The sequence below is a fragment of the Zingiber officinale genome, chromosome 2B (assembly GCF_018446385.1).
Source record: "Zingiber officinale cultivar Zhangliang chromosome 2B, Zo_v1.1, whole genome shotgun sequence".
Lineage (NCBI taxonomy): Eukaryota > Viridiplantae > Streptophyta > Magnoliopsida > Zingiberales > Zingiberaceae > Zingiber > Zingiber officinale.
In genome coordinates this window covers 1610967-1731982 of record NC_055989.1, presented here as the reverse complement: position 1 = coordinate 1731982, position 121016 = coordinate 1610967, and the positions used below count along the sequence as shown (strand labels likewise).

General features: G+C 38.3%; 9 protein-coding genes across 13 annotated transcripts; 3 read left to right on the top strand and 6 right to left on the bottom strand.

The window, feature by feature from the left end:
* Positions 1–1422: 1422 nt before the first annotated feature.
* Positions 1423–5038, bottom strand: LOC122045009 (malonyl CoA-acyl carrier protein transacylase-like). The gene is made up of 10 exons (XM_042605051.1): positions 4694–5038; positions 4085–4170; positions 3919–3985; positions 3400–3542; positions 3272–3320; positions 3036–3173; positions 2873–2953; positions 1969–2145; positions 1798–1884; positions 1423–1689 (listed from the first exon to the last, which is right to left on the bottom strand). Exons 1-10 carry the CDS (start codon positions 4901–4903, stop codon positions 1627–1629), a joined length of 1101 nt encoding a protein of 366 aa, XP_042460985.1. The 5' UTR covers positions 4904–5038; the 3' UTR covers positions 1423–1626.
* Positions 5039–6201: 1163 nt separating this feature from the next.
* Positions 6202–38275, bottom strand: LOC122045008. The gene is made up of 11 exons (XM_042605050.1): positions 38077–38275; positions 37725–37988; positions 37426–37607; positions 27739–28452; positions 27585–27641; positions 9108–9459; positions 8832–9031; positions 7272–7348; positions 6871–6972; positions 6602–6788; positions 6202–6517 (listed from the first exon to the last, which is right to left on the bottom strand). The coding sequence occupies exons 2-11, from the start codon at positions 37906–37908 to the stop codon at positions 6428–6430; spliced, it is 2145 nt and encodes a 714-aa protein (XP_042460984.1). The 5' UTR covers positions 37909–37988; positions 38077–38275; the 3' UTR covers positions 6202–6427.
* Positions 38276–48353: 10078 nt separating this feature from the next.
* On the bottom strand, positions 48354–50882 carry LOC122045007 (WRKY transcription factor WRKY24-like). Its single transcript, XM_042605049.1, has 5 exons — positions 50556–50882; positions 49956–50144; positions 49319–49863; positions 49059–49220; positions 48354–48972 (listed from the first exon to the last, which is right to left on the bottom strand). Exons 1-5 carry the CDS (start codon positions 50841–50843, stop codon positions 48570–48572), a joined length of 1587 nt encoding a protein of 528 aa, XP_042460983.1. The 5' UTR covers positions 50844–50882; the 3' UTR covers positions 48354–48569.
* A 3296-nt stretch (positions 50883–54178) lies between these two features.
* Positions 54179–60722, bottom strand: LOC122045006 (protein SCAR2-like). 2 transcript variants are annotated; one of them, XM_042605047.1, is made up of 9 exons: positions 60368–60722; positions 59204–59355; positions 58653–58779; positions 58451–58577; positions 57829–57881; positions 55293–57753; positions 55126–55206; positions 54780–54887; positions 54179–54657 (listed from the first exon to the last, which is right to left on the bottom strand). In XM_042605047.1, the coding sequence occupies exons 1-9, from the start codon at positions 60520–60522 to the stop codon at positions 54598–54600; spliced, it is 3324 nt and encodes a 1107-aa protein (XP_042460981.1). In that variant the 5' UTR covers positions 60523–60722; the 3' UTR covers positions 54179–54597. The 2 variants fall into 2 exon arrangements, with proteins under 2 accessions (XP_042460981.1, XP_042460982.1); XM_042605048.1 differs by lacking the exons at positions 59204–59355; positions 60368–60722 and adding an exon at positions 58972–59108.
* Positions 60723–62403: 1681 nt separating this feature from the next.
* LOC122045004 (DNA-directed RNA polymerase III subunit 1-like) lies at positions 62404–93581 on the bottom strand. 2 transcript variants are annotated; one of them, XM_042605045.1, is made up of 27 exons: positions 92980–93581; positions 92760–92889; positions 92452–92601; positions 91562–91718; positions 80523–80701; positions 80332–80444; positions 80113–80212; positions 79129–79329; positions 78798–78946; positions 78571–78712; positions 78325–78465; positions 77243–77431; positions 76751–76961; positions 75548–75641; positions 73059–73293; positions 72600–72791; positions 72276–72374; positions 69454–69657; positions 69086–69361; positions 66876–67023; positions 66422–66573; positions 65283–65438; positions 65091–65207; positions 64884–64969; positions 63047–63251; positions 62751–62953; positions 62404–62641 (listed from the first exon to the last, which is right to left on the bottom strand). In XM_042605045.1, the coding sequence occupies exons 1-27, from the start codon at positions 93048–93050 to the stop codon at positions 62590–62592; spliced, it is 4152 nt and encodes a 1383-aa protein (XP_042460979.1). In that variant the 5' UTR covers positions 93051–93581; the 3' UTR covers positions 62404–62589. The 2 variants fall into 2 exon arrangements, with proteins under 2 accessions (XP_042460979.1, XP_042460980.1); XM_042605046.1 differs by lacking the exons at positions 62404–62641; positions 62751–62953 and having other exon boundaries at positions 63053–63251; positions 64910–64969.
* A 7444-nt stretch (positions 93582–101025) lies between these two features.
* LOC122048925 lies at positions 101026–101747 on the top strand. The gene has a single exon (XM_042610436.1). The coding sequence runs from the start codon at positions 101123–101125 to the stop codon at positions 101576–101578; it is 456 nt and encodes a 151-aa protein (XP_042466370.1). The 5' UTR covers positions 101026–101122; the 3' UTR covers positions 101579–101747.
* A 1567-nt stretch (positions 101748–103314) lies between these two features.
* On the top strand, positions 103315–105390 carry LOC122045003 (protein transport protein Sec61 subunit beta-like). Of its 3 annotated transcripts, none has more exons than XM_042605043.1 (3): positions 103333–103428; positions 104429–104688; positions 104935–105390. In XM_042605043.1, exons 2-3 carry the CDS (start codon positions 104619–104621, stop codon positions 105186–105188), a joined length of 324 nt encoding a protein of 107 aa, XP_042460977.1. In that variant the 5' UTR covers positions 103333–103428; positions 104429–104618; the 3' UTR covers positions 105189–105390. The 3 variants fall into 3 exon arrangements, 2 of the variants coding, with proteins under 2 accessions (XP_042460977.1, XP_042460978.1); XM_042605044.1 differs by lacking the exon at positions 103333–103428 and adding an exon at positions 103438–103935; XR_006129875.1 differs by lacking the exon at positions 104429–104688 and having other exon boundaries at positions 103315–103428.
* Positions 105391–107020: 1630 nt separating this feature from the next.
* LOC122045002 (transcription factor RF2b-like) lies at positions 107021–111885 on the top strand. Its single transcript, XM_042605042.1, has 4 exons — positions 107021–107681; positions 108169–108301; positions 109742–109826; positions 111347–111885. Exons 1-4 carry the CDS (start codon positions 107131–107133, stop codon positions 111676–111678), a joined length of 1101 nt encoding a protein of 366 aa, XP_042460976.1. The 5' UTR covers positions 107021–107130; the 3' UTR covers positions 111679–111885.
* Positions 111886–112161: 276 nt separating this feature from the next.
* On the bottom strand, positions 112162–113360 carry LOC122048069 (probable WRKY transcription factor 53). The gene is made up of 3 exons (XM_042609678.1): positions 113101–113360; positions 112633–112761; positions 112162–112540 (listed from the first exon to the last, which is right to left on the bottom strand). Exons 1-3 carry the CDS (start codon positions 113358–113360, stop codon positions 112162–112164), a joined length of 768 nt encoding a protein of 255 aa, XP_042465612.1.
* Between the last annotated feature and the right edge of the window lie 7656 nt (positions 113361–121016).

The following is a 121016-nucleotide window of genomic DNA, read 5'->3' as shown; positions in this document are numbered from 1 at the left end:
ATTATTTCTAATAAAGATTGGGTTACATCAAGGATCAACTCTAAATCTCTATCTTTTTACATTAATTATGGACGAAATCACTGCACACATTTAAGATACAGTACCGTGGTGTATATTGTTTGCAGATGATATTATTTTGATAGATGAAAATGTGAAGGATTAAATGCTAAATTAGAATTTGGCTGGAAACACTAGAATGGAAAGATTTAGGTTTAATAGAATAAAGACAGAATATATAAAATTTAAATTTAGTAATATTAGACTTAATGAGATAATTGTTAAGATAGTAGATGATGAGTTGCTTGGAACTGAAAGGTTTAAATATTTAAGATCATTTTAACAAACTAATGGAGGGATTGAAAGAGATAAATTACATAAAATATAAGCAGGATGGTTGAAATAGAGGATAACGTCGAGTATTTTATGTGATCGTAAATTATTTCTAAACTTAAAAAGAAAGTTTTACAAAATCAGAGTTAAACTTGCTATGTTATATGGAGCTGAATGTTGAACTATAAATAAAGCACATAAACAAAAGATCAGAATTGTAAATATAAAGAGATGGATGTGTGGACATACAGAAATGAACAGAATAAGAAATAAGAACATTAAAGAAAAAGTCAGAGTTACATTTATTTAGAAAAAAACTTCGAAAGACACATTAAAATGGTATAGACATATTCTTGTGTTACTAATAAATATTCCAATTTGGTGATTTATTAGTAATAATAAAATAAAATTAATTTAAATATAAATAATGATATAATAGAAGATAGAGCTTGTAAAAAAAATCATATAAGTGATCCAACCTCATTTTATAAATCATATAAGTGATCCAACCTCATTTTATAGTAGTATTTGAATATGTGTAAGATTATACAACCGTATACCATTTCTTTGAAATAAAATTGTAAAATCTAAGAATAATTAATTTTTCTTAATGAATTGTTTTATTTTTCTTTATATTTAAACTCAGTAAACGGCGTTTAACTTTTAGTCAATCATGTATATTGCGTATTACTTCAACCTGTGTAAAAAAAATTCATACTACTCTCAGTCAAACTTTTTTTTACAGAGATTTTTTTTTAAATCCTATTGTTTATAACTTGCATCAAATATCTATTAATTTTAAAAGTTATTGATCTGGTTTTAAAAAAAATATATCCCACCAACTATTAGATAAATGAACTTTTCATTAATAAAAATTTATCCATTAATTCATGTAATATGTCTGAAAAACACTACCGCTGCATTCTTTTTATAGTGAATTTGTTAATCCTACTTTTGTTGTTATAATCGTTTGCATTTTCAAGCATTTTAGATTGTAATTGTATTTTATATATATACACACACAAACAAATTCCTTTGCTAGGTAATTGAAGGCCATGTTTTTGACTGAAAAAAGTGAAGTGGGGGGAAAAATGGAAGAAAAAAAGGGAAAATAACCGAGTTTAAAGTACCTTATTGTTCAAACTCGTACACAAACGAATTATGCGCCCTGTTCCACAGGCAAACTGAACATCTGATAGTTGATCCTACCATGGAAGCAGAAATTAGCACTCATCGTCCACTAAGGTCCGCTAAGGTCGCAAGAAATACAGTATGCTCCTTCCTCCGGAGAACTTATCAAGCACCGATGTTCTCGATCTCAACAGATTTATCCATTCTTTTCACGATCCCCGCAATGACCTGATGAAACTTAATAGTTTAAGACGATTGTTGGAATATGAAACTCTAGTTCTAAGTACAAAAAACTGTTTTTTATTAAGAGGATTGTGATCTTCTGGTGTAAATCACCTTTCCAGGTCCTAACTCGTAGCTTTTCTTCAGCCCTTTGTTTAACAGAGTCTTCACAGTTAATTCCCACTGAACAGGTGAAGTGACCTGAACAAGAATTGGTTCGATAAGGCTACAAAGGATCATCTTTTCAAGTTGTAAATAGTGTCAAGATAAGGCCAACAATAAGACCTGTCGAGCCAAAATTTTCTTGATTGTATCGGCATCAGAGTGTGGCTGGGCATCCACATTTGATATAACCGGTATCCTAGGAGTTCTGATTTCTGTTGATGCTAGTGCAACTTCTAATCTGGAGACGGCGGGTTCCATAAAGCCCGTATGAAAGGCACCGGCAACCGCAAGGCGTACCTGGTGATGAATGATTCATTTGGCTTTAGTACAGACTCAACATCAACACTCAGCAAAAATGGAAGGATTCAGTAAGATTCTCTGAAATATAAACCGATTGTATTTGAGACTTTCAAATTACACCATGGAGTTATATAAGGTATGAGACTACAAATGGCCAAGGGATATCCAGGGAATACTCAAACTGGAAAATCAAGAAACCAAAATCGAATCAGTCAGCCAGATGAGACATCAAGAAGAACAGCAATGTCTTAATACTAGGCATTAATTAACTGAATTATGATTTTTTGATCAATATATGTTTGCTTCTGATAGATCTATTATTTTGATAAATCTCATAAATTGTGATTCCTAGCCTCCTCATAGGTATCTCATCTAACCTAATTCGTTGACTCTAATGTCCCTAATGCAATAAAATCATTTGCAAAAAATAATGTCAAGGAAAAATAGAAAATTAATAAAAGGATGTCAGTGACGTAGTTTGAAGTGTCTAATAACATCAAAGCCAACATCATAACCATAATTTCAGAATTAAGCTACTAAATTTTGAAAAAAAAAAAAATGATCTTTTTCTTAGCTAATAGACCCATTTTAACATAGATTTCTTTCCTCAAGCATGATAAGAAGACAATAAAAAAATAAATCTGAGACAAGAACAATGTGCTAAACGTTCAACAAGAAAATTGACAATTGTGCTACAAAATGATAAGAAACTAAAGGCACTGACCGTCATCCGAGCCTTGAAAGACTTTGCCTTAGCTTCAACTGCTTCAATTCCCTTCAGACCTCCAGAAACAGCATAGTTACCCTGCAATTCATATGCTCTCCATTAGAGGTGATGTTCAAAGAGTTTGCAAAATACTAAAGAAGGCATTGGGTCTAAACCATACCGTGCATAAAAAGTTTGCAATCTGAACCTTATTTTGCTCATCGACTTCTTCATTGCAAGCATCACATAACAACTGAACCTTGTCAGAGTCTAGTCCAATGATGCTTACCATAGCACTGTTGGCAGCATCTGCTGCATCCTGAGCAGAAAAAGAGGCCAAGAGCAATTATTTTCTTGAAATTACAGTAGCTAGAAAAGAAAATAGTTTAGCATATTTCTCTGAATTTAAACACCAACCTGCATTGCTTCTCCTCTTAGTTTGACTAGCTTGAGACCATCCTCAAAACTGGAGAATAATAAACTCAGTCAAAAAGGCAAATGGCAGAGACAAAAACAAACTAGAAGATCTACACTAGCTTAAATACCTGAATGCACCAGCAAATGCAAGGGCTGTATACTCGCCTAAGCTCAAGCCACAAGCAACGTCTGCAGAATCTATTATATTCTGGCCTCCCTCACGTGCTCGCAATACTTCAACAGCAGCTAGACTAGTGACGTAAATGGCAGGCTGTATATAATTTTATCACATAGTGTTGAGTAATTTTCTTGATTGAAATGACAAGCAGATTGTCTTTGAATATACGGTAAAAGGATTCCATGCATACATAGCAGATAATTTAATGAAATGGAAAGCTGCTTAATTCAGAGTAGAAAAATGAGACGTTTATGGAAGTGCAATCTAGCACTACCATGAACCTCTAATGACAGTAATACAGAGGATAGAATATAACTTACATTCAAGAGACTAATCACAACATTTTTGCTTACTTGGACAGCAAGAACAAAAAGAGAGATACTCATTGCTTGTAAATGGTCAGAGAAAGAGCAGAAGGAAGAAATAATGACCAACTTATGGTTGCATACACATTTTTGCATTCCCGTACCTGGCTTATAACTGTTGAATCAAGCTTCTCTTTTGGTCCATTTGCACAAACATCCAATAGATCAAAACTAGGCCAAAAGGAATAAAATCAAAAGTTAGATATTTTTTGGGAGAAACTCTTAAAGTATGGTTGCAATTAGCATTTCTATACAGGAGTATAGGCATACCCAAGTATCTCATTTGCTTTCCTGAATAATTCAGCAGCTGCTTTTACGTTCTGGGCTTCAATACCCATTCCAACCGTTTGTGCGCCCTACCAAGAAGAGTTTTAGCAAAAAATCTAGTATGACAAAAACAACAGGAATATCTGGAACATCTGGAAATAGGTCGGCAGTCAGAAACAATTTTGAACCAAAACATCGGTTTACTCTAGGTAGTTCCTTTTGGTGCTAAAACAGATGAAGAATGACCCATGTCTATATATATATATATATATATATATATATATATATATATATATATTTGAAAGTATATTTCAGAGAGATAAAACAAAATTATAGATTTAACAAAATCAGAATATCACCATGGTGATCAAACAGTAGGAATTAAAAGGTTTTAATTGGAAGAAACATCCGCTCATGAATGTCGTACGAAGGCTTTTCATTCACATACATATCACTCGAGTTCACATTTCGGGAAACTATACCCTATTAATTCAGTGTTTTTCCTAACATTACGCGTCTCAAAAATAAAAACTCTACATAAATTTATTCCGCCACAGGTATGAAGGAAACCAGGAAAAAAAAGGGTAAAGCGTGTAGGCAGCATCGAGTTACCTGTCCAGGAAACAAGAAGGCAGTGGATGACTTGTAATCCTGGAAGAGGGCGTCATTGGCTACGGAGGATCTGGATCCAACAGAGACGCTCATCGAAACCCTAGATCTCCACAGGCTCCTGGGGCAGGGGAACGACCTCCGCGCGCTGTTGACGGGGGAGATCCGGTGGAGCGGGGCCAAGGGGAGGAGAGCGGTAAAAGCCGACGCCATGGCTGTTGATCAACCAGTGAGACAGCGAGACCGGAAGCAATCGGTCGGAGCGAGACGACGAAGTGGAGGCGGGACGGCACCGTCCGCGAGGAAGATAAAAGAGAGCGGCGGAGCTTACAAGAAGGCGAAAAGGGCGGTGGAGAGCCGGGCCCAACGGTCTCCTCTCGACTCGTCCGCCTATAGATCGAGTCGGGTCAGGAAACCGCGACCGGTTCATTATTTGAGTCGAACTTGGCATCTGACTCAAACCGGTCAGACAGGTCAGGTCGATTCAAACGCCAGGGGGAATTGTAGCATGCATCATCACCCAACTAAGATTTTTTTTTTTCAATGAAATAAAATATTAACAATAAATTAGAGAAAAATTTCTAATCATAATATTAATTTTGCATATAATTCTCATGTCCAAAAATTTTTATTTCTACTTCCTAATTTTATTTGCATCAACTCCCTCATGCAAATATCACGACCTAATTGCTCAAATCTTTTAGATACAAAAAATCTAAGAATGAGTATAATTCCTCTTAAATTCAGCATTTTAAACTAGAATCGAATATATTTTCTATCAAATTACCTCTCATAAGTTTTAAGTACAAAAACTCCAAAATTGGATATAATTCCTATTAAATTCAGCACTTTAAACTAAAATTGAGTATATTTTCTATCAAATTGAGCACGACTTTCTAATTGGCCCTCAAAATTTTTAGGTATAAAAAATTCAAAAATGAATATAATTACTCTAAAATTCAAGACTTTAAACTTGAATCGAGTATATTTTCTATCATAATTACCCCTCATATTTTTTTAAGTATAAAAAATCTAAAAATGGATATAATTCCGGTTAAATTCAATACTTTAAACTAGAATCGAATATATTTTCTATCAAATTGAACACGACTTTTTTTTTTACTTAATATAATTTCTCCTAAATTCAACATCATTTAAAAAAAATCTAATATATTTTTCATCCAATTGAGCACCATTTAAAAAAAATCTAGTATATTTTTCATCCAATTGAGCGTCATTTTAAAAAAAATCCAGTATATTTTCTATCCAATTGAGATGGAAAAAAAATCGTGCTCAATTTGATAAAAATTATAGTAGATTCTAATTTAATGTGCTAAATTTAAGAAGAATTATACTTATTTTTGAACTTTTTATACCTAAAAATATGGGGTAATTAGATAAATTAGTGTCCATTATATTTAACTGGGAAGCGAAAACAAAAATTTTTATCAATGGAAACTGCATGCAAAATTTTGTTTCTGATTAGGACTGCATGCAAATTTTCCCAAATATTAATGACAATTTCAAGTTATATTGATAGAAAAGTCATTACAAGTAATGACCACCATCACCAACCTTAATTTTGGTTAGTTGGCCCTGAAAGGATACACAGTATGGACTACAATTAGCATTCTCATATCCCCGTTGCCCACTCCAAAAGAAACGCTATGGCCCTTCACTTCCAGAGGAAGATGTTCTTAATCAGATTCAAAAGAGCTTCGGGATCGATCGACTTATTTACACGGAGGTGGCCGATAAAAAGCACCTCTTTCCCAATGTCTTGGATTGGCAAATGGTCCAACCGCTCCCTTCCTTCCAGTACTCCACCTATCACCGGTAGAAAACTCGGTTTGTTCGATATGTTCGATGATGACGACTCACATTTGTGCAAGACTATATTGAGCAACTTACCGTGTCCCAAATGTCATTGGTGGTTTGGAGACCTCCGATGATGAATATAGCGTCGCCTAGCACGGCTGCGGCAGTGTATCCTCTCGGGACATTCATTGGCTCTCCCATCATCCATGAACCGAGTCGGGGATCAAGAATTTCAACACTCGACACCATTGTCTCCCCATTGAATCCTCCCATGGCATAGCTTAAACAAGAAAAGATTATGGTCAGAGCATATGGTGGTTGATAGAAACATACCTTTAGTTTCTTCGTCGGTCGCTTCTCACATTTTGTCTTCCAAGACCGCCAACGAGTGGCATCCCCTTTTGAGATTCATGCTCGCAGACCTGCTCCAGTAACCTTCTCGTGGATCGTATCTTTCAACTGACCTGGACAAGTCAAACTCACCTAGGTCAGCTAATTCAGCTTAAAAGAGAATAAAATTGAAAAATTGCAGAATTCTTGAAGATCACATCTTGAAAAGCACATCCTGGTACAACAATAAATAGATACGAAAACAACTATATTTGGTTTTCATCTCCTTTACTGAGATTGAATGTTGCAATTGCCAAAAAAATATTTTCCTACATATTTGAAGTCATTGAAGACTGACAATGGAATGGTAGTATAGCAAATAGTGCTTAATTACATCATCAGTTCAAACTTAGTAGTTGCAAGAAAAACTTACGTCAAGTAACCTTTCCCATCGTATCCACCTACAGCATACAGTATTCTGTTGTGTTCAACTGCAGCAGTAGCAAATCGCTGGAAAAACCAATTGGTCAATGGATCACATATGCCAGTTAGATTTGGGCAAAAAACTGAGTGAATCATGGGAAGATCGAAAGGTAATTTGTTAATATATGCATGCACTACTATGCCTCCACTGTCCACAAACACAAAATATTGTAAGGAAAAGAGAGGTGAACGAAAACTACTAAAAGTTCAAGGGTAATAACATATATATTATGCGTGAACACTGACAATTTCCTGTCAACCTTTTCATATTCTAAGAGCTTGAACAAGCCCATCTGATATGACTTGATCCATATCCCACAAACTTAAGGAGATTATGGGTCCAATCTTGTGGATTATTGGTTGACAAGTTCTGATAGAATTACTGTAAGCAAGATTTGGTCAAAGCAGAGTGAACCTTAGACATTGTAGATACCGAATTCAAACTTGCAATGGTGATTCTTCTCAACTAAAATGTATAGTGCTTCAGCTTTAGCAGTAGCAACATGCAACCAGAGGTGTTTATTGGACTGGGTTGATCATGGCCAGTCCAGCACGGACGAACTGGGCCAGCACAGCACAAATCTGGGCCATGCTTGGTGGACACGAGATTGGGCCTAGCAATGCCCGCGAGCCAAGCCAAGCCCACCAATATATACCTATAGATATATAGTAAATTCCAATTTTTCTGATTTTATTATTATTTTGTAATAGTTCATAAAGTAAATTAAAAATAAAAATGGGTCCACAAGCCTGGGATAGTTCGGCAGGCACAGCATGCCCTTGGGCCCAGGCAAAGGCTAGGTCCTCGGACCCTGGCTCAAATTGAGCTGGCACGAGCCTGGCCAGTCGATTTGAGTTGGGCTGTGGTTGGTCCAACATGCTGTTATCCGGTCAATTCAGGCCTGGCCCATGCCTAGCCCAGTCAAGTCAATTCACAACTGTAAATGTGATGATGGGATTCAATCCCATATAGTAACATCAGCTGTGATAAATGAGATGTTAATTTACTGGATATTACCTTCCACCGTCCAGGATATTATTCAGTTGTTGTTTATTTTATAAGATGACCTCAGGGCCAAGCATCTAGTCCAATAATTCATAATAACCAGGCTTTGAGTAAAGGGCAATCCAGTACACGAAGCTCCCGCTATGCAGGATCCCGGGGAAGGATCCATTGTACGCAGCCTTACCCTGCTTTTTTGTAAGAGACTGTTTCCAGAATAACCAGGCTTTTGAGTAACAAATGAAAATTTTGAAGTTTCAACAAGAACATAATTGAATGTGGCTCTTTGGTTCTATTTTCCCTTCTCTAAGATATTAATCTCTTTAACAAGAATGGGAATACTTATGCTAAAATGACTGACTAAAATTATCTAAAAATATACCAGAAAAACAGACACAAGGAAAAACAACACATTAATGTAGCATCGTTCAGAGCTAAAAAGGAAATTCCGATTTGACCATCGATAATGAAAGTGCTACAAAGGAAATGAACACCTTTACAACATACCTTATGAAGCATTGACTGATTGTAGATCCACCTTCCAAGCATTGGATCAAACATCTCAACCTCAGAATGGCACGAAACTCCATCTCCTCCTCCAATAGCATATATCTTATGGTCTAAAGTAGCACTAGCAAGACTCCCTTTTGGACGAATCAGTTCAGGACATGATGTCCACTCTTTTTTCCTATGATTGTAACACTCGACTTCATCAAGTAAAAAAGAATCAATGGCTTGTGATACACATTTTTAAAATTCATCAGAAAGTACACAAAATAGCACCTGTTTTATACCACAAATTGCCATCACCACCACCCAAAACAAAGATATTATCATCCAATGTTGCAACAGAAGCATATGAACGTGCAGAGCTCATTGGTTTTAGGGGAACTAGTTTGTCATTAAATGGAGAAAAAGATTCAAATGTTGACAACCAAGAGCTACCATTATAACCGCCAATAAGGTAAATGACTTTTTCATGTTCTGGACACTCCTCCATATATGTAACTCCTTGCAACATAGAAGAGTGAAGTCTGGACTCAAGTGTATTAATTTGATCTCGTAATCCCTGAACCATCCTCTCGGATTCCTTGACATCACCCCTTAGTTGTTGCAATTCTTTATTTGATTCAGCCTAACAAAATGAGAGTGGTATAGCTAAGAGGAAAACAGAAATTCAATTGATTAGAAAATTGATAGCTACACCATACATATGTTGGTGATACTAATTGTCAGCCCAATAAGCACCGTGGAGCTATTAATTCCAAAACCACCCCTCTAGTTGGAGTATAAAAAAAATCATGTGAACCTCTTAAGTAAAATGTAAAAATGAGACACGTGGATATATTAGGTGTATGTTGTTTTTCTCATTTTTGGGCATACAAGCATCTCATGAATTCCTTACCTTAAGACCCTTCAAATTTATGACACTGCAAGAATTTGAAAACAATGGCATGAACAAAAAACTTAGAACAAAACTTAGATCACGGGAGCAAATGTAAATATTGGTACCAGAGCCCTTACGACTTTGGGAAACTTAGAATATGTATACAATGTCCTCAAATCTGGTAAGGAAACTTGATTACTTAGATCTAGCTTTACAGCCAACAATCATAACTTCAAACCAAAATAAATATAGTTGTTATCAGGGTTGTAAATGGAGATAGGCGTCGATGATCGCCTACCGCCTACCGCCTACCGCCTCGACTGTCTAGGCGGTGCCTAGGCAGTTGAATTTATTTTATACATAATATTATAAATAATCATTATCCTTTATAATATTTACTTTTAATAAAAGATATTAATTACAAATTTTAAATTTAATCTTTATATATATATTAATGGGATAATTTTATTAGGCGTTAATTAAATATATTTAAACAATTATAGCTAGGAGTTGATTAAAATTATTAACCTAAAGTAATTGAATTAAACCCCAATTTACAACTTACTCGCATACCTTGTTTTAGTAGGGTGACGAGTTAGACGCATTGGCAGGACTGCACTACGAGTTCAGATACGTCGCCGCGTCCTAGCGACGCCTTTTAGCCCATTACTGAGCTCGAGTGACGCCTCCGAGCCCGTCGTCGGGCTCGGGCAACACCTCCGAGCCCATTGCCAGGCCTAGACGACGCCTCCAGGTCACACAGTGGCGAAATATGGTGAGTGACTGCCTAAAGCACCGCCTCAACTTGAGGCAGTGCGGTTGATACCTGCCTCCCGTCTAAGCAACCGCCATTTAGAACACTGGATGTTATATTAGAATCAAATCACATACGCATTGTCTTCACTTAGAAAGTGCACACTTAAATTCCCTCATAGACTTACCGATGAGTTTAGGAACTTCTTTAGAAACACAACTTCAAACTCTTTTCTAGAGGTTTGATAACATATCACAGAACTTAGTGCAACATAACCGGATTGTTGCCAAAGTCTTAAGGAATCTTGATTATCTCAAAAATACCCAAGCATCCTTAAAAAGAAATTTTAGTCGAAAAATATTCCCACTAAAAAGGATATTTTAAACTTAGAGAAAACATCAAGTACAGACATAGAGTCTAAGACCTTATTATTATAATCTAAGGAATTGATTGTAAAGAAACTTGATTACATAGATCTAACTTTACAACCAAGAACAATCATAACTTCAAACGAAAATAAACATAGTTGTTATATTAGAATCAAATCACATACGAACTGTCTTCACTCAGAAAGTGCACACTTAAATTCCCTCACAGACTTACTGATAAGTTTAGGAATTTCTTTAGAAACACAACTTCAAACTCTTTTCCAGAGATTTGATAACATATCTCGGAACTTAGTCCAGCATAAGCCAAAGTCTTAAGGAATCTTGATTATCTCAAAAATACCCAAGAATCCTTAAAAAGAACTTTACAATCCGAAAATATTCCCACTAAAAAGAATATTTTAAACTTATAGAAAACATTTAAGTACAGACATAGAATCTAAGGCCTTATTATTACAATCTCAGAAATTGATTGTAAGCAATAAGACTCAACTTTATGAAAAGCAAGATGCTCTTCATAAACTACTTGAAATTAAGTATCAATGAACAAACTTAGATTTGAAAATACACACTATGAAGAAGCTTTAGAATACACTAAACAATTCTCAATAACTAAGGAAGACGGATACTGTAACCAACAAGACACCGAGAAAAGTGACCAACTCCAAAACCAGCAAAACAACAAAATGCTAGCTTTATTAACTTCCCTTCATTATAGAATATCTCTTTTATAAAATAGATTAGTTTCCTTAGAAAAAAAAACTATCTCAGGAAACACTCAAACCACAAAGTGGAAAGAAGCATTAGATAACCTGAACAAAGATTTAAGTAAACTATCTCTGGACAACATTCAATTAGACATAATCTTCTTAGGAAAAACTATTAATCATATTCATAATCACTTTATAGTCACAATCATAGATATGATTGAAGCACTCACCACTAAAGGAATTCACTTTCTCAAACCTAGAGAATTCAATTCCGAAATCTTATCAAGATTGGAATGGAACATAAGTCTAGACAATCTAAATACAACCTTAAAACCAATAACATCTATTATGTATGAAGACATAAATGAAAATTTTTCTGTTAGATTTTCTGATCCCAGCCATCAACTTCTCAGAAAGACTCCCAGACTGATGAACCTATTGACGAACATTTCACTTTAATGTTTAGACAAACTACTGATCCTTTTACAATTGTTAAACAACTTGGAAAAAGACATCTAGACTTAGTAAAACACAGAAAATACATCAAGCTAGTAAGGTAGCATAAAATTTTAACTTATGAATATATCCGAATGTTAGAATAATTATAGGGGTATTTTTGTCTTTTTGTGTATATCTTCTTTCCTATATAAAGGCCTAACTCGTGGTCCCAATATACGAGAATTTAGGATTTTGCTTTGAACATGGTATTAGAGCCAAGTTTAAACCCTAATTTCTTTCCTCCTTGTGCCGCCGTAGTTTTGCCTCTTCCCCAACCGTTCCCCCTACGCCGCCGCTCCCTCTGTCTCCACCTCCCGAGCATCTTCCTAGTCCCCGATCCCAACCACAGAAAGGATCCTCGCGCCAGCGCCCAGCGACGCGGTCTCGAGAGCGGCAGCCAGCGATGCGGTCTCTTCGATCGAGGCTTCACCATCAACTTCGTCAGGGCCCTCTTTGAATCCAACCTCACGGATCTTCTTCGCATCCTCCGCCGCCGCATTCTCGTTCCTCTACGGCGCGTCTCGCACCTCGCTCAAGCCGTGGCGTTGCTTTCGTCTCTAGGCCAGGCTTCTCACCCTAGCCGTCTTCTGCCCTAGCTTCGGTTCGAAGCCAACAAGCCCTGTCACCAGCAGTCCCTCACCACCAGTTGTGCTGCTAGAGCAGATCCACTCCGCCAGTAGAGAACCCTAATACGAAGTCCCCAGCCTCAGGCAAACTCCCTGTCGACGTGGTAGCGAACGCAAGGAGTTTCTAACAAAGGAGGGAACAGCCAGCCATTTTATCTTCTTCTCTGGTGAGCCTGTTCTTCTTCTTCCATCACTGAGCGTTGCTGTGGACTTCCCATGGACGTGGTTGCGAAGGTGGGCATAACTCCAGCAATCTCGGTGTGGGCATCTATCTTCGAACAGAAGCTACATCATCTTCACTGCTCAACTCCTGTGTATGCGGTTGCGTAAACAAGAATATCAAATGAATTTAGTGTGTATTTGACTCCGACAGCACATCACTGTTCTTTCTTCTTGATTCCAGTAGCACCAGCACATCACTGTCCTTCATCTTTCTTCCAAAATAAGCAAGCTCACTTCGTATATTCCAACAGCCTGGTTCACAATTCTATTCATGGCTACATCTGGTACCCCAAAGCCAGATACCTCAATCTTTACCAACCATATCACTCAACCTCTTTCTTCCGAGCAGTTGGATGGTAAAAATTATATCTCTTGGGCATCTCACATTGAGCTTTGGCTTGTTGGACAGGGTTATGAGACACATCTCACTCAAACTGAAGAAGATGTTCAAATCGCCGATCGTCCTCTGTGGAAGAAGATTGATGCTCAGTTGTGTTGTATTATCCGAGCCACCATCCATCCATCTCTTAAGAGTGTCTTCTGTACTCACAAAACCTGTAAAGCTGTTTGGACACAAGCTCAACAACTCTTTACAAACACCTCTCGGCGACTCTATCAAGTTTGTGAAGATCTCATGACCATCCTCAGCACCCATCAGATTAAGGATTCAATGTCAACTTATCTGGGTTCAGTCTCTAGCCTTGTGACTTCAATGAACTGCTCCCACCTGCGGCCGATCCTATTGAAGAGTTTGAAAATCGGAAGAAATTTTTTATGTCTCTGGCTTTATATGGTCTGCCCACATATTATTCTCATGTCCGTGACCAGATCCTTGGCAGCCCCACAGAAGCTACTATGGAGAATACCTGGGCGACTCTTCTCCGTGTCTCGGCCAAAGTTTTGACGTTGCCTTCTTCTGTTCCTGTCGACTTGTCAGCTTTGGTCTCTCGACACAAAGGACCTCCACCTCGCAAGGGTGGCAAGCCCGTCCTTGGTGTGATCATTGCCACCGACTGGGACACACGATTGATAAGTGCTGGAGTCTACATGGCCGTCCTCCTCGTGTTGCCCAGGTCGTTCAGAGTTATGTTGCTTCTTCAGCTTCCACTTCACAGTTGACACCGGATTCAACTCCAACACCTTCCTATAACTGACTTTCTAAAATGGTTTAAGGATCGTCAGGCTTCGGGTTCCACTGCTACCATTGCACATGCTGGTACTTCCTTTGCTGGCATATCTCGTTCTTCGGGTCCTTGGGTTCTTGATTCTGGGGTCACCGATCATATCACTGGTAATAAATCCCTATTTTCCTCCCTCAATACTTCTGGTAATTTGCCAATGGTCACCATGGCCAATGGTTCCCAAACTCAATCTCAGGGTATTGACATTGTTCATCCTTCTTCTTCTCTATCCATTCATAATGTTCTTTATGTTCCCGGCGCTCCCTTTAATTTATTATCGATAAATCAACTTACTCGAATTGTATCATTTCTTTTACTAATATATCTGTTTCTTTACGGGACCGGAGTACGGGGAGGATGATTGGCTTCGGATGTGAATCTCATAGCCTATATCGGCTTCAACAACCCTCTTTTGTTGGTTCGTCGGCGACATCTCCACTACTTATTCATGCTCAGTTGGGACATCCAGGTCTTAATAAGTTAAAACAATTACATCCTAGTCTTTCTCACTTAGAGTCTTTATCTTGTGAGTCGTGTCAATTAGGTAAGCATGTTTATAGTTCTTTTTCTCCTTGTATTGAGAGTCGGGCTATGTCTCCTTTTGCTTTGGTTCATTCTGATGTTTGGGTCCGAGTCGTGTTTCTTCTACAATGGGGTGAAGGTATTTTGTTACTTTTATAGACGATTTTTCCCGTTGTACATGGTTATATCTGATGAAGGATCGTTCAGAATTGTATTTTATTTTTTGAATCCTTTTTTCTTGAAATAAAAACTCAATTTGGTACTTTCCATCGAACTTTGCAAAGTGATAATACACGCAAGTATTTATCTACTCAATTTCGTACCTTCTTGACATCTCATGGTGTGTTGCATCGCACGTCTTGCCCTCATACCCCTCAACAGAATGGGGTTGCAGAACGCAAGAATCGTCATCTCCTTGAAACCACTCGGACACTTCTTCTCCATTCTAATGTCCCTCATCAGTTTTGGGGTGATGTCGTACTTACTGCATGTTATCTCATCAATCGCATGACTTCATCCACTCTCCAGGGTAAAATATCTCATCAAGTACTTTATCTGCATCAGCCTCTTCATCCTCTACCACCTCGGATCTTTGGTTCTATATGTTTTGCTCATGCTCTTGATCCCGGCATTGACAAACTTTCTCCCCGGTCTCATAAGTGTGTCTTCCTTGGGTACCCACGGTCTCAGAAAGGGTACAAGTGTTATTCCCCTACTCTTCGTCGGTACTTCATCTCAGACGATGTCACATTCTTTGAGTCGGTTTCTTTTTTTGTCCTTCCGCTTCATAGGCCGAGGTTTCTCCCTCTCCACCTGCACCACACCAGTAACTATCTTTTATCCTCCGGAGGCGCCTCTATCATCTCCGGCCTCGTCTCCTCCTTTGCAGGTTTATCAGCGTCGTCCTGGTTCTGCTTTGCCGCCGACCAACACTGACACTAATGTGGGCACATCTTTGGAGCCAAGTCCTTCGTCGTTTCCTCCGGTCCCATCTTCTGCCTCTGATGTTCCTATTGAACTTCGAAAGGGTATGCGTTCCACTCGTAATCCTTCTCCTCACTATGTTTCTTTGAGCTATCATCGTCTTTCCCCACCCTATTATTATTGTCTGTCTTCCTTGTCGTCTGTTTCTCTTCCAAAGACTGCAGGTGATGCCTTTGCCCATCCAGGATGAAAACAAGTTATGCTTGATGAAATGAGTGTCTTACAGAGCAATGGGACTTGGGACCTAGTTCCTCTACCTCCTGGGAAGTCAGTGGTTGGTTGTCGATGGATGTTTACAGTGAAAGTTGGTGTAGACGGCACGGTTGATCGACCTAAGGCTCGTCTTGTCGCTAAAGGCTATACTCAGGTATTTGGATTGGATTATGGTGACACCTTTTCTCCTGTTGCCAAGATATCTTCTGTGCGTCTTTTCCTGTCTATTGCTGAAATTCGCCATTGACCCCTTCATCAATTGGACATCAAAAATGCATTCTTACATGGTTACCTGCTCGAGGAAGTCTACATGGAGCAACCTCCGTGTTTTGTTGCTCAGGGGGAGTCTTCTGGTCTTGTATGTCGCTTGCGAAAATCTTTATATGGTCTCAAGCAGTCACCCAGAGCATGGTTCAGTAGATTTAGTACCGTAATTCAACAGTTTGGCATGACTCGAAGCGAGGCTGATCATTCTGTCTTTTATCGCCACTCATCTACTGATTGCATCTATATAGTGGTTTATGTTGATGATATTGTCATCACAGGTAATGATCATCTTGGGATTTCACAAGTAAAACATCTTTTCAAACATTTTCAGACAAAGGATCTCGGCAAACTCAAATATTTTCTAGGGATAGAAGTGGCACAGTCTAAAGATGGGATCATTATATCCCAAAGAAAGTATGCAATGGATATTTTGGAAGAAACAGGAATGTTAAACTCAAAGACAGCCGACAATCCCATGGATCCTAATGTCAAGCTCCTGCCAAATCAAGGGGAGCCTCTTTCAGATCCTGAACAGTACAAGCGATTGGTAGGGAAACTAAGCTACCTTACTGTCACTCGTCCGAATATCACATTTGCAGTAAGTGTAGTAAGTCAGTTTCTTAGCTCTCCGTGCAAAGAACATTGGGATACCGTAACTCGCATTATTCGATATATCAGAGGTGCACCAGGAAAGGGTCTTCTATATGAAGACAAAGGACATACTCAAGTCGTGGGGTATTCTGATGCAGATTGGGCAGGATCTCCTTCTGATAGAAGATCCACTTCTGGATTTTGTATATTTGTCGGAGGTAACCTTGTTTCTTGGAAAAGCAAAAAGCAGAATGTTGTGGCAAGATCCAGTGCAGAGACAGAATATCGAGCTATGGCTATTGCAAGCCAAGAACTTATATGGTTAAAACAGTTGCTTCAGGAACTAAAGTTTGGAGAGGTTATACAAATGCCACTCATATATGGCAACCAGGCCGCTATGCATATTGCCTCAAATCCAATCTTCCATGAGAGGACAAAGCATATTGAAGTTGACTGTCACTTTGTCAGAGAGAAAGTCATATCTGGAAAAATATCTACTAGTTTTGTCAACTCAAATGATCAGCTAGCAGATATATTCACTAAGTCACTTAGAGGTTCTCGAATTAACTACATATGTAACAAACTTGGTGTATATGATCTATATTCTCAAGCTTGAGGGGGAGTGTTAGAATAATCATAGGGATATTTTTATCTTTTGGTGTATATCTTCTTTCCTATATAAAGGCCTAACTCGTGGTTCCAATATATGAGAATTTAGGGCTTTACTTTAAACACCGAAGATATTAAAAGTTTTTTTGGCGACTTAGATGAATATGTCTACATGCCTTTAGAGGTTGCTATACATTTGAATGACACGGCCTTAGAGAATTAGAGGCTTTGGATCAACAACATCATAAGCTAAAAGACAATTAGATATTATATTTTGATGAAGATAGAAATATAATAGCCCAAAAATTTGATGATGACACAATTAGTCTACCCATACCTGCCAAAGACTTGATGAATCTAGGAGAATCATCAGCCACTTCTAAACCAGCATATAAAGTGTGGATGCCCAAAAGCACAATGGGAACCATAGATTATGGACATGGACAAGGACATTCTCCTAGAACTAGGATAACCTCTGAAGAACCAAAAAAATTTATATATCTCCACAATAGTATGATATTGTTTACTTTGGACCTAAGCCCTCAGTTTTGCTCTTGGGCTCTACCCAAAATACATCATATCAATGGAGATATCTTTTTCTTATAAACGTATGATCTTTCCCATGTTTTCAATGTGAGACTATGTTTACAACCTAGAAACCCCAACAATCCCCCCCTCAAACAAAAGACCACAGGTCCCTCTCAAGCATCGGATCACTCTTGACCTGCAGGGTCTCCCCTACTTTGTTCAAGATTTCCCCCCTTAGTTCGATCCTGAATCATGGCTCTGGCTCGTGCTTCTTCCAGCGGTTAGTCCGGTGAAGAGTGACCTCGTTTTGAGACCAATTGTTAGGACCAAAAGGAATTTAGTTATCTCCATAATAATATGATATTGTCTCCTTTGGGCTTAAACCCTCATGGTTTTACTCTTGGGCTCTACTCAAAAGACTTCATACCAATGGAGATATTGTTTCTTATAAACTCATGATCTTTCCCATATGTTTTCAATATGGGACTATGTTTGCAACCTTTCAACCCCGTATATTAACAACCCTTTAGTAAGGACTATTGGAAAAAGACGACCACTAGAAGTCACCTTCTTTGGAAAAGATGTTGTACTTTTGAATATCATAGAATGCACTTAATTATATGACACATACTTGGAGCAATGGATAATGTTTGTTAAACAAGATTATCAAGCCAAGCATGAATTAGACATAGAAATAGGAGACGCTATAATTAAAATAGGACAAAACTACTTAGGAGATGTAACTAAAGCAGCTTTGGAAGACTCACGGATTGCCACACAAGGTAATAATATACTTAATTTCTACTATGAAATTCACAAACTACTTACATCTAGAAATACAAATACAAGATTAGAAATCAGACAAAAAGAAACAATGCGAGACTTAGAACAACTTCAACTTTTCAGTTGGAATTATATTAAACCTTTTTCTAATGATTTTATGACATCTACAGCAATTTCAAGAAATTATTGCAATCCTGTTTTAAGAGAAAGACTATTTAGCAAACTTCCAGGAGACTTAGGAAAGGAAAATCATAAATTTTGGACTGATCTAAATATGTCAGCATTGCATGATAATATTGGAGTTAAGATTCAACGCATTCTCTTAGAATGCGCTTAATTATATGACACATACTTGGAGCAGTGGATAATGTCTGTTAAACAAGATTATCAAGCCAAGCATGAATTAGACATAGAAATAGGAGACGCTATAATTAGAGTAGGACAAAACTACTTAGGAGATGTAGCTAAAGCAGCTTCGGAAGACTCACGGATTGCCACACAAGATAATAATATACTTAATTTCTACTATGAAATTCACAAACTACTTACATCTAGAAATGCAAATACAAGATTAGAAATCAGACAAAAAGAAACAATGCGAGACTTAGAACAACTTCAACTTTTCAGTTGGAATTATATTAAACCTTTTTCTAATGATTTTATGACATTTACAGCAATTTCAAGAAATTATTGCAATCCTGTTTTAAGAGAAAGACTATTTAGCAAACTTCCAGGAGACTTAGGAAAGGAAAATCATAAATTTTGGACTGATCTAAATATGTCAGCATTGTATGATAATATTGGAGTTAAGATTCAACGCATTCTTTTAGAATGTGCTTAATTATATGACACATACTTGGAGCAGTGGATAATGTTTGTTAAACAAGATTATCAAGCCAAGCATGAATTAGACATAGAAATAGGAGACGCTATAATTAGAGTAGGACAAAACTACTTAGGAGATGTAGCTAAAGCAGCTTCGGAAGACTCACGGATTGCCACACAAGGTAATAATATACTTAATTTCTACTATGAAATTCACAAACTACTTACATCTAGAAATACAAATACAAGATTAGAAATCAGACAAAAAGAAACAATGCGAGACTTAGAACAACTTCAACTTTTCAGTTGGAATTATATTAAACCTTTTTCTAATGATTTTATGACATTTACAGCAATTTCAAGAAATTATTGCAATCCTGTTTTAGGAGAAAGACTATTTAGCAAACTTCCAGGAGACTTAGGAAAGGAAAATCATAAATTTTGGACTAATCTAAATATGTCAGCATTGTATGATAATATTGGAGTTAAGATTCAACACATTCTCTCTAAACTTAAAGAAAAATGCACGTACATACAAATACAAAAACAATTTAAAAAACCAACAATATGAGTTTTGCAGTCAAATCTACACCCCGCAACAATATGGAACAACCCAATCACACAGAAGACTAAGAAAAATTACATGACCTATGATTAAGGCACAACCCAAATAGAAACAAAAGAAAATTTATTATGTGCGGAAAAGTAGGAAAAAGAAACCTTATTTGAACAAAGAAAAATATGTCAGAAAATTTAAACCCAAAAAGACTTATGCTAATACAAGCACTATGCTAATACAAGCACTTGCTTTGCTGGTAATGCACCAGGACACCTTTCTTCTACTTGTACCAACCACAGAAAACTTTCCAGTAGAGAAGCCCAATTAGTAGGATGTACCAATCTTGATTTAATAGAAGTACAATAAGATGTCTCTGATACTTCTTCTATTTATTCTATTGTGTTCGTCAATGATATGGAAGAATGCACTTCCTCTTCTGATTACACACTAATCAACTATTTGTTACAGCCTCCTTACGGAAACAATGCCCAATATGAAATACCTCCTCCTTTTCTTCAAGATAATTTAAGTGATTTTGAGGATACTATAAATCTCATAGACAATTTTAATTTCATGTATAAACAATTTATTCCACAAAATTTAACAAACTTAAGATCATAACAAAGAGTGAATCCTTAAAGAAGGAACCGACAGTGTTCCTTGCTTTATTTATAATTACTATCCATCTGTGTTAAAACAGGCAACTTGTAAATTATGTAAAAAACAATGTTGTAACATATGTCTGGAAACAATTTTCCAAATCACAATTCCTCCTATTCACACAATTCGTGGCAGTACAAGAAATGTGCTATTAGAAACCCGAGTTTCAGTATTAGAAATTAGACTAAACTTACTTGAAATCAAAATAACAACCCTAAGGGAACAACAAGCTTCTACTTTCCCACTCGATGAGGGCAAAAGCCTAATAATTTTAGAGGAATCCGAAGACACAAATTTTGTATTCATTAAAACCCCTAGCATTTGTAACACAGGGTCAGTGTACCCTCAAAATACAAGGACATGAACTCACTCTTCATGCCTGTTTGGACAGTGGTGATACCACTTCCACTATTGATGAATCCCTTTTATTTATCAGTTTTACCCAACACTCTGATCAAGCAAACCAATAAACCTTTAATTAGTACCCAATTTGATGGACAACTTTCGTGCCACAAATTTGTTAAAAATTTCCAACTTCGTTTCTATACTAATTGGTACTTTCAGTCACCCTCTCCTTCTGAATCAATTATGGGTACGCCCGTTACATCATCAACAAATTTCAGGTCTTAATTTCCTTCTTGCCACTGATAGAGCTCTTTTACTTACTAAGGATTCTGTCATATTCCTTTCTACTCCTGTCATTGCCCCCATACTCTGATTATCCCTCTGAGGTCAAGCACTCAGAAGCGTGGTGATACCCCTTGCATATTTTCCCTGCTGAAAATCCTACTTCTGCCTCTTGTTCTTGCCCTAAGAAAGGATCCTGTAAATCAAACAAACCCCGTCACCCGCAGGAAAACTAATTTCAGTTGGCATCTCAAGCCCAGACTTAGACCTAGAAGAAGATTTAGTCCTAAGCTACATTCTACAACCAGATACTGACTTATACCCACAACATTTTATTAGTCCAACATATTTGCTAACTTTACTCCAAACACAGGACACTTTAGACTCCATAATTTCTAAACTAGAAAAGCTAGAAATTATCGGAGAAAATCCAACAAAATACTAGGAAAGAGATAAGGTATACTGCAAACTCAATATTATTAATCCTGATCTCAGCATAAAGGCTCAAGACTTAAAATACACTAATTGAGAAAGAGAAGAATGTAAAATACATATTTCTCAACTACTTACTCTTAAAGCTATTCAACGCTCTGAATCAAGACATCAAAGTCCATTCAAAAAAACAAAAAAAAAAAGACAGTCCGATGCACGAAACTCCCGCCATGCGGGGTCCCGAGGAAGGATCCATTGTACGCAGCTTTACCCTGCTTTTTACAAGAGGTTGTTTCCAAGATTCGAACTCATGACCTTTTGGTCATATGGCAACAACTTTACCGTTGCGCCAAGGCAACAACTTTACATAGAAATCCATTCATTGTAAATAAAATAGCAGAACAGAAAAGAGGTCAATCTCGAATGGTGTTTAATTATAAACGACTAAATGACAATTGTCATGAAGATGGATATAAAATACCATATAAGGACCAACTCTTGAATAAAATTCAAAACTCAAAGTGATATTCAAAATTTGATATGAAATCTGATTTTTTTTCCAAGTTATAATCACCCTGACTCTATCCAATGGATAGCATTCTCTGATTCAGAAGGGCATTTTGAATGGTTAGTCATTCCATTTGGACTTAAAGTTGCCTCCCAAATCTTCCGATGCAAAATGGATGACATTCTAGAGGTGCATCTTCCTTTACTTGTGTCTATATAAATGATGTACTTGTTTTCTCTAAAACAAAAGAACACTATGCACACTTACACATGATTAATAGTTTCACGATAGCAAATGAAACTAGCCACAACCCATATAGACTTTCTTGGCAGTGAAATTGGACAAGGAAAAATAACCCTTCAACATAACAACCAAAATTTTAGATTTTTCAGAGAAAATGGAAGAGATGAAGACTCTTAGATCTTTTCTTGGACTTTTAAATTATGCAAGACCATATTTAAAAGACATAAGGAAAATTAGTGGTCCTTTATATGACAAAACTTCACAACTGGACAAAGATATTTTAATCAGCAAGATATTGGTAAGGTTAAACAAATAAAAGCTATGGTGAAACAATCCCTTGTTCTTACTTTACCCTTAGATACAGATTACTTGGTAATAGAAAATGTTAGTTGTGAAACTGGATGGGGTGGAGCCTTATTTAGAAAATTGTCTAAATACAAACCAAAGACCTCTAAATCTTTATGCAGATACTCATCAGAAAAGTACAAAGAAAAGAACATCTTACTTCACTTGACAACGAAATTCTAGCAGTTATATATTGTTTAGAAGCCTTCATGTTGTATATATGTAGCAAGGCCGAAATTACAATTAGGATTGATTGTGAAGCAATAGTTCGGTATAGTCAGCAAACAAAGGGAACTATAAGTGATTAGGCTGAAAATGATGGATCAAGTTTACAGACACCAACATTAATTGCGGATTAAAAATAAATTGGGACGAACTAATAATTCCCTAGATGATACTTTATCTGGACTTCTTCAATAATTCTCCTTACTTTTCTACAGAACTTACAGAGAAACACAGGAAGGTCAGAACTTATGGATACAAGACTATGAAGTTCGGAACTAGGAACTTCAATAGTACTTAAGGAAATAAGATACTTTCCAATTTGAACTTAGATCAAATCTTGATCAAGTACAATAATGCCTTATTGATAAAATATCTAGAACATCCCTGCTTCACCAGGAATAGCAAATCACAAAATTACTATCATAAATGGTCTCTCTAATTACTTCGTTACAACAATACAAAAATCCATAAGGAAAAAATTCTCTTGTTATGCTATCTTTTCAGGTATGCATTAACTTTACTCCACATGGGATGAGATAAAAATGGTACTCCCATACGATAATAAACCTTCTTATAAGGGATTCAATTGTGGATGAAGCCTATGATTCTATTATGTGGCATGTGAGTAAGACTTGTCAGGCAGGCCCGGAGTAAATCATAAGCTTAAAGGCAATTTATGTTGTTGCTCAAGGAAGCCTAAAGTACGTAAAACTTAAAAGGCATTTTATGGTCTCAAACAAAGCCCTCAAATGTGGTTTGAGAAGTTTTCTCAAGAAAACTATGCAAGTTGGTCTCGAGTATAACAAAGCAAACCATTAAATTTTTGTTCCGTACACTACCACCAGTATCCTAATTTTAGCAATTTATGTTGATGACATTTATACAGGAAGTGATGTGCAACCTATCATAGATGCCAAAAATGAAGTAAAAATTGTTAGCAATGATCTGAGAAGGCCGTATACTTTTTAGAGGAATTTAAGAGTTGTTCAAGAAAAGGTTTACAATACAAGAAGCATAAAGACTTAAATATTAAAGATGTTGCATATGTTGGACCAAATACAAGCAACCTTGTAACATGGAACAGCAAAAAGCACAATGTGAGAACATGATCTAGTGTTGGAGCGAAATACATCGCAATGGCACATACAGCCTATGAGATGATGTGTATAAATATCCTTGAAGAATTTAGCTTTAACATTACAGAATCAATAGATATGCATTGTAACAAACAATCCAGTGTTCCATGGACATAAAACATAATAAAGTAAATTGTCTTTATTCAATATGTGTAATATCTAAGAAGATCAAAAACCAAGCACTTCTTAGAAGAACAAACAATTGACATCTTTACCAAGTCACTCTTTAGGCATGATAGATATCTATGCTAGGAGTGCTAGAAAAAGAAAAACAAGTCTTTTCTTTGTATCACTTAGTCTTAAGGCCTTTTCTATATTCCCTAGTCTTAAGGCCATTAACAATATTGCCTACTCTAAATTTACCCAAGTGTATATTTACCTAGTTTTTAGTATATTAGTTGTGTTGATGGCTATAAACATATACGGTGTACTCTCTTAAAACAAAAAGTTTCTTCCTCTCAACTTATACTGTGTATAAATAGTTCCAACATATATAAACCCCCAACAGTCTCAACTTATAATATGTACAAATAGTTCCACCGAATATAAGCACCCAACAGAGTAACTAATAGTTTAATAAGCAATGTGGGAATATTTACTCTAACAAATAGGAAGACACACTAAAAAGAAACATCTTAGTGTATGAGCAAAAAGAAGAGATAGAAAGATCTAGATTCTACTTTGCCCTTGTGAGATACCCATTAGATGGAGTGATTGGTATATTAAAAATCATGAATGATATACACGGGGATTGAGATCTCGTGCCGAATTAGTCGAAACGAGCGAAACATTTTGGTCCATCCGCCGACCGGCTAAGACACTAACCTGGCACCAATCCCACGGACGCCCACGGTCACATCGTAGGGGCATTGCGACATCCGCGGCTGTGCAGGAGAGGCCGCACGACTCCCGTGACCACGCCCCCTAGCTACGTGAAAAAGGTTGTGCGACCCCGTGGAAGGGGTCGCGCGATCCCCGTGGAAGCACCGGAGAGGCCACGCGACCCCGTGGCTGCGCCAAGGGTTGTAGTCAGTTTTTTAATTAAATCTTTTTAAAAAATTAAAACAAATCCTAGGATTAATAGGAATAATTCAAATAGGTTTAATTAAATCCTAATAAAATCTAATTAATTAAATATTTTATTTATTTTAAATTTAAATATATATAATAAAAATTTTATTTATTTATTTATTTTTAGTTATGTTATTTAATCCTGTCCAAAAGTCGATGAGATGAATGCTGAGGATGTGACGATCCCGCTGACCTCTTGTGGACTTCGCTCCGGTCTTGCAACACAAGCAACGTCTGTGCCGAGCAAGGGAAGGGGTCCCGGCAATGGCCCTCCGATGCTCAAGTCAGACTCCGACGAAGAAGAAGAAGCAAGTAGCAGAGCAATAGAAATCGCATACAACGCGTACCTCCGCCAATACTTGGCCTCCCTTTATATAGAGCTCCTGTAACGCGCGTGCACGCTTCCCAAGACGGACATACATCTCAAAACTTTCCCTGAAAAGACTTGTCAATAAAGTGTCCCTGATACAGTACCTTAACGGGCCGAGCATATCTCTGAAGTGATAGTGGAAGCTTCCGTCGTACAATCCTCTGTCTGACCATGCCGTCTGTCAACGACACTAGCTCCCAAAAGGATGTCGAAAGATATCATGCTATGTATGTTGCTTGGTCGAGTGGAATGGTGGCTCGACCGGAGTTTCACTGTCCACATGTTGTTTGTTGTCGGGCCAAGCGGGATAGCCGCTCGACCGGAAGTCCACTGTCTGCATGCACTGTTGCTGGGCCGAGCGGGATGGTCGCTCGATCGGAAGTTCTCTGTCCGTATGCTCGACTGATGTCAAGTCTGATGCTAGGCCGAGCGGGGTAACTACTCGGCCGAAGTTGAACTCTATCGTTGCCATGCCTCGCTGTCCGACCGAGCAGGGTAGCCGCTCGACTTTTGCACATCGTTCTCCTTTGAGGGACGCATTATATACGATTTCTACTGTTGTGCTACAGTTTTCTCATTTGCTCTGCCACTTGCTTCTTCTTCGCCAGAGTCTGACTTGAGCGTCGGAGGACCATCACCGGGACCCCTTCCCGGGCTCGGCATCGACGCTGCTTGTGTTGCAAGACCGGAGCGAAGTTCAAAGGAGGTCAGCGGGAGCGCCAAATCCCCAACATCCATCTCATCGACTTTCGAACAGGATCATTATTATTATTTTTTAATGATCTAATTATCTCTAATTTAAATAAATAATCAAATATATTTATTAAAATTCTAATTAAATTATCCCATTAAAATATCTAAAAATTAATTTAAAATTCTAAAAAATTCTAATTAAATATTATATATTCCTAAACCCTCCGCAGCTGCGGGTCACCACAATCGCTTAGTATTTTTAATTTAGTTAATTTTTTTTAAATATCTAATTTTTTTATAAATAAACTATTGTTAATAATAATTAAAGAATATTAAAAATTATTTCAAAATTTTTAAATAATTTTATATTTTATTAAATATTTATAAAATAATTTAATTTTTAAAAATAATTTTAAAATTAAACATAAATTTAAAATAATCTAAAAATTTAAAAATATTTAATTCTTAAACATTTCAAATAATATTTTTTAAATTAAAAATTTACAAATACATTAAAAATAATTTAAAATTTTCAAATAATTTTATAATTATTTTTATAATTTTAAATTTAGTTTTGAATTTTAAGAATTACTTATTTTTTAAAATATTTTTTATAAAAAACTCAATAGGCAATATTTTATGAGAAAATATTAAAATATAAATTCAACATTTCAAAATATAAAATATCTTTAGTAATCAAATATTAATATACATTTATATTTATATTTAAAAAAATACCGAAACTATATCGGTACGAAAAGATATGATACTGAAACTCTATTGTTCCGATCCGAAACAGAAACCTCAACATGAGTTAGAGATTTTAAACCTTGGATATATACCAAATTTCCTACTGCTATAAACAAATCAGTTCCAAATGCAATGCCAACACAGGATTAGAACTGATATGATGTACTAAGCAAGCCTACAAATCATATCAACGTTTAAGGATTTCTAGTGATAAAAAAAAATAAACGTCTTAGTTTGAATATTCTGAAAATTATGCCATGTTTACATAGACAGAAGGAAACTAATTCACAGAGTTCCCCACCACAGTCCTTATTCCTTCCCAAGCATGACTCCCCACAAACTCAATTTGTGGATTGACTTCGAGTTAAAAGATCTCATTTCAACTCGAGGTAAACAAGGGAAGGAATACGAAATGTGCCTGGGCCCCACTAATCCATGGAATTGATTGTGAGCTGTGCTCAGGAATTGCACCAATACTTGGAATAATTTCCTTCCGTCTGTGTAATCCCAGCATTAAAGATGCAGCATCATTCATCTGATTACATCAAGATGTACCTGTTTTTTCTCCAATTCCTCAGTCCTTGCTGTCAATCTTTTGATGATTTCTACCAACTAAGAAAAAAGAACATTATAAGAGACAAAAGATAACAAACAAGAAGAAAGAATGCATACAGGAGCTGTTATTACATGAAAAGAAAAGGTTAAATACCTCAGTATTTACTTGCAGGTCAGATGTAGATCTATTTTCTTCCATACTAGGTGGTAACAAAATATTCCTTTTGCACGTTTCAGGAAATATACATGGAACAGGATCGTCAATTTTACAATCTTTCAAAGACAAACTTGAAGATGCATGATCAATTGAAATCATTTTAGGCTCATGCAAAACTTTCTCCAAGTTGGGAAATGATGCTTCATCCTTGGATTGTTGATCCAGTAAGGGATTTTCTCCAGCCAAGTGAAGGTTAGTAATCAGATAATGCTCCTGAACATTGTCATCCAAATCCATTATTTTTTCTTCAATATCCCCCTCGTACTGAACATTGGATAATGCCTTTCTTGCATTATCAAGTTTTTCATAATTGCCAAAATCAATTGATTCAAACTTATCCATTTTTCTAAGCTCAGGAGAATATTTTCTCTCTATTTCATCACCAATTTTGTCTGTATTCTCCTGGCCGTCAATTCTCTTCCATTTCGTAGTCACTAATGCTGATAGCAAATTGGTCTTGTCAGAGGAAAAGGAAGCTTTCATGAAATTGGCTGGAACTGATAAAGGTTTGAATAAAAGCATCAAGTTGTTTGCTTGTGCATGATCCAGTTCAAACCAAAAATGTTTTTGACTATAATAATTGCTCTGAATTACAGTCATGAATTGTTTTTCTGAGAGAGGTTCGCAAGGTGTCTTGGTAAGCACACGAACCTGAAGTAAATAAATGTTATTTGATTGCAAACAAACAGTCAAAGGGAAATCCTTTATGACATACCAAACAAGTACAGACACATAAATATTATTTGATTACAAACTATTCCTAATTACTCCCTCAAATTGTTATAACATAACAAATCTTGTGGAAAAATAAATCATGTAAGTAGCAAGTAAATTGTTAAAATGGTACAAACATACTGATGGATCCTTAAATCAATTTTACAATTAGAGGAGTTTATATGCACAAATGTTTAACTTGAATTATGAACAGAACTAGAGAAACCAAACTTTTTAAGCAGAAATAACATAAAATACATGTAATATAACTTCAGCAATAACGAGGAAAGAACTGAAGCCACAGTTGCAAATCAGAATAGCATATATCTTGAATCCATTGTTCAACAAAAATGTCATATCAATAAAAACAATTCTTAGACCAAATGGTAGGTTATCAAATTGGAAAGGTGCTTTTGGAGTGTTGTAGGATTATTATATACCTCTTAGGTTAAACAAACTTTTATAATCCCAAGAGTACAGTACGATTAGCCATGTCGCATGGGTAGTCATTATTAAAGAAACAACACAGACAATAGTGAGTTTAGGGGTGAGGCAATGTTCTAAAACGCAAGCTAGGCACTCGGCAGCCAACAACCGCACCAGAAAAGTGCTGGGCAGCCAGCCTAGGCGGCCCTGTGCAGCCCTATATGGCGCTGTGCGGTGCAGAAATTTCTTTTCTTTTTTCCTTTCCTTTGAAGCCCTAAATCCTATCCTTCAATGATTCATCTGCCTCTCACGTCGGTTCGACTGCCTCTCTCCTCCGCCGGAAGCATCTGCTCGATGATCTATTTTATGCAATTAATTTTTTTTTAATAATTTATTTTATGCAATTAATTTTTTTTTAATAGTTTATTTTATGCAATTATTTTTTTTTGCCTCCCGCAACGCTTCCAGCGTCGAGGGGCGTGTCCGTTGGACACGTCGCAGGAAGCTTCTGGCGGCACTAGACACTTCGCCGGAGGCTTCCAGCGGCGCCAGAAGCGTCGCAGGACATATCCGACGTCATGGGATGGGCGCGTCACGCAACGCTAGCACCGAAAGCGTCCAATGACGCTTCTGGCGCCGCCGGAAGCCTCCGATGAAACGTCCGGCAGCGCTTGAAGCTTCCGGCGACACGTCCAACGCCGCTGCACCGGGTTTAGCGATGTTTTTTTAAAACAAATTTTGTTTTTTAATTTATTTATTATGTATTTAATTCAAACAGCTCCTCGCTTAAATGGAGTAAATCGAATAGGCTTTTATAAATCCTAATTAAATTATCCCAATAAACTATATAAAAAATATATTTAAAATTAAAATCTTTTTATAAATTTACTTATATTCTAATAATATTATATTTAAAAAATTTTTAATAAATATTATTAATGAATTTATATTCTAATATTTTATATTTAAAATTTTAAAAAAATTAAAATATCTTATTAATTCATATAAATCATATTTATATTCATAATTTTATATTTAAAATTTTTTAGAAATCTAATAAATTTTATTAATTCATATAAATCACATTTATATTCTGACTATATTTTGCTGATTTATATTTTTTGATTTATTGATTTAACTGGCCTTAAGTCTTAATCATGCCAAATACAATAATTTCATCAACTCGAAAGGATATTCCTTTTATATTTTTCTTAGACTTGTTAATGATTCTAAAGTTCCTAAATTTATTCTTAAGTCACTTTTCATGTTATCACAATTACAATGACAAGCAATCCATCATCGATGGCATCCGTCACTCAACCCGAATCCAAAATTCTTACGAGAAATTCAAATGACATCGGATAAGAGTTCGGGATGTTGATTGATCCTAAAAATGTCGACAAAATTAAATACAAATTATAAAAAAACGATGTCAAGGGAGTGTATAGAATCAAGGAGCACATAGGAAATATACTTGAAAATGCATTTGGTTGTCAAAAGCCTCTCAAGAAGATAAAAATAAATGCAAACAAGCTATTTTAGAAGGGAGAAAACAAAAGAACAAAATAATGGAAGAACAAAGTTATAGAGCAGAAGTGACTATTTCTCTAGACGAACAAGAAGGTCCTAAAATTGAAGGGATAGATGAGATTAAAAAACCTCTTCCACTTAGGCCCATGGATAGATATACATCGGTAATTGCTCCAAAAAATATAGGTTCTACTGGAAGTAAAGTGTTTCGCAAAAAAATATTAATAAGGTTCTTTTCAAAGAGAAAACTCCACAAGTTCAATAATATGTTCGGAGATAAGTTTATGAAAATGTAATCCCATTCGATGTTGTTGATAATGATAACTTCAAGCAACTAATGGAGGCAGTAGGTCAATTTGGACCAGGATTCAAGCCTCCAACTCAACATCAACTTAGGGAGACACTATTGAAAGCCTAAATTGAAAGAACAAAGCAACTGCTGAAGAAACATGAAGAAGAATGGGTAAAGAATGAGTGCTCGATCATGACAGATGCATGAAGTCAGAGAAAAAGAAACATCTTAAATTTGTGTGTTAATTGCAAGAAGAGTACTATATTTTTTAGAGTCTAAGGAGTCATCAGACGAGGCACATACAGCTGAACTTATTTTTGAGTATGTTGACTAGTGTGTTGAACAAGTAGAAGCTTAGAATATTGTTCAGATTGTAACAAACAATGTCACCAACAATATGGCTACAATTAAATTGATGAGAGAAAAATGACCTGGGATCTTTTGTTGTTCATGTGCAACTCACACTGTTAAATCTCATGCTTGAAAGTATTGGCAAGCTTCCCCGATATAAAAAGGTTATTGAGCAATCCAAGTCTTTTACCATTTTCATTTATGTTCACCATAAAACTGTCACTGATGAGAAGTTTCACGAAGAAGAGAGAATCCGGACATGAGTTCCAAGTTTGCATCCAATTTTCTCACATTGTAAAGTTTGATTGAAAAAAAAATCTAGTTTAAGGGTCATGTTTACAAAGGGATATTGGCATACATGAGTTTTTGGAATGATGTGACACTTTGTTTAAAAATATTTGCTCCTTTGGTAAGAGTTCTTCGATTGGAAGATGGAGATAGAAAGTCATCTATGGGGTTTATACATGGGGAGTTTCTTCAAGCTAAAGAAGATATCAAGATGGCTCTGAACAACGTGAAATCAAATTATCAATATAACTTAGTGATTATTGAGTCAAAAATGAAGGATAGACTTGATACATCATTGCATACCGCTGTCTTTTTGTTGAATCCCTATTTTTACTATAAAGAAAGTTCTATTGCTCATTACAAGGAGGTTGCGGCGAGGATTTTTGAATGCATAGAAATTTTGCATGTCAATTTGTTAGATCTACAAGATACAATAAAATACAAAATTGAATTATTTGGAAAAACATTGGCAGCAAAAGCATGTAAAAAAAATGATGATATATTTGATCCATGTGCATGGTGTACATATGGTGCTCACACCCAACTTGCTAAGAGTGATACTTTCATTAACTATGGGTGTGAAAGAAATTAGAATACATTTGAAGGAGTAAAACTTTACGTCTTTAATTAAAATAAAGTATCAATTTTTAAAATTTATATGCATGTTACTAACTATAATATTTACTCTTTTTTTTTTAATTCATAAAAAGAAAAGAAATAGATTAGATATCAACAAGTTGAACAATCTAGTATTTGTCCAATTTAATGTTAGATTATTGAAATGTCGATGTTCTTTTTGCAAAAGATGATTTAAATGTTGAATTGTGGATGTTGGGGAAGATGATGAAGTTGAACTAGGTTCCAGACTCACATGCAAATGATTGATGAAACAAGTGGAGCAGATGAAAATCTACAACCCAAAAAAACTCTAGGCTAAGAGAACTTCACGAGGATGATTTTGCATCCGAAGAAGAGGAGGATCACAATAATGATATTGAGTTTGTGTCCAATGAAGAATAAGTTGTTGAAAATTATAGAGAAGTAGAATAAATATGTGATATTTTATTGGTTGTGTAATTTTGAACTCATTTAAAATTTGATGTTATTGTGTTAAAGTTATAATATGCGATTTATGTTGATATCGAGGAATCTGCCTAACAACGCCTAGTCTCCGCCTAGGCGCTGGTTTGTCATCAAACTAGCGTCTAGTGAATTTTAGAACCTTGGGGTGAGGATATAAATGTGAGGTTATTATGAGAGGAAAAATTATATTGATATGATATTTATATGTTCAAAGATATAGAACCTATCATTAAACAAACTGAATTAATTAAAGTTGAAGATAAGGGCAAAAGAAAGGCTGGAGACAATTTTAATTGATATAAATAAAAGTGTTGAATGACAAGTTTTATAAATGAGATGAGATTGTATAACGTAGTGTCAAATAGTTGTGAACAACTTATACATAAATAAATAGAAGAAATAAATAGTTGTTCACAAGAATAAACAGTTGTGAGAACAAAGTAGGAAATTCCTTAAATTAGGAGGTTTAGTTAAATCTTTAGGAATAATTAGTTTCCTATTCTCTCTTCTTATTTCTTATTTTATCTATTGTAATTTTGTATATAATATTCGGTATTCCCATTCTGAAATCAAAAGAATTTCCACATCAATTCTTTCCACATGTTATCAAAGCATTAAGCGTTCAATGCTAATTCTCTTTTCCTTCTAGGCTTCTGCATTTCTTCATCAAGGTCAATTCTGCATTTCTGCATTTCCTAGGCGGATTCAACAACATAGAAATTGAGAAACTTCAAGGATTGTTGAGTTCTATTGATAAACTGTCTGACACATGCTCTTTGACTCTCTCAAGTATCCCCTCACTCATTGTATGAATATCTCAAATTGTTGCTAATTTTGGAAATGTTTACCTTACTCCTAGCCTTATCCTTTAAAACGTCCTCCATGTACCAACCTTGTTTCCGTTCAAAAACTAACAACTGAACTTCACAATCATGCCATCCCCCCCCCCCTCCTCTTCTTATTGTGTTTTCCAAGACCAGGACTCAGGGAGGAGGATTGGATTTGCTAAGGAACATGGTGACCTTTACTACCTTGAATCCACTAAGAAGAATAATTTGTGTATCACAAATGTCTTGATCATTTCTCTTTTAGAGTTTTAAGGATTATGTTTCCTGATCTTTTTCAAAGATTGGATGTTTATGAGTGTGATGTTTGCAAATTGGCAAAATATTCTCGTGTACCCTCTCCTATTAGCAATAAAAGAAGTTCTACTCCCTTTCATTTAATTCATAGTGACATATGAGTCCTTCTAATATTTCCAATGTTACTAGGGTTCGATGGTTTATCTCCTTAATTGATGATTACACTCGGGTTACATGGTTGTTTCTCCTCGAACAAAAATTTGATGTAGCATTATTATTCATAATTTCCACTCAACGATTCAAAATCAATTTGGAGTGAAAAAAAAACTTTAGGACCAATAACGCTAGAGATTACTTCAATCAAACTTTGTCCTCCTATTTCCAACACCAAGGAATTATTCATGATTCGTGTTGTGTTCATACACCCCAACAGAATGGAATAGCAGAAAGGAAAAATGGGCATTTACCCAACACTACTCGTGTCATTCTTCTCCACAATAATGTCCCTAAATCCTATTAGGAAGAAGCTATCCTTAATGTCGCGTACATCACGTGTCTTAGATAACAAGAGTCTCATGCAACTCCTCAACGATTTTTATTCTCATTTTCGAACCACAAATGGACTTACTCCTAGGTTTTTTGGGCGCACTGCTTTTGCCCATATCCATGGTCCGCTACGGGGTAAACTTGACCCTCGTGTCAACAAATGTGTCTTCCTTGAATAGTCATCCACTCAATAAGGGTACAAGTGTTACCACCCTTGATATTAAAAGTTTATATCTCGGCTGATGTTACCTTCATTTAACATACCCCATTCTTCTCCCGGGGGGAGATTTCAGTGACAGAAGATAGCACTACTGAGTCATTTGAACTCATTAACGCTCTTGATCTTCCTCCTACTCAAGTTCATACCAAATCACCTTCTATTCCTATTTCATCTAGTGAGTCACCTCCATCTTCCTTTCCATCAAGTGTTTCTTGTGATACTTCAAGTATTCCTCAAGTGTGTTCAAGGAGAAAGGTCGCTCCAAAGGCTAAACAAGTCCAAGAACCTCAACCACAAACCTCCGACCCTAGTACTTGGATCATGGTAAGATCTGCTCTAACATATAACCTTGACTTTCCCATTGATGTTAGAAAAGGTACTAGAGAATGCACCAAGCACCCTCTCTATCCTCTATCTCACTATGTTTCTCTTAAATATCTATCACTAGCCCACAAAAGGTTCATTGTGAGTCTAAATACCATGACTATTCCCAATACTGTTTCTGAGGCATTTTCATAAAAGGAATGGAGGGATGTCATAAGGGAGAAAATGGATGTATTAGAAAAGAATACGACAGGGGAGGTTATTGAGAAGCCAAAAGAAGAAGAACATTGTTGATTGTAAGTGGATTTTCACACTAAAATACAAAACAGATGAATCTCTTGAGAGATATAAAGCTAGGTTGGTGGCAAAAGGTTATACTCAGACTTGTGATGTAGATTATCAGGAGACCTTTGATCCAGTTGCAAAAATGAATACTGTCAGAGTTTTATTATCTTTAGCTACACACTTCAACGGCTACTCCTACGGTATGAAGTGAAGAATGCATTTCTCCATAGAGATTTAGATGAAACTTATACCAAGAATTCCAAAGGATACTGGTAACAGAGTATGTAAATTGAGGAAGACTCTTTATGCTCTAAAATAATCTCCTAAGACATGGTTTGGAAGATTTGTAAAAGTCATGAAGAAGTATGAGTACAACCAAAACCAAGGGGACCATACGCTCTTCATTAAGCACTTAACGAGGAATGTGACAACTCTTCTAGTTTATGTAGATGATATCATTGTAACTAGAAATGATGAAAAGGAAAAACTGATCTAAAACATAAATTGATAGAGGATTTTGAAATAAAGAAACTGGTAAACTGAGGTATTTCCTTGGTATTGAGGTAGCATAGTCTACCAAAGGAATTTTTATTTCTTAGCAGAAGTATGTGACCGATCTGTTAGCTAAAATAAGGAAGATTGGGAGTAAGCCGATTTCTAGTCCAATGGATCCAAATCACAAGATATGAGAAGCCAAGGAAGAACACCTATCGACAAAAAGATGTATTAGAGGTTGGTTAGTAGGCTCATATACCTTGCTCATACTCATCTCGGCATAGCATCGGTTTTGAGTGTAATCAGTCAATTCATGCATGATCCAAGAGAATCTCACCTTCAAGTTGCTTGCCGAGTATTACATTACTTGAAAAGCACTCGGGGAAAGGGAATTTTATACAAGAGAAATGAGACACTAGCTTTAGAAGCTTACACAGATGCAGACTATGCAGGTTCTCTAGTGGATAAAAGATCAACTACATGATATTGTACTTTCCTTGGTGGTAATCTGGTAACATGGAGTAAGAAGCAAACTGTGATGGCAAGATCATCTGCAAAATCAAAATTGAGATCCATTGCTCGAGAATTATGTGAACTACTGGTTGAAGATTATTCAGGATGATTTGAAAATCAAATGGGAATGCCCCATGAACTTCATTGTAACAATAAGTCAGCTATCAATATTGCTCATAATCCTATTTAACGTGATAAGACTAAGCATATTGAAATTGATAGACATTGTATCAAGGAAAAATTAAAGGAAAGATTAGTGTGTATGTCGTATGTCCCTTCAGAACTACAATTAGTTGATGTGCTAATAAAGAGACTGAACAATTTTAAATTCATGATCTTATAGTCAAGCTAGGAATGAAAAACATCTATCACTCAGTTTGAAGGGGTGAGTTGAACAGCATGAACAACTTGTACAAATAAATAGCAGAAATAAACAGATGTTCACAATCACAAGAATAAACAGTTGTGAGCACAGAGTAGGAAATCCCTTAAATTAAGAGGTTTAGTTAGAAAAATATCTTTAGAAATAATTAGTTTCCTATTCTCTCTTCTTATTTCTTGTTTTATCTATTGTAATTTTGTATATAATACGGGATATTCCCATTCTGAAATGAAAGGAATTTCCACATCAATTCTTTACACATAGATCTCAACTACAAGATAAGGTCCACAAAGTGGACTTCAAATAGTTAGGAAATATGGCTTATTATCGGTACAATTAAATGTGCATGTGTGCGAACAGGCACATGCACGTGCTTCCATAGGTCTGTGTGTGTCATGAAGAGTGAAGGGGGGTCAATGGAGATTCAACTTTAACAAAATTTGGAAGACACATCTGAACAATTGTCTGAATAAGCATTGTGTCAATAAGTTGTACCCTATGAATTTTTAAAAGAGTAGTTGTCCAATGAAAATTCTACTTTTAACATAATTTTGAAAAGCAGATCTGGACAATTATATAAGTATTGTGCCATTAAGTTGTGCCCTGTTGCTTTTGAAAAGAGCTTTTCCATTTTCCAAAGGCTTCCTTGCTGCCATATGGGATTATCTAATGCACTATATGCAGAATCTAGGAGTTTTGATCTTAAGTTGCAAGTACATTGCTCACACAAGCCTGATTCAATGAATGAAATAACTCTGAGCTGCATCAAGGTTACAACTAGGTCAACTAGAGATCTATATCCAGCAACCCAACTAGGTCAACTAAGCATTTTGCCTGAAACTATTTGTTGGATGCTTCCCAACCTTGCATTACAGAATGCTCTAATAGTAGATATGCAATTTTTACACCAAAGGAAAAGCATGCAAGTTTCCAGAACAAGTAGTTAAAGACTCTGAGATAGACACAAGAATTGGTACTTCTAAGCATATCACGAAATAATGATAGAGACATGTCGAACATATATATCAGGTTATATAATTCTGCTACTGCTAAAAAGAAAACAGTGTATGCATAACTCAGTGCATATCAATACCTGAGCTGGAAATTGAGTTCTCTCTGTCCCATTTTCCGTCCAAGCATAAGGGTCAATGTTCATCTGGCCATAACTTGCAGCCTCAAAAATGCCATGCATTGACTTATCAGAATAATTGAACAGAAACAAGGGTAGACCCGGGCCAATTTTGCACACATAAGAGAAATGAGCATACGGCAAGCCTGCCAATCAGGATTTCAGTGACCAAATTCAATTAGAAGGCAAAAACTCGCTTATTCTAATGCATTTACATGCAGAATAAAGGCTTCAAGATCACAACTCTTTAAGTTATCACTAACCAAATAATTGCTTGGCAAGACATTCCTTCATCGTCACATTCTTGCAGCCAAAGATCACTCCTCCCAGGTCATTCGTGCGCAAGTTCCTCACAGTCCCAGGCGTGGAGCCGTTGTCACCTACCATATGACAGGGCTGAGGCCACCGCAGCCCCTGGATCGATGGCGTATTGCTCTTAGGGTCCATCCAGATCCCAAACCGTGTGTGCCTTAAGTACGCTGCAGTCCGACGAACCCTAATCCCTAAAGCAAATCCGAGAACAAAAACTGGTGGCAAAGGGAGACAAAAAAAGGTCTCAACTCAGCATTGAAGCAGATAACAGATCAAAGACAGAAAAGCGACAAACTCCCTTACGTGTGCAAGAAGAAACACTAAACCAGCACTAGAGAAGGGATCCACAGAAGAACGCGGGCACTACGTCATGAACAGAAGGGGAACCACGAGGCCGATGAAGATCGCCGACAGAGAGCGGGCGGGAAAGGAAAGAATTAGGGTTTTAGAGGAAGTTGCTGGGAATTGGATGAGGAGGAGCGAGTGGTTTCGTTTCCAATTTTTAAACGTCAAATATTTTGCTTGCCTTAATTAAATTCATTTAACCAATCTACTCGACTAAAATTAAAATATCAGTTTAATTAATTTAGAAATTCAATTCTTTTTTTCGATAAATTAGAGAAAAATCTTCAATCGCAATGTTAACTTTACATGTAATTCTCATATCAAAAAAAAATTATTTCCACTCCCTGCATATAAAGTATTACTTGTTTCAACTCACTCATGCAAATATTATTACCTAAATTGTCCCTCAGATTTTTTAGGTACAAAAAGTCCAAAATTAAATACAAAAAATTCAAAAACGAGTATAATTCTTCTTAAAGTCAACACTTTATATTAAAATCGAGTATATTTTCTATCAAAATCGTCCATCTTATTTTTTAGGTATAAAAAGTCTAAAAACAAGTATAATTCCTGTTAAATTCAGCACTTTACACTAAAATCCAGTACTCTATACTAGGATCGAGTATATTTTCTATCGAAATTAATCCTCATATTTTTTTAGTTCAAATAGTCTAAAAATGAGTATAATTTTTATTAAATTCAGCACATTAAACTAAAATTGAGTATATTTTGAGATGAAAAAAAAATCGTACTCAATTTGATAGAAAATATACTAGATTCTAAATTAATATACTCAATTTAAGAGGATTTATACTGATTTTTTAACTTTTTGTACCTAAAAATATCATGAGTAATTAGGTAATATGTTTGATTGGGAAGTGAAAATAAAGATTCTCATGAATAAAAACTGTATGTAAATATTTATTTACTAATAAGGACTGCATGCAAAATTACCCATCTTTTAACCTCTTGGTTTAAATTTAATAAAAATTTAATTATTTCAATTTTTATACAAAAGTTCGATGAGCTCAGATTGATTAAGTCTTAACAAAATTAATTGATTCAACCCATTCGTTTAATTTTAATTTAAATGATTCCGATTCAGTTATTGACATATTGTTGACTCTAGTTCGGATCCTCTGTCCCCATGTCCCACTGTCGATCGGACGGACCAGATTACATCTCAATACATCATGGCATCTTTAAGATGTGTGCAGTATCCTCGTAATATGCAAAGCATCCTTGAGATGTAATCTAACCCGTTCGATCGACAATAGGACACGGGGACAAAGAGAAATGGAGACAGAGAATCCGAACTGTGTTGACTCCTACTCTTATTTACAGGTTATAACTATTTTTTAAAAAAAAAATAAGAAAAATATTATTACGATTGAAAAAAAACTCATTATGATAAAAAATAGATGATTAAAAAAATTTTTTTTGTCTAAAAAATTCATGATAAGCTTACTTACTATCCCTTTAATATCTTATTGTCAATTGATTTGGTGAAGTCTTAAATTAGATTATATTAATATCTTTTTTCTTTTCAAATCTAAAATAATTTTAAAATTTATTAGTAATTTCAACTTCTTATCTTTCTCAAATCACAAATGAACATTGATCCTGTCCGACTGCTGAATCAACGGACGCTGGGCACGGGACGCTCTCCGACTACTGACGTGGATCTTCGACTGGAGGCACGAAGCTTCGGCGAACCTGCATAGAAGTCGGGCCGGGAAGGGGTTCCCGGCGGCGACCCTCCGACGCTCAAGTCAGGTAAGCAAATGGTGGAAAAAGTAGCTCCAAAGGTGTTCCACGCGTACCTCCGGCGAAGTATGAGGCTCGTTATATAGAGCGGTGAAAGAGCTCCTGCACGTCCACCGAGGAGAATATGTGTCCGCAGCCCATGCCTCGGTATGTATCTGTCAGAAAGCTTACCTGACGTCATACTGCTACAGTCCACGCACGTCTTCGATGGGACAACGGAGCACCTTGTTGTCAGACTTGGCGTATGGCCTAGCCATAGGACTTGACAGCTGTCATAAAATGTTCTTGTCCCTCTTTACTGATCACAGGCCAGGGCGTCCGGCAGGCCGGCCGGACGGGGAGTCCGTCCGGCCAGCCCTCAACTTACGCGCCGGCCGGACGGCACTCACATCACGTCCGTCCGATCATCCCTTGACCTCCATATGCTGGGGATATTTTCGGTAGGGTGGTATGTAGGGACTGTTTAGCAGTATATCACTTTCTCTTAGGCCTTCCGCTCGGCTCTTTGCTACTATTATATTGAGCGTCGGAACCCCGACTCCTGTCAGGGCGACTTTTGCCCTCGGCTGTTCACCGGTCGGCCGGCCGGGAGGTCGGCTCATCCTTCTCCGGTCGGGCACCTGGCCTTCTGACTCCCGCGTGGCACTGGCATCTCAGAATGGGGGTCCCCTGTTCTAACCGTCGGATCACTTGCCTTCCCCTCAAGTCTAGTCGAAGGAGGCGAAGTCCGACTGACTGGACTGCCGATCTGATCGAGTGGCGACCGATACCTTAGTCCGCTCGGACAGGCTGAGGGTTGCTCGGTCGTTCGGTGATATCTTGCCCGTGCCTTGGAAATTATGTCGAGGCGTCTGTCAACCACGTGCGTTAACCCGTAACTTGCTGACACGTGGCTACCTTTCTCTTGTCAGGGTATGGCGGTGGCGTCACTTCCGATGGGACAGTCGCCGTTTGAAATGAACGGCTGGATGATGACCTCGTTATCGACGACCTGGATCGGACGGTTGAAATTGATAGCGGCCGCCCTTATAAAGTTCCGACTCCCGCTTTCCGCCGCATTTCGGCCTCATCTCCTCCCGACACCTCGCTGCTCCTTTCTTCTCCGGCAACCTTACGTTCCGGCTCTCCGGCGACCCTACAGCTTCTTCCGATCATCTCCCTTGCCCGTAAGGCTTCCTTTCCCTTGCTGCCTCTCCTTTCTTCTCTCTATTAGCTATTTCTTTTATCATCCCGCACTCTTTCCTAGTTTTATTTCTCCTTCCTTCCATCACGCGTGCATCCCTGGCCTTATACCATGACCAGTACCTCATAGCTGACCGGCGGTGCTCCTGGTCTTTGGTATTCGACCATGGAAAGTCGGTTTGACGAGGAGGACGCCTTGCGCCTCACTCGAACCTATGATCTGCCGACCGACCACCACATCATAGTAGCTGACACCACCGACCGGCCACATGAACCGCCGTCCGGTACCGTTCTTTTCTTCCGAGACCAATTTTTGGCCGGGCTGCGTTTTCCACCCCACAAGTTCTTCTTACAAGTCTGCAATTATTTTCGCATTCCGCTCGGCCAGGTAGTTCCTAACTCCATTAGGCTGTTGAGCGGAGTGATAGTCCTTTTTAAACTGAACAACATCCCCCTCGACCCTAAGATTTTTCATTACTTTTTTTATCCCAAGCAAGCCGAGTGGGGTACCTTTATTTTCCAGTCTAGGATAGGTTTCGTCCTTTTTGATAATATGCCGAGCTCCAACAAACATTGGAAGGAGCACTTTTTCTATGTGCGTTTTCCCGAGCCGCCAACTTTCCGTACCAAGTGGCAGACGGCGATGCCGGCGCAACCGGAGCTGGCAAATTTAGAGGCGATGCGGCATACCTTCATGCGGCCGAGCGGTTGGTGGGTCAGCGCTATCACATTGACAAGCTGCTCCTTCCGGGAGTAATGTATATATTCGGCCTGTCTTCTACCCCAGCCGATCTGCCCTACAGCATGAGTAAGCGATTCTCATCCCTCCTTTTTCTTTTGTTCTAATTGATTTAATCTTTATTTCTGCAGCTGAAGTTATGTGGCGTGCTAAGGCGACCGAGAAGCTCAAATTGAAGGCCGCTCAGATTGAGGCGGTGAAGAACAAGGAGGTCACGGAGTGGGGCCTTGATCCAGCTGATCCGACCGGCGAAGTAGGTGAGGGGACTCAGGATGCCCCCGAAGCCTTAGCAGCTACTACCTCTCACGACGAGGTAGCGGGCGGCACAGAACCTTCTACCCAAGCCGAGGTGGAGGGCCGTTCGGCCGATGATGTTCCCCTGCTCACTCGGAAGCGCAGACGGCCAGAGCCGGCATCTGCATCAATTGCCTTTGATGAGTCACAACCCGAGCGGGGCGCGGATGCTCCGATGTTATCGGGAACCATTTCTCTAGAGAGTACTCCGACCCCACATGGCTCTCCGAGGGCAAGCTATGAGGCGCCGCCGTCCAGCCCTTCAAGAACTCTGCGTCGTATCAGGCGTTTGGGCGAGCTTCCCTCCTCGTCCACCGGTGGGCCGTCCGGTAAGGCCGATGCTTCTCAGAGCGAGCCGAGCAGCCCAAATTTAATTAAAACCGTCCTGCGCCTCCCCTCAGAGGAATACATGGCTGCTGCTGATCGGCCATTGGTCCCCGAGCAGCAGATCACCTTGACGGGCCCTCTTGCAAAAGCTTGGGAGGATGCTCGGCGCTGAATAACCGCGATGACTCCCGGGCAGCTCGGCGACAGCAACCTTCAACAGGCCACCGGGGTATGCTCTTTTCCTTTGTTCGTGTATTTGGATTTAGTTTTTAACCTGTTCGCTTTTGCTCGCAGAACTGGGTGGAGCAGATTGCCATTAGCAATCGGTTGGCCGAGCTGGAGGATGAATTGAAAAAACTTAAAGCCGCAGGGGACAACTGTCAACCGACGACCGCTCTGGAGAAGGCCAAAAGATTGCTGGATGCCGAACGGAAATGAGCTTCCGATCTGGCGAGCGAGGTCGCTCGGCTTGAAGCGGTGGTCAAACAACGAGATAAGGAGATCAAGACGGCGACCACTAGGAAGCGCCAGGCCATCGATGACATGGACCGAATGAAGGTGGAGATCAGAGGGCTAGAGCAACGCATCAAGGATCTGGATGCCCTTCTGGCCACAAAGAAGGAGGGCCGCTCGGCCGATCTACTCAAATTTGAAGGGGATTTAAAGGCTCTCCATGCTGCCAACGATGCCTCCCAGGCCGCACTCAAAGAGTATCAAGAGGGGGAGTCGGCTCGCTCTGAGGAAGTGAGGAAGGCATTCGTCCGCTCGGATGCCTTTGGGGAGAAATTTACTGACAAGATCTCCCTCACCTTTGAAGAGGCGATCAAGGCGGCTGTGGATCACTTGAAGACCAAGGGCCACCTTCCCGCCGAGCTGACCATCCCCCCAGAGGATCTGGCTACCGTGATGGGCGCCATTCCTGATGCACTTTTTGATTTTGACGCGTGAGGAGTGTTTTTCATCAACTTTTTTGTTCCCCTGCCGTTCGGCCAAACTTGTTTTTTGCTGTAACTTTTTTGGTTTGCCCAGTGCTCGGCATAAATAGATTATCTTTTCCGTTCCTTCAACTTTTGTTTTGGCAAGAAAATTTTCTTTCGTCACATTAAGTGTTCTTTAAAACTCCTCCGCTCGGCTTCACGCTCTAACGTAGACTCAAGCCGCTTGCCTTCAATAACGTCTTTCGCCATGCAATTGGGCAGCCGCTCGGCGCGCGAACGTCACCCGTTCACGTGCTCACATTTTTAATTCTAATTAACCATCTTTTGTTGTGCGCCTTACCTCAAAGGGGTTTTCGCTAGATTTTTGAAATGCGAGCCGCTCGGACGTTTATGGACGCCGTCTCGTCTCTCGATATTTAACGTCGGAGCTCGACGGTCTTCCGCTCGGACGTTTATAGACGCCGGCTCGTCTCTCGATATTTAACGTAGGAGCTCGACGGTCTTCCGCTCGGACGTTTATAGACGCCGGCTCGTCTCTCGATATTTAACGTCGGAGCTCGACGGTCTTCCGCTCGGAGGGTTTATAGACGCTGGCTCGTCTCTCGATATTTAACGTCGGAGCTCGACGGTCTTCCGCTTGGAGGGTTTATAGACGCCGGCTCGTCTCTCGATATTTAACGTCGGAGCTCGACGGTCTTCCGCTCGGAGGGTTTATAGACGCCGGCTCGTCTCTCGATATTTAACGTCGGAGCTCGACGGTCTTCCGCTCGGAGGGTTTATAGACGCCGGCTCGTCTCTCGATATTTAACGTCGGAGCTCGACGGTCTTCCGCTCGGACGTTTATAGACGCCGGCTCGTCTCTCGATATTTAACGTCGGAGCTCGACGATCTTCCGCTCGGAGGGTTTATAGACGCCGGCTCGTCTCTCGATATTTAACGTCGGAGCTCGACGGTCTTCCGCTCGGAGGGTTTATAGACGCCGGCTCGGGAACTGCACCTCGCGTATATGGTCGGCCTCCAGAAGCTTCTCCACCTCCGCCCGGATGATGACATTCTGCTCAGCGCTGAAATCTCTTTTTCTCTGCTTGACTGGCCGAGCGTCCGGTCGGACGTGGAGCTCATGCTGCGCAATACTTGGTGAAATTCCGGGCAGCTCATGTGTCGACCAGACGAAGACATCATGGTTTCTTCTGAGGCATTGGATTAGCTCCTCTTTCTGCTTCACCTCCAGATCAAACGCGATGAAGGTCGTGGCCTCCGATCAGGTCGGGTGTATCTGCACTTCCTCTTTTTCTTCATAAACTAAAGAGTGAGGCTTTTCAGTTATGGTGTTTACCTCGATCCGGGGCGATTTCCGAGCCGAACTTGCTTCTACTCGGACCATTTCAATGTAGCATCGCCGAGTTGCCAGCTGGTCTCCCCGTACTTCACCCACTCTATCCTCCACGGGGAACTTGATCTTCTGGTAGAAGGTGGAGACGGCTGCTCGGAACTCACTGAGCGCCGGTCGTCCCAAAATGACGTTGTAGGACGAAGGAGAGTCGACCACCACGAAGTTTGCTGTCCTCGTCCTCCTGAGCGGCTCTTCTCCCAGCGAGATAGCCAGCCGAACCTGTCCGACCGGCTGAACTTCATTACCCGTGAACCCGTATAGGGGGGTTGTCATGGGTAGCAGCTCGGCTTGACCAATTTACAGCTGATCGAACGCCTTCTTGAATATGATGTTGACTGAGCTCCCTGTGTCAACAAATACGCGGTGAATAGTGTAGTTGGCTATTACCGCTTTGATGAGCAGAGCGTCGTCATGGGGCACTTCAACTCCTTCCAAGTCCCCGGGTCCGAAACTGATTTCGGGTCCGTTCGCCCGCTCTCTGCTGCAGCCGACTGCATGGATTTGGAGTTGCCGGACGCTCGCCTTTCTTGCTCGGTTAGAGTCTCCTCCGGTCGGCCCGTCAGCAATGATGTTGATCTCGCCTCGGGAAGTATTACTTCTATTCTCTTCTTCCCGAGCGGATGGTCGAGACCTTTCTCGTGACATTCGGCGATTCTCCTGCCTTGGAGAACGATGCCGATCGGGAGTCTGTTGCTGTCGCCTATCGGTTCGCGTCTGATCGGCTTCATGTGCTCTCTGTCGCCTGTCGACTGAGGGAGACCGTCGGCTGCCATTCCGGGGCACGAGATGAGCCACGAAGGGAAGATTCGACAATCCCTGGTGTTGTGCGTATCTGTCCGGTGGAAGGAGCAGAACATCGGGGTCCATTTCTTCTTTGGCTTGGGCCGGGCGGTAGCTACTTCTTGCACGTGGGACCTGACATGGGGGGATCGGATTCCTTCGTCTCTCGGTCCTCTGGGCGGCTGATGAGCGGCGTGCTGTTTCCGCTCGGCAGGAGGAGCCCGCTCGGTTGGAGTTTCTTTTTTTCTGGCTGCTTGCACTTCTTCCACGTTGATGTATTCGTTGGCCCGGTGTAGCATATGATCATAGTCTCGGGGCGGCTTTCGAATGAGCGATCGGAAGAAATCCCCATCCACTAGGCCTTGTGTGAAGGCATTCATCATGGTCTCCGAGGTGGCCGTTGGGATGTCCATGGCCACTTTGTTGAACCGCTGGATGTAAGCTCGGAGCGATTCACGGGCTTCTTGTTTGATGGCGAACAAGCTCACGCTCGTTTTCTGGTAGCGCCGACTACTTGCAAAATGATGGAGGAAGGCCGTTCGGAAGTCCTTAAAGCTTGTGATGGATCCGTCCGGCAGCCTCCGAAACCACCGTTGAGCCGATCCCGAGAGAGTGGTAAGAAAAACTCGGCATTTTACCCCATTTGTGTATTGATGCAGGGTTGCCGTGTTATCAAACGTACCCAGATGATCATCTGGGTCGGTTGTCCCATTATACTCGCCGATCGTTGGAGGCACGTAGTGCTTCGGCAGAGGATCTCGTAGAATTGCCTCTGAAAATTGGCGATTAATCCTCTCGGGCGATGCGTCCGCTCGGGGGGCTTTCCCTTTTCTATCATCTCGTCTAGGCATTTCGTCCGAAGAAGATCCCCGATCTCTATGAGCTGCTGCGGCTTCAGGGGTGCGGAATAGGGCTCGATGAAATGCAACGATGGCTGGCGGTGCTTCCGCTCGACCACCCGACGCTGACGTTGCTTGCTGCTCCGGCCGCTCGGCTGTGGCTTTCTGTTTTTGCTCCACAAGCTTGGCGGCCCTTATCTCGATCAGAGCATCGAGTTCCTCCGTCGAAAGCGTCACTGTGTGTTGTCGTCCAGCCTCGTCCATTGTTTCCGTTCGGATGCAGGAGCGTTCCCACAGACGGCGCCAAATTGATCCTGTCCGACTGCTGAATCAACGGACGCTGGGCATGGGGCGCTCTCCGACTACTGACGTGGATCTTCGACTGGAGGCACGAAGCTCCGGTGAACCTGCACAGAAGTCGGGCCGGGAAGGGGTTCCCGGCGGCGACCCTCCGACGCTCAAGTCAGGTAAGCAAGTGGTGGAAAAAGTAGCTCCAAAGGTGTTCCACGCGTACCTCCGGCGAAGTATGAGGCTCGTTATATAGAGCGGTGAAAGAGCTCCTGCACGTCCACCGAGGCGAATATGTGTCTGCAGCTCATGCCTCGGTATGTATCTGTCAGAAAGCTTACCTGACGCCATACTGCTACAGTCCACGCACATCTTCGATGGGACAACGGAGCACCTTGTTGTCAGACTTGGCGTATGGCCTAGCCATAGGACTTGACAGCTGTCATAAAATGTTCTTGTCCCTCTTTACTGATCACAGGCCAGGGCGTCCGGCAGGCCGGCCGGACGGGGAGTCCGTCCGGCCAGCCCTTAACTTACGCGCCGGCCGGACGGCACTCACATCACGTCCGTCCGATCATCCCTTGACCTCTATATGCTGGGGATATTTTCGGTAGGGTGGTATGTAGGGACTGTTTAGCAGTATATCACCTTCTCTTAGGCCTTTCGCTCGGCTCTTTGCTACTATTATATTGAGCGTCGGAACCCCGACTCCTGTCGGGACGACTTTTGCCCTCGGTTGTTCACCGGTCGACCGGCCGGGAGGTCGGCTCATCCTTCTCCGGTCGGCCACCTGGCCTTCTGACTCCCGCGTGGCACTGGCATCTCAGAATGGGGGTCCCTTGTTCTAACCGCCGGATCAAACCTAATTTCTACTATCTATATCGTATCTTCTCATTATCTTAATTCATCTATATCTCATCGATTCTTCAGGAAAAATCATAATCAAATCTATCTATCTTTGTATCTCAAGATATTCTCACTGTATAACTTAAAATATAATTAATAACATAATTTCATTAAGATTTTATAGAATAAATTATACTGGTATCGAATAATATTATTAATTACTTAACAGAAAATATTTATTTTATATAATTTATACATATTCACACATACGTTGCGTGTGCACAACGGCTACTTAAAATTAAAAATTTTAAAGGTGTAAGCAAATTAGCAAAAATCTCTTATGGAAAACCAGACATTAAAATAGATGTAAATTGTTTGAAATTTGATCATTACCAGCTTATAAAAACTCAAAATATAACATTACTATTTTCTTATTTAAAAAAATATGGAAATTTAACTTATAAGTTACCTTATAACTAACTGTGTCAGTTTTTAACAACGCAAGTTGATTTACAAATTATATTAAGCCTTTATATTTTTTGCTATTTTCTAAGTAGAATATTTTTTACTTTTTTTATACCCAGAAGAATTTATTTTGATGAAAAAATAGCCTAAATGTTTCAAATAGAAATATTGATTTTTTTTGTCATTATTGAATTTGTGGATTGCTTGTCTAGTTGATATTGCTGACTTGGTGAGGATAATGTGACAAAAGAGTGACCTACAGCTGACAATCTCTATGACTAAATCCTTTCAAGTCCCAAAGTGGGACAAGTTAACACCTTTATCCACTTGCAGAAAACAAGAGGGTAGGCTAAGAATGATAATTGAGGACAGAACAGTAGCTCGAAAATAGCTTAATCCCAAAAAATTAGATAAGATTACATCTTTGTTATTATAGGATGAATACTGAGACAAGAATACAACATATAAACTGTGTACAGGAGTACAAGACTAGAGGTCTCGAATCAATGAACGAATTTAACCAGTCTTCTATCACTTTGAACAAGTTCTACTGAGTTTGTTGTTTGTTTGCTGCATGATCTCCTAAAACCACTTTAATTTAGAAATGAATCGATGGACAAGTCTTCATTTGGTTCTTCTTTAGTTTCAGTGAAAAAGTTACCCATGCGCGCAGATTGTTGTAGATTGATAGGGTTGATTGAATTTTGATAACCTGAGAAACCAAAACTCCCAGCAGCATTGAGTCTTCCGTTGAAGATGTTGCTGGAAGCAATCTGGTTGACGTGATTCGCCATGGCTGACGGGCGAATGGCCATTCCGATGCCATTGTTGTCTGGCTGAGGCCTGGTAAGTAGGTGCGCGCCACTTCCTCTAGCTGCAGGGATATCATGGTTGTGCTTGCCTTCGTAGGTAGTGATAACTGATCTCATATCATGGGATGCTCTCTCCACATGTTTCCTCACCGGGCAACCCACGGTGGTGCATTTGTAGTAACTCCTATTGATCAACAAAGTTCGTATTAAGCATAATTGTAGCAAGTCTTAGTTTTGATACGAATATGGATGGAAGTATCATTAACTAACCTTGGATTTGGATTCCCTTTCACCACTTTCTGCCCATACTTCCTCCAGCGATACCCATCGTCAAGGATGTCGATGTCGCTTTGCGTCTGAACAACCACTCTTGGCTCTCTAACAGTTCTATTTCCAGGAGCTGACAACCCTTCAGTCTCACCATCTCCCTTCCTGAAGCAAATTACAAGCCATAGGCACATTAAGACACATTCAACAGCATTAAAATTTGATCGAGTACAATTACTATCTAAAAGTTTGAGACACCTTACCATCGCTTGGAATCAGGCTCATCTTCGTCGAAGTCATCTCCACCCTGGTTACTCTTCTGAGAGCTCATATCAATCTCGTCATCGCCAAAAGACACTGATGAATCATCCGGTGTTTGAACTGAATCAATAGGCATGCCCGACCGCACACCAAAGGAGTTCTCAGAAGCTTCAGAAGGCACAGCACCCTGGACTGCTTGAGCTACAGCAGCTGAGTTCCTCCTGGTGGACTGAGGCTTTGGGTGATTATGAGTCCCCTTGTACACAATCTCAGTGATCTGCCCGTCCAAGGCTCTCTCTACCTTCTTCTTCATGGGGCAACCAGGGTAAGAGCACTTGTAGTAGCTCCTCGGATTTTCACTTCCTTTGACCTGTTTCTGGCCATACTTTCTCCAGTTGTATCCATCATCCAACCTCCTCTGATTTTGAATGGGAAGGGAAGGTTGGATTTCGGTACTGCCATTGCTGGTCTGGGAGTTTGCCTGAGTTGGAGCTACAGCTTCAACTTTGATGCTGGGTTTCATGGAAGATAGCTCAGAGTTTTTGCCCTGATTGAAATAGAGTTAAGAGTAAGATTTTTAGCGACTTAAGCTCGACATATAATTAATTTAATCCAGTAAAAAGATGGAAGAATTGATACCGCTGAAATTGCAGCCAAGGAATTCTGGTAAGGAGGTATCTGATAACTTTGGGGATTTGTGTTGGTATGGAAGGAGAAGTCAGAGGAGGATCTGCTTTCAAGTCTGTTCCCAAATTGAGAATTAGCTAAGGAGAATCTGGAATTCAAAGCCTGTGCTGGAAAAGTCCCAGTAGTTGGAGATGGCAAGATCTGTTCAACAAAAATTGCGATCTTCAGCTCAATCATTAAGGAGAACATCTAATTTACAAAAACAATTAAGAAATAGAAGCCCTTTTGCTGCTGATCCTCACACGGACAGTGTTCTATCCACAAATAAACTTGCTAAACTTGAAAAATAACACAAAAACAAAATCGCAACCCCGTGTCAATAAATCAGATCATTAATTTTCTCCTAAGAAAATCACATACTAAAGTGCTACATGTGTATGGATCGAGCAGATATCAGCATCATAATATCCTAAATTAAATCATAAAAAATGATCAAATTAGGCGAACTTGGAGTAAAATAAACTCGATCATGGAAAAACAAAAACAGGGTTCATGTTTAGAATAGCTAGGGTTAATTAACCTAAAAAAGAACCAATTTTATCGTGGACTTACATGAGAAGAAGAGAGAAGAACAGGGGAGTCGAGGAGTTCGGCGGGGCTGAGCCCAGCGGGGATGGAGAAGTATGAAGAAGGAGAGACCGGAGGTCGGGAGATAGGTAGTGAGGGAGGCGGCGCCGACTTAAACTTGGGCACTCCTCCGAAGTCTCCGCCCGTCGACCGAACGCCTCCGCCGTCTCCAGCGAGAAGATCGGTGAAGGAGGAGTAGGTCGGCGAGAAGGAGAACGCCGACGCAGACGTGGAGTTAGCCGAGGCGTCCAAACTGCCGGTGGACGAAGTCATCGGAGACGAAGAGGAACAAAAATAGAAAAGAGGGCGAAATTTTGGAATTTAAAGGGCTCTAGAGAGAGAGAGAAAGAGAGAGAGAGAGAGAGAGAGAGAGGAGGGTAGCTTCGTCGAGAGAGACGAAACCGGTCAAAACACGTGCATTTGACCGGAGCCGGTGGCGGCTGACGCAGGATACCGCGAAGCTTCCACGAAGAGTTTGAGGCCATTTTAATTCTGCAAATATATTATTATTTTTTTAATATTAATATTTAGAAATTTTGAATAAAAATATATATAAAAAAAATGGATCGATGTCTTTAGAAGATTTTCGATAGCTCTCTAAATTAAGTTTTAGCTTAAAAATTATTATCGTCGGATCATTTTAATTAAGTTAAAATAGTTTTGATTAATATTAGAAAAGCTTTAATAAATTTAAAATAATTTTAATTAATATTAGTGTAATTTTTTTATATATTTTGACATTCGAATATTCTTCTAATAATAATGAAAAATTAAAAATATTCCTTTGATTTTTAACTAATATTTTTTTTAACATTTGGAGCAAAATGAAAGTTAGGAAGGGTGATTTGACACAGTGACAAAGTAAAATTTCGATAAAAGTTGGAGCAAAACGAAAGAAATGTTTCTTGAGAGGAGAAAGTTCTGAAGGTGATTTTGGCATTTAAAAAAGTATAGGAACCGAACTGTGAATCATGGAAAAGTAGTGCAATTGCGTGCGCGGCAAGGCGACCCGTGCGAATACGACAAATTTGATGAGATGTTTAGTACATCGTTCCTTATCTCATCACATAAATTAATAAATATTTATTATATATATATTTATTTATTTATTTATTTATTATTATATTTGTATTATGATGTACTACACCATTTTCCCTTTTATATAATTAATGCTTCATTAATAAACATATGCCATTAAAATACCAAAAAACAAAAACTAGTTAAAATAATTTAATGCAATGCATTAATTGAAAAGGGTGGAGCGGCATTTTATGGCCGGTCCTTTTATGAAGACTTCAAAAACTCCATAAATCATGGCGATGGCGATATTTATTTAGCACAATGATTTTTCAGACTAGATATCTAATAAGGTATTTTATACTCATTAAATCTATTAAAATAATCATCCATACATGTACTACCGTGGGGCTAATGCAATGCATTAATTTTTTTAGTTAACACTATGTAGCTTAGTTCCACAAAAATTTCTCATCGACCGCTTGAGTAAATTGAGAAAACACACATGAATGTCTGATTTATCACTGAAGAGTCTAACAATGGCATTGCCACCGGGGGCCAATAATGCAATGCATTAATGATCGAGGCTCATGTGTGTTGGTTCAACCAATTCCTTTTATTCATCTACAAAAGAAAGGAAATAAATAGAGAAAAAAATTATGAACTTATAAATTCATCCAGTTATTTTGCCATAAAAATATCTTTATAAGATTGATTCCTGTGAAGACCCGATTTTGGACATGATGATGAACACTAGTGGATATACCTTTAAAGGTTAAGTTAGATTCATTCAACTCCTAAAAATCTTAATATCATAAAATTGAACTCAAGTTTATGATTACTTTGTAGATTTGGATCTTAGGAATTTCGAATATTAGGTCTAGTTACTCATATGTTTCTTCTATGCTCTTCATCATGAGAATTTATGAGTCACATATTAATTTTATGTGTTTTAAATTTTTATTCTAGTTATATCTATGTTTTTCTTTATTTCTATCGAGATGACTTAGTGAGTCATATGTTAAAATTTTATGTCTATGTTTCTTTTGGTTTTATCATGATAACATAATAAGTCATGTGTTAATCCTTTTATGTAACTTGGACTTATTCTAGTTATGTTTCATGTGCTAAGTTGTAATGGTATGGTGGTCTTTTACCTACCTTTTTAATGAATAAATAACCTTTCATCTAGCCTTTTTAACATGGATTTATTTGAGACAAAGAAGAGAGAATTCGAATAACCATAATCATGATGATTAATGGAGAATTCGAAAAGTCATCATAATGATAATTAATGAAGAATTTGAAGAGTCATCATAATGAAGGTTATAAATGAAGAATTTATGGAGCCTGTAACTCTTCATCTTCTTAATTAATGAAGACCATAAATGATGAATTAATTGAGACCTTAACTCTCCGTATTCCTTGGAGGCTATAAGTAGTCATCCTCGGAAAGATGCAAGAGGGAAATTCCTTCTATCGATTTCTCCCTCGTCAACTTCTTCTTCGTTGACCTTCCACCGGAAGAGATCGGTAGTGCTTCCAAATCTTTGTCGATCCAAGAGGCTAGCACCTAACGGATCGTATCAAGTTCCGTAAAGTTTCTGTCCAAAACCGAAGAAGTTTCTGGCCAAGTAAGTGGGCTTTTCGTTTTGAGTGTAGCTACGGAATATGTTTACATTTCATTATTTTATATTGCAAATTCATTTCTTTTTATTCCAAGATGCACTGTTATGACTCAAGTTAGATATGGTAAAGGAAATTTCCAAAAATATGATAAGATATGACAAGTTATGACCCTGAAGCGATGGGTAATAATAACCGATATATGACCCTGATGCGGTGGGTAATAATAATCGATATATGCTCTCACCCCTTAGAGGAATTACATATAGGGGACTGATCAGTAAAAGGAAATTTCCGAAAACATGATAAGATATGACAAGTTATGACCCTAATGAGGTGGGTAATAATAACCGATATATGACCTCACTCCTTAGAGTAATTACATATAGGGGACTGATCAGTAAGACCATGGAAAACAAGATGATTAGCAGTGCTATGTTTTTAATTAAGTGCTATGTTTTTAATTAAGTTATGTTTTTGTCATGAATTTTGAATGTCTTGCTAAAAGTATATGTTTTCAATTAAGTTATGTTTCTGTCATGTTTCATGAAATATGTCTTCATCATGAATTCCGAATATTTTGCTATATTTTGTATTCTGTCATGCTATGTTCGATCGATCCCACTTATGAGTGTTTTTCCAAGCACTCACTCCCCTTACTCCCATCCCCAAATAAAGACAAGGAACAAGTTGAGAAGGAGGAGCAAGAGATGTTTTGGGGCTGGTAATGAAGTCGTGTCCAAGTGATTCATCCTTTTAGTTCATGTTATCTTTATTTGTACACTTTCACTTTTGGATTGTAAAGACAATATTTTCATTATAGTATTACTGCTTTGGTATGCACTTTATGAGGCTTGTTGTTTTTGAGTATTTATATTCGTGAGCAACGCCGATGTCACGCGCCTAGGTCACGGGGCGTGACAATTCCTATAGACCTAAATATTTCTTCCATCAAATCTCAAATTTCTCATTTGCAAGCATAGAAAGATGACAATAGAAAATGAAAACCTATATAATTTTACATCATTTAACTCCCCCAAAAAATAAACAGAAATATGAAAAGTATAATTGAATCAATTCTGTGCAATGTAAGTCGCAAGCTAGAAGCGGTTACAATAATGTGATCTCTTATCTTGGAGCAATTTCATTGATTTTGTATGAAACGTGCCCAGTTTACCTCCTTGAGCTTTACAATCTGCTGTTATCTTGGTCTTCTTTCACATGCAACATCAGCTTTTCTGCACCAACAAAAATTTGTGGAATATAATTGACTTTTAGTTCAAAAATCTGGATGCTATTGCCAATGGTGGAGGGCAGTAAGAACTGATTGTAAATTTCTTCCTGAGGAGCAAGATTGACATGGTTTTTCTCAAGTAAATGGTTATCAAGAGTCACTCCAGTTATCGTCGTCGTCGTCGTCATCCTCATCGCTTCCAGCACATGCCTGTGTGAAGGTGCAATTAGCATAGGAAATAGGAAGAAAGAAAGAAAGAAAAAAAGATATTTTTATAACAAATGTGGGATAGCAGATTAATGATGGATTTGAATTGGAGAGAGACGACAAACCTGGCGGATTGCATTTGCTTTCTCCAAAATGGCTATGACCTTGAGATTTGTAGGAGGACCACCCTTAAACTTCATAGTTGGTGCTACTGTCGGTTTCAGGCTGAAGGACTGTTGAAGGAAAGACCACAATGTGATTGTAACTCTTAAGCATTCTACTAAATTTAACATGAAATTTGGCTACTAATGTTTAGTTTTTGTCGCAATTGCTCTCCCAAAATTTATCTTTAAACTTTATGATATCAATTCATGGAGGTAAATTTGAAATTCATAGAGACTCAGAATCTCATGGGAACTGAATTTAGAGAGCTATCTAAAATTTAGCTTAAAGTTGTATTGCAATGTGGACCTTGTTCTTGATCTGCTCCAGAAAAGATCCTCTTTCATCACGGTTTGGCATAGCTGAGGCATGAATGAGATCAGGCAACTTCTGCAATTGCAACCATCAATTTAGAAGAAAAAACAATGGCAAAAGCATGCAATTGCTATGGAGATAAGATCTTTATCATCTTGTACCTTGCTTTTATCATGAGATGCAACAGACTCAATCAAGAGGGCATTAGGCCTAATGATTACTGAGTGAGCCCTCCTTTGTGGTTTCTCGCTTTCTGAAGTCAGTGAAGTTAAATCTTGAAAGGTGGATGAAGTCTTATCTTCTAAAGACAGAGATCCATGTTCAGATCTTATAGGCCTTCCCATTGGAAATGGTGCCGTTGGTGGAAGGCTTCCATTTATAGTTTCATGAATTTGGTTGAGCCTCTCATCTTCAATGGCTAATGCTACCGATAATGAGGTAGGAGTTCCATCTAAATTTACGGCACCATTTTGGGACCTCTCATTAACATTTGGAGTTGCCTCCAACAACGTTGAGGGATGTGTCTCATCACTTGATGATATAGTAATGTCTTTATCATGCACCTTCTTGTCTTCTTCAAGAGGTGATGCCAAAGCTTCACCCATGGTTTTTCTACTAGATTTCAAGGTATAATGTATATCATTTTCTTGCACAGTTGCTGGCACATTGACTCCTTGCAACAGTTGAGAAGATTCATTCTCAAAAACTGGTAGCATAGGAGGCTTTGTCAATCTCCATGCTATAGGTGGAAGCTGTGCAATCTGGGGTATTTTCTTATCACCTTTAATTGTACCATCTTTGTCTGAATGTAGCGAACCGGAAGCTATTTCTAACTGTTGTTCAGCCTCAGGCATGTCAGATTCTATATAGTTTTCACCATCTGCAATGTTGTGAGGACTTGCTTCCTGTGAATTGATTACATCATCGTGCAATGCATTTTTAGCAGGGGAGGTTCTCTCAGAAGGTTCATGGTCTTCACCATTAAAATCTGATAAAATCAAGTTTCGATGAACTTCAACTTGCATCTCAAGTCCATCTACATCTGAAAGTTCAGAGATTATTATGTGCTGCTCCTTTGAGTTGTTGGAGGCTAACAAAGTAGTTGGTTTAGAACCAAGAGGATGACCTGTTTCTGATGATTCCATGATCTCAGCAACAATATCTTCGACAAAATGAACAGCAGAAGGGATATCTTGCAAGAAAGAGCTACTGTTAGGTTCACTATTTGATTCTTTTCCGAAAGCTTCTTTGAATGTTTGTACAGCATTTTGGAAGATCACATCTGGGATGGTCTCATTTGAATTCACAGGAGAGATATACAATGGTTCTTCATCTTCTTTTGAAAACTCTTGAAGCTTCACATATTTTGTACTAGAAGATGCATGTGGGATTTCTTCATCATTACCAACTCTATGAAGAGTAGTTTCATGTGGATCCTGTAAATGGAGAGTTGTGTCAGCAGCCCTCGCCATGCTTTGTTCAATGTGTTTGTTAAGGTCAATTCCTTTGGGAGGTTCATCTTCCATCAAGTGCTTTTTTCTTGTTAAATCATACAAATTTTCAGATAAGATTACAAAGGTTTCAGCAGTTGGCTGGGTTAGTGTTGTACTGTTTCCTTCACCAGGAATCTCGGAGGAACTTTGCACATGTGGAAATCCATCATATAAATGTCTGAGAGCTTGGTCACTTATTTTCTCTGAAGATGAAGCTATCCTGTTGATGCCTATATTACCCGATGGAATTGTTGTTGAGTCACTGGAATGGCTACAAGATTGTTCTCCACTTGCTATGGAAGCAGTAGCTGAAGCAATGCCAATGTTCTTGCTTGGATTTACATCTGAGTTTGGAGGGATACATGACTCATTTTTATTCTCTTTTAGCAATTGCATGGCCAAGTGACCTAAAGTGTCTGAAAAGTAAGGATTTTCAGTCCCTTTGTTAAACATTGTGCAGAAACCTGGTGATGAAGTAGAGTTTTCATGTAAATATTGATCAGGATATTGAGCTTTCAACTCCACCTCATCATTACTATCAAAATCTGATTCTTCCGAATGGATGCCAAGAAAATCCGGTCTAACCTGTTCATCATCTGTCTCTATTTTTGATTCCGTGGTAGTATGTGCATCCATGAAATTGCCCAACTCACTAGAATTTTCATCGGAAATATAGCAATCAGGACTGTGCTCTGATCGACCTTTGTCATCTCCTAAAGACCCGTTTTGATCCACTTTGTTAACAGCTTGATGAGTTGAGTAGTGGCCTACAGTTTTCTTAGCATTCTTGATAGTTGCCATTTCCTCATCACTTGTTTCAATTTTTAGCTCCAAGTCATTTTCTGTTGCAATTTCCTGCTTGTTAAGAGAAGATGTCGAGCCTTTGTCTACGCTCGAAGATGCATTGGCTACAGTTTCATCTGTTTCAGTTGAGTGACCTGGTTTTATCATGGTGGACTGGCTTGCTGAATTTTTAGGAATAATTTGCTCCTCCAGTGAATGCAAAACAATACCATTCACCATGTAATTTCTTAAAGTGTGGATAATTGATTCATTTAGCTGTCTTGATTTCACCTTGACATGTTGCAAGGGTCTATCAAAAACTTGGTCTGTAGTACACGGCTGCAATCTGTATGAAATCATGTTATGAATTGAGCTCGGATAGATAATTTCTATGAAAGGAAAGAAATTTAGAAATGAATACCTGGAACTGAGAGATTCAGGTGATTCGCTATTAGCTATGAAGGATACCTTCTTCTGCGTGAAAGAAATGAATTATTTTTGCCCTAAACTAATGAATAAATATGATATTATCAACTAGAAGTTTTTATTGTGCACAGTAGAAAAAAGATAAGAAGGTAAAGAAAACAGAATTCTTGAAAAAAAACATGTAACACTTGCAATAGAGCATGCTCCTAACTGAACTATGAACTATTGTGCTAAGCTTTGATAGTTTGTTTCTCAAGAAGTTGATATCAACATGATGTAAATGCTTGCATGGTTTAATATGGCACAATTGCAACATATATTGCTGTGATCTTTGAAAGCACTCCAAGAAATAAATTCTTAACGATCAAGACAACAAAAATATTGGCATCTCTGGCAAAAAAATAGGAATGCAGACTAAGGAACTTTGAGTGTGAAATTATTCTACTCGGATAAACTTTTAGCTAATATGACATAACACTGGAAACAACACACATCGATACGGTCAACTTAGAAAAATACAGTGGCTAAAAGTATAATCTCTTATGGTTACCAAATATATCACTAATCTCAGGTCATATTAGGGGAGGTACTTGCATAATCCAAAGTTTAACACCCACCTTAACTTTGCCAGCTCTTTCTTTTTCTTGAGCATCTTGCTGTTCCAATTTGGAGGTCAATTCCAAGCTATAGAAAGATGGATCAGTGTACCTCTTCAAGCATGTTCCATTACCAGAAACATCAAACCTGCAGGAAGGAGGTACTAGTTGACATGAAATATACTCTCCAAGACTACTCATCGAAGACAGAAGAATATATTACTTGTCTAGCTTGAATAGTTGTGGTGGACCACGACATGCTCTATATGCATTCATGACAGAATGAGGCATTTCTCCAGTGCTAACTAGATCATGACCACCCTTTTGGAGATTACAGTGCCAATCGATACCTGCAAAACGATGGCATTTGAAATAATCAATACCTCCAGTGCATCTAACTTTTAATAGGAGGGAGGTTTGTGTTTGGCAATTGAATAATCATTGTATCAATTTGGCTCATGAAATTCTGAATATCTTAACTTATTCTCATATTACAAATTTTAAAGTTCTCAAATTGGTATGAGTGGTTTGGATGAGATTACCATGACTCGCTGAAAGTTTAGGACATAACTCCGTGTTGTATCCATACATGAACAGTCAAGTAATTTGAACCTTCATATATCAAACTGAGTTGGAATTACCTTTTGTAAAGTTTATTCACAGATCAGAAACATGTAAACTGATGTTAAACCAAATTTGATTTTTTTTTTTTGGTTCCTTACTCAAACTTTGAAGCAATAGAACATGGGGTTTTCCCCCCAAGTACAAACTTACCTTCCCTATAAGAGAAACGTTGAGGGAAAAAACCCTTCTCAATTGATGGAACCTCTCTTTCTAGACGTTGAACTCGAAGCATCAGTTTGTGCTCTCTTGAAGTAAGGTTCATTACCTCTTCATGCAACTCGTTAAATACCTCTGCAGAAAAACTGTGATGCAAATTGTCCATGTCAGATCACAGTGAATAGATACATGAACTACATATAAGAGATTCATCAGTACTCTGATTTAACCCATGCAACTGCAGCAAGCACATAACCTTCCAAGAATAAAATGTTCAGTGTGATAAATTGGGAAATGCATGTATCTAAATAACAAGTTCATTCAGATATGATCCATAAGTTGTAAAGTACTTGCACTTGCAGAAGTCACCACTTTAGGAGAAAATCCTTACCTAGTTCCTTGGTGCATCTATCTTTTAGGGTGATATTGCAGTTAGCATTTAGACACAAAAGACGAGCAATTTCAACTGCTTGATTTATTATGAATAAATGATCTTGTTCATTAGTCATTCCAACAACCTGTTCCAGTGGTTTGATTCCAAGCACATTTAATGTTGAATTACGGGCACCAGCTTTACATCATACATTTATTTGCTCTTGCAGTTCCTCTCAATAATTTTCCAAAATTAATCGGAGAGCCTCTACACATCTGACTTAGCTAGAAACACCAATCTCATGCACTCTTGCCCTTGAAAGTTGAAATTTACCCTAAATTTTCGAAGATCTCATTTTTAACTCCAAGAAATGAACCACGAAATTTCAAGTTTGACGACTGGAACTAACAAAAGGGAGTAAACAATGTTGACTAATTTGAAGTTCTCTGAAATCAAAAGGCTAAAGTGGGACAAATCAAATGCAATTTCTACAACGATACAATCATCTCAACAAAACCTAATACCCATAAAAATTGTTCAAATACCAGCATCAACAAAGACAAAAACAGACGATTCTTGCCGGAAACTGAACCATCGATGATGCTAAGAAGCAATCACATTGCACATCCCATTGACCTAGCTATAACAACAGCCCCAAAAAATTACCTACTCATGACCATGTCTCTTATCCACCAAATCCCAACTGCAATGCAAAAGAGACCCCCAAAAAATGTATAAAAAAAAGAACTTTGGAAAGGATTCGATCAGAAAGGAAATAAGCATACTCTGCGAGATCTCCTAGCTGCCGTAAGAGACCGATTAGACCAGCCACGGCGACGCCTTGCAGAATCGCTTCAGGGTCGTTCCTATCCGCGGCACAGTAGAGTTCAGAGCTCCCCAAACCATACTCGTTCCTTATGCGGTATCTGATCGTTGCCATCGCTTTAATGGTGCGATTTTGAACGCTCTTTTTTGTTGTTGTTGTTCTTCTTCTCCTTCTTCGTTGGAGCTGCTGCTACGTTTCCGCCATTGGAGCAGCTCTGAGCTCCAAAAGGTTCCTTAAATAGCATATATCATTTAACTGAGCTTCTGTTTTTATCCAGATAAAATTTAAAATATTTTTTAAAACAAATAGATAAAATAATAATTTATTTTTATTTATTTAAACTTTTTCACTTTAATAAACATAAATGTGCTTTAATTGAACTTAAAAAAAAAAGTAAAAACTTTTTAATTTTTATTTTTTTAAAAGTACATATTTTAAGAAAATAGTGTTTAATTTATATTTTATGGCTGTATTTTTTAAGATAGATATTATTTTCTAAAAAAATATTATTACTTTTTAAAAAACATACTTTTTTCATAAAATGAAAATAAAAAACATACAAACTAAACCTACCCTAAATTTCTTTGCAAACATTTATTATCATTTTCAAAATGCTACCTTCAATTTAATAGTGTCTTTAGCACCTCTCATCAAATTTCTTTTCTGATAAATTTATTTGAAAATCAGTTTTATAATACTCATTTCTTTTATAAAATTCTAATCTTCATAATGAATTTTTATAGAAAATTCTAAGTTCAAATTAAAGTGTGAATTAATTTTATACTTTATACAATTCATAGTAGAAATTCAATTTTTTAAAGAATTTTATATTAACTCAATTGCAAAAATTGGGATTCATGAAAATGTTTACCAAATTCATAAAATTAAAATTAGTAAAATCCGAATTTACAAAATTTGTTCTAAAATCAAAATCTTACTAATTAAAATTATGAATGGCATCCACTCCCCAATAGTCGATAAAAAATTTCTGTAAAATTTAAAATCTATAAAATACTCAAACATTAATATAGCAAATAGTGGGAACCATGAACTGGATTAAAACTCAAATGATTTGGGCAACGACGTGTGACCCTCTTCTCCCACTTTCTTCATTAGCTTTTATGGTGTTAGTGGAAGAGATAATAATACTGGCTTACCTTTGCCTTCAAGACTGTGTTCCTTGAGAAATACTCCTACTTAAAAACAAAAATACAGAAAAAAAAATGTTTTAACAATAAAAACATTTCTAAAACAGTAAGCAATTGGTTGAGGGCATTTTAAATCTACCCTATGAATAGGACAACAAATGAATCAACCGTTCGTGAACAAATTTAGTGTTCGACTTGATAAGAACTTGTTTATATTCATTCAATATACATAAGATTATTTAAACAAACAAGTTTGAACAACTCGTTAAGTTAAATAAACAAACTTAAACACATATGTGTTCAGCTCATTAACGTTCATGAACAATTTTTATGAACAACGTTTGTGAACAATGCTCACGAACTATATTCATTAATAAAACTCCTTTTAATATGCTAAATAAATAATAAAATAAAATAAAATAAATAAATTTAAATTATCAAACTCAATAACCAATCAATCAATTAAAAATTTCAAACAATCAAACAAGTTTGAATTAAGAGCTTGATAACATCTAAATGAACCAAGCTCGAACCAAGCTTGAATTGAAAGCTTGATAACATCTAAACGAACCAAGCTCAAGCCAAGATTCAAACAAACTCAAGCTCATAAAAAATAAACCAAACCAAGCTTAAACATTCATTTCAAAAGCTTGGTTCATTTTAAACTCGGCTTAGTTACCTTATCAAACAAGCTTGAACATTCCAAATCTCGACTCGGCTCGACTTGTTTACAACCCTACCTATGAATTATACATGACAATTGACAGTGGTTCATACCTCTCCTGTTTTGGAGCATGGTACATTTTCTTTCTCTAACATACAAAAGGGATCAGAATTAACTACTTAATTGGGAGAAATGCATTTCCATTAAGTAAACTATCTTATTAGAATAACTATCTAGATTATACATTACACTGTGCAGTGAGCATGACAAATTGCCAATTCTGCACCGAATGATATACCTCCGGTGGCTCTCTGCGCTGCGTCGTCCTGTACCGGATTGATGAACACAAGTGCTGCTTGACTAAAGCTTTCAGGGTATAATTGGATCGGATGCGTACTTGAGTTCGGGCAGTTTTTCGACCCTAAGGAGAGGGAAAGCTGATCAGTAGCCAATGTGTGATTGTTTAAGCAAGAGTGCTTATATCGCAAGTACACATGACCAAAACGACATATGGTATTGACATTATGTACCTTTGTCTGAGTTTAAGTATTCCGGTACCGAGTTGCATGGGGATGCCCATTATGATACACTCGCTCACTCCCTCGATGCGATCATCCCTACCGGCATAGGAAGCATTGAACAGGTGCTCGGCAGTTTTCTCAAAGGAAGCAAGCATCAGAACACTTTCTTTCATTTTTGAAATGCCAAATCTTGTAATCCCGAGAACTTCACCCTGTTAAGAAAAATGAAAGCAATTACAAAAACACTGAGCATCCGCAATTTCAAGGAAACAAAGTGTACCAGTATATTCTGTCAGATTTATTACCTTATAAGTCATAAGATCCGCCAGGAGCATCATGTGGCGAAGATCGATACTCATGCCATGGCTTCGCATGGTATACTGAATTTCATTAACGATGCACTTCCTTGCAGCTTCAATTCCGAGTGTCTGCTGAACTTCAATGACATGGTTACTTGTTGTTTTTCTTCCATCGATTCCCTGAGTTCCCATGACACCTAAAAGGTTTGTCCTGTACTCCGCGAGAAGTTTAGAATATCTGTTAGTGTTGCGTTTCAAAAGCACCAGAATGATAAAACCAATAAAACTCTGACTAGCATCAAAAGCTTTAGCTATTGGACAATTTGCCGGAGATTTTGGGAGAATTAGCTGAATTTAAATACATCAAATTAAATTCAACTTATCTATTGAGATGACCTGAGCTGATAATCTCAAGTTGCCAACGGGGACTGATTTCTGCGAAGTGCCGAGTGCAGACTTCACAGTGGCCAAGCAGGCAGAGTGACCGAGTGGGCAGAGCCGACAAAGTAGCCTAGAAGTAGAACGGTCGAGCGAGCAGTTCGACCGAGCGGGCTGATCGGACGAGCGGGCTGATCGGATGAGCATGTAGAGCAGTTGATCAAGCTGAGCGATCGAGTGCCAGAACGGTCAAGTGGGCAGTGTGGCCAGTCGCAGATCTGGTCGAGTGACCGATCGAGTTGTGAGGCCGAGCGGGCAAATCGGTAGTCCGAGCAGCGCGATCGAGTCGCAGATCATGCCGAGTGTCTAATCGGGCAGAGCAGTCAATCGGGTAATGAGGCCAAGCGGGCAGATCGACCGAGTCGCAGAGTGACTGACCAGGTAGAGCAGCATAACAGTGGAAAGTAGGGCAGCTCGAGCGACAGAGCAGCCCAAGTAGGTAGAGTGAACGAGCGATCGAAGCGGTCGAGCGAGCGAAGCGGCTGAGGCCTGCGATAGACGCAGTTTCCTTGAAACAACTTTGCCCCACCTATGGCTGTGCTTCGAGATTTTCTTGGGTCGTCTGTTTCCTAGGATACAACAGTTAACCGTGATGCACACGAAACACTAGTGGTCACGGCGAATTAAGAAGTACCCAACTACTATCACGGGTATTCTAACAAGCAAGATAAGCACGACAGAGGAGGAGGGGGAACAAGAGCTTCAACTTTCGTGTTCTTAGCTTGTGATCGCAACCTCCTTATATAGGAGCTCAGACCAATAGGCAGCGTTAATAATCATTACTCGTCGAGTTGTGAAACGCCAACTTTTCACTCGGTCGTTTAAATTATGCATTAATAGTTAAACATTTAAATAAGCAACAAAAAGGTTTATATGACAAAATGTTGATTGTTCCACTTGGGCAAATTTTGCCTCGGCCGCTTCGGGATTCGGCGCGTGCAGGTCGTGCTTGCACATGAGTCAGTGCAATCCGGGCCCTGGATTTGCACCCCCTACACATTCATGCGTGAGAGAGAGTCTCTCCCCATGCACTTATTCCCATCATCAATGCATGTGAATTAATATAAACCAACCAATATGTCTTGAAATTCCTAATGTGGAACTAAAGTCTCATTCACAATGAAACTTTTTTCCTCTGCCACCTCTTCTCCATTCACTTATATCCAACATTAGCCTCATAATTCCATGGTGTGCTATCCCCAGACGATATACTATGTAGCCAAATTCATTTGTAGATCAAGAGAAAGGATAACTAGAAGTCGTAAAATAAACTAGATATTTCCATGAAAATTATTATATCAAGAATTGACCATTGTAAAGAAGCTCGCATGTTTTGGGGAGTTTTTCAATTGAAAAATTAGAATATACAAACGTTAAATAACAGAACAGAAGTTTGCATACTGACCCTTCAACCAATAGGCTGTATTCTACCTTCTTTTCATTGTCAACTTTCTTTTCATTGATAATTGCTCGCTCGACAGATGGGATGCCCTGAGAAACCAATACAATGCCTAGCACCTTAACTTTATGATAAATGGTTGAAATAATCATAGAATTTCTGTGAGGAAGTTAATTGAACTAAATGAAACTAAAAGCAGTTCATGCAATTTACCTTCACAACAACCTTTGGGAGCATGGATTTTAAGTTGTGTAGTTCAGACAGGAGCTTTCTTCTATCAACTTCTGGGGTGTATATTTTCAACTTGCCATGTCTTGCACTGTATACATGCTGTTGCAAAAAAGAGAATGGAGACTGATAATGATGAGCTAATATATATTTTTTATAAAAAGGAGAGTACTTCACCTCTTCTTTTAGTTTTATTTTTGGATGATTCAGGATTGAGTGACGAACAGATTCAGCAGTGAGCCCCATATGTAATGCTTCAATTAGGTCCATGTCAAGTTTTATAGATATATATGGTTGACCTGAGCCCAACACTATCTTTACTGCTTTGGCAACCTTCATGATAACAAGAAGATCAGTAGCTACAAAGTTGGAAGTCTGCCATAATAAAGGTGGAAAGAACAAAGTTTCTCCTAGATTTTGTCTCCGCTTTCTGATTTCCAACATCCAAAACAAAACAAAACCAAAATAACATATTTAAAATTCCAGTCTGATGTCGATCTTGGCGATCTGTCGAGACCAGTATATCTATCGAACCACTAGTGAACCATATCTGATACCACAACAGAAAATAAGAAAATTAACAAATGACTAAACTGGATCATTTATTTAAAAAAAAAAAAAATAGTTCCTAGGCTCAAATGGCTTGTGTTGGGTGGTACAAGGCAGCATAGGACTAGATTTTAACATCTAAAAAAAAGGTAGATCCGCCCCCTAGTGTCGGCCCCACGGATATGGAGGAAGGTACATGCAGGTAGGCGCATGGTGGGGTAAATCCCAGGTCGTCAATTCATGAGAATCGACCCTGGTCATTACGCTAGAGATGTCATGCGCCCACCGTCTGTGCTAAGCCCAGGGGGCAATACTGTAACATCAAAAAAATGTAGATCCGCTACACCTTGGGGGCAATACTGTAACATCTAAAACTTGAGTAGAAAATGGAGAGAGAAAATATGGATGCTGTTGCAGGTGCTAGAGATGGGCTTAATTAAGGTTTGATTATGAAAATTTGGGTGGAGGATTGACTGAGGGAAAAAGAGTCTAAAGCAAGATGGCTTAAGAAGGTATTAGTTAGATGGAAAATAGATCCAGAAAGCTGCAAAAACTTAAATAAGGGAATTAGAAGCAAAATAGGAAAGATCTAGCAAACCACACTTTGTCCCTTATGTTGTTTATTTCCACTATATTTCTTCCAATGAGTAAACGCAGGAGAAATCTACACTATAGCAAAAGATTTAACTAGAAAAGAAAGGATCTCCAATGCCTTAACACTACAAGGCATCTTAGGGAGGACATTTTTCATGTAGCAAAAAACTTACTTCCCCTAGGGTTGTTTTCTCGATTGAGCTTTTCACCATGCGTGCAAAAATGACGTTGTTATCATTTTCAAGTGCAGCAGTAATAATCGGTGTGCTTATGTTTTTTGCAGCATTTATTATTTCCTTGATACGCGGAACTCCAAGAGTGACATCTGATGTTCAGTCAAGAAATAACTTCTATTGTCACACCTGATAAATCCAACAGAAAGATGTATGAAACGCTCACAGTTGATGTGAACGGAATAAATAATGTAAATATTATACAAAGTGAGAGAGCTACGTATACAATAGCACAAGATTAAGAATTACATGCAAAAGGACAAAAATCACAAGTGAGGATGTGCAGTAGGCATAATCCACTGAGGAAATAGAACTATACTAGCCTTTTCACGATGGCATGAAAAAACACCAACCCATAGATTCATCAGTTTAAAATAGCATCACTAAAGGATACTCATGTTAGCAACTCCAGCAAAGTGAAAAGTTTTTAATGTCATTTGAGTCCCTGGCTCTCCGATGCTTTGGGCTCCAATTGCACCAATTGATGCTCCAGCTTCCACTTTTTTCGAATGATATCGTGATATACATGTCTCTAGAAAAACCTGTAGCAAATAAAGAAGGATTTTAAACACAACGAATCATTTGAACAATAAAACACTAACGTGATATACATGTCTCTAGAAAACCTGTAGCAAATAAAGAAGGATTTTAAACACAACAAATATTTTGAACAGAAAAGCACTGAAAAAATCCCAATCTTAGAAATGCATACAGAAGATCACTCATAGACTCATAGTGAACATGATAAACATCAGATGCATGTGAATAACTCAAATTAAAGAACTTTGGACGCACCCAAACTCTGTCTAGGAATTAGTTTTTCAAATTTTGACTCGGAATTGAAGTGCAATCTGTGGATGCTAATCCATAATTTATGCATACATCTATAGTGAAATTGTGTAATATTTTTCCCGTTTAATTAAATAAATGGTAATGGATTCAATTATATCCCAGAAACAATTTTTCTCACTTTAGACACTGAACTTCAGAATTGTCATACAGGTTTCCATCTGTTATGTTTACTTAATACTAACTGGCCCATGAAATGGCAGCTGACTTAACATCCATATCAGTAAAATCACCTTTAGCAGCAGCCACATAACCACATCAGCATATAGTTATGCAAGATGCTTATTTGACAGTCAGCTAGTATGATTATGATGATGCGCAGTGATGTGGATGCTTTGTTATCTGAAAATCATTGGCGTTGTCACTTTCAATTATATACATCTGACAACTCACACCATGGTCGAACAATCTGAAAGTTAATTAACCAAATTGTCAAGCCTAGTGATACTTAAGGACATTATTGTAACTAAGACACTCAATACAACTAAACCAATTTCCCTTCAACTTAATTGATCATATCTCAATGTTTGCATTCTTGACCAATAAAAGTTACCACTGATTTGCCCATTTGTTGTCATTTACATGGTAGGCCAGAGGCTAAAGACATTCAAATGTTTACGAATAAAATATATCATTCTTTAATTTAAACTACTTGACAGCGATTGTAGATTACATCGTATTTGGAAAATAACAATATACGAAAAAGGATATCTATCACACTTGATACAGCATGAAATGACTAAACTTAAGAACCATGCTAAAATAACAGTAAAAATGTTATACTATTTGAATGTGCAAAGTTTGAGGTTAGTGGACAAAACCTAAACCCAAACTTACTTGACAAACTTGAGTAAATGGCTGAATGCCTTCGAGGATACAACAACAACAACCAAACCTTATCCCACTAGGTGAAATCGGCTATATGGATCATTTTACGTCATTGAGCTCTATCTCCTACTATATCATCATCTATACTTGAATAAAATTTATCTTGTTTTATTGTTGCTAACCAAGTCTTTTTTGGCATTCCTCTTCCTCGTTTGATATGTATGTTTGTCATAGTTTTACATCGTTTAACTGGAGCATTTATTAGTGCCCTTACCATCTTAAAGGTGTCTCTCAGAGTTTTCCCTCAATAGATATTTTGTCCATCCTCGTATGTCCACACATCCACCTTAACATTCTTATCTCTGCAACTCTTATATTTTACACATGTGCTCGAGTCATATCTCACCCAACATTTAGCTCCGTATAACATAGCAGGTCTAACTGCGGCTTTGTAGAACTTTCCTTTAAGTTTTAGAGGTACTTTATGGTCACATAAAACACCCGATGCTCTTCTCCATTTCAATCATTCTGCTTGTATTCTATGTAAAACATCTCTCTCAATCTCTGTATCGTTTTGCAAAAATGATCCTAAATATCTAAAGCTCTCAATTCCGAGCAACTCGTCATCTCCTATCTTAACAATTAGCATAATTAACATAATTATGGTAAAATAAATTCTATAATTGATCGTCCATAATCTCTGTGACTTTGTCATTGATAGTACTAATATATGACTCCTACTAATTAATACCGACTCTAATACTCTTTAACAGAATGTTTCAAACCTATATATGATTACTTGCAAATTCTAAAGACCAGCATGAATCTAATTAGTACTAAACTGGAAAAGGAGTCAAAAGCATTCTGTTTAAACTCTAGATCACCTAGAAACAGAATAATTGTAATTCAACAGAATGCTAATCAAACCTCCAGTTGTCTAGAAGAAATTCCTGATATATTAGCAACAATATTTTCCAATGCAGTGGAACGCTTCTCCTCTACAACAGCTTCATCAAGTTGAAGTGATTTCCTTGTGTTTGCAAAAGCAGCAGCACGTTTATGGACAAAATTAGACAACAATTTGTTGAAGGCAGTAGAGCAACCACCCTCAGGTGACATATCATGCTTTGCCAATCTGTCGTCCACAATTTTTGAAATTTCTAAGGGAGATAACATGTTCTTTTCTCCAGGAGGGCAAGTTGCCTGTAAGTCAGAAGATAACAATCTGTTCTGCAGATGCTCTTGTTAAGAAACCATAAAAAAAAACACTGCATTTTGAATGATGCACTACTAACCATAATCTTCATAAACAATTGATCCAAATTTAAGGGAATACCATCCCTGCCTTCCATCTTTGCAGGATCCATGCCATCATCTCCATAAACAAACTGTACTACACCACCACTAGCATTGCGCACTGTCTGATCATAATAAATGGAGAGATCTTCCATGCCTTTCATCAATCTCCGAGACATGTATCCGGTTTCTGCTGTTTTTACCTATTATGCAACAAATACTAAATGCATGCCATAGTAAAAGAATCCTGTTATATTTGTAATAAAAATCATGTCAACACAAACTTGTTATGCAAAACAGTAAAAATTCAGTAGCAAATATATAGACTTCATTATTCTCGAATTCAATGCTTGGTGAAGTTAGCCATTTCCAAATTCATTTCCTCACAAAAGAAAGAGGGAATGAAAAGATTGTAGTATTCTGTTGCCATTAAAGATCTCCAAACACAAGAATTATGACATTTTAAGATCCAAATATCTCCAGTTCATCCCAGAAATAGTTTATGCATCTACCTTATATGTCAAATAATGATTAAATAAGTTTACAGATAATTTAGTTTCTAACCATTTTAGTTTTACCTTTAAAGCTGATGATAACAAGTACAATGGAAATTAAAATTAAGTGCATCAGCTTTCCGCTATTATTCTAATTTTACTTATCTCTTCTTCTCATTTTCTTTCTTTCTCTTTAAGTGATGATTAAAATATGAAATTGGTAGTCGATCTCCCACAAACACATGTTTACAACAAGAGACAGAAATATAGCGATTGTCTAGTTTCTCACTGTTCACCCTAGGGATCTTTCTACTTTCTCATATCCACTTTCTCCCCTTGACTCCCTAGCATATTAAACATAAAGGTGTCCTTGGATGAGTCTAGTGGCTAGCGCATGAGGTGTTGCCACCATGAGGTATGGGGTTCGAATCTCGGCAAAGTCGAGATAAATGCTTTCCTTATGTGCTAGTCACTATTCCAGAGGCTAGTAGCCGCCCGTGATTTACCTCCTCCGTGTTAGCCTTGGGACGAGTTGGGGGGGGGGGGGCGCTCGGGGCGAGCGTATTCGCTTTTTGCCACCATATTAAACATAAAGGTGTCTATCCAGGTTGACAGCCATCAAGATACAATACATAATGCATATACTTGAGAAGGGAACAAAAGAACAGACACATGAATTGGGTAAGCCCATAATCATGAGACCATGCAGTGCAAATTCAAATTCCTTTATAAAGCTGTCATGGAAAATTTAATATAGCAACATACGTTATGACCATAGGATACAGGTGCTTCGTAATTGTTATTCTAACAATGTAACTTGGTATAATCATTATGAAGATGTAGTTGTTGAACATGACAGAAGGGAAAACAGCAGAATGAATACTCGAAAAGCAAACAATCTAGGTGAAAGAAATGTCATTCACTCAACTATATATAACTCTGCAAAACTTTAACAAGCATAGTCGATGCTGGAAGTTGCAGCAATAGTTGTCATCATATGGCTGACAGAATCACAATTTTGTCCATATAATATGGTACAATTTAACTGCAAATTGGTAGGTATTAAAGATAGGTGCTGAAATTTCAAAAAATCAGTATGATTTGGAGCGACTCATATCTTCTGACATTCCAGAAAAGAGAATAAATCGGATCAGAAATTCAATCCATCCCATTAACTAAACTAAAAAAATTAAGCCCAACCCAATATGAATCTTTTGTTACACAATACATGTAGAGAGGTTGAAAAGGATTGAACCTTGGGGTTGATGACGACATAGAAGATTTTTTGAAGACGTAGATGGAAAGCAAGGGAGAAGTCTAAAGTCAACAATGATCGACAGGAAGAATAATCTTGTTCCATCAAGATTTGAAGTTGATGGTGAGGATGAAGTTGATGGATGTGATGAGCAGGAACAGATAATAATGTGCTATTCAAGAGGATAATAACATGATTTTATATATTTAAGGGATTAATAATTATTTCATTTAAAGGTAGAAAAGATTTAACTTGATTGATAACATTTAACTGTACCTTTTCTTACAATTAAAGAATTTGAAAATTCACCAAAAATGATTCATAATTTGACAATGTGGATTGCAAATTTAATAAAAATGGAAAAAGGATGGTTCTTACAGATTAATTTCATTGAGAATGACAAGATGCAAATTGTTATAAGTTGAATATAATCAGCCAGATATTACCATTAAGAGGTACATGATTTGGACCACTAAAAGAATTCAGTGACATCCGATCACTATCCGTCCAAGTAACACTCCAAAAATTAATTATCTATCACATTTAATCTTAGGATTTGAGTTGAACTATGACAGATAATTAGGACATTTTAGTCATGGTGTAGAGATGATATAGGCAAGTGAGGTTTCTGTACGCAAGACACAACATAAAGAAAAATATCCATGCTGTGCATTCACATGAGTTGCCCTCTTAATTTATGCATTTGTTAGACAACATGTTGTAAGTAAATTTCAATGGAATATTAGATCCTTAATAAACCCTTTCCTTTAAAAAAAAAACGTCTTGCAGAAAATTCCCTGAGAAAACAGATTGAAGTGCTGAACCATTTGCAAATTATGATAACTATTTCTTTTCAAACTATGGCTTCCAAGTTGATCCTATCTCAATCTATTTGTTCATCATTCAACTTAATTTACCTAGGTTTGAACATGATGCACATGAAAATTCCTAGTGAAATAACAGATGCAATCTGTTGTTCAAACTAAATAAGTCTAAATTACAATGAAAAATATTGAACATTCAAACAACTTTTAGATATGAAATTGTTAATGTCATTGGAAGTGATCCATACTGCTGTGTCCACAAGACCTTCTCGTCCACCCATTGTATGGAAGAAGAACTCCGTAGCCGTCAAGCCAGTGTAAAATGAATTAGCAACAAAGCCTTTAGCCTATAATCCACAAAAATAACAATTTGAATTTTAAGGTGTACAACCTTAAAGCCTAGATATCTCACATATGCATCAATAAAGTTTAAGAAACTAATTATATAAAAAGTCAAACCTTTGGCAATGAATGCACAGTTAGGGCATGCATAAAAGGTCAATGTTTTGTATCAGAAAACATATAAAGCACATAGATTTCAGAGACATGGATCAGAGAATAATTGAACTTACAGCTGGAGTCTTTGAATTAATAGTGAAATGTGGAAGAGTTCGATTTATAAATCCATTAGGAGCACGATGGCCCCCAACTGATTGTTGACCAACACATGCTACCATCTGGCTGATATTGATTGGAGAACCTTTAGAGCCACACTGTGACATAATTAAGGGACTGTTTCTCCAGTGGAGTTCATCCATGCAAACCTAAAATAGAAGGATAATAAACTAGCCTGAATGTTGTATATTCAAAAAGCTCCTAAAACTGAAAACTAAGAGTGAGGCTCTAACTGCAACAGCAATTTTATAATACAGCATTAGACTTCAAACTGAAAAAAACCACATTAACCTTTCTTAGTCTATAGATGAAAATCTATTGGAAGGAAGAAATACCAGAGCATAAAAGTTACATAAGTACAAAATGCTAAATGTTCAGAAAAGGACTAAGAGATACAAAAATAACAGTGCCCTTACATTTCCAGCAGTAGCTCGTATTTCATTTAATACATTTGTTATCTTAAGTTCCAAGGTCTGAGCTGCATTGCAACCAGGCTGCAATGAAAGTTTTCCTTTGCTATATGAAGAAATAAGGTCATAGCATTCTCTGTATCCATCATCAATTTTTCTCTTCTTTTGCGAAGTGAGATGTTCTCCTGGCTGGACATCATCAATGCCAATTGAAAATCCATGGTTCCCTATCCACCTAGCACTGAGTAAAGGGCAGTCCAGTAATATATAGTTGAACATAACTAGTAAAATAGAATATCAAAGCCATCTTGGGTTTATCAGTGTTTGCATATATTATTACAAAATTTGAGTTGCATAGAGCATAATACAATGTTTGCAACAATGTAACATTGTAACAGCCAGTTGCACATGTATGGTAAAATAATATGAATTTCAAGGATTTAAGGACAAATTAACAACATGAAGAATTAAGTCAAATACTAGCCATCCACACAACAAAAGCAAAGAAACAAAGCACAGTTGATTAAATATCTTCTAAAAAGGGATTCATGCATCAATGATATAGGAAATGATGCAATGGAAAAGAACAAAAAAACTCAAGTTGTATGGGATGTAAAAGAGTTTATAGGCTAAACTATAAAATAGATGGTTCACTGCAAAGGTGTTAAGATATTAGGAAAGACATATGACAAAAGGTCACCTACACATACAACTATGTGGTAGACTATCAAGAAACTCTTCCTCCCATGGCAAAAATGAAAATTGTTTGAATCTCTTTTTTCCCCTTGAATGCGTTTTAGATGGAATATATTTCAGCTTGATTCAAACAACACTCCTTTCCACGGATATTTAATGTGTGCAGATTGAATAAACCATACATGGTCTGAAACAAACCCCCTAAAGCTTGGTTTGGAAGGTTTACTATAGTCATGTTAAAGATGAAATAAGGGCAAAAAGCTGAGGAGATATTACAGTATTCCTTGAACATTTAAGAAAAAGTGTGGCAACAATTTTACTTGCGTATGTTGATAATAATGTTGTGTTTGGAAAAGATGACATGGAAATTAATAATCTAGAGGATAATTAGACAGTTATGGTATCTCTCAAAAAAAAATATATTAAAAAAAGGACAGCCCAGTGCACGAAGCTCCCGCCAATACAGTCCCAGGGACAGATCTATTGTACGCATCATTACCCTGCTTTGTAAGAGGTTGTTTCCAAGACTCGAACACGTGACCTCTAGGTCACACGGCAGCAACTTTATCGTTACGCTAAGGCTTCCCTTCAATGAAAATAGATTAAACATCCTCAACAATTAAATTTAAGCTGCAAAGCCACAAGTAGTCCTATCAGTCAAACTACAAACCAGTGGAGTATGAGAGTACAATTTTTCAAAAAGCAAAACATGACAGATGGAATACAAAGGGAGTGCCCTAACTGATAAGCAATCTGCTACCACCTACTCCACATTTTTGGATGAATAATTTGGTAATTGGAAGAGCAAAAATTAGGAAGTTGTTTCTAGATCAAGTGTAAACTCATAATTCAAAACTCTGGCCCTCAGAATGAGATATCGTGGCTTCAATCATTCTGGATATCCCTTCCTTTATGTTCGTCATTTCTATCAGATCTCAAAATCATGATGAAAATTATGAAGTGTGATTTTAATATTAAAAAAAAAAAGAGTAAACACACAGCAACACTAAATATGTTTAGAATGAAAGAAATTTCCTCTGTGAGATCGTTGATGCAGGTTGATTTGACCTTACATTACATTTGTTGGATGACCAATTGGAAAAGTCTTTTCAGAGAAGCAAGATAGAAATTACTGGCATACATTCAGCAGCTTATGGGGTTGTTGGGATCCCTATAATATCATTATTAGTTATTCATGGAATTTCTAGTAATAGATGTAATCTCTCTTGTAACTCTTCTTGTGTCATTCCATGAGTCACTTTACATTTCTTTCTTTTTCTTGTTCAGTTTCCTTATATTATGTATTTTTTTCCTGAACTGTGCTTATTCTATGGGCATTTTAACCACATAATGTGGTCCTGTTGTTTATCATCATTCCCCGAGTTTTACATTAGAGTTGTATGTCTAATCTGTAATAAACTTAGAAGAAAATGTTGTTGGTGAAGAAATTGACCATTGTAACTTTATTATTTACCGTTTTAGAAGGTCCACACACACTCATACATGCAGTTATATATATAATTGAAGCTGATTGCAACTATGAGGTTTTGAAAAACTAGATGCAACAATAGGAATGTTAGTTTACAGAAAATGTGAGTTGATTTTCTCCCTATAATTCATTTTATTTCTTGCATTATGATCCCCAAAAATCATGGTTAGATCGATGTGGTCAATTTGTACTAAAGGTAAACACATCCGCACCAGCAAGAAATCCAAGAAACAATCTGAAGCCTCCAAAGCATTATTCAACTTAGCTGCAGTAAGAGTGTGTGACTTGAACGACACCAGACAAAAAATACCTTAGCTTAGCCAAACGATTCATACAACTTGCAGCAGCATGAGAATTATAGTCTCTTAAGAGAACAGAGAATAGGCCATCCTTGTTACCATTTCCTTAAACAAAGAACATGTTATGCATTGTTACTGATGAGCATTACTTGGGCAAAAACAATCATAAAATATAGAAATTAGAAGATAAATTCAAAGCATAAAACATAGACTTTGTAAGAAACCATGGTTTAGGGTGCATACCTTATAGGCTATGTCCTTTCCTACTCATACCAATGGACTTCTAATGGAAAACAGCATTAAACTTTCAGTTTGATTCTAACATCAAGGATCAATGAGATTGGTTATACCACACCATTTCAGTGTAGGCAAGGTATGTTATCATACCACCGGCATTGACATGGAAAACAATTTTCACTATGACAATCAGAAAGTGGGCAGTTCGTTTACTGGTCATACTTGACAGGCAAAACTCAAATGTTTTATGATATGAGCAGTTACCTCTACAGTTTGCCCATGGTGACACAGTTCTGATTTCAATTTCCAGACAGAACAGTAAGTTTCTCATGTGTCAATTGAAACCTAATTGTTTTTCAATCATTAGTCGTTATCTCGCAGTTAGGGCCACGTGGATCACAAATCAATCATCCAAAACAACTTCTATGTTTGATCAACATTAGAAATTTAAAATGCTAAACAAGAAAAATTGACCAACCTTTTCAAATGGACAAAAGATATCATATATAGTAGAAAGCCAAAAGAAACAAACAATTATTCAATGGAACTAGTCAATAAATAAGCATCACACCACCAAATAAGAAATTGCTATTATGTTCCTTTTAAGGTCTTCAAGAACAACAATAATGATAATATATTTTAATCACAATATATATTTTAGCAATTGTAGCAAAAGATTTCTAGGAAACTGTCGTTACACTTAGCAACACGTGATGGATTAGAGTAGTAAAAACTATCTTTTATCATAGTAGTAGCTTCAGGAATACAAGAAAAGAAAAAAAAAAGTTCTGTTCAAATATGAGCATGATTGTTTCTTTGACTGCCTTGATTACAGGATTTATGAAAACACAAAAATGCTAGGTAAGTCAGGCTAAGAACTGGATCTTGTCAACTACAAAAAAGTATTCAGAAAATCATTTTTCCATAAAAGACAAAGCTTGAAGTTTGTCCAGACATTAGATGAAGGGTATGCTCACCTAGAGTAGCCTTCCCAAGCTGCCCACTTATAAGCTCACTGTTACGAAAATATACATATCCATCACTAGGACACATGGTCTCATATTTTCTATACATTGTCTCTCTTGTATATATTTTCTCTTTGACTATAAGATTAACAAACACCTTTGTGTGTGCATTAGGACGCACAAGAACACTGAAAAGTTGCTTCCCAGTCCATAGTTCAACAGGCTGCAAAGAACAAAATAATATGTTAAAATGGCACCAACAATTTGATATAATTAATAGAAAAATACTAAATATAGCTGAAGGCAAAACAATCCGCTTAGAATACGTGAACATCCAAAACAACTCAAAAAGGATTGCAATAAGCTAATTTAAAGAAGGGGAGAAGACTGAAGCTTCAATAGCAAGCCCTATGCTTCTAACACAAGTAGAGCAAATTAACAGCAGAGACACTCATAGTGAAGTAGACACTGTATCATACAATAAAGCTTAAGAAAGAATCTTACCTTCATAATGGCTGGCGTAGGCAAATCAACAGAATCCATAGCATCACCCAGGTAGGAACACAAAAGAGAGAATGTAGCTCGATCATAGAAGGTATCTTTCCGCGTAATCAGAAATGACGAAGTCAGGAAATCCTGTGTTGAAGCAACTAATATCTCCCCATTCTTTGGAGTGCACAAGTTATTTTGAACCTATGAAGCAGCATCACATAGCTTCAGCAACATTCATTTGAAAAAAATGGCAAGCACATATTGTATCTAGCAGATAAATGGATTATAACAAGAATGCACATTAAAGCGCGGCTCAGTGCATGAAGCTACCGCCAATACAGGATCCCAGGGAAGAATACAATGGACATAACAACTTGAGGATACACTAAATAATATCACCAATGCCCAACATGTTCTTCTAAAACTCATCGAAACAATAGAATAATTGACATGTCTCACTCATCAAGCTATCTTCAATCAACATCAACTTCTTGGTGGCATGAGTTACAATCTTACGAGCATTGCAAATAAAATTGGCTTAATATTCATACAGAAGAAATAGAAGATGAAAAAATCAGACATGTGAAATCCTTTTTGGTCAGAAATAGTTGTACCACTAATACATAGCACTCTTCCATATCAAGGGAAAATGTCATTGGATGCATTTGCGTCATGAATTTTCTTTTTTAATTTACCATTTCCATAAAAAGAGAATATGGAAAAGAAATGATAATTAAAAGAACAAATTCACCTTCACTTCTAACTTTAAAAGTATTGAATATTACTTTTTCCAAAAGGATGATAAATTGCTTACAGAAACAAGAAACAGTCTATTTATGCACTCGTATCAATAGAAATTATCTAGCAACCATATTTTCATAAACAAGTTCCATTTTCTGTTGAGAAAGAAAGAGTAGGAATTTTTTCAATACAAATGCAGCCTTATATGCCAGCAAATGGCATTAAATTTACAATCATGGTAAACAGAAATAAGGACATCATAATATCTAACTCTTGGCTCTAGAGCAATAAAAAACACAGAATTCAGAGGTAAAAGAATATTTAGCTACAACAATGTGACTGAAAATAAATACCCCCATAAGAGTAAGAGCTTCAGTGCGTGCTTCTTCTGTTTGAGGGACATGTAAATTCATCTCATCACCATCAAAGTCAGCATTGTAAGGGTTGCAAACAGATTCATTAAATCTCAATGTTCTCCAAGGCATTATTCTTGCCTGCATTCACAGAAAGACACCAAAAGAAAATGAAATGGAATTCCAAACGCCTCATAGGCATATAAATAATACTAATGGAGATGAATTGTTGATACATATGCATACCCTGTGGCACATAATTGACATTCTATGCAGACTTGGCTGTCTGTTAAAAAGAACGACATCTCCATCTTCCAAATGCCTTTCTACTATAAAACCATGTTTTAGTTCACTAGCGGCAGTTTTCTTGTCCACATATCTTAAATGCCTGCATGATAGTTATTCTTGAATAAGTTGTCAGTCAATAATCCTATTTCACCAATGTAATAGAAACCAAATAACTAACAACTTACCGTCTGGCTCCATCTGGTAGTAAAAGGAAGTTTGCCCCTGGGTATTTGTCAGGTCCATTGCATATCCGTTGTCTCAATTTTTCTATGTTATGAGCAAATACCCGTTCTGGGTAAGTTAATTTCTTTGCCATAAGCATAGGGATTGCAACCTAAAATACAATCAAAGAGCAATTGACTATCCTGGTGCCAACTAAAATAATAATAATAAATTTAAAAAAAAAAAAATAATAATAATAATAATAATAAATAAGAGCAATTGATTAACGTGAGGAGGCAAAGTAGAATAAAATATTTTGGATCAATAAAGGTCACAATAACTTAAAAGGTTGACCTCAGTAATTTTCAAATTTGGATCTGGAGAAATGACAGTTCTTCCAGTAAATTCAGTACGTTTTCCAGACAAGTTACCACGAAAACGCCCTTGCTTCCCTTTAAGCCTCTGAACAAGGCCACGATGTTTTGAATCGGGAATTGAAGGGGCTTCACTGTTAACATATTCAACAACTTGAATTTGAAGGTGATCCCAGCATTCCTAAAAGAAAGGATAAAAGAAGAAAGGATTCAAACAAGAGTAACCAGCATAACCATAGAATCAAGGGTGTGGAATCACCCTGTGCAGAAAACAATTTTCATCAAATGAAAAAAGAAAATAGAATGTTAACATATACAAATTCAAAGAAAGAAACTTATTGATATGAATAGGACCAAGCTGTAGAATCCGAGATCAAGTTATTGAACAAGGTTTTACTCCTTTAAATATATCCCATATGATGGAACTCGTTTCTTTTAGAATGCACAAAGAATGAGTAAAACATGTGACATTATCAAACAAAAAAACAAAAAAAAGGCATCATTAAGCAGAAAACTCATTTCTATAAAATTGATAACCAATACTGGAGCAAATACTGAAAACTTCCAATACAAGTCTTTAATGACCAAGATGATGAAATAATAATTTACAGCTCCTATAGCATCATTTGTCACCATATTTTCAATTCAAAGATGCCTTTTCCCGTGGCTGCTCAATACAGATCTTAGTTTGAATTACTGAAGGTTCAGTTTTAAGAACTGCTAAAGGCCAAGGTTATTAAATAAATAAATTGCTAAAGGTTCAGCTATGAAAATTGTTAAAGACCAAGGTTATTAAATTAATAGACGGACAAACTATTAATAGACGAAGGTTATAAATAAATTCCGTTGATATATTCATACAAGAAAGAAAATTGAACTGAGACAACCAACTACAAGTCAGCTCAGATGATTATGCTACTCAAGAATTAAGTGAACATAGAAGCTACTTGGGACAAACTCTCACCAAACATTTTGGTGGGGGTGAAGCACCTTCAAGGTCCTCTCGAAGAATAGAATTGGTGTTAATAATATTTTTCAGAATGCTAGTAATACCATCCTCGTTGCTGAAATGCACATAAAAAGTTACAGTATCAACATAGCAAGGTGACTGGCATGATAAAGAAATTAAGAGACGTAGTTAAAATGCATCCAATAGAAAGGGGAAAAAAAGTAAGATGCAGACCTTGAAACTCCAGCATTAACAAAAACAGAAGGACGGATGCTCACAGGTGGTATAGCAATGTTTGTCACAATAAATTTCTCAGGTCTATCAGAAAGATTAAGCAATTCACAGTCCTGCAGCACAGGGTGAAAATGTAGTCAACCAGTTCTCAGCAGAAAGCATAAATTTTCATCTTGAAAACAAGCATCTACCTCATCAAGCATTTTTTTGAAAAGAGAGAATACATTAACAGGACTTAGAGTGTGCCCAATTTGCAAAACTTTGCCACTGATGTGAGACATTGCAGCAGCAACTTCATCTCTGCTTCCATCAATGGTTCTAGAAAAATCATGAGCAATGGCTAACGAAGATCTAGCTTTTTTAACAACTCCTGCATTATGAGAAATAAATAAGCTGTAAAAGAGAAAGAGGTAGGATAATTCTATATCCCTTTTCTTATTTATGTGTAGGTATTTATATACATAAGACACCCTATAATTATGCCTATCAATTGCTAATTACAATCAATTACAATCCCGACACAATCCCTTCAATTAAGCTAATCAATTACAATCCCTACAATTAAGATAATTACACTAAAGTCTATGGTCGAAGATGCTAAAGCATTCAACACTCCCCCTCAAGCTAGACCATATATGTCAATCATATCCGGCTTGTCACAAAGTTCTGAGAATCATTTTCCTCCTAACGCTTTAGTGAAAATATCAACAACTTGGTTGGATGATGATGTGAATGGAGTGACATTTTTCTGCCTCATTACACACTCGTGAATAAAGTGATAGTCAACCTCAATATGCTTAGTCCTCTCATGAAAAACCGGGTTACTTGCAATGTGAATACTAGCTTGGTTATCACAGTACATAAGCAGTGGTTCATTGTCGATGAATCCTAATTCTTCAAGCAAATTCTTCAGCCATAACATCTCAGTTACAGTGAGTCATGGCTTTGTACTCAGCTTCCGCAGTTGACCTGGCAACTTACTTTGTCATGTTACTAGATTTCTCTTACAAAAGTGCAATATCCAAAAGTAGACCGTATGTTGGTCTTTGATCCAACGTAGTCGGCATCAGAATTGACTTCGAACTTTAGGTATCCATTTCTCTTAAATGAGAACCCTTTTCCTGGAGATTTCTTAATGTGCCTAAGAATCTTGATTACGGCATCCCAGTGAACTTACTTCGGTTTATCTATAAAACGGCTGACAACTCCAACTGCAAAGGAGATGTCAAGTCTCATTACTGTTAAATTTCCCAACAAGCTGTCTATATTTTGTCATATCCTCAAAGAATTCTCCAGTATCATCCCAAACACTTGGATTGATATCCATCGGAATATCAACTAGCTTCATTCCAAGCAATCTAGTTTCTTTGAGTAAATCTGTAACATACTTCCATTGGCATAATGAAACTCTAGATTTGCTTTGAGCAATTTCAATTCCCAAAAAATACTTAGAATGTCTCATATCCTTAGTAACAACTAATAAAGTGTTGCTGCAAATGCTTTTTAGTTTCGTCAATCCCATATCTATCACTGTTGGATATTAGGATGTCATCAGTATAAACAATAAGAATGATAATCTCATTCGTGCTATGTCATACAAACACATATCTTGAAGCCAACAACTCCAATTATATTACTGAATTTATCAAACCAGGCTCTGCGGCTTTGTTTAAGACCATAAATAATCTTTCTAAGTTTGCAAACCATAGTAGCATTCTTCCCCTGAGCAACATACCTGGAGGTTGCTCCATAAAAATGGTCTCGTGTAAATCGCCATAAAGGAAGGCATTTTTCACATCTAGCGGATACACTGGCCAAGATTGATTGACGGCCAAGGAGAGCATAACTTTAATAGAATTCAAACAGTAAGTAGAAGAGAACGTCTTAAAGTAGTCAACACCGTAAGTTTGTATAAATCCTTTAACCACCAGACGAGCTGTGTATCGATCAACAGTACCATCAGCTTTATACTTCAGAGTAAACACCCAACGACAAGCAACAATATTAGCTGAAGGTGGTGCAGTCACAGCTCCCAAGTACCACGAGAGATAAGGACGGACATTTTTTCATCTATTGCAGTTCGCCAAGCAGAGTGTTGATAAGCCTCAGAGTAGGAAGTTGGAACATCTGTAAAAGAGAGAGAAACAACAAAAGCGCAGAAAGCATAACCAATGTAATCAAACGAGGTATGGTTAGACAAAGGATGGGTAGTGCAAGAACGAATACCTTTACGAAGAGCAATGGGCAGATCAATATCAAAGGGGCAAGGAGCATCAAAGCTATAGTAAGAGGTGAGGGACATGAGACAGGTTTTGGTTGAGTATGCCTCGTATACACCTGCAATGGTTTAGGAGACGGAGCATATGAAATACATGGATGGTGGGATTGGTAATAGAGGAGATGCTAATGTATCATATGACTGAGCCAGGTGGGAGGAAAAGTATGGTTTTGACTCAAAAAAATGAAACATCCGCACAAGTGTAATTGCATTTTGTGAGTGGAAAGGCAACGATATTCTTTTTTACGTACGAGAATATCCAAGTAGGCTACATTTAATAGGGTGAAGAGACAATTTATCCAAGCTAGGAGTAAAATCATGAACAAAACTAACACAATCAAATATGCGAGGAAACACAGAGAAAATAGATTTGGGATAAAGACATGAGAATGGGATATCCCCATGTAACATAGTAGACGACATCTTATTTATGAGGAAGCACGCTGTGAGAACAACATCACCCCATAAATACTTAGGGACATGCATGTGATCCTATTTATAAGGAAGTACACTGTAAGAACAACATTACCCCACAAATACTTAGGGACATGCATATGACAAAGAAGTGTACAAGCTACATCTAAAATATGACGGTGTTTACGTTCAACAATTCCATTTTGTTGGGAAGTGCATGAGCAAGGCATTTGATGAATTATGCAATGAGAATCACACAATGTAGAAACAGTTTTCTAAGTGAACTCAAGTGTATTATCAGTAGTGCGCAAGTCAATAGAATATTGAGTTTTTATTATATTATAAAATGATTTTAGCACATTAGGAACCTCACTTCTATTTTTGAGTAAATATAACTACGTCATACGTGAATAATCATCAACAAAAATTATAAAATACTGAAGGCCCCCTCTAGATTCAGTTCTACAAGATCCCCAAACATCACAATGAACAAGTTCAAAAGCAAAAGAACTATGTTTATCAATTCTAGAAGGAAAAGACGTGTGATGGTGTTTGCCGATCTCACAGGACTCGCACGTGTCAAGATAGCCCGTGGTCACACGAAGAACAAGAGAAAGAGCATTCGATAACATGGGAATGTTATCACTTGCCTACAAATTATCCCGAACCGGTCGTAGAGTGGAATCTAAATCGGATAGGAACTTTACGACCAAGAATTCATCTCACTGATTCTTTCGAGTCTAAGCGACACAAGAGAGAGGATGGTATAGTAGAATTTCATCATCAACCCCTTTACGAATAGCAAAGTAGTTACTAACAGACTTATCGTCTTGGCGAAGAGCGAAGAGTTTTTCATATAATTCGAAAACACGAGAAATATTCTTATCATTTGAATACATGTCTCGTAAGACATCCCACATCTCTTTGGCAGTTTCCACAAATATAACATTAGTGCTCACGGATTCCCTCATACTGATGAGGAGCCAAAGCCATAACAAATCAGTCGTTCGAAAGCCAATCTGAATATTTTGGATCTTTAGGGTCAAGAGGGCTTAGAATATGTTCCTTCTTTTTGTGGGATCAGGAATAGTTCAAACAAACGTAACCATAAGAGAAAGTTTGTCTCATTCGATTTAATAGTGGTAGTCAAATTACGTTTAGAACTTGAAAACGTCATCGTAAGAGAAAGTCAGATGCAGAAACCTAAGTAATAGTAGATTGGAGCAGCGGCGGCAACCGGATTTCGGGTAGTGATGGCACTAGGACCGTCAATAGCGGAAGCAGGAAAAAAATAAGCAAAGAAGGAAAAAAAAAAAAAAAGACAATTAGGCTAGAGAACTTGCTCTGATACCATGTAAAAGAGAAAGAGGTAGGATAATTCTATATCCCTTTTTTTTATTTATGTGTAGGTATTTATATACATAAGACACCTTATAATTATACCTATCAATTGCTAATTACAATTAATTACAATCCTGACATAATCGCTTCAATTAAGCTAATCAATTACAATCCCCACAATTAAGCTAATTACACTAAAGTCTACAGTCAAATATGCTAAAGTTTTCAACATAAGCAAACATCACAAAACAATGCTTGAGCACAATATATTGTGTGTACAAATGTCAAACTTGTGTATGAAGTATGATACATGTATCAAAATCAAAGGTGTGTATCAAAGGTGACATACATACCTTATCCTGTTCAAAAACGTGAAGCTGGAAAGCTAGGAGGTGGCGGCTTCGCTAACCAGACGTGTACTTCGCTCCGCTATGCAAAACAAACGGGGTCAGTGTCGGGCAAGGAAAGGGGTCCCGGCGATAACCCTCCGACGCTTGGTTGATAACTAACTAACTAACTTGGTTGATCACATCAAAACAACCACGGGGTCCAACAATCTCCCCCTTTTTGATGTGCATCAACCCAAGTTCAAGTTAGGGTAAAAACAAACAAATAGTAATTTTAAGAAAATTACGAAACTAACATTTTAAGAACATAAATTGCAATAATAGAATTTGCATAAGTTATAATAAAAAAAATTAAAAATTTAATTTTCCTAACTCCCCCTAAACTTGTTACCTAAACTCTCCCCCTTTGATCACAGCAAAAACGGGGGAAAAAAAATTCCTAAGTCATGTAAAACAAATTTCTGAGAATTTTCAAAGAATTTTCTATGATAAAACTTAGGCAAGAAAAAGAAATTTCTAATTTAGTTCTAATTTTAGAAGAAATTTTTAACTTAGGCAAAAAAAATATTATAGAGAATTTTCCTTAGTAAAAAAAGTTTTATGCAAGACATATTTTTGTTGAATTAAAAAGATGTTAAAGAAAAACTTTCTAAAGCATTATTTAATTTCAATTTTAATGCTTTACCAGAAAATTAATTAAACATTTTATTTCAATATTTTGGTTTTCAGGTCGTGGCGAGGCACTAGGCCTTCTTAGTTATTAGAGCAACAACCACTTCCTTAGACAAAACCTCATAAAGAAATTGTAATGTTTAATTTTCTCGCTATAAGCCCTAACTTAAAAATAATTTTAAAATAGCAAAGATTTTGGAACCCAGTATAGGTTCCTTCCTACAGGATTATTTAAGAACTTAGGGGGTATATAATTTCTTGGAATTCGTCTAAGTTGTCCCTGATGCTTTCTTGTATACCAGTTTAATTTTCTATAAACTTTAATTTTTTATTTTTGAAAAACATTAGTGTTTAAACATGCATCAAATTTTAAACTTTCAACTTGAAGTTTCAATTTATCATTTTCATATTTCAAACTATCTAACATTTTATTTAAGTTAGCAATTTCTTTTTCTGATTCAGCTAAGTCTTTAGAAAGAGCTTTAATAAATTAAAACAACTGTTTAGGGTTTAGAGCACGTACCTTACTTACCTTACTTTGTGATGCTCCCCCTTCATCATAGCTTTCCTCTTCTGATGTTCCTCCCCCTTCATCTATGCTCATTTCTGAACTTGACTCTTCATCTAGCTGGTGGTTCGCCATCAGCGCTAGTACCAAGAAGGCTTCGACTTCATATTCGGAGGACGTTAAATCGTCCCACGTGGCCTTCAGGATTTTGTGCTTGGAGGTGTTTGATTTGTGCTTTACCTTCTCCTTGTCTTTTGTCTTTTCCTTTATTTTTGGGCAATCATCCTTGATGTGCCCTTCTTCGTTGCAATTGTAGCACCGGACTGTCCTTCTGTTGTGCTGATGTTTTCTCGACTGTGATCGAAATTTATTAGTTTTAAGGAATTTATTGAAACGTCTTACCAGTAGCGTTGCTTCGATTTCGTCGATCGAAGCTTCGGAGTCGAGATCGTCTAACTTGGCTCGTTAGGCGATGTCAAGGTTTGACTTCACTATTTCTTTAGGCTCTGCAATTCGAGACTCGTGAAGTTCGAAGGTAGAGAATAAACTTTCTAAACTACTTACCTCAAAGTCCTTAGAGATGTAATAAGCATCTACTAAGGAAGTCCATTCCGGAGTTCTGGGGAAGGCGTTGAGCGCATACCGGATGGAATCTCGGTTCATTACCGATTCTCCGAGATTCGTCAGTTGCATTATCAGCTCCTTGATCCTCGCTTGGAGTTGCGCTACCTTCTCGCCGTTGTTCATCCGGAGGTTCGTTAACGGGGTCCGGAGGATGTCACGCCTCGCTAGCTTAGCTTCCGAGATACCTTCGTGAAACTCTAGGAATTTATCTTAGAGGTCTTTAGCGGAATCGTAGCTCCCGATCCGACTTACCTCCTGGGGCGGCAGCACGCTGAGTAGGTGGAATTCTGCTTTTCCGTTGGCCTGCTCCTTCTTCGTCCAGTTGCATTCTTCGTTGTCTTTCGGCGCTGTATATCCATATTTCATTATTAAAAGAATATCGAATTCGGTCTTAAAAAATACCTCCATTTTGCGTTTCCACGTAGCGAAGTCTCCGTCGAACTTCGGGGGATGAATGTTCGCTCCGGCCATCATCTTGATCTTTGTGCTTCAGTCGGCGGTTAGTCCTTCTGAGGCTGTCGAGCTCTGATACCACTTGTTGGTGCAGCGGAGCCGGCAAGAGGGAGGTGAATTGCCTGCAAAATAAGAGTATACCCTCCTTAAGGCTTTCAACTCAAAAAATGCAACACTAATAAAAAGTAAAATAAGCAGAAATAAAAAAGAGACCAGAAATTAACTTGGTTACAACCAAGACGGTTGTTAATCCAAGGCGATTGAACAGCTCTACTAGAGTATCTCCTTCACTGTAGGCGGAGAAACCTTTTTACACACTTAAAACGCTCAGAGGTTGTTAGGAATGATTACAGAGTTGATTGCTTGAATGAATGAATATTTCCTAGCTCCAGGGGCCTTTAAATAGCTCCTGGAAATCCTATCTCGAAGGTCCAAGCGCCTCCAACAAGGTCTAAGGCGCGTCCAACCAGATCAAGCGGATAAAGTTCTATCCGCGCACAAACAGTTGAGTTGACCTGGGCTGAGGCGCCTCAAACAAGCTTGAAGGCGCCTCAAAGGTTTGAGGCGCCTCCAATGCTTGATTGAGGCGCCTCAAAGGTGGAGGCGCCTCCAATCTTGATGGAGGCGCCTTGAGCTACATTTCCAGCTCGCTTTCTCCTTTGCTTTGACTTCCGAAGCTCCGTTTGCTTGGGTGATTTCGGCCAACCGAAATATGGCTCACCCGAACCCAATTTCCGACCTTCTCCTCGAGCAATTTTCCGTCCCGGCTTTACGTCCCTCAAACGTCGCGCACGTTCTTCTCGCCCACCGGTGTACTCTTCCACGGCTCTCTCGTCCTTCGAACGCACCGAGCCCATCGGCTCCCTCCCGTGTCATCCTTCTCGCTAGCTGCGTCTTCCGCTCGACTTTCTGCGCTCCTAAGCTCCTGCACACTTAGACACAGGGATCAACAACAAACAGGACCTAACTAACTTGATTGATTACATCAAAACAACCACGGGGTCCAACAGACCCTCGATTCCTGTCTGCTCAACCTCGCTCCTCAGACGGAGTTCTGAACAATACCCAGTGGAAGGGGATGGGCGCATTAGGCGCTTCCCCATACGTGACAGCCGGCTTCTTGCTATTACCCCGAGTGGATATCCAGTCCACTCGGTCACCTTGCTCAGCCGGGTGACCCGCATCTAAGGCTGCGGACCCTTGCGCTTGTCGTTAGACCAACGCCTGTTGTTGTTGTTGTTGCTCCACTATCTTCGCCGCTCGGGCTTGTATCAATATGTCGAGCTCCTCTTGCGTCAGCGTCACCGTTGTGAAGCGTCCAATGTCTTCCATCTTCCCGTTCGGATACAGGTTGCATTCCCACAGACAACGCCAAAATAATCCTGTCCAAAAACGTAGAGCTGGAAAGCTGGGAGGTGGCGGCTTCGCTGACTAGACGTGGACTTCGCTCCGCTCTGCAAAACAAACGACGTCAGTGTCGAGCTAGGGAAGGGGTCCCGGCGTTGGCCCTCCGACGCTCAAGTCAGTCACCGAAATGTGGAGAAAGACGGAGCAACAGTAGCAATAGTAGAATTCAAGAATAATGCGTACCTCCGCCGGTGATAGACCCCCCTTTATATAGAGCCCTGGTGGGCAGCATGCACGCTTCTCGAGGCATGGGCACGCTCTCCTAGGTGTCCTATGAAAAGGCCTTGTCAAAAAAATACCTCTGACACCATACCTTAATAGGGCACGCATATCCCTGACGTGACATTAGAAGCTTCTGTCGTACGATCCGCCTATCGACCATGTCTCGTGTCAAAAGCACTATTTCCCAAAAGGATGTCGGGAGACACTACTGTTGGTGCAATCGACCTCTAGGGTTTCGATGTTTAACAATATACCTAAGTTTGGTCAATTTGACCAAGGGTTGATTCAAACAGGACTTGATGTTTGGAAAAGAAGTCCAGTCGGGACTGGATGACTAGCAAAGGTAAGTTCTAACCAAAAAATAGGCAGGTGAAAAGTCTACTGAATGACTAGTTCTAACTGGAGGTTAGGTAAAGTGGAAGTCCTGGTGAGTAAAGTCGGACCCTAGTGAGTGAAGCTAGGTGGTGGAAGTCCTGATGAGTGAAGTCGGGCCCTAGTGAGTGAAGGTAGGTAGTGGAAGTCCTGGTGAGTGAAGTCGGACCCTAGTAAGTGAAGCTAGGTGGTGGAAGTCCTGGTGAGTGAAGCCAGGCAATGGAAGTCCTAGTGAGTGAAGCTGGGCCGCCCTAGAGGAGGTAACCCTAGGTTATATGTGGCTGACTGGTTTCCGATCGACCAGACCAGCGAATCTTGAAATATGTTAACACTGTCTTACTTTATTGTTTTATCTATTGTGTTAACTCAGTGTTGCAGAGAAGTCCAGTTACGTCAACGGGTCGATCGGATAGCTGGCATGAAGTCCAGACAGGTCAACGGACCAGATGCCTGGCAAGATGGTAAGTTAAGATAAGTCACTGGAGGAGAGTGGCTTGGTGAGGGCGCGTTCCCCGTTTGAGGGAACAATAGGCGTCGATCCAACTTAGATCCATTTCGGAAATCTAAGTTGAGATCTTTACGAGATTCTGGTCTCGAGAAGACAAAATCTAATTACTACTCTGTTTTTATAATTGTGCTAACTTTTGTTTTGCAGGGTATTATAATGTTTATTGCCTCAGACTAATATTTTTCTTGCAGGAAAAAGCTTTGCTGGAAAAAGTGGTCCGAGCGCCCAGAATGCAAAAGTCTATTTCGTCGCAAACGTGGAGCGCGCTGATTGGCTGGACCGACGTCACACTCCAGGCGCTCGGAAGGGATCTGGGTGCCCGGAGCTACCTATATAAGAAGTCTTCCGCCAGAGCATGATACACAACTTTCTACCACGATTGCTCTATTGCGCACTGCTCCAAAGACGCTCCTGCGACACTGCGAAGCAGCTCCGACAACCTGCGACTCAGTTTTAATTTCCCTATTGTCGATAATTTAGTTTTATAGTTCTTGTACTAATCTTGTAACTTTTTTCACGAACTATTAGTTGATTGCCCAACGAAAGCACTCAACGAGTGCGGGCCTTGAAGTAGGAGTCGACGAAGGCTCTGAACCAAGTAAAAACTTGGTGTGTTAGGATTGTTCTTATTTTTCTGTTTCCGCTGCTTACTTGATTAAGTTTCAACGATCACTATTCACCCCCCTCTAGCGTTTTTCACGATCCAACAACTACAGTGGTCCTGTTGCTAGGCTGACTCGAATAGCCGCTCGGTCGGGACTCCGCTCCATCCGCCATCATGTCCCGCTACTTGGCCGAGCAAGGTAGCCGCTCGGCCGAGACCCGTCCGCTCTGGCAACCTCAGGTTCCTCTTCCGTGCGGTAGCTGTGTAGTAACCTGCCTTCCCCCCTTCGGACAAACTATCCAGTCTCCATCAGCGCCTGCTTATCATATCCCCCCAGTCGGAAGGGTTTCCCGCTCGGACATGTCTCCTGTCGGTCGGGTCCTGACTGTCCCGACCGACCGTTGCATTTATCCTCCATTCGGCTCTTTGACGCTTGGGCATTGACCATCTTGAGTTTGACCTTCACCGTTGCAATTGACCCCATGTCAGGTAGGCCTCCTTCCATCGCTATATCACAGAACAAGGTTTGAGCACAATATATTGTGTGTACAAATGTCAAACTTGTGTATGAAGCTTGATACATGTATCAAATTCAAAGGTGTGTATCAAAGGTGACATATATATCCATTTCAAATGTGATTCAAGTAGTGTATCTATCAATTATTGCATCATCACCATTGTACTCCACATCCTCTTCTCTTTGGTAATCCTTCCATTTTGTGGAGATTGGAAACCTCTATTTTAGGTGATCTTCCACCTTTGTGTTGCCACAAAGTGAGGGAGGATTGGAAAGGCTTCAAGGTTGGCTAAGTGCCTGAGTAGCCTTAAGATGGAAGGTGGAGAGGGAAGTATATAGCTAGAAAGAGGGATATTGTTGTCTTTTTTTTCAATTTAAGTTATTCATCCTTCAAGTCATCCTCCTAAGAAAATAGGTGAACGGAAAGAGGAATGAGTGGATCCTTCATCAACCCTAGTAAGATGGGCATAAGGTTCATCCATCCATTCTCATTCACCACCTATTCATCTACCCATGTAGACAACCCCTTAGATATAACAATATTTTAAATAAACTATGACTATATAAAATAAGGAAGCGCCTCGTTTGAGCACTATATTAATAGTATGCCTTAACTATGAAATTGATATCTTTGTGTGAGAAACAGTACAGAATAAATCAGTAATGATACCCTATTGTTCCTACCAGAGATCAAAATCAGTGCTGAAATAATTTAAAAAAATATAAATAAATCTAACGGAAGACCAAATATTGATTTCATCAATTGTAACTTTACCAAGAATGAAAATTGGATGTCATGTTCATTCTTTTACGCAGGAATAGATGAGACTAATAAATAAGGCCAACAACAACCACATGTTATCCCACTATGTGAAGTCGGTTAACAAATGAGACTAATAAAATAAAATATCAAAAAAATAGATGAGACTAATAAAATAAAAATAATGACACGGTTTTACTAACCATTTTTACTTCCACACCATGGACAAATAGAAAGTTTGCACTTGTCTCTAATTTTCTTCATAAGAGAATTTTTCATAGATATATCAGCTTTAGGATTTCTCATCTTTTTCAAAAAAGCCTTCCGATCATCCTCGACGAGAAGTATCCTACCACAGACCTGATTAAAGTAGCAAGATAAGTCCAGAATCCTAAGAGCTGAAATAGAATTGCCACGTGGGTCTTGAAGCTGCAACTCTAGCACCATTAGATTTTGAATGAAAGCTCCAAATCATTTGTTTTATTGTTTTGGGAACCTACCAAATGCATCATTTGGATGCAACATAAGCAGCTCTATAGGTATAAATTGCAGTTTGATTTGATCTCTGACGGTCAAGTAGTAAACAGATTTAATCTTTTTTACCAGGTAATCAAAAAATTGGGTATGGAAGCCAACATTCTTTATGCTAATTATATGGTCTAGATCAACCTTCTGCACCTTGTCCAAGTTATTTAAACAAAAAAAAGTCATTTAAAAGATAGATATAAGAAAATTATCCATATTAATCAAATGTCTACATAGTAGTTGTTGTTCTGCGATAACATTTAGAGACCCATTCAATCTATACAACCACGAAAGCCACAGGACTCATCCAACTCATATTGATATATTCTTCAAAATTGTATGAGAATACAAAATCACATGCCAGATCCTCAATAAAAATACTACCATGACTGACTTCAAAGTGAGAGGATTGAGGACCTAAGCATACAGACAGTTCTAGATCAACATTATAAGCATTGGCAAATTCATATATGCTTATATAATCGAGAATAAAAAATTACAAAGCTATATCTTTGTTTGTTTTAAAATGTTATGCTCTAAAATAAATAAATAACAAACAGGAGAGTACCTTGCATATGCACTTCAAGATGTTCAGTATAGAATTGAAATAGCCAACGTTGAAAACAGGAAGTGTCAACTTTAGGTACCCGAAATGCCCAGGACACTCTGTAAAATTGCCATGGCATGTAGAACAAACTCCAGCCTTGTTTGCTGCACCCTACAATTTAGGTTTAATAAGTAATACTGAAAATCAGAATAATATAGCAATTCCATGTGTTTAACAATCATAAAAGATTGGAATGCAAGCGCACTCCACATAAAGTACGTTGAGAACTACAAAGACACCACAACATGCTCTCTGGGAGAAAGAGATACCATGCGAGTATCAAGCAGGCCATTCTGAACGGGCCTCAAATCGGCACCATAGATTCTGTTATTCCAAACCTGCACTTCCGCCAACTTCCTTATTTCCTCGCCGGAGAACGCGCTAAACTTAATACTCTTTCTGTGCAAATCAACAAAACAGTTACCTCCCAGTTCGTAGTGAAAGAAATACAAATGTTCCATGAACTGAAATTATGCCCTTAGAACATACATCCGCCGAGGGCCTACGTCCTCGATGAAAGGTTCTTTCGTGCACCGTAGCTTCTCTTCCCGCCGCGCCATCGCAGGGGAAAGGGGGCCAAAGCAATCGCTCCAGCTCAATAAGAATACGCAACTGAAGATTTTACCTTTTATTAGCTCGATAGGGTTTAAAGGCTCTTCCTTTGTGTCGGCTTCGTTTACTGCCAGAAGTGACCGGTGGCTTCGTGAAGCAGCTCAGGAGCTGGTTTCCTGCTGAATTGTCGGACTGATTCCTTCCGCAGCTCAACTTAACCGGATCTCAGAGAATCAGTCGCCGGTGTTGGAGAGTGGGAGCCATGGAAAGAGGGAGACGCTTTCTCTAGTCTTAGGTCGCTGGGAAGCATGGCCTAGCTATGCTGAGAGTCCGGACAGACTGTACGGCAAGCTCTAAGGTTTCTAGGAGTACATAAGATGAGAGTGGAGGTGAGGATGGCTATTGCCGGCGGAGAAGAGGACGGCGATCACCGGTGGAGATTTCGAGAAGATGGGGATGCGACGGAGTCGGGACTCGAAGGGCTCGACCGTGCCGTGCGAGTGGTGTAGGTTCGGTTCAGGCTGTGCATCGCATCGAGATCTTGGAGAAAATGTTTTTTTAAATTGTTTTTTTTCTCTCTTTTGATTAAGAAAGGAAGTCTGGGCGGAACGAATAAATTTGTTAATCTAAAAATTATCGGTTTAAATTTTGAAAATAATTTTTTGTAAAAAATAAAATAAAATGATGTATAATAATTTTTTTTCTGGGACCTGTATCACGGGAGTTTTGTCATTTGTGCACAGAATTAATTTTTTTTTATTAAAAAAATGTTAAAGGATTGTAGACAAATTTATAAAAAATAAAATAAAATATGTTTCATTTATAAAAAAATCCTAATTTGATCCTAACCTAATTTAAAAATCTTAAATCTAAATTTTGATAATCTTATCAACCCAAACAATCTGACCAACTCATTAAAATAAAAAACTTTTTTACTATTTTTCTATACTTTTTATTTTTATCTTAATATTTATTATTATCATGCTAATATTCTACTATTAATATTTTAATTTTTAAAATAAAATTTAATTTAACCTAAAAAAAATCCTTAAATCTTAAATTGAAGTCAATTCGGATCAATCCGAACTTAATTCAATCCTAATACAATTCAAAAAATATCAATCTGAACTTGAGATATTAATTTAATATTTTTCATATGATTCAAATCGGATTGATAGGTGAATTTATTTTTGACACCCTACTTATGGACATGCTATACTTATATTTGTTTTTAATTTAAATTAAAAATATTCAATGAGAAATAGTGATGTAAACAAAAAATTTTATGATGGGATATAAATAGGGGCACGATAGATATGAAATGTATAGCTCCAATGTTAAGTATGAAAAAGGAATATGAAATTAAAACTTAACCATTTATAATGTAAAAAGGCGTTTTAAAAGATGATTAAGTGTTTAAATTTCACTTAAACAATAAGATGCATCTTCAATTCTGTTTTGACAGTTGAAAAAGCTGCTTAAATTGCACTCCACGAGTTCAAAATGAGCGATGGTGGATTTGACTCAGCTCTACAACTTCTCCCGTATTTATGGAGAATTTTGATTCGAATGGACAACAGAACGGATGAAATTTTTAGATCCAATATTTAATTGAGTATTTAGATATGTATATTTTTAGATTCAAATATGGAAGCGGATATATATATATATATTTATTGATACCGTCCAAAATAAGCTAGCATGGTAAGTTGGAGATGTGGCAATACAGTTGACGCGGTGAAGTCTCTAAGTAGTTCTACAAGACAACAAGCGTCAGTACCGGATTGGAAATGGGTTCTCGATATTGACCCTCCGACGTTCAAGTCAGCATCCGGTGATCAAAAAGTGTCTTTAACATCATTCCTTAAGTAGTCATGAATGTGATGCCCAGTCGGCGAGACTAGTAACTATTTATCTTTATTTATAGTTGAAAAGCAATTTACCTGACTGGGATATGCTTGATTTACTTATCACTCAAGCTGGTATCCTTCGCTCGGTAATACCGGATCTGATCTGCTCGGTAGTACTCGATCAGCTCGGTCATAGCCAGTCTGCTCAGCGAACTTGGATACTCCGCTTAACTTTATCATCCACATCAGGCGGTCTTTTCTACTTTGACCATCTCTGGTAGAACCCGTATCATTATCGGATCTATATACGTGTGTGTATATATATGAACTTGTCCGGACTGGATTCGAGGTGTCTGGAATTAATCCTTGTGCCCATGAGTGAAATAGTTAAGGTTCCTAGGAATTAATTCAGGCGCTTGAACTCTTTTAAGTTTTTTTATTTTATTTTGAGATATATTTAGGGTTTAAAAGTTTAGGATTTGGGAGTTGTGTTATAACGGGTTTGAGTTAATAAGATTTTCTCTCTAGAGTTTAAGCTTCTCCCTTGGGTTATAATATTTTAGATTAAAAATTTTAGATGATCACGAAGCATATTATATATATTTAGGGTTAAAATTTTAAAATTTAGAGAATGAGTTTAAGCTAATAAGATTTTTTCTAGAATTTAGGCTTATATGATTCAGATTTATGATTTAAAGAATATGATTTGAACATCTGGATTAATTTCAAGTACTTGAAAAATAGATTGTTGACCACTCCGTAGGAAAAGATATGTAGCACATCATTACACTAAGATATATATATCTATATATACACATCACTTTCTCATAAAATCTTATTAATATCTTATCATAAATTTAGTTTGTCTCTTTACCCAATTAGGAACCCATATCTCATATTATTTTCCACCCGAACTAAAATTTTAAGAATTTAATAAATATTCATAATTTCATTAAAAATTTATTTTTTAAAAAAAAATATATAGATAGTAATAGAATGATAAGTAAGATATAAATATCTGATTATCTAATGAATATAGAGATAAGGATAAAAATTAAATACTCGATAGATATAAAATTTAGTACGAAGATATATTTAATAAATGATGACGAATACCAAGAATATGAAATTCTATTTATTGTCATTCCTAGTAAACTCGTTCTGAAATTAAACTAATGCATAGAGTTAGTTGCATAGCTTCTCGAGATGACGCCGTTTACTGGTTTAGGTTCGATGAATGGTTAAGCATGTACAAAGCATCTTGCCAATTATTCCCATGTAACCCCATGTAATCCAATGTAATCCTGGTTGGATTGTGATGCGGCAATCGATCGGCTAGGTATCAAATCTTCATGTTGTGTCCCTCGGATGCTACCGGACTGGATTGGATTGTATCGTCGGCGGACGATACAGTCCAATTAATGCTCCTCCCTCCCCTACAACGAAAAAAAAGGAATCCAACGCGACAACAAACAGTGGACAAACTAGCTCCTCGTCGCTTGTTAATCATTTGTAGTCCCCAAATCTGGTGACAAGATGAGCTGGCCATGAATCAGACCCATGTCTGATTAAGTCTCCTGAATGGGTCCTCTTTTTACTGCTCTTCAATCACTTAAACTTAGACTCCTTTACTGTCGGGGATGGAACATATTATTAATTTATGAATTTAAATTTTATAAAAAAATAATTATATATAATGTAAAATATGATGGAAAGATGAAAAATATATATAATGAAAAATGTATAATCTATGACGGAGTCGATGAGAACTTTTTTTAAGTGAAATAATGTACGATTTTTTTTATTTTTAATGTAATATGAACATGATAACGAAGAAGTTCACGGAGAGGCTTTACGACTATGGATATCCTTAGAACCCAACTCCTTATTCTAGTGACGCGTAAGGGGAAAAAATATGAGAAAAGAGAAAATAAGAATATTACATCATTAGGAAAAAAAATATTAAACTAAATAACATCAAACTTAGGATGATTGGAAAAAAAAATTAGGATAATTCAAAAGTCTAATATTATTGTGCTTAATTTGTAAAAAAAATATATATATATATATATTGGAGATGCCTAATTATTAGGTATTCATATCTAGACAATGGCTCATGATTACCATGCCTTTCTAGAAGGTGGTATTTTTTATATTCAAGTCCTTTAATTTCCAATTTTTTTAAGATGAATTTAAGAAGCGGGATGGGTGAAAGGCATGCTCATTGTCTTCTTGCCACAAGGCACCTCAAAAGTTTGGTGGGATATAGCTCGTATCTATTTTTTTAAGGTCGAATTGGGTCATTTTAATCATTATTTCTATTATTTAACTTCGATCAACTAGTTGTTAATCCGGTCGAACTATGTTTATTATTTAATTTGAATTGGTTGATCATCTATGTTTCATTCATTTATCTTTCTTTTTTATTTAAACAAAATAAATAAAAGAGTAAGCCGGTATTAATGTCGATGAAGCGATCAATTATACATGCTTACATTATTAAAGGCCATGTTAATAATGCTTACATTATTAGAAGGATGATAAGCTACACACATTTTTCATGAGTATCATATGAGCACCTCCGGGGCATGATTAATAGATTAGCATAGAATAGAGTTATTATTATACAATAAGGGTTCGAATTTTGATAAAGGTGAAGAAAACAATTTCTTTTTCTTGGTCAATTACAATTTTTTAATTTACCTTTTCACATAGGACTATGGGACCGTCTATGTGAGACCATTTTAATAAAAAAATTTATCTTTTACTATCAATGAATATCACATAAGCATTTTTTTTATTTTTACCTTTGCTTAAATATTATATTCTAAATCTTAAATTATAAATCTTAAAATAATTTTTTTAAAAAAAAACATAACTCACGAGTTATTCTCTTGTCCTAGATTAATAAATTTATATATTCACAGAGTATATTATATAAATTTAAGATTTTAATATTCAGGATTAGATTATAATAGTTTTAAAAAAATTTATCTTTAGAATTCAAGCCTCCTCTTGAGTTGTAATATTCAATATTAAAATTTTTAAATGCTCATAGGTAAAGTATTTTTTTTAAGAAAATGTTGATTAAAAAAAAATTTTAAGGCGTCTAGATTTGATCCAAAAAAAAATTGACAAGTTGGAGTGAATCCACAACATAGAAATTCTCTCTCTCTATATATATAGAGAGAGAGAGAGTTTTGTTAAAATGCAGATGACCTTGGCATGCGGATTGGTCCGCAACCATAAAATTTGATTTTTTTAAATATTTTGTTTATTTTTTAAATACAACTTCCTCTCTGTTTTTTTCTCTTCGTTCTCGCCGAAACGAATGTGCTCACCGCGCCTCCTCGCGCGCCCGCCACCCGCCCTGCCCACCGGCCATCTGCCCACCGTCGGCGGCCTCCGGCCGCCTAGACCCACCCACACTATAGGCCAAGGGGTGAACCCGTCGGGGATCGCAGCCGGACTCCGGACGCTATCGCGACTAGACGCGATCGTGCCAGATTCCGGCGAGATCACAGCCAGAATCCGGCGCGGCCGCAATCGCGACCGGAATCCGGCTGCAATCGCGACCGGAATCCCGTTGCGATCGCGCCGGAATCCCGCTGCGATCGCGCCGGAATCCGGCTACGATCGCGCGCCCGATTCCGGTCGCGATCGTATCCGAAATCTGGCGTGATCGCGGCCGGATTCCGGACGCGTCACGACCGAACGCGAGGCTACCAGGCCAGCAGCGGGGGCAGTCGGTCGGCGACGGGGCGCGAGGCCAGCTGCGGGGCTGCCGGTCGGCGGCGGGGCGCGAGGGTGGAGCCGCGGTGAGCTTCGGTTGCAAGAACGAAGGAAAGAGAAAAAGTTTCATTAAAAAGCGGTATTAAAAAAAATTACGTGGAGCTTAGTCTGTAGCAATCCATAAAATAAGGTCCGTAGCATAACAACATATTATATATATATATATATATATATATGATCTTATCCAGAAGTTGAGTCAGATGAAGGTGTGTTGACGTTGACTGACGGAGCGACGACTTTGAAACACCCTATATTCATGCGTCAGAAACTTGGACCCCCACGTGGTACTAGAAACTTGTGATAATGGAACCGGTGGTACTTCGGTTCTACACACACTCAGACAACACACACGGAGCGTTAGAGACAAAAAAATTAGGGAAGAGGTCCCTTGCGCAGACCCTCCGACGCTTAAGTCAGATCCTTTTTCAGGCGAACCAGTGTACGAAGGAAGGAAAAAGAGCTACTAAAGATGCGTGCGGATGTGCACGTACCTGACCAGCAGGGGCGGATCCAGAATTTTAAATTTGGGGGGGCCGCATGATAAGTGACAAAAATAATTATCGTCAGAAATTTGTACACCCTTGAACAACCTCCGAATTCTCAATTTACGACTGAAATCGAAATCAAAATTTACCTAGAAATCACCGTGATTGACAAGATAACAATAGCGAACAAGCTCAAATGTAGTTCCGACACGAAACAAGGGCCAACGACCATTCTCAAGTTGCGATATTACTTCAAGATTTTGATATCAAACTACCAATAGAAAAATTAGATTACGGACTTTCTAAATATGTAATCAATTTTGAATTCTTACGATCAACGATGCTACAATTGGCAATGAAAGCAACAACAATGATTTTGGAGTGAATCGGAAAAGATCGAGATGTCTAGCCATAGGAGAGAAAATGCCTATATCATAAATTAGAAAAGATTTCTATATAGTAATAAACTAATAATATTATTACTAATCATATTTGTATATAATTAATGATTTGTAGTTTCCTTTTGTTAAATTTAATTTTTTTTTTCAACATAATTCCTATTAGGTAAATTAAAAAACACTCAAAAGAAATATTTTTCTCTTAAATTATATAGCATATTTAATAAGTATATCATTCGTCAATTATATTAAAATATATTCAAAAGGAAGATTAATTTCATCATCTTGTACTCCTTCACCATTCTAATTAATACTATATATATATATCCTAGTATATATAATACAACCATGTATATATAGGGAGGATTTACATGGAGATTTGGGGGGGCCGTGGCCCCCCCAAGCCCCCTTGTAAATCCGCCTCTGCTGACCAGTGAAGAGGGCCCATTTTTTATATGACTCTATTTGCCTCTTGAGCCTGCACGCTGCTAAAGAATGTCGAATGTCAGAGTGTGTCAGGTGAGGGAGGATATCCGGCAACCTCCCATTGGTAGGAGGAAGGTTCCACTCTCAGTGTATTGCATGACACCATAATATTCCTTAACTCATGACAGTTATTCACTGACAAGAGGTTACGATTCTCTGATACTGTTGTCGCTTAGTATTATTCGTCCTACCCAAGTTCATCCGTAGGCAGTTTGAGATGATTGTCCAAATACGATGCAAGGACTGAGCCTTGATGCCCTGACCTCATATACAGTCGGGCAGAGGCTATCAAGGGAGAGTACGCCTGATCTAGATAAAGAGAATGAGCTATGCGGACCCAATTGAGAATCATCCAAGACTATGACCGAGGGTTAAGCCTGCATGACTCGACCGGGACAGAGCCAATTGGGGATCAGCTCAGGGCTCAGTTCTGAGGGTCTGACCTATCTGTGACCGACCGTGAATTATACATAGGGTGAAACAGAGAATTTGAACTATCACATTTTCTTGGCTGTTGATTGATACGTTCTCTTGATTATTAACTTTTTGGTATTATCAAGCCCCCATTTACGCACCATATCAATATATAATAAATAATATACATTTTTATAATTTAATTTTGAAATTGATTAATTTTAAAGATAATTTATTTAATTTGATTAAAAAAAAATTACTTATAAAAGTAAACGTCCAAACACTCAACGTTCTTAAGTATGTTATTCCACGGAAGAAAAATTACTATAAATAATTAAATCTGAAATACCTAATTAATTATTAGAATGCGATAGTATTACACCATTATCCGGACTATAAGCCGGGCATAAAAGTCGAGATTCAAATAGATATAATATTTATTTTTATTTAGAATGGGAAAAGTGTCTGTGCAATGGTCAAGGAAAAACGCAAAAACACCCTTTATTTTTTTGATATTCTCACATTCCCTGTTCCTTCCTCCCTTCACAAAAGCACGCTATAAATTTAGCCAAATCAGCTTCCACTCCATGCGTCGATCGCTAGATTCACTCTGCGAGTAAGCCCAAATCAAAAGGCTACCTATCTATCGACGGCGATGGCGTCGTCGAAGGCGGCGAAGGAGGTGGTGGAGTCTCTGTACGAGGCGCTGTCTCGGGGCGACTCTGCGGCAGCCGCGGCGCTGCTGGCGGAGGACGTCGAGTGGTGGTTCCACGGGCCGCGGCGGTGCCAGTACATGCGGCGGACGCTGACGGGGGAGTCCGGCGGCGCGCGCGACTTCCGGTTCCGGCCGAGGCGGGTGGCTGAGGTCGGCCGGTGGGTGGTGGCGGAAGGGTGGGAGGGCAAGCACGCCTACTGGGTCCACGTGTGGGCCGTCGACGACGCCGCCGCAGGACGGATCACCCGTTTCCGGGAGTACTTCAACACCGCCGTGACGGTGCAGGCGCTGGCGTCTTCGCCGGAGGCCGGGGCGGGCTCCATCGCCGTGTGGCAGAGCCAGGCACGGGCCCGCGTCGGCGGCCGGTCGCTCCCCGGCCTCGTTCTCGCAATTTGATGATCCGCTTGCTTATTGGGCTGGGCCCAATAACCGTTCAATAAGCCATTAATTGTAGTTAGGATCCTCTGTCCTGAAATATCTTTGTCCCCTTGTCGATCAAACGGTCATTATATCATTAAGATATGTACAATATCTTCATGATATACAAGACATTCTTGAAATATAATATGACCTGTGCAATCAATAAAGGGATACGAGGACAAAGATATTTGGGGAGAGAGGAGACATCCCCATCTGAAAAAGAAAAGATAAATCATTTTTGATATAAGAATAAGGTTATATCCGATCTTAATCAAAAGGTTGAGAAATATATACTTTCTACCATTTCAAGATGTTTATAAAAATATTCTATTTATAGTATTATCAATTTTAAAATATAGTACTAAAGTGAATCATGAATACTTTTTAACGTTGCTAATTTTAATATGGGTATTACTAAATAGTCAGAACTTGATCTGCTAGAATATATACATAAATATATATATATATGAACATTTTAATAATATCATATGTATATATTAATTACATGCATCTATATGCATAAGATAGAGATTTTTAACTGACCAAATTACAGCCAACAAAATTTATGCTTCTAATATTTGGTGTAAATTTTATAATAGAATAATAAGAATATATAATAGTCCATTAAAATCCAATGACCATCGAATATTTGTTATTTTTTAAAATAATAATAAATGACATACATCAAATAATTGACATGGTCAATCAATTCATATAATGGTAGCACATGATCCAATCTACTTTGATAGACGTACCAAATCATAGGTCACCATAAATATTCGCCCAATTAATTAGAGGTCTCATCCTTTAGTTATTTGTCGATTATAAATTAATTTTGCGTCGGATTGCCAAGAGTACTTGTAATGAACATAATTCACTTTTTATTATAATAAATATTTATATCATAAAATACCTAGTTGGATGTTAGATCTGGGCCGCTGTAGTAGAATAAATACTCTATGATTTATCTTTTTCAGAATGTATATGGTTATTTTAAAGGGTCATTAAAATGAAGATTTCATTTTGTTCATAGTGATAAATATTCATACATTTATTGTCATAAATATTCATGTAATAATTATTATAAAGATAGAATCGGTCGCCCAACAGTCCCGACCATCAGCCCCATGACCACGCACAAAAAGATAAATTGAAAAAGGTATAGCTGACCTCCAGCTGCCTAACAAGGCACCAAATAAAACGTGAAATGTTACACAAAATCGTACAATTAGAAAGAGATAGATCGAAATGATTGAGACGTTTGTCTTAATGTATCTGTCCATTCATTTTAAGATCAATACGAAAAAATAAATCACACATAATTATTAATTTTTAGAATAATATTTAATATATAAGGAAGATATTTATCTCAATTTTATCCAAATTTAAACTTCAAATTTTTTTATGACAATATCTTATATGTTAATAATTAGATCATCCGAAGGATAATAAAAACTTTTTAACACATTTTACTGTGGCAAGTGAAGTGTGTTAGAGAGTTTTTATTTTTACTTTTTGTGCTTATGATAAAAAAAAAATTTGCACGGCTTTCGATTCAGAAAAATCAAGGATATATCTGAAAAAAAATTTTAAAAAATATTTATTATTTTTCTGTGCGTTACGGGGCCGGCCGGACGCCTGGCCCAAATGCTACAATCCAAAACGTAACGGCAGTCACTGCTACAAGCTGTAACTGAATAAAGGCAAAACGTTATACTCGTGCGCGATGAGCACGCCTATCAATACCAAACGCCTTCGGATCGGCTTCTCCCTCGGCGACGTCGCACTCGGTGGCCCTAGTTCCTTCGATCCTTGAACGCTACAAGGTACGATTCATATTGCATCTCTGGTGGTCGATTTTTCCCCGTGAATTCTCGATCGCATCCTTTTTCGATCGGCCTTTTGATGGATTGTATTCTCTTCCCCGTTTGATATGGTCGATTTTTTGCTCGAGGGAAAGCGAGATCTGTAAATTGATTTCTCAGATCTGTAATCCTTGTCGCGTACGCTCTTCTGATAGAAAAGTGAAAAAATAGCGAGAAATCTGGGAACTGGATCATTTGGAGATAGGCCTCGCTTGATCTGTTGTTGTTGATGATGCAATATAACATCTGATTGTCGAAGATCTAGCTAAATTTTATTCTCTGCTTAGACTTGATGTTTTCTCTTGAGATCATACAAGAGAGAATACCAAGACACATGGGATCAAAGCTAAGGCATTTCTGGTTCCATTGGTTTTCTTTATTTTTCTCACTAACCGAATTAATTTTGTATATTTTGTGTTTCATTTAGAGAAAATGGTGGTGGAGGCAACGCTCTCCGCTATTGGCAATGTAAATGCAACACAAAACTCACAAATTTACTTTAGTTAGCGAGAAAAATACAGAGCACACAAGATAGAACCAGAGATGTCTTAGTTTAGATATACTATCGTTTCTCCCATTGAAACATTCTTGATGTTTTCTCTCAAGATCATACAAAGTAGAGTATATCAAACGACTTGTTTGTCGAATAGACATATCTGATTCTATATTATGTTCCCTGTATTTTGTTATTCTCACTTACCGAACCATTTCTACCCAAAATGAAACACAGAACACACAAAATTGCTTCCGTTAGTAAAAAAAAATACAGAGATTACAAGATAAAACTAACAAGTCGTTTGATATACTCTCCTTTGTATGATCTTGAGAGAAAACATCAAGAATGTTTCAATGGGAGAAAGGAGAGTATATCAAAACTAAGACATCTCTGGTTCTATCTTGTGCGCTCTGTATTTTTCTCGCTAATGGAATCAATTTTGTATGTTTTGTGTTTTATTTACAGTAGAAATGATTGGTCAGCGAGAAGAACAAAATACAGAGAACACAAGATAGAACCAGAGATGCTTGTTCTGATCCGACAAACAAATCGTTTGATATACTGCCCTTTGTATGAGCTCGAGAGAAAACATCAAGGAAGTTTCGATGGGAGAAAAGAGAGTATATCAAAACTAAGGCATCTCTGATTCCATCTTATGTTCTCTGTATTGTTCTCGCTAACAGAATCAATTTTGTGTGTTTTGTGTTCCATTTACAGTAGAAATGGTTAGTCATCGAGAAGAACAAAATACATATAATACAAGATAGAATCAGAGATGTTTTAGTTTTGATCCGACAAACAAGTCATGTGATATACTCTCCTTTGTTTGATCTCGAGAGAAAACATCAAGGAAGTTTCGATGGGAGAAAAGAGAGTATATTAAAACTAAGGCATATCTGGTTCTATCTTGTGTTTTTTGTATTTTTCTAGCTAACGGAAGCAATTTTATGTGTTTTGTGCTTCATTTGCAGTCAAAATGGTTGCCAATGGCGGAGGTCCGCCTAGAGGCAGCGCAGCGGCAGCTGCTAGCTTGCGCCGGAGGAGGCCAGGCGGTGCAGCTGGTGCAGCAGCCGGCGGAGGCGCCAGCACGATGCTCCAGTTCTACACCGACGATGCTACAGGGGCCAAAATGTCGCCCAATACGGTTCTCTTCATGAGTATTGGATTCATTGCGGTTGTTGCTCTCCTCCATGTCTTCGGTAAGCTTTACTTGGCTCGCCATTAGAGGAGATCCAAGTGTTTACTTTTGTCGAGAAATGATCTAACCAAAAAGATTTGTCATGAAAGACCATGACAAGTCCCCTCTACTTCCATTTGATTTGATGTGGATGAACATTGTCTTGGAATCTTGTATTTCTACTGGATCAGATTGATTGTGGTGATCTTCTTAACTCGGACTCAAATATTTTGTTATTTGGGTCATTCAATTGATCAATTTCATGGGCAAACATGCTACTCAAAGTAGTTCCTTTACATTAACGGTCTCTCTAGTGTCGGTCTCATATATATAGAGTGAGGTAGACATATGATGGAATAAATATTAAGTTGTCAGTTTTTTAGAATCGATCCCTGATCATTATATCAGAGATATTATATGTTTATCGTTTACGCTACATCCTGAGAGCGACAAATATACTACTCAAATACCTAGCTTGTAAACCATGAAATGTTCCTCATTGTTTTTTTACTTCCATCGGATAAATCCGGAAGTTTAAGTGACTCCGTCATCGTTAAGAAAAATGTAATAAATCCGGAATTATAAGTGATTCTGTCATCGATAAGAAAAATGTAATGTCTTTTAATGCCCTGTAATTGGGATTTAAATCATGGATATTTGATAGCCTATTGAACGTCTTCCCTTCTAGAGTATAAGCAAAAAGGCATAATTAACATCATCACAAAAATGATTTTTGCAGTACAGCAATTGAGACATGAAGTGTAACATGTTTAAGTATATCTTTCCTCATGTTTTAGCAACAGCACTAATGGTTAGTAGCTGGGGATGTAAACGTATCAAGTCGATTTGCGAGTTTTTCGAGTCGGTTCGATAAATATTTGATTTGTTCGAACTATCGAATTCGAGCCGGATTCGAATATGTTCAAAAATTTTTCGAACCGAACTTAAGCCTAAATTATTTAGTTTGATAGTTCACGAGCAACTACACTAATGGCCAGTAGCAACAACACTAACGGTTAGTAGCTGGGGATGTAAACGAATCAAGCCGGTTTGCGAGCTTTTCGAGCAGGCTTGATAAATATTTGATTCGTTTGAACTTATCGAATTCGAGCCGAACTTGAACATGTTCAAACTTTTTTTCAAGCCGAACTTGAGCCCAAATTATTTAGTTTGATAGTCCATGAGCAACTCGCGAACCTTAATATTTTATTAATATCATATAATTATATATTAAATAAATATATTTGAACCTTTCGAGTATTTATTTTTGAGCAATAGGTCAAATAGTTCATGAACATGTTTGAATTTTTTGAGCCGAACTCTAACCTGAGCTCTGATTCAAACCGGATCCGAGCAAAAAATTTTAAAATTTTCAAATTTTGAATCGAGCTTGAATTCAAATATAATTAATTAGTCGAATTTGAATCTTAAATTTTTCTTCATATTCAATTTTATTTGATTCATTTACATTCCTATTAGTAGTTCTATCATATACTTCCTCCGTAGTGATGTATAGGGGAAAATTGCTAGGTAATGTTGCAAAATTAGTATACAGTAGTTAGAATGATTTTAATTAAATTTTAATAATTTTATTAAATTAAAAACGAATAATTTAGTTTCTTATTAAAAAGGAATATTTTTAAGATAAAAGATAGGATGAAATTTTATTTTAATATTCTTAAATTGAAATATCTTTATATGATAATGAAAATAAAGAAAGCTTTTTTAATAATTAATGATTAAATATGACCGTTATATTATAGTTTTCTTAAAAAAAATATCTATTAAATACTCTCAAATCATTTTGACAAATATATATTTAATATAATATTTGTTCGAGAGGAATACATAAATAGTAACATGGCCGCCAGATCCTTCCCCGGATTGTTTCTCCTTGCTGTCACTCTCTCTCTCTTCTCTCTCTCTCTCTCCCTCGCTCGCTCGCGTCCCTTCCCCGCGACAAAAGGCAAAAGGGAGGCGACGACTCGAGATGCAATGGAGGCCGCCAGATCCGCCGCAGCCGCCCCAATCAAACCCCAATTTCGCTCCATTCTCGCCGCCGGCCGCGCCACCGGCCCCCATGTTCACAGTTGCCGACCCCACTCCCGGCTCTCACCACCGGCGGGCTAGATCCGAGTTTTCATTCCGCATTCCGGATGACCTCGACCTCATCCCCGGGGATTCCCTCGCGGCGGGGGCCGCCGACGAGGTCGGCTCCGAAGATGACCTCTTCTGCACGTTTATGGACGTCGAACAGATGGAATGCAAGGTCGAGGAGAGCGGATCCGTCGCAGAGGCTGGTCCTAATTGCGGAGATTGGTCTGCGGAGAGCTCCGGGGACAAGAAGATCGGAAATCCCGCTGGATTGGCATCTGAAAGGCGCAAGCATCGACATAGCGTCTCTATGGACGGGTCGTCGATGATGTCGTCCGCGCATCTGAGGGGTGAAGGAGTGTTCGGGGAGGTGATAGAGGCGAAGAAGGCCATGACCTCTGAGCAACTTGCCGAGCTTTCGGCTGTCGATCCCAAACGGGTCAAAAGGTACCTCGTTTTTGCTGGATGAAAGTTGGCATCTTTCTCTTCATGAGAATCCCGTGCTTGATTCTAAATGTTATTCCGTTCATTTTATCATTTCACATGTCAAAACGGTGACTCACTTGCAGGAGATGAATAGAACATGTTGCGATCACTATTTAGTATTGTTATTCCATCAGGGATAACTGATACATATGAGAAGCAAACAAATATTATACTGGCACACACAAAAAACTCAATTTAGATACCAGAGTAATGACACAGGTATACTTTGACTAGGACCGTACTGATAATTCTAAATGTGTAAGTTCTTTTTGAGTAGAAAATATATTAGCTAGTCATGAAAACATATAAATTTCCTTACATGTTCTTCAATTTTACTTCCGGAATAAGCACATTGGCGTATTGATGCTTAATATTTTGAAGCATACGCATCTATTCTAACTTTGTCAATGATGTGGTAGTCTCATGGTTCAAAAATTGGTGCATGTAGAATTATGGCTAATAGACAGTCTGCTGCTCGCTCAAAAGAAAGAAAGGCTCGTTATATAATTGAACTTGAGAAAAAAGTGCAAACCCTCCAAACTGAAGCTACAACTCTCTTCGCGCAGCTTGCATTGTTTCAGGTGTGTTATTTTAGAGTTATTCTTCTGATTGTATGAGCTATCTGAGCAACTAACTGTCCCAGAATGCTATAGTCGTCACTTGTTTGATGAGAAGTGAACAGAAAATGTTAGACAATGAATCCCCTATATGTTCATGGCTAATGGATCATGCATTTTTATCATATTTCATGTCAAATCATCATACTCTGCAACTAACTTAACAATACCTGTGAAAGCTTTCTCTAATTATTGTTGAAATCAACTAGTTCTTCACACATTGTCCTATGTAGTTTTCTATTATGTTAAGGAGGTCAAGGTATGGTCAACACAGTATTCATGTGACTTAATTCCTCTTCTTTGTTGGTACTTTATGATATCCATATCATAAGTGATTCCTAATGGATATTTGAATATGATCATTTTCATCGTCAAGTGTGTTTGCCCAACTATTTAGAGCCAACTATATAAATCTTATTTACATTGACAAATATTCTTTTGGTCTCTTACCTCTTGCACCTTGAACTCTAACAAATTCAACTTTTCCAACTATATAATTTGTTGGTCGTCTATGAACATGTCTATACACACCATATCAACTTTTTTCTTATCTCTTATTTTATCATCTGCTGTAATTGCACTTAATTGTTCTCAAATATTTGTACTTTTCTTTTCTAATAATTCCACACATTATCTTGGCATTCTTATCTCTACTATCTTAACTTTTTTTTACATATCGTTCCTCAATAGTCCAAGACTGTCATAATATATAATCAGTCATACCAAAGTCTTAGAAAAATTTTCCTTCTAGTTACAAGGAAAACTCATCGATCATGCAAGACTTTAAAAACTCCTCTTCATTTTCACTACTCATTCCTTAGTAATATTCTATTAATGATATCTTTATCAATATACCCTTCTTGTTGAATAATAGTTCCATGTATAAAACTTGTATGGGAGATTTCATGTGCATTCATTATAAACATCACATCAGTTCTTTACTTGTTGCTGAAAGTACATTTTTATATATTCAGTTTTTGTTTGAGTTGTCTTAAAATCTTTAGTTTCTGAAATTTTCTCTATAATTCAAATTTCAACTTTAATCTAATTGCACTCTCATCACATTCCTTTCTTCTCCAAAACCCATAATGTAATTGGGTTGTGGGGGGGGTGGGGTGAATGGAAAGTAGGTTTTGATTCCTAGGAGGAGATATATAAGGGTTATAGTTATGTTAGTGGCAGAGGGTGGCATTTGGTTGCCCTTGGTATAATTAAGACAAGGTGTTACAAGATGCTACCCCGTGTAGTTGAGGTCGATGTCTTTTCTTGTCATATGGTGTTACCTGCATATATGTGGCAATATGATGACATATTATTACTCCTTGTGCCTTCTTTATTGATTATCTTCGGAAAAAAAAAGATAACTAGTGAAAAACTAATTATCTCAAACACTTCTCTTTCTAGAGAGACACAGCTGGGTTGTCTGTAGAGAATACAGAGCTTAAGGTACGGTTACAAGCTATGGAACAGCAAGCTCAGATGCATGAGGGTAAGACTTGTTCCCCTTTTGTTTCTTAGGCTGTCATTTTGCTTCTTGGTTTTCTGAGATATGTTGAATGTAGCCTGAATAGATTATTGTTTAGTCAAACTAAGACTGATTTAAATCTTTCTTGCTGAAGCTTGAGGTCAGTAAATTTCCAGTATCCACTGTAAACAAAATGCTGCTTCTTAACTTTACTTTAGGAAAACTGTTTGTTTAAATTCCTGATACAATATAGCATTCTAAGTTGTAAACATTGCCAATATATGGTGTTATGTCTTTTTATCTGGACATGTTTTAAGAAGAGATTTAGAGATGGACCTGATAGCTATGGATATTAGATATAGAATTAAATATTTTATAAAGGACAATGCCAAATTCTAACTTAAGTAAGACTATGGCTTATAGGTCTTAAATCTGTAGGTATGACTGTGGTCTCCCATAGTATCCAAACACACTCGACATCTCTTAGGTTCCAACACACTCCAGCTAAAATTTTCAGCCCCTTAATCTTTTTAGTTGTTACACTACAGAATAATCTGAAATCATCATAAACCCAGGCCTCAGCAGGTCCAACATCTCAACCATGCCCAAAGGTGCTTGAATCATAGGTATCCAAAGGTGCTTGTTACCAAGTTGGCAAAAAAAAAAAAAAATGGAAATTATTGTCAAGGTCCTATTTTCATTAAAAATATTTATATATACCTGTGTATTTATATATGTGGGTAGGTTTTTTGCTTTACCATATTATCAAAAAGATCTTTAGATACATCCACTGGGCATCATATCTTGGTTCCTTTAGGCACAGATGGCAGCAGAGGCCCTGCCATGCGCTTGCCACCTGTGCTTCTATTGAACCTCCCTCCATATGACATGGAGTTATTGTAGGAGGGCCGTTAATGTGATGGTTCCACTTTTTTTTTTTTTTTGGTTCCTTTAGTTTCTTATTATGATATCTTAGAAACCAGATAGATAGAGGGAATCAAAAATATCCTGAGAGCTCATTTATGTGTTGTTTGCAAAATAAAGCCTCTTTGGTACCCCAGCACCAACCAATTAGTCGAAGGCTAAAACCTTTGCATTTCATAGCATAGTGATCTTGTCTGCTGCATGGCATTCTAAAAGGAATTACTGATGAATCCTGTGGCATAATTCTTCATTTCTTAGCAAGATATGTGAATTCTGCATACATGTCTTGTCTCTTGTTTGTTTTTAGTCATATTCTGAATTCTAAATTGAAGTTCCTTAAGTTTATCGCTCTTTGGCTAGAATCAACCTTCCTACTAGCTCGGGGTACAGACACTAGAATTTTTTTTTCTTCCAACATTTCTCAACCATGTCAATTATTTTCTATATTCATGAATAGTGAGCATCAACATTGGCTCCAGGACTAAAATTCTCTAGGTTTGTGTATCTGTCACCATGGCAATTTCTTCCTTGTTTTCTAGCAGACGCCAGTTTCAGATCAGGCATCTCAGCTCCCATGTTTCTGGTCATTTCAGAAGATTTATTCTGTGTTTCCTTTGCAGCACTAAACGAAGTGCTGAAGCAGGAACTCGAACAGCTCAAGTTTGTGACAGGCGAAACATCGAACCCCTGCAAAATGTCTAACGGGAGATTGCAACATGTAACTTATGATTCATCATTTGCGCTTCCCGACCAAGCTACCCAGTTCCACCCTCAATTCCAGCAGTTCCAGCCTGGTGTCTCGAGTAGCTACTTTTCCAGTCGCCATAACTCCCTTTCCGATTTGATAGGGCAAGATTCCACGGGAAGGCTGCAGGAATTGGATATCAGCAAGAGTTCCTTTATGAAGGTGGAAGGGTCCCCAGATTCTCGGAAAGGAAGCAAAAAGGTTTAGCGCGGCCGTTGCTTAAACTAATCATTGTCGAGGTGCGGTATTCTATCTACCCTATTCATTCTAGTAGAACTTGTATCCGATTTCTTTTTGTTCTTAAAGGAGTGCATTTTTTCCTTCTCCTTTTTGGCTTGGTAAGTCATGTTTCTAATTTGTAATACTATTGTGTTTTGATAGATCTGTGTTAATTAATTTGGTTATTTGCTTTCATTTGGATTGTTTCCAGTATTATATCACTCAAAATGTTATTATTATTTTGAGAAGGAAAGAGCAGACAAAACATGGAAAATAAAGAAAATAATAATAATAATAACAATAATAAAGAAAAACATTGTACATTACTGTCATTTAAGGAAAACATTTTGGGATATATCAAACAATTTGTTAACTGAAAACGAATGTGTGCTGTTAAGGAAATAAAGGTGCAAGTTATTACAAACTAAAAGAATCGAAGTTGCTTCTTCTTCTGAATTTTAGCTCCAACTCCTAATGTGTCCTCGCCGGAAAGATGACTGGATTGAACATAGCGTCGGCGAGCTCTGCCACCGAATCCTCCACGTCTCTGCGGCCGCCCTGCGCCGGCACACCCATTCCTTGCTGCGGGGCGCCGATGGTCCCCTGCAGCCAATCATGGACCCGCCCGGCCATCTCCGTGTGATGCGACGAGGACGTCGTCGGTGCCGGCTGCATGACTTCGCCGGAGCGAGCGTCGCTGGTGGCGAAGAGGAGTGAGGCCGGGAAGGTCTGACACGTGTGCATGCCGTAGTAGGTGACCTCGTAGGTGAAGGGGTCGTCGTCGAGCCGCTGCACTTGCTTCTTCGCCTCGCAGCCGTAGAAGCTCTTGTGCGTGCAACGGTAATAACTCCTGCCAAAATTATAAATTTATTTATTTTTATTATTTTTTTAAAAAAATTTATTATCATATTTAATTACTAAAGACTAATTAAAATTAGAAACCTAGGAAATCTCGAATTGAGGATGTCCTTCTGGCCATACTTCCTCCACGTGTGACCGTCGTCCGGTGGGTTGTCGATGTTCCCGGTTCCCATCGCCGGCACTCTTATCGCCGTTGTGTTCTTCTCTTTCCTAGAAATTATATTCAGGCCAAAAAATTTAATTAATTTTTTCTTAAAAAAAAATATTGGCTTAGTCAACACATTGACCATTTATTTTCCGAGTCAACTTCATTTCCGGCAGAATTTGTCATGATAATTTGGTTTGAAGAATAATTTTAATCAAATTCATCGTAATTTAAGAAGAAATTAATTTTTGTCCGAATAGATTCTAGGGCATTTTTAAAATAAGGTAAACTATAAAGGCAAAGGTAAAACGAGAATATTTTCCAAATGTAAATTAAGAAAATTCCAGAGGGGGAAACTGAATATTTGTAGTAAATCATATTCTCCGCCTCCGAATTCCACGTACCTCTTCCTCGACCCGCGTTGTTCCGGCGGCGACGACCCGGCGTCGCCGCCCTCCAGGGACTGTTTCGTCAACTCCAACGCGGCCGGCTGGGGCATGCGCTCACTGAGCGCGGCGGCGGCCTTGCGAAAGGCGCCGGCGACGTCCTCGCAGGAGGCGAGGAGGTAGTGCGGGTCGACGGCGCCGGCGGCGAGGCGGAGGGAGCGGTCCAGTTCGCGGGCCAGACCGCACGCGTCGAGGATTTGGGTGAGCATCCGGTCCATGTCTGGTCGACCGGTTGGGATTGTGTCAGGATTTGGCAGACGAGGGTACATATCTATATATACAAGAGTTGGATTCAGGGAGATTAGTTAGTTAGTGTAAACAATGGGACGAGAAAGAGGACTGCGGACTTGGTCCAAGTCATTTGGGTTTAATTCTCGTTCTCGGGTCGCATGGAAGACCGTCCCGAACTAAATTTTTAACTCGGAGCAATTTGAATGTTCTAATTCCACCATTTATGGCTCCGGATTGAATAAATTCCGAGGGTTCACGTCTATTAATTTTTCCATTCTTTCCTATTGACTTCAAGCCATATTAATGAAGAGTTACGATTCAAATATATAATTATTGCTGATGCGGCTATAAAGGGAAGTACACTTAGCACGAAGTTAACTGTTATTAAGGTAAAGATCAAAATCATAGTGGTCATCCTCCAAGTATCAAAAGATCAAACAAAGGATAATATTACAATGATCAATCTGGAAGTCAGGACTCGACCGACAAGAGACATATTCGAACCGACTATCTATCTAAGTCGGGATGATATGTGAGACAGCTGACGCTCAGTACAGAACAACAGGATGTTAAAGAAGACCGGATAGTTTGTCCGAACAAGGCAGGACATGTTACTATATAGTCACCGCACGGAAGAGCATCAGAAGTCACTAGAGCAAGGTACTTTCCTGATAGGTCCTTTTATAGGATATATTGAAAAGCGTGTTCATACCTCGAGAAGCGCATACATCGTCTACCAGAGCTCTATATAAAGGGGAATTCATCGCCGACGGAAGTACTCGTTATCTACTGTTTGCGCATAATTTTACAGTTGCTCCACTTTTCTCCACATTCCGACGACTGACTTGAGCTTCGGAGGGACAATGCCGGGAACTTCTTCCCTGACTCAGCACTGACGTTGTTTGTTTTACAAATCGGAGCGAGTTCTACAACCAATCAGCGAATTTGTCAAATATCAGTTTTCCATCTTCTCACTTCCGAACAAGATCAATTGTAATATAAATTTATTTTTTATTTAATACTAATTAATATTATATTATAATGATTAATTATTATAACATTTATAATAATATTAAAAATAATTTTAGAAATAAAAATAAATTGATAGAGTTATTATTCTTATTATTATTTTCCAAAAGCTTGTCAAACAATTCTTCTATATCCTTTCGCGATCGACGATTCCCCTAAAGCGATCCTTTGTTCATTAAATCTCCTTCTCTAGCCTCCTGCAGAACCCCCAAATGTTGTCGGACGCAATGCTTCTTCTAGGGTTCCTGGCCGGCGAGGATTCGATCCACGAGAAGTATAAAAGAGATAAAACAAAATTATCAAAATTGACTGGATCAAATTACCAAATGAAATCATATTAGTATTTGAATTATTCTAATAATTCTGTTATAATTATTCTCATAATTATTCTTAGAATAATTCTGTTATTTATTAATTAGTTAATTAACCGAGTATTTTTTGGACATTATATATTGTATTGTCCTTAGGACAAATATCAATGAACAATAAATTTTATTACTTTCGTATTATTTCTTGTTCTCTCCCTATTTTTCTTCTTACAAAGTACTCCAATGGTGTCTTCACCCGGCGCGCGCTCCAACTCCTTCTTCCACGATGGAAGCGAGGGTCTCTGCGCGTCCTCTGAGGTCAACTTCACCGCCCCCACCGTCCGACCGCAATTCCTTCGTCCAATGAGCTTCCCCTCCCTCTACTCTTTCCGATCTCGTATTTATTCCAGCCTCCGATCTGATGACCAGGGTGGCGAATTTTGTACATTGCCCTCCCTCTTCTCGGCTTAGCTCTGATTGGCTGTTGTTGTTGAATTGTTTGATCGAATTAGGCTTCTGATTCCCTCATCGGCATTGAAGAAACTGATATACGAGAGTCTATAGTAGAATTCCTATCCTCGAAAGTACTCTTTTGCAACAATGTGTATATTGGGGCAAAAAAAAATTGTAATTATATTCCCCCAAAATCAAATATTTCTAATTTACTTTAATGTGCTCCTTAGATGATTTTTTCCCCTCGTTTGCATAAACACTTACATTAACCAAGCGAAAAGAGAAATAAGTGCTGAAGCATAGTCATTATTTTTTGTTTAATTTGCACACTGATTACTAGAAAGATTCAACAAGGACTGATTTTTAATGAGCTCAAGACAAGGCACTTATTTATATTTCTCTTTTGTATAATATTCTTTGTCTGTTGGTAGGCTTTAAACAGTTTAAGCATGTTTTTTTCCTCCATGATTTACATTGACATTAGATAGCCTGATGTACAATGATACTTTAAACTTAATAAAATATATATAAGTTAGAGACTGACACTGATTACAGTTGAATAGACAGGCAAGTCAAGCCCACTTGAGAGCAATGCAATCCAACTCTACCCACATCTCCATCGTTGGATCGATTGCATCTCCACCGTTCATATTCTTTTATCCTTGAGATAAATAAACGTGTATGTTTACCCGAGGAGGATAATTCATGTCATCACCTCTCATTCACCCTTCGTCTTTATTTTTATAACTCTCTCTCTGCTGCACTGAGGCGGCCGCCCCTAATCCGACCCCGGGCCGGGTCTGGCCCGGACCCAGCCGGGGCTCGTAATCAGCTCAACGGGCCGGTTGCCCGTTGACCCGGTTCACCGGGTCGAACCGGAATCGGCCCGGCAAGTTACCGGGCCGGTTCCGGTTCATTGATTGTAAAATCGGCGAACCGCCGGTTAACCGGCGGGTTGAACCGGCGGTTCAGCCGCAAATTTTTTTTTTTTTTAAACGACTTGAACCGCCGGTTAACCAGCGGTTCATAGCCGTTGGAACCGCCGGTTAACCGGCGGTTCGTAGCCGTTGAGAGGATTTTTTTGGGTATTTTTATTCAACGGTTAGGATCATTTGATCGTTTTTTGATCAATGACTATGATTTAGTGTCCGTTACTATCAAAACTCTATAAATAAAGAGCTCATTTCATCATTTTTCACACACATCTTCTCTACTCTTAATCTCATTTTCGTATTCTCTAATCTCTACACGCTTTCGTTTTCAATTTTCAATTACAATGGAAGGAGGCCGCGGAGGTGCATCATCTCGAGCTCGGAAGGAAAAGCAAATAATGAATCCGCGGGAGGAGGACCCCAACATTCAATCCACCGATGATGAGATCGAGCATCTTTCGAATCCGACACCCGAAACACAAGGAAGTACCGATGCAATTACTTCTAAGGTTCGGGAACTTCCTCCTCTAAAGTCTTCTATTTTTACTAAACATTTTGAGAAGGTCACTCTTTCGTTGGGAGAAATGCGTGCAAAATGTAAGCACTGCAATGCTTCCTAAAAATTCCAAGCCGGCGACGACTATGGGTTGTTGAAACGACATGTAGAAACGAAGCACCTGACGGAATATGGACTCGACCGTTCTCAAACACAATTATCAAGATTTTCTTCAACTAGTGGTAGTATCGATTCTGGTTTATTTTTATATTAGGATAATAAATTAAGAGAATCATTAGCTAAATTTGTTTCCATAGAACATCTTTCTTTTAGTTTTGGATCTAAATGCATATTTGAAGATTTTTGTAAAGAATCTCTTAATCCATGTGCTAAACGTGTTCCTAGGACTACACTTACTCGTACAATTAAAAAATTAGTAAAACAAGGAAAAAAGAATTTAATTGATGAATTTAGTAAATTAGATAATAAAATTTCTTTATGTTCCGATATTTGGAGTGATCATTGGCAAACACATCGTATATGGGTGTGACTTGCCATTAGATCGATAACTCTTGGAACCTCCAAAAAAGATTATTAGCTTATTGAGTTTTTGATGAACCACATAATGCTCATAATATCGTTTAATTATTATGTTTAATTTTAGAAGAATATGGTTTAACTCATAAAATATTTTCAATATCATTAGATAATGCTAGTTCTAATACCGTTTGTATAAATGATCTAAAATTTGTTTGTCAACCTATTATTGGAGGTTTATTTTTTCATATTCGTTGTGTATGCCATGTTTTAAATTTATGTGTTCAAGATGGTTTAAAATTTTTAGAAAGTTATATTAAATCAATTAGAATTGTAATTTCTTATTTATGATCTCATCCATCTATAATGAAACAATGGGGTAGATTTGTAAAATTAATGAAATGAGACCTAAAAAATTTTCACGTGATGTACCAACACGTTGAAATTCAACATACCAATTATTACAAGATTCATTTCAATATAAAGAATTATTATGTTTTTTTTTTGCACAAAACACTAATACTAATGATCCGGCGATAAGAACAAGGGACTCCCGTTCCGGGGAGTCAACGCCACGTGGAAGTCAAAGGGCTAGGTGGCCGACCGGATAAGGGTGGGTCGACCGCCCGGACGGCCCACCGGTGTCTAAATGATGGCAAAAGGTGCCCCGGCTGGAGTCGGGGTTCCGACGCTCGCTGAACAGGATCATAGGGCCGAGCGGATGGCACGCTCGGGCGAAGACACAAGGTAGCATACTGCGAACAGTCCCCACATAGCACATTATCGAGGATGTCCCAAGCATACTAGTGCATATGGGGGGCCGGACGTGATGTGAGTGCTGGCCGGCCGGACGCCCCGGCATGGAGTAGGGAGAGAAGGACAAGGAACATCTTCTGACAGTTGTCATGCTCTAGGACTAGGCCGTACTCCAAACCTTATGACAGGGGGTTCCGCTGTCTCATCGAAGACGTGCTTGGACTGTAGCAGTATGGGGTCAGGTAAGCTCACTGATAGGCATTTACTGGGGTATGGGCTGAGGACACGTGTACACCTCAGTATGTGTGCATCCGCTTCTCCACAGCCCTATATAAAGGCTCTCATCCTTCGCCGGAGGTACGCATTCTACGATTCTTAGAGCCACTTTTTTGTTGAGCTTCGCCTGACTTGAGCGTCGGAGGGTCGTCGCCGGGAACCCCTTCCCGGCCCGACTTCTGTGCAGGTTCACTGAAGGTCCGGGCGAATAGTCAGCAGATCTACGTCAGCCGCTTGGAGAGCGCCACGCGCCCAGCGTCCGTTGATTCAGCTTTCGGACGGGATTAATTCGGCGCCTATAAACCCTCCGAGCGGAAGACCGTCGAGCTCCGACGTTAAATATCGAGAGACGAGCCGGCGTCTATAAATCAGCCGAGCGGAATACTGTCGAGCTCCGACGTTAAATATCGAGAGACGAGCCGGCGTCTATAAACCCTCCGAGCGGAAGACCGTCGAGTTCCGACGTTAAATATCGAGAGACGGCCCGGAACCCTCCGGGCGGAATACCGTCGAGCTCCGACGTTAAATATCGAGAGACGAGCCGGCGTCTATAAACCCTCCGAGCGGAAGACCGTCGAGCTCCGACGTTAAATATCGAGAGACGAGCCGGCGTTTATAAATCAGCCGAGCGGAAGACCGTCGAGCTCCGACATTAAATATCGAGAGACGAGCCGGCGTCTATAAATCAGCCGAGCGGAAGACCATCGAGCTCCGACGTTAAATATCGAGAGACGAGCCGGCGTCTATAAATCAGCCGAGCGGAATACCGTCGAGCTCCGACGTTAAATATCGAGAGACGAGCCGGCGTCTATAAATCAGCCGAGCGGAAGGCCGTCGAGCTCCGACGTTAAATATCGAGAGACAAGCCGGTGTCTATAAATCATCCGAGCGGAAGAGGCCAATAAAAAGGATGTAATTGTCCAAGAAACTCGCCGTCAATATCGTTCGATCGCCTATACGTTCCGCTAGTCCCAGTATCTAAAGGTACTTCATCGGTGTCTAGCGAGCGATCTCTGCTATTAAAGCGGAATGTTACGTATTCGAAATATTACATATTTAGCCGAGCGGAAGGGCAACGCCAAATACTTCGTAAAAGCCCCTTTCGAATACCAGAGGTGTGATAATAGGCGAGCGGACAACACACATTAACTAGCAAAAGGACAAAGTACGCGAAAGGAAAACATTGCATTAAAATTAAAACTTTAGGCCGAGCGGCCTAAGTACAAAAAAAGATCATTTTTTGGCCTAGCAGCCTAACTACATATAAAGACGTCTACTCAATGTAATCATAAAGGTCCTTGGGGATGTTGTCCAGGAGCGCCACTTGATCGCCGGCCGGAATAGTAGTGGACTCCGGAAGAAGACCCTTAGACTTCAGATACGTGGTGGTGGCGGTCATAGCCAAGTCGAAAGCTGTATATATCCGCTCGCAGATTTTCTCCGAGAATTCAGGCGAGCAGATGTAGCCCTGTCTTAGGGTAGCGACCCGACTCGCCTCGGCCTCTTGATATTCTTTGAGGGCCGCTTGGGAGGCAGTAAGGGAATCCTTCAGATTTTGAAGCTTGTCCGCGTCGGCCGAGCGGCCCGCCTTCTCTCTATCAAGCTGCTCCATCAGCTCCTTTACCTTCTGCTCCTTCGTGAAGAAGCTTATTGATGTCGAGCCGTAGACCGGCTAGCATGTTTGCAGCATGGAGGTAGTCCGGTCGGGTCTTGAATTTCTTCAGCTCAGGAGTGGGGGGTAGGTCGACCTGCCACTTGGTCTGGAAATTAGCCTGATCGGGCATACGAATATAGAAAAAATACTCCTTCCAATGTTTATTGGAAGAATGCAGTTTGTTAAAGAAGACTAGGCCGGGCCGAGCTTGGAACATGAAGGTGCCCGGCTCGGAGTGCTTGGGGTAATAGAAATAAAAAAAGACGTCCGGCCGGAGGGGGATGTTGTGGATTTTGAACAAAACAACAACCCCGCAGAGAAGGCGGAAAGTGTTGGGCACTAGACTGCCGAGCGGAACACCGAAAAAGTTACAAACATCTATAATGAAAAGATGTACAGGGAAACGCAGACCAGCAGTAAACTGGTCGCGGAAGACACAGAAAGCTCCGCGCGGCGGCCTGTGTGGCCGAGCGGAGGGACCGGCCAAAAGAAGTTCAAAATCATCGGGGATTTCAAAATTGTCTGTCAGAACATCAAAATCACGCTGGTCGAATCGGGACTACATGGTAGTGTACCATGGGCCGAGGGACTGGTCTTCAGGATGAGAAGAACTAGCCATGATCCTAGCGGGAGAAATCAAAAAAGGTAGAAAGGTAGAAGAAAGACGGCAGCAAGCGAAAAGAGTACCCTGGAAGCGAAAACTGGGGAAAGAAATGCAAAGAAAGCACCGGAAACGAGAAAGAAAAGAGGAGAATCTTACGGGAAAAAGGAGGATCGAGGGAAGAACACCGGGGATCGACGGAAGCAGGAGAACACGATCGCCGGAGCTTTAGAACGCGAAGAATAACCGGGGGCACGCGAAAGAAGGAGTGAGGCAACGAAGGAGAAAACGAAGATTTTATAGGGTGGAGGCCGGGCGGCCTCCACCGTTGGATCCAGGTCACGGGAATCAAAGCGCGCATCACGCCGTTCGTTTCGAACCGCTTCGATCCCATCAAAGCACCACGTCGCCGCCTCCGTACGATGACGACAGTGCACCACGTGGCATTCAGCCATTCGAAGCATTTAATGAGCGCATGCTCAGCCTTAATGTCGAAGATTGGTCAGATTACGAGGAGATTCAAGGAATGTTGCTGATGACTACAAGGGCATGCCTGCGGTCGGCCGAGCAGAGGATAATGGTGCGAAGGCACCGCTCGGGT

Coding starts and splice junctions, on each gene's coding strand:
- LOC122045002 (XM_042605042.1), top strand. CDS start 107,131: ATGCAATGGAGGCCGCCAGATCCGCCGCAGCCGCCCCAATCAAACCCC. Junction 107,682..108,168: donor GATCCCAAACGGGTCAAAAG/GTACCTCGTTTT, acceptor TGGTGCATGTAG/AATTATGGCTAATAGACAGT. Junction 109,827..111,346: donor GCAAGCTCAGATGCATGAGG/GTAAGACTTGTT, acceptor TTTCCTTTGCAG/CACTAAACGAAGTGCTGAAG.
- LOC122045007 (XM_042605049.1), bottom strand. CDS start 50,843: ATGACTTCGTCCACCGGCAGTTTGGACGCCTCGGCTAACTCCACGTCT. Junction 49,221..49,318: donor GAGCCTGATTCCAAGCGATG/GTAAGGTGTCTC, acceptor AATTTGCTTCAG/GAAGGGAGATGGTGAGACTG. Junction 48,973..49,058: donor AAAGGGAATCCAAATCCAAG/GTTAGTTAATGA, acceptor GTTGATCAATAG/GAGTTACTACAAATGCACCA.
- LOC122045006 (XM_042605047.1), bottom strand. CDS start 60,522: ATGGCAACGATCAGATACCGCATAAGGAACGAGTATGGTTTGGGGAGC. Junction 58,780..59,203: donor ACGTTTCTCTTATAGGGAAG/GTAAGTTTGTAC, acceptor ATCGTTTTGCAG/GTATCGATTGGCACTGTAAT. Junction 58,578..58,652: donor CAACTATTCAAGCTAGACAA/GTAATATATTCT, acceptor TCCTTCCTGCAG/GTTTGATGTTTCTGGTAATG.
- LOC122045004 (XM_042605045.1), bottom strand. CDS start 93,050: ATGGCGCGGCGGGAAGAGAAGCTACGGTGCACGAAAGAACCTTTCATC. Junction 72,792..73,058: donor TACGAGCTACTGCTGGAAAT/GTAAGGGCACTG, acceptor CTTCTATTTTAG/GTTTGCATGGATGAACTCCA. Junction 62,954..63,046: donor CGGATCTTATGACTTATAAG/GTAATAAATCTG, acceptor TTTTCTTAACAG/GGTGAAGTTCTCGGGATTAC.
- LOC122048069 (XM_042609678.1), bottom strand. CDS start 113,360: ATGGACCGGATGCTCACCCAAATCCTCGACGCGTGCGGTCTGGCCCGC. Junction 112,762..113,100: donor CAACGCGGGTCGAGGAAGAG/GTACGTGGAATT, acceptor TATAATTTCTAG/GAAAGAGAAGAACACAACGG. Junction 112,541..112,632: donor CTCAATTCGAGATTTCCTAG/GTTTCTAATTTT, acceptor TAATTTTGGCAG/GAGTTATTACCGTTGCACGC.
- LOC122045003 (XM_042605043.1), top strand. CDS start 104,619: ATGTTCTCTGTATTGTTCTCGCTAACAGAATCAATTTTGTGTGTTTTG. Junction 104,689..104,934: donor TTCCATTTACAGTAGAAATG/GTTAGTCATCGA, acceptor CTTCATTTGCAG/TCAAAATGGTTGCCAATGGC.
- LOC122048925 (XM_042610436.1), top strand. CDS start 101,123: ATGGCGTCGTCGAAGGCGGCGAAGGAGGTGGTGGAGTCTCTGTACGAG.
- LOC122045009 (XM_042605051.1), bottom strand. CDS start 4,903: ATGGCGTCGGCTTTTACCGCTCTCCTCCCCTTGGCCCCGCTCCACCGG. Junction 1,885..1,968: donor AGAAAATTTTGGCTCGACAG/GTCTTATTGTTG, acceptor ATTCTTGTTCAG/GTCACTTCACCTGTTCAGTG. Junction 1,690..1,797: donor ACGAGTTAGGACCTGGAAAG/GTGATTTACACC, acceptor AAGTTTCATCAG/GTCATTGCGGGGATCGTGAA.
- LOC122045008 (XM_042605050.1), bottom strand. CDS start 37,908: ATGGACCCTAAGAGCAATACGCCATCGATCCAGGGGCTGCGGTGGCCT. Junction 37,608..37,724: donor TCTTGCCAAGCAATTATTTG/GTTAGTGATAAC, acceptor CCTGATTGGCAG/GCTTGCCGTATGCTCATTTC. Junction 7,349..8,831: donor ATCAGTCAATGCTTCATAAG/GTATGTTGTAAA, acceptor TGGTTTTTCCAG/CGATTTGCTACTGCTGCAGT.